This window comes from Cyprinodon tularosa, unplaced genomic scaffold, assembly GCF_016077235.1.
Source record: "Cyprinodon tularosa strain WSP-4 unplaced genomic scaffold, ASM1607723v1 ctg79, whole genome shotgun sequence".
NCBI classification, from domain to species: domain Eukaryota; kingdom Metazoa; phylum Chordata; class Actinopteri; order Cyprinodontiformes; family Cyprinodontidae; genus Cyprinodon; species Cyprinodon tularosa.
In genome coordinates, this window is record NW_024039551.1 from 2,261,331 (window position 1) to 2,395,032 (window position 133,702).

The 133,702-nt window shown below is 41.7% G+C and overlaps 6 protein-coding genes across 7 annotated transcripts in view; 4 read left to right on the forward strand and 2 right to left on the reverse strand.

Annotated features, from left to right (window-relative positions):
* Positions 1–36,024: 36,024 nt before the first annotated feature.
* On the reverse strand, positions 36,025–46,033 carry znf330 (zinc finger protein 330). The gene is made up of 10 exons (XM_038271131.1): positions 45,898–46,033; positions 45,473–45,615; positions 45,376–45,395; positions 45,216–45,286; positions 43,087–43,163; positions 41,654–41,780; positions 41,468–41,572; positions 41,329–41,375; positions 40,095–40,212; positions 36,025–36,814 (listed from the first exon to the last, which is right to left on the reverse strand). Exons 2-10 carry the CDS (start codon positions 45,590–45,592, stop codon positions 36,552–36,554), a joined length of 948 nt encoding a protein of 315 aa, XP_038127059.1. The 5' UTR covers positions 45,593–45,615; positions 45,898–46,033; the 3' UTR covers positions 36,025–36,551.
* Positions 46,034–49,991: 3,958 nt separating this feature from the next.
* On the forward strand, positions 49,992–61,501 carry rnf150a (ring finger protein 150a). The gene is made up of 7 exons (XM_038271136.1): positions 49,992–50,634; positions 52,922–53,172; positions 56,451–56,522; positions 56,764–56,846; positions 56,938–57,034; positions 57,115–57,316; positions 59,640–61,501. Exons 1-7 carry the CDS (start codon positions 50,196–50,198, stop codon positions 59,723–59,725), a joined length of 1,230 nt encoding a protein of 409 aa, XP_038127064.1. The 5' UTR covers positions 49,992–50,195; the 3' UTR covers positions 59,726–61,501.
* An 8,824-nt stretch (positions 61,502–70,325) lies between these two features.
* On the forward strand, positions 70,326–89,157 carry tbc1d9 (TBC1 domain family, member 9 (with GRAM domain)). 2 transcript variants are annotated; one of them, XM_038271076.1, is made up of 21 exons: positions 70,326–70,903; positions 73,560–73,670; positions 75,967–76,085; positions 77,585–77,813; positions 78,330–78,591; positions 78,953–79,160; positions 79,282–79,476; positions 80,010–80,174; positions 80,249–80,399; positions 81,073–81,287; positions 81,369–81,486; positions 81,565–81,850; positions 83,227–83,356; positions 83,525–83,623; positions 83,725–83,793; positions 84,469–84,709; positions 84,791–84,856; positions 84,982–85,068; positions 86,025–86,093; positions 87,243–87,346; positions 87,424–89,157. In XM_038271076.1, exons 1-21 carry the CDS (start codon positions 70,762–70,764, stop codon positions 88,180–88,182), a joined length of 3,825 nt encoding a protein of 1,274 aa, XP_038127004.1. In that variant the 5' UTR covers positions 70,326–70,761; the 3' UTR covers positions 88,183–89,157. The 2 variants fall into 2 exon arrangements, with proteins under 2 accessions (XP_038127004.1, XP_038127005.1); XM_038271077.1 differs by lacking the exon at positions 70,326–70,903 and adding an exon at positions 71,568–71,887.
* An 11,279-nt stretch (positions 89,158–100,436) lies between these two features.
* On the forward strand, positions 100,437–105,766 carry ucp1 (uncoupling protein 1). Its single transcript, XM_038271047.1, has 7 exons — positions 100,437–100,598; positions 100,671–100,807; positions 100,934–101,132; positions 101,425–101,622; positions 101,706–101,807; positions 104,231–104,411; positions 105,444–105,766. The coding sequence occupies exons 2-7, from the start codon at positions 100,682–100,684 to the stop codon at positions 105,553–105,555; spliced, it is 918 nt and encodes a 305-aa protein (XP_038126975.1). The 5' UTR covers positions 100,437–100,598; positions 100,671–100,681; the 3' UTR covers positions 105,556–105,766.
* A 3,085-nt stretch (positions 105,767–108,851) lies between these two features.
* On the reverse strand, positions 108,852–120,017 carry elmod2 (ELMO/CED-12 domain containing 2). The gene is made up of 9 exons (XM_038271133.1): positions 119,784–120,017; positions 117,493–117,642; positions 117,363–117,391; positions 116,589–116,686; positions 116,381–116,510; positions 116,086–116,219; positions 113,492–113,560; positions 113,281–113,414; positions 108,852–109,531 (listed from the first exon to the last, which is right to left on the reverse strand). Exons 2-9 carry the CDS (start codon positions 117,635–117,637, stop codon positions 109,383–109,385), a joined length of 888 nt encoding a protein of 295 aa, XP_038127061.1. The 5' UTR covers positions 117,638–117,642; positions 119,784–120,017; the 3' UTR covers positions 108,852–109,382.
* An 8,234-nt stretch (positions 120,018–128,251) lies between these two features.
* Positions 128,252–133,702, forward strand: part of gprin3 (GPRIN family member 3) — a 13,397-nt gene continuing 7,946 nt past the window's right edge. The window contains exon 1 of the mRNA XM_038271134.1: positions 128,252–128,637. The gene's annotated coding sequence lies outside the window, so the exon portion shown is untranslated. The remainder of the gene's footprint in view (positions 128,638–133,702) is intronic.

Below are 133,702 nucleotides of genomic sequence, written 5' to 3' on the forward strand. Positions count from 1 at the left end.
TCTTCTTCTCATGAGTCTTAAAAAAACGTTCTTCAATCAATCAAAAGTCTGGACTTCATCATGACCGTAAACAGGCTCATTGTTATGTTTTAAAACCATCCAATGTTGTTGGATAAACAGGTTTGAAGACTGGTACCGTATTTTCACGACTATAAGGCGCACTTAAACGTCTTTTTTTCCCCTCAAAATGTGCAGTGCGCCCTATGGTGCGGTGCGCCCTATGTGTGTTGTAACTGCGACTTTTGAGACCACCTCATTGAGGAGATGATAAAAGAGTGGCTGAATGTAAGGAGACCAGGTGTTTTTTTTCCACTCATCACCATCGCTGTTAATATGTAACTCCATGCGTGCCCATCTCACAGCTGATGTGAAAAACATGGGGAAACAAATTAACCCTGTGCTCGCTGTTCAACCGCTCGACATCGGTGTGAACCGGACCCAGCAGGTGCAGCAGAAGCAGCGAGTTTACATGCAAAGTCAATGGTTGACGCGCGTATAGGTGCAGCAAAAGGTCCTGCAGCGCGTTTTGAGCAGCAGGAGCGTTTAAGCATCTGCCAACGCGCTGCTGCTGCTCGAGATGGAAAAATTGAAGTTTTGCTGCTGGACGCGCCGCATCAACCAATCAGAGAAGCTGATCTGGGAGCTGACAGCGAGACAGACACAGCACTCTGATGACATATGATATTAACGCAAATGGAAAAGGGCTGGATGGATGAGGAGATGATGAAAGCGTGGCTGAGGGAGGTGTAGCCTATGTGAGGAGACCAGGTGGTTTTTTCCACGCATCACCATCGCTGCGTGCCCGTCTCACAGCCGATGTGAAAAAAAAGGTGAATCAAATGGATACTGTGCTCGCCGTTATCCCGGGGGTCTGACAAAGGAGCTTCAACCGCTTGACATCGGTGTGAACCGACCGTTCAAAGTAAGGCTGCGAGATGGACTAACGTGTCTGCTGGCTCTGATGTACAAGCTTTTGCAAAAGCAGGCATTATTTCTGAGGAGCCGCCCGGCACGGAAAGTGACTCTGACAGCGCAGAAGGGGAAACTGGCATGTCTGATTTAGTGCAGCTGTTTAATTCAGAAACAGAGGATGATGACTTTGATGGGTTTGATTAATACTTTGTAATAAATACATGAATAAAGCACAATCATACTCAGTTTTGCTCCCGCTCTATTTTTCTACCTGAAAACTTAATTCAACAGCAGCCTCTGGGCGGGTCTCAGTGGGAATTAAGTAGTTTTATTATGTTTTTAAGTGAGAAAGTCCACCTGAAAACTTAATAATTGCAGTCAGTTCATCCAGATTATCTATGTCTGTCGGAGGCGCTCAGACCCCCACATACCAGCGGTGCGCCGACAGGAGAAATCCTTTCATCAGCAGCCTCTAGGCTGGGCAGCCTCCGGGTTCACGCGGTGGCTGGCAGGTGTTTTTCATCTAAATAATTTAAACTGCAGGCACCCATAAAAGCGAACATATTCCGTCGGCAGGTTTCAGGATTTTAAGTTAATTTAGGAGTGACCACAGCGCTGTGTCATCTGCGATGTGTCTGTCTCAGGGCCAGCTGCCAGGTTTGATTAATACTTTTTAATAAATACATGAATAAAGCACAGTCATACTCAGTTTTGCCCCCGCTGTATTTTTAAATACGCAGTAGAGGTATTTAAAGGTAGTAGAGGACATGTACCTGTATATAAAAAACGCGCCCTATAGTCCGGTGCGCCTTATGTGTGTGTTAAATACAGAAATGGGACACATAACTGAGACTGCGCCTTTTAGTACGGTGCGCCTTATGGTCGTGAAAATACGGTACAACATGTCTTCATGATAATGTAAAAACTCAGACATACAATTGACAAAAAAAGGAAATACTCTATGTAGAATCCCTTAGAAATATAAACAAGGCTTGGCAAAAGTTTAACTAATTTTAAATTTTAATTTGATTGCTGTCAAAATCAAAAGATCTAAAGCAGTATGTTAACTGGCAAAAACTAGTGTGAGAAATTTACTCTCAACCACTGTCCACAAAGCTTTCCCAGAAGTGATCCTCATGGTGGAGTTTCAGGCAAAAACACACCCATTTAACATAGAGACAATATCCAGCATCTCAACTGTGAACAACTCACAGGAACTGGACTGAAGAAAAACTGCTTTGTTCACAGTGTTGGGACTAACGCGTTACAAAGAGTGAGGGAGACAGGAAGGAAACATGCTGAGGGCGTGTTTGTGTTTACCAACACTAGTCATCATGGCGGCTGCTGCAGAGCCCAAGTCGAGTTTCTTCACTTGGAGATATTCTCATTATTTTACAATTTGTGCCTTTGATCAAAGATTCTATCTACAGCCCAGAACAGCAACTGTAATCTGTTGAAACACCTACAAAAGCAACATGCTGCGACGAAGCTAGAAGATACCGGTGTCGTGCCAAGGTAGTTATCCCTGGGAAAATTTGTATCCCCTCGTCAGGAGCGCGCACAGAGTAGGACGAACAACCCGAGTTAACTCCGCCTCAATTCCAACGTGCAGAACTTGAAATTTGAAAGGTTTTACGTGTATGAAAGTTGAGCTTTACTGTTTTATTCTTTACTTTACATGTTATAGCAGAATATCGGCAGTGATATTGATCTAAAACTAATAATAAAACACAAACGTTTGCTTGAAAGCTAGTCGCTGACAGCAGTGTCTACTCCTCCCTCTGAAAGCAAACAGATCCTTGTTCTTTTCCACACGTTCATTAAAAAAATCTCTCAGTGTCCAAATGTTCTCATCCCATTGAAAACTGTTGTAAACCGTATACTTGTAATAAAAATGAAATAGAAAATGGAGTGCACGTGTAATCATTAAAGACTATATGCAGAAGGAGATAATCTTTTCCTGGTTGAAATTTAGTACTTAAATCTATATTTGTGTTTATAGTAACATACAATTTATCACTGTTGTACTATCCTTAATAAACAGTTTGTGTTCTAACATCAGCCGTTTTATTTCATCCCATATTGCCAATTGGCAATATGGGATGAAATAAAACGGCTGATGAAATAAAACCTGCTGTAATCTGTTCCCCTTGTCTAAATCAGACAAAAAAGGTCCCAGCTTTTTCATTTTTGGCTTATAAGCATCTTTTATGATGACAATTCATTCCTGAAACTTTGGAGTTGATTGACCTTTGTTTCTTAAAGTTACAAGGGGGGAACAAATTATAGCAGGCCACCTGCTGTAAAGGGCAATTTTGCAGGCAACTACCTACTATGTAGCATTGTCAGTTTGTTCTGCCCTGAAATAAATTGGCACTTTGAGACATATCTTTGTTGCTTGTATATAAAATTGCTTAGCAGAGTTTCATGATGCAAATGCATGTCAAGTTCTTCAACAGATGGTATTATTCTCCAGTGCAATAACATTTCTCAAATGAAGGCTATAAGGGCATAATGTGAACCTTTAAAGAAAAAAAAGTAACTAAATAGTTACTTTTCACAGTAACGCATTACCTTATGATGTAAGTAACGTTTGAAATGAAGTAACTAGTAACAGAAACTAGTTACTGCTTTTCAGTAACTAGCACAACACTGTTTGTTCAACATACAATTAGTGTCTGCAGGAATCAATTGAAATTGGTAGAAGTTTCTTTCAGGTTCAAGCAATAGAAAGGAAGATTGGATGAAACATGAGTAGAAGATTTTGTGATTAGCCCTCCCAGATGTTTGATAACAGCTTCACAGAAAGTTCCTGCAAAACCTCTGAAGGTCTAACTATGAATTTAATGCTTTGAAAGATGCAAAAACTGGGAGGATCACATTTGTTTGTTCTGCATTTGGTGTTAAAAACAGAACATGATGCAACTCAGCACCAAGTTTAAGTGAAAATAAGTAATTTACAACAAATAATTTTTTTTGATCTGCTGCTAAAATGAGGCTGGAGCTGCTTCAAAATTCAAAAGCTTATTAGGAACATTTTATGCAGTTGTTTGCAATACACTCCACGTATATGCACTGACTGCCTGCTTATTTTAAAGTGCAGTTTATTTATAAGGCCGTAAATAATCTTGCTCTGTTATTTAACTCCTGCTCAGTCACTTAGGTCTGCTGACCACCAGCTCCTGGTTATTCCCAGTTATAAGCAGAAGCTCAAAGGGGGTACCCACGTTAAGCTTTATTTCTGCACATTTGTCCATTTCAAAAACGTGTTTTTACTCATTGGCCATCAGCCCAAATTAGTTTTACTGTTTGGTTTGATTTTGTTTAGCATTGAGTATTTATTTTATTTACATTGTTTGTGTGTTTAGCTTTTTATTTGATCTTTCTCTTATTTCACATGTTCTGAATTTTGCTTCTGCTGTGGATCCTGTTAAAGTGCCTTGTAAATAAAGCTGAAAAAAATCATGTGTGGACAAATTAAGAGTTGGAAGATGATCATAAAAAAATATGAAAGTATCTGGTACCTTCTCTCACCTTAATGGCATTTCTCGTATCGTTCACACAGTCCTGCAGGTCTCCTATGTTTGACATAGGATTTGCCCTAATGCACACAGTCAAAAGGCTGTAAGACAAAGGAGACAGAATTACACTGCAGGTATGTCCAACAATTATTAAGTATTCTTACAAGATAATTGTAAAGAGGATAATGGCTCATCTTAATATAAAGATGTCAAAGGAATGAAAATCTGCATTTAATTTTTTTAAGCTAACGGAGCCATACGTGTCCATTACTGAGACAAAGGGCCGGATCTATCAAAGGTTTGCGTGTATAAAAACGTGAGCTATTTCACTGCGCACGCTAAAAAATGTACAAACTGATCTATCAACAGCGTGCTAAAAGGATTTGGTCTTTTAAACGTGCTAAATAGCGCCTCTTATCCATTTAGTACTTTTTCTGCAATGAATATGCAATATGGGGCGTTTACACGCAAAAGTGCGTCTTGTGGGAGGAGAACATGTAAATATATTAATTTAGCACTCGCAAAGTGATTTATCAAACCTGAAAGCAATTTTGCTAACGGTATCTGACTCTATATTTAACACGTTTCAAAAGAAGGTGCAAATGGTCTGTATGCGTAATTGCGCACACATGGCAGCGGTTATTGTCGCAAGAAGGAGACATCAAAATGAAGCAAGGAGACGCAGAGAACGCATTTTTTCACTCCGTGTGAATATTTTTGGAATGAACGAGGAAACGATCATCAAAACATGTCGTTTATCCAGCATTGCCATTTTGGAGCTGTTGGGGGAACTCCGAATGGATTTGGAGCCAGCCACAAGGAGGACCCACGCAATACCTGATATCACAAAACTCCTTGCAACATTGCACTTTTTTGCATCTGGGTCATTCCAGTGTACGGTTGCAGCGAGGGCTGGGATCTCCCAATCTCGTTTTTCAGAAGTGCTGTCCGACCGGGTCGGGGATCTCCCCCTGCGCCTGTGGAGCAACGTGCCAATGCTGCGGGGATGCGTAATCTCATCCACAGTCACTTCTTGTGAGCCATTTGGTATGTGCATTTTTCTACAGGCCAATACAAAACACCTGTTTTTTTTTTTGTTTTTGTTTTTTTTTACTGCAGTGGAGTAGAAATTCAGCCACATACCACCTTAGGGAATAAAGGTTGCCAAAGGTTGCCAACACTGTAAGATTTAAATTTCTTAATGCACTAGTTTGTACAAACTACAAACTACTTTGCCGCAAACCACAAAACGCGCAAAACCATCATTTAAATAGGGCGTCTCCAACAGTTTTGCACCTGCCACCAGTTACGCAATCGCTCTTGTTAAATCAACCGCAAACCATGGTTCAGCCCCTCGCGCAAAATTCCAGTTTGCGAGCGCAAATTACTGCACGCAAAATTGGATCTTGATAAATCCGGCCCAAAGCTGCTTGCAGAACTTGATAAATAATATTATGAAGTACTTTTTATTAACTACAACCTATTGAGTTCTTTGTTTATATTATATCGGATTCCAGATTAACTTTAAGTCGTGGCCAGATGTCTACATGTTGCTTTCAAGGTGCAAGGATTGGTGGGAGTGTTGGCCTAGTGGTTAGAGCTCTGAGAAGGTTACCCGATTCAATCCCCACAGCCTGCACTCGGGGTCCCTGAGCAAGACCCTTAACCCAACACTGATTCCCAGGCGCCGCACAATGGCAGCCCACTGCTCCCCAAGGGGATAGGTTAAGTTCCAAAAGTGAATTTCTCCAATGTGAGATTAAAAACTGAGACAGAATGAATTATATCTGAACTTCATTACTTTTAATATGACATTTATGTTAAGCATTAAAACTGAAAAGATCTGTTCGATCCATCAGCATGTTGGATAAGTTTGTGTTGGGAGCTGGAGAAAATCCCATCTTTCTCCAGCAGAGTCCGCCGTGGATCCTCTGAGGGAGCCTCCTGCACAGCTGCAGCTCATCAAGATCATCAGAGGATCCACTACATAAGCTGTCTTCAGACCTTGCCTCAACGCCGCAGTGTTGTTCCAGTTGGTCAGCGCTAAAGCCTAGATCCTCAGTGTATCTCCATGACTTTTGAATCCAGGTTGGATTCTAACTTCTGTCTCTGTTTTCCAGGAAACCCTTGCCATCTCTGTGAAAGCTCAGGAAGAGCTAACCTGCCGAGCCGACCCTCAGAGCCAAAACCCTGAAGATTCACAGAGAACCTCCAAGCAGCTCTGGACTAGAGCTGGGAAACCTAAGCCAAGGTCTGTTCAAGCTAAGACGTGAGACGCTGAAGCAGCAAACGGACTCTGCTGATAAACTCTTCTCCAGAACCAACAGTGACTCTCCCAAGGTTAACCTCAAGAACCCTCAAGGTACAATCAGTGCACCTTTGGAAATCAAACCCTGTCAACAGTCAATAACTGTGCTGTCTCTCACGCAGACTCCGGTGAAACCAGAATCCAGGCCCGAACCAGAATCAGTACATTCTGTGTGTGTGTGCTTAATAAACTGTTAAACTTTCCATCCCTGTGTCCGTCAGTGGTGTTCTGCATAACTGGGTCTCCATTTGTGAACCCGTCATGACAGAACACTGCGGCCAAACTCCAGGCCCAGCGGAACATCTCCGTCAGCTATTGGAGGAGCGGGATGCCCAAATCCACAGACAAGTTCAAACTCTGAGTGAGTTAAATTCACGCATTGATTTCCAGGATCAAGTAGTCCGTAATTTCACCAGTCGCTTGAACAATGCTAACGCTACCCCTTTACCACAACCATTTCCGGGTCCAGTTCCTCCTCCGAGGTCACCAGCAGTGACGTCATCAGAGTTCCGCCCTAGTCTACCAGAAAGATTTTCTGGAAACATGAAAGATTGCAAAGGATTTTTATTTCAGTGTCGTTTGATTTTCATGAACTCCCCTGGTAGCTTTCCCACGGACCACAAGAAGATAACTTTTATTCTCTCTCAGCTAACAGGAAGAGCCTTGGAATGGGCTCAGGCCAGATTTGCCTCCGACGATAGCTTAAACTGCTATTTCTCTGATTTTATCTCAGAATTTAACCAGGTATTCAACCAAGAAACTGACCAAACCATTGATTCCAGAGCTCTTTTTTATCTCAAACAGGGAAATTCTTCGGTGGCTGAATTTTCAATTAACTTCCGGGTTAAAGCGGCAGCTTCCGGATGGAACCAAAGCGCCCTGAAAGGAGCCTTTTTCATGGCATTAAACGAGCAGATAAAAGATGAACTCGCAACCCTCGACGAACCAGCTACCCTCGAAGATTTAATTCGCCTCTCCATCAGATTAGACAATAGAATTCGAGCCAGAAACAGTTCTAAGAAACAGAGTACATTTTCTTCTGCCTCACATAACGTGACTGTGTGTTCTCCCTCTACAGAGCAGTTGCCCACTCAGAGGTCTAAGCCCCAGTCTCTACCATTGCCTGTTCAGGCCTCACATTCGGGCGAAAGGGATGTCGAACCCATGCGAGTGGGACACACCAGGCTCACTCCTGAGGAGAGACAGAGGCGTTTTCTAAGTAAACTATGTATCTATTGTGGTGAGAGTGGACACTTCATCGCCTCCTGCCCGGCTAAGTCAAAAGCCGGGGCCCGCCAGAGGATCTGAGGAGTCTGGCGGGCCAAATAAACACAATAAAATCTCCTCGATTGTTACTGCCTGCCACGCTTTTCTGTGATAACCAAAGCCTCTCTTTCTCCGCTTTCATCGACTCAGGTTGTGGTGAACGTAACCTAATCGACTCTAACCTTGTCCAGCAACTCCAGATTAAAACCGTTCCTCTCTCTCAGCCTCTCAGCGTGTCCGCTATAGACGGAAAAAGACTCCATCGAGTTACCCACCAAACCCAGCCTCTCGAGCTACTTCTGTCAGGTAACCACCGAGAGACAATAACATTCTTTGTTTTTCCCTCTGCATGTTCCCCGCTGGTTCTTGGGTTCGAGTGGTTGGAGAAGCATAACCCTCACATTAACTGGACTAAACGTCACCTGGAATCATGGTCTACTTCGTGCCACGAAACATGCCTTCGTTCTGCTGCCCCTATGGTGGGGTCTCCTAGAGGTGGGGGGGAGATGGACTCTCCTGACCTTTCTTCAGTTCCCTCTGAGTACCATGACTTAGCCCCTGTCTTCAGTAAGGTCAGTGCGACGTCCCTACCTCCACACAGACCATACGATTGCGCCATTGAACTTTTAGCTGGTGCTCCTCTTCCTAGCAGCAGATTATATAACATTTCCAAGCCCGAAAGAGAAACTATGGAAAAATACATCAACGAATCATTAGCTGCTGGAATAATTCGTCCTTCATCCTCTCCATTGGGCGCCGGTTTCTTCTTCGTGGGCAAGAAGGATGGTTCCCTGAGACCTTGTATTGATTATCGAGGTTTGAACCAGATCACAATTAAAAATAAATACCCACTGCCTCTTCTCGCCTCTGCTTTTGAACCAGTACAGGGTGCAACAGTGTTTTCCAAGCTGGATTTAAGAAACGCCTATCATCTCCTTAGGATACGAGAGGGCGATGAATGGAAGACTGCCTTTAAAACACCCTTGGGCCAATTCGAATACCTAGTAATGCCCTTTGGTCTAACTAACGCTCCAGCCTGCTTCCAGGCCCTAGTAAATGATGTTCTCAGAGATTTCCTCAACGTCTTTGTTTTTGTGTACATTGATGACATACTCATTTATTCCAAGGACCTCCATGAACACAAGAAACATGTTCGTCTTGTCTTACAGAGACTACTGGAGAATAAGCTGTTCGTGAAAGCCGAGAAGTGCGAATTTCATCAACCTTCAGTCACTTTTTTGGGGTTTGTGCTCGAGGGCGGCCAGGTAAAACCTTCAGAGGACAAAATCAAAGCAGTCTTAGACTGGCCAGTTCCAGAGAACCGAAAACAACAGCAGAGGTTTTTAGGGTTCGCTAACTTCTATCGTCGATTCATAAGAAACTACAGTCAAACCGCCCTTCCATTAACCTCCCTGACTTCTGTAAAACGAACTTTTCAGTGGACTCCCGAGGCTCAAGCAGCATTCGAAAGGTTAAAATCCTTGTTTTCCAGAGCTCCTGTCCTTATTCAACCAGATCCCGCAAAGCAGTTTATCCTAGAGGTGGATGCTTCAGATTCCGGTGTTGGAGCCGTTCACCCATGTGCTTTCTTCTCCCGTAGGCTTTCATCCGCTGAACAGAATTATGATGTGGGTGATCGAGAGCTCCTGGCTATCAAGCTGGCGTTGGAAGAATGGAGGCATTGGCTGGAGGGAGCTGAGCATCCGGTTCTTGTGTGGACAGACCACAAAAACCTGGCTTACATCCAGTCGACTAAACAGGCTAATCCTCGCCAATCCAGGTGGTCTATCTTCTTCTCCCGCTTCAACCTAATCATTTCCTACAGACCCGGATCCAAGAACGTGAAGCCCGATTCTCTCTCACGTCTCTACTCCGTCGATCATCCTGAGACACCTGAACCAATCCTCCCGGCTTCATGTACAGTAGGAGTGGTCAACTGGGAGATAACCGACCTCATCAACTCAGCCCTGGCCACTGAACCCGATCCAGGTAACGGTCCATCTAACCGTACATATGTCCCATCTTCTGTCAGGTCCCGTCTTATCCAGTGGATGCATGCCGCCAAATTCTCCGCTCATCCAGGAGTGAGTAGAACAGTTTCTCTCATCTCCAGACGTTTCTGGTGGCCCACTCTCCACAAGGACGTTAAGGAGTATGTGTTGGCTTGCCTTACATGTGCCCGTAACAAAGCCTCACACCAGCCTCCTTCTGGCCTGCTTCAACCACTTCCTGTTCCCTCGCGTCCATGGTCCCATATCGCCATTGATTTCGTCACCGGTCTCCCTGTCTCTCGAGGTATGTCCACTATACTAACCATTGTTGACCGTTTCTCGAAATCCTGCCATCTAGTTCCCCTCAGAAAACTTCCCACGGCCTTCCAGACAGCTCAGCTTCTTATTAAACATGTTTTCCGGCTTCATGGCATCCCCCAAGAAATCCTCTCGGACAGAGGTCCCCAATTCATCAGGTATGGAAGGCTTTCTGTTCTGCTCTCGGCTGCAAACCCTCTCTCACCTCAGGTTACCACCCCCAATCGAATGGTCAGACTGAACGCATGAACCAACAGCTGGAATCCACCCTCCGCTGCCTCACGTCAAATAACCCCTTGGATTGGAGTCAATTCCTCCCATGGATTGAATATGCCCACAACTCTCTCCGTTCTGCATCCACTGGACAATCCCCATTCCAGGTCAGTCTCGGATATCAACCACCTCTTTTCCCCGCAGATGAGAGAGAGATATCGGTGCTGTCCGTCAATCAACACATCCGTCGCTGTCAAAGGATTTGGAGGGAGACCATCGCCACACTCAACCAGTCATCTGCATCCGTTAAACGTTTCGCCGACGCCAAGAGACGTCCCGCCCCCGAGTACTCTGAGGGCCAGGAGGTGTGGCTCTCCACTCGAGACATCCCCCTCAAGGGGATGTCTCGAAAACTCTCCCCGAGGTTCATTGGTCCTTTCAGAATCTCTCGAGTCATCAACCCCTCTGCTGTTTGTCTCCAACTACCTCAGTCCCTCCGAATCCACCCTACATTCCACGTCTCCCAGATCAAGCCTGTTTCTTCGAGCCCTCTGTGTTCTGCATAACTGGGTCTCCATTTGTGAACCCGTCATGACAGTTTGGACATCTTTTATTTATTTTATTGAAGCCCCTTTTGATTTAGCTTCAGCATGTTGCCTTATTCAGGGGTTGACGTTAAGGATTTTTACCACTTGCTCTAAGGGCAAGTGACTTTCGCATTTCATTTGCCCAGAAACAATTTTTAATTGCCCAGTATAATGTTTGATAAATATAGTTCCTAATATTCATTTATATATATATATATATCAATGAAACATGTTTGTTGTTTAAAGGTTTTTTGTAATTCAGTATTTTTTAAGTTTCCAGGTTCCTGGTGTGTTTATGCATGCGTCAGATAATGAACTCAAGCCTACATTACCGTGTTAACATGCTTTTCAATCCTTCCTGCACATTCTTTTCAAACTAAACTTTGTTTTAAACGTTTGTGTGCTTGGAAAAATATAAATTGTAATGTTAAAAATCAAAAAAAAAACTTGACAGGTTAAAAACTTAAGATAAATCACAAGACAGAAGTCAATGTCACAAATGAATAACTTTTAGAGTCACGGTATGTTTATACAAGATAATACTATTAATATAATGTGACTTTTCTAGAGAATCATTATACATAGTTATTTTATACAGGGTTTCCACAGTCTGACATCATTTCAGAATTCCCTGACTTTTAACTGACTCAGGATTAGTTTTCCCTGACAAAATAAATGCAGCAACAAGACAATAACAATAACATAACAGGTCACCAATTTAACATGTTTAGCTCCATAACATTTAAATGCAACTCTCCAATGTCTGAGAGAAAAAGAATTTATAAAAATTTTTTAATGTATGACCTGCATCACTGTACAGAAGACTGCTATATGATAGCGCTTTCTAGCTTGTTTGTCGTTTTGGTAACTACATCAAAATTACTGCTAGGTGGACAAAAATCACACCATCTGGCGGAAAATCACCCGGCTTTTTCAAATCACGCGCCTTTTTCAAATCACGCGAGATGTACAAAACAACAAAAATGGGCCCAGCGGGCAAATGCAATGAAATGTGTGCTCTCCCGACAATAAAAACTACTTGCCCCGGGAGATCGGGCAATGGTTAACATCGAGCCCTGTTATTTACCAGCAATCTCTTGGTAATATATGTCCACCCTGACTTGTAGCAGCTCTCTCAGTCAACCTCTAAGGACTTTTCCTATCCACAAAATACTTTATATTGAATGATATTTGCAAATGAAAATGCAGCTCGTGATGCAACCAGTTCTGGTGAACTGGTTTCCTCTGGTGGGGAAAGGTTATTTTTCATCTAAAACTCACTTTTTTGAAATTTGGTCCAATTTAACTTTAGTTTCATCATCACTTCTGTTCATCCCTAAATAAACTTTAGCTTTAGCTAGAGGATGTTAATGAGTCAATGCCAGAAGAATCCTACCCGGACAGTTCAATGTATGTAAGGTTCATCTGATGACCTAAAATTGATTTTAAGTCTTTACTGAGAAAAACTCAATGTTAAGATTTGATCAAAATATGAAGAAAACAACATCCCCCTCCTTGGGAACCCTCCCACCTTAACATGGTGGAGGGTTTGTCAGTGCTCTGATGATTCCGGAGACTATGTTGTCTGGAGCTTACATGCCCCTGCAAGGGTCTCCAAAGTCTCTGTGATTACTCAGACTGGGCTGTTCATAATGCACTTATGATAACTAAAGAAATCAAGACAATCGACTTCGCCCAGTACAGCAGAGCCAGGACCTGTCCATGGAGCCTGGAATGGACCCAGCGGGACGTAAGTGCAAGAATGTTGTATTTGTAGTATGAGTGCAGATGAAGAAAACAAACTAACTTTCAGATTTCTGTTTATTTTCAAGAGGAAATGTATCTCTAGGATGGTGCAAAAGGTTCTGTATGGATTTATCAAGCACTTTTTTTTTACATCACAAAATACTCTCATTTCAATATGTGTAAGCAGACTTTTGAGACCTACTGTATAATTAGAATATATACTAAGTGAAACATCCTTTTTTCCTGTATTACTATGAATGTTTTTTGTTACTTTCCTAAACAGGATTTTTTTTTCTTTCTCTTAATTAGTTCAGTAGTATATTTGACTGTAGTATGCTTATTGTATTAGCCATAAAGTCACAGACTGTATGCCTACCTCAGAGTAATGAAACAAAGCCACACCTGAGTATTGTGGCGGTCTCTGCAGCAAAGCTTCCACGTCAACTGGAACTGATCACTTTTCTAAAAGGCAAAAGAAAAAGATTTAAATGTATTTGGATGCTCAAAACTTTGGAAAGCATTTTGTAGACATGGGCTTCAACTTGTCAGTCATCTGAGGTGAGCTCTCTTTTTTTTCAATAGTATTAACAATATATAAATTCCTTCACCAACAAACTATCAATTATGCATTATTTTCTTGTTGTATATGTAGGGTTGGCAAACAATGCCTTTTATTGCAAAATGAGCCAGTCTCCCTCTGTGTTCTGGTTCAGCTGTCAGACTAAAAGTCCTTGAGTTCCTGGTAAAGACAAGGAATCATTCACCCTCTAAATTAAATCCTCCATAAGAAACCAAAAATATGACTGCTCAGCTAAGGGTCAGAGCTAGCAGCCACTGCAGGCTTAGTTATCTCTGGTGTTTAAGGGGAACGACAAGAGGCAGCACTCTGGGTCACAGAAGAAAATTTAGAGAAGAGCAGCAGAGAGGGAGCATCGATATGCAGGAGGGGATAAGTATATTCCATTTTCCATCATGCTTATCCCTGCTGGGGTCACGAGGGGATAAATATTGACTTAAAATATGATTTCATATCTCCAATTAATTCAGTTCAATGCAGTTTATTTTCTGTGTAGAAAAGCCACAGCCAGGCAGAAGAGCTCTAAAACCAGTTCCCATGTAGGAGGAGGGAAGAGAGCACATACAGTTAGTCACAGTAAGAGTGAAAGGGCTACACTAAAAAATAGGCCAAGCTCCAAAATCTATGAACAAATATGTTGATGGCAGCAGCATCTCTGGGATGGAGAAACAGCCAAACAGGACTAGACCAGATGAAGTTACTTTGATTAGCTAAAGCAGCAAGACCAGAAAGTTAAAGGTTGACCTAACAATTAGAGCAGAAATGGAGAACAGAGGGGCTGCTCAGTGGCACAGTGAGTAGCACTGCTGCCTTGCAGCAAGAAGGTTCTGGGGTCTTTCTGCATGGAGTTTGCATGTTCTCCCTGAGCATGTGTGGGTTCTCTCCGGGTACTCCAGCTTCCTCCCACAGTCCAAAAAACATGACTGTTAGGTTAATTGGCTTCTCTAAATTCTCCTTAGGTGTGATTGTGTGTGTGAATGGTTGTATGTCCTGTTTGTCTCGGTGTTGCCCTGCAATTGACTGGCGACCTGTCCAGGGTGTACCCCACCTCTTGCCCATTGGAGATAGGCACCAGCACCCCTCGCGACCCCAATTGGGACAAGCGTGTCAGATAATGGATGGATGGAGAATAGAGATAGAATGAAGCAAAATGTGGAAAAATGGTCTCTATGTCCTCCAGCAGTCTAATCCTATAGCAGCATAATTATAGTTAGCTGAATGGATAATCTGAACCCCTCTAACCGTAAGCTTTATCAAAGAAGAAAGAAACCTGGCCTTGAGAGTAGCCAGTGTGTCTACATCCCTGACTAAAACTGGTAGTTGGTTCCACAGGAGAGGAGCCTGATAACTAAAAGATCTACTATCATTCTACTTTTACAATGTTTAGGAACCACAGGTAAACCTGTTGTTTGAACTTTAAATGTGAGAAGGAGGATTTTTAGTTCTATTCTGAATTTAACAGGAAGCCAATGAAGGAGAGCTAAGATAGGAGAAATATTATCTCTTTTTAAAATTTTTATCAGAACTCTGGCTGCAGCATTTTGGATCAGCTGAAGGCTTTTAACTAGTTTCTGGACTCCCTGATAGTAAAGAATTACAATAGTTCAGCCTTGAAGTAACAAATGCATTGACTAGTTTCTCAGCATCAACCCTGCCCAGGAATTTTTTTGCAATATTCCACAGATGAAAGAAGGAAATTCTAGAAACCTCTTTTAAATTAGGATTTATGTGACAGGTCTTGATCAAAAATAACACCAAGGTTTTCTAATTTACTATATGGGGTCAATATAACCCATCCAAATTAAGTGACTGACTAATCAGCTTCCTTTTCATGGACTTTGGTCCAAAGACTATAACTTCTGTTTTGTCTGCATTCAAGAGCAGAAAGTTAAGAGTCGTCCAGGTTTTTATGTCGTCAAACATGTCTATAGTCTTTGTCATGGGTTAGTTTCATCGGGATTGAGATTGAGTATCATCAGCATAGTTGAAATTAATCCCATGATGTCTGATAATTCTACTAATTGGGAGCATACATACAGTAAAGAGAATAAGTCCTAGCACTGATCCCTGTGCTACTCCACAGGCAACCCTGGAGCAGGAGGTAGATTTATCGTTAACGTAAAATAACTTATATCTATCAGATAAATACGATTTAAACCAGCCTAGTGTAGTTCCTTTAATTCCCACAAACAGTTCAAGCCTTTTTAAGAGGATATTATAACTGACTGTAAAATCTAACAGGGGCAAGCATAGATACAACGCTATTAAATGAGGCCATGAAAATATCATCAGTGACTTTCACCACAGCTGTTCCAGTGCTATGATGAGCTCTAAAACCTGACTAAAACTCTTCAAAAAGTTCATTATGGTGTAAATGGTCACCCACATTTTTGGCAGGAAGATTAAATATAGGTTTATAATTCACCAAGGTATCTGGGTCAAGAGATGGTTTCTTAATGCTTTAGTTAGAGTTACCTTAAAAGCCTGAGGTACATATCCCTGTAAGAGGGATAGAGCAATCATGCCTAAAATGGAGGTGGAAATCAGAGAGAATGCTTCCTTAAAAAACTTATTTGAAACTGCATCTAACATACAAGCTAAGAGCTTAGATGAAGAAAGTAGTTTCATTTCAAAACGGTCTAAACCTAGTTCAGATTCTATAGTTACCTCAGATTCAGACTCACCTTCTGGAGATAAACCAATCATATTTAGAGGGTTGCCAATTATCTTATTTTAATAGGATCAATCTTATCTATAAAGAATCCCATAAGGTCATTACTGCTAAGAGCAGGGGGGTGGATGGTTCAACAGAGCTATGGCTTGGTGAGTTTGGCAAATGTATTAAGAAGAAATCTATGATTACTCTTATTCTTCTCTAATAATCAAGAGAAATATGCTGCTCTTGTTGTACAAAGCGTCATCATTTACAGCAGTAAACAGCTTTTCCATGCATAGCAAAAGGCAACAACAGTCGAGGCGAACAAGTGTCAGCTATTTGATTTGCATTTGACTCTACGACTAGACTCCTGAATAGGTCTTGAAAAGTCATTTAAAAAACTGAGCAGAAGTCTGGTCTTCCAATTTAAGCCTGTTTTTGGTTGCAATGATCTGGATGACTTTACACATTTCTTTTTGATTTTACAGAGGCACAATCTGCTAAAGTGAAACCTTCTCTTGGGGGAGAACTCTGTCAAAGTAATTTTGAAGGTTGCTAAAAAGAGGCCAACATTGTGAGGAAGTACTGTTATTTTCTTACATTCCATGCCATATGTCAGCACAGGGTCCAAAGTATGAAGACGAGAATGTGTAGGACTATGCACATTTTGGACATAGCCAATCGAGTCTAAGATAGCATTAGAGCCTGAAATTAAGCTATCACCTTCAATGTTGTCATGAATGTTAAAATTCCCAACTGTAACGACAGACAGGAACTCTGAAAACTGATCTAAAATTTCAGAGTAAGGACCTGGTGGATGATTAAGTTAATACTGGGGCTGCCTTAATTTAAACAGTATTGCCCATGGTAATGCTGGCAGAACTGCAGGGATCCAGAGGTTGTTTTTGTGCAAGGAGATCAGAGGGAATGCAGGACCTCCACTGCAAGGAAAACTGACAATTTGAACTTGTTCTGCACGAGAGTCTAACGTCAACAGTAAAGTAAAATCAGCTATTTTTGTATCTGGATTAAAACAAACTTTTCGTTCCGTTTGACGTACTGCGAACTGGTGCTGAGTACAATCAGCTTAATCCTTGCCATGTTGCCATGAACTGGATGATTGAGAATTTACACAGGCAAGCTCAATTTATTTTTTAACACGTTAAAAGAAGCATATCAAAATATCAAACTAGAATGCCATTGTCATAGCAACACATGGCATTGAGCTATTTGGAGCACAGGAAGGGGATCATAAATTATAGCTCAGCTTTTAATGATCCCGTTTTCCACACACCCTCGCCTCTAACATGCTTAAACTGAGCCTCCCTTTGCTTAGTGGTTGTAGAACTCTCAAACTGACCCATCCCAGATCATAGGGCCTGGACCTCACCCTCCTGCACTTGACTCAACACTGGAGTACCAAAGCTCTTTGCTCTCCTTTCCGTCCTCTACTCCCTGTTCATACAACTGAATGGCAGCCAACTCAGACAAAAAATGCAACTTTGAATGCCTTAAAATCTTGTTTAAAGACTTGTCTTTTAAACTTGGCTCTTAGCTCCATTTAAACCGAAATATCAGGCTGAGTTTAAATAATTTTTTACTTTCTAATCTATTCATTGTTTGCTGTTTTTCCATAGAACTGCTCCACTACTAGGTCCCTTTAGCGATCTAAAAAGCGCTACAAATAAAGATTGATTGATGGACTATTCATCGCTGGAATTTAGGCCAAAATCTCTCAATGATCTCTCAATGATCTTAACCCGAACATTCAATGCCCTCATAAAACAACAGGTGGTCTCTGGAAGTCAGAAACAAGGGATTACCTTGGCCTTTTGCTTAGTACACCATACTTCTTTTGACAGTCTCGCTTATTCTAAGATGCTATCATGAGTTAAACAGCTGCATAGATTTAGTTTTACTTTTAGGAACATCTTGGACCCCTTTCACCCTCAGAACTGCCTTCAGTTGTCATGGCAAAGATTCAGTACGATTCCTGGAACATTGCTCTGGCATGTTGGTCCATGTTTACCGATAGCATCACAGAGTCGCTGAAAGTTTACCAGCTCCTCTTCCACTTCCTCCTGATATATTGTGTTGAACTTAGAATTGGTATATAACATCAGACTTTGCTGCTGGAAGCAGATACCAGTCCTGTGTTCACAAAGGAATGGACTTGGTCAACAGCAGCAATGCTGATTTGGGCTGGTTGCCAAGAATACTCCCACCATCATTATGTAGCAGCCCACAGACTGAAATGATGGTCTGTGAAAGGATGGACTGTTTAGACCAATATTTAGAAACAACCATAAAAATGCAGCAGCTGCAAAAGATAGCAGCTAAAATTGATTCTTCACACCAGATTGGTATTGTTCATGTCTGGCAGCAGGGGTGGAGCTAGATGGGGGGACAGGGATGGCCATGCCCACCCTTAGCCAATCATTGGCCACCCCTGTGGCTACCCCTACCATTTTTCCCTCTAATATAGATGGTAGCAGCAGTAATACTCTCAAGTGGAATATTCATTTACTTACTATTTTTCTATGTATTCATAATTTCTTGACAACAAAAACATAGGTAAATTATACCCATCAATATACTAACAATAAATATAATAAGTACAGAATTCATGCTCTTTTCAGAACTAGATATTGTGTTTCATGGGGTAAAGAGAAAATTATGTGTCTCTGCAAGTCATCTAGGAGTCTTCAGTGAAATCATAGATAAATAACAATTTTAATAAAATCGTATTAAATAATCAATTTATATCGATATTAGTACTTGTAAATATCAATTTTTATGCAGAATGATTACTGATAAAAGTAGGTAAGAAATGACAATGGAAAAGATGTTCGCCCCAGAATCTGAAAGTGTTTTATCCACTTTACCTTTTATCCAGAAATTCAGATGTTTAAATATATGCGTCTATTTGTTAGTAAAGGCTGTAGGAAAGTATAGTTAGTCTTATTTTTGGCTTGACCTTGAGGTTCTGGCCCCTATCCGCTTTTGGCCCCCCCTCAGTGTACATTGGTTATTGCCTGGCCACCCTTATAAAAACTTTCTGTCTACGCCTCTGTCTGGCAAGAAGCTGGTTAATCCTATCATCATTATCATCACTGCCATCTCCCTGGATTTATTTTAACTTTGACTAATTTTAAAACATGCTGGAGGATCTGACACATTTAACTGTGACAAAAAGGAGAAGAAAATGGGCTGCTTTAAGCCTCATAGTTCCTAATGAAGTGGCCATGCACTAACCTCCACCAACCAGTAGGGGGAGAATCAAAGCCTGCAAAATGAAAGTGAAAGTAAGGCTGAGAAAGTCGCTTTTTAACTTTTCTAACCAAATAATGGTGTTGACGGAGGTGATTGAAGTTGCTGAAAGGCAGACGCACGCGCAGCGCGACACGCCCCCCGCCGCCCCACACGCATGGTATAGTAATAATAAAAAGAATAATAATCGGAGTTATTAGCAGAAATAATGGTGTTTATATAAGCCGTGCTGTGGCCCTGCTGGGGGCCCAGACTGGGCTGGTAAACAGCTCACCGCTCGGTGGTCCCGGGAGGATGTGACTTGGTGCAGGATGGTCCGGAGCGCCCTCATGAATTCCCCTTTGATCAGCGCAGCGGCTCCTGAACCTGAACCCAGCACAGCGACTCCACAACTTTCTCACATGATGGCATCGGAACCGCAGCAGCAGCTCCAGTTGGTCTCATTGGTCCAGATCCAATGTTGGTGACTGAGGAGCCCCGGTCCACCAAGTCACTCACTCCTCCCTCTCTCTCTCTCTCTCTCTCTCTCTGAAACGTCACATTGGGCACGCGCTCGTGGAGCGCAGTCATGGTTTAATGCACATATAGGAGCGGCTCCTGCTGTTGTTGTGATCTACTATTGGTTTATTTGGTCCCATAAAAGGTTTCCTTATCAGGAAATGTTTCTGTAGCTTAGGCCCATGAAGGGATCAGGAAGATTACACAGAGGCGTAGCCAGAACATTTTTATAATGGTGGCCAGTAGGGCTGGGTAAAAAAAATCGATCTAATCGATTTTGAATCGATTCCTTTACATTTTGGGAAAATCGATGTCTAGGAAATGAGATCGATTCGTTTTATAGTGACGCGTGTGATGTTCTCTTTCAGATTAGCAGGAAAGATGCTCTCAAGATGACTTCTAGCCAGACAGCTGCAAACATAGCTAATAGGTTGACTGAAGACATTAACAAATGGGGGCTGACCAGCATTGTCTGTAACAACCAGTGGTTGGGGGGGGGGGTTGCGAAAGCGGAACCTCAGGGTCAATCTACATTGTTCCAACAGGAAAATTAACAAGCAAAACATCCATATTTTCTAAATAAAGACTAACAATAGTTTCCTACAGCCTTTGCTAACAAATAGACGCATATATTTAAACATCCGTTTGAATCCATTCTGGGGCGTAAATCAATCATCGTCATTACTTACCTACTTGTATCAATAAACATTCTGCATAAAATGGATATTTACAAGCACTAATATCTACATAAATTGGTTATTTGATAATTTTTTATTAAAATGTTTAATTTATCTTTGATTTCAGTGAAGACTCCTAGACGACTTGCAGAGACAATTTTTTTTTCTCTTTGCCCCATATAACACAAGAATTAGCTCTGAAAAGAGCATGAATTCTGTACTCATCATCTTTGATGTTAGTAATATTGATGTGTATAATTAACCACAAAAACATTTTGTTTTGAATATTCCACTTGAGAGTATTACTGTTTCCACCACCTGTATTAGAGGGAAACAAAATGAATCCCCCAGGCTGCATCTCTCCATCATCCTGATCTGATCGTCACCTTTTATTCACCCTTGTTTAAACACATAACCGGTTTGTTTCACCTCAAGGGTGAATAATGGGTAAGGAAATGATGAATCACTAATTACTCCAATTAAACTGAAAATAAAAGCAGCATAACTTTAAATGTTCACTCTGACTTAAGTGTTTTTATTGGAGTTGAATAACTACATATTTTCTTCTTTCTATATAATTAGTTTTCCTTAGATTATTTACCATCTAGCTCCGCCCCTGCTGCCATTTGCAGTTGTTAGAAGTGCATACTGATGTGGGTCAAACAGCTGACCACATTTCCTCTTTACTGGACATCCAGACATGTGGGTCCGATTGCAAACACACCCAGTTTCAGTTCTGTTAACACGTTTCCCAGCAGGGAGATCAGGGCTGTTTCCACGGCAGCAAGTATCCAGAAAAAAAAAAGAGTCGGCATCAGAAGGGCAGTAAGGTTGCGCTTTATGTTGCAAGATAAAGGAACTTCATTAGGAGAACCAGGAAGAACAAGGGCAATTAATCCATTTTCTTTAGAAAGATCATTAAAGTTCCTCTCTGCCTCTAGTCGTTCCCCCGGCAACAAACCAAAACAAGTTTTCCAAAAGTTAGAAACACTACTGCCTCTTCAACTCCAGAGCACTTTTAAATCAAGGTCCCAACAGGCTCATGCTGCTAAACGGCCAAGTGGCAAAGGAAGCGGTTCTTGTTTGTTCTTGGCTGCAGAAACCAACTGCAAGAGAAAAGAAAAAAAAAAGCTCAGGGAGGAGCTTACAGTGACTCACATTAAAGTTTTATGATGAGTTATGAAATGAGATTGCAGCTTTCAATTAGTTACATAATTTATTTATCAGAACAACATTCAACTTTATTGGAAAGGTCTGTATGCACAGAGCACTTGATTGTGGTGTTCCATCACTTCATAGTGGAAAAACTCGAATGAAAATAAACAGGATGAGAACAGAAAACAGGAATAATCTAATGAAGGTGAGAAGTAATAGTGCTGATGGCAGCTGCTGATTCAGCAGGACATGTTTGATGAGCTTCACAGAAGAACGCATCCCAGTCCTCCCACTTCCACCCTTATGTCCTTCCATTATGTCCTTCCAATGGCATCCAGAGCATAATGTGTTTCAATTCCCCAGAGTGGGAATTGCCCCTCCCTTACTTAGCTAAGAACCAAGAAATATGTATAAACAGATCTCTAAAAATTTGGTTTACCCATAATTGTTTACATGAGAATTTGCAACAAAAAGCCAAACTTCAATTAAGATTTCTACAGTCTTTGAAAGCTTTAGCAGATGTTGATTTTTGTTTTTAGATGTCGATTTTCAGAAAATTCAACCTACATAAAGAAACATAACCTTAAATGTACTGAATCACAATATAATAAAATATGGCAAATCATACCTCCCTTTTAATTTACTTAATCAAGAAATTATTATATATTATTATGTATATTTATTATATTTAAATTCATAACATTTTCCAATCCTGAATAGAAATAATTAGAATATATATACAAATACATACACACATACGTAAATATATATATATACATACAGTCATATGAAAAAGTTTGGGCACCCCTATTAATCTTAATTATTTTTATTTCTAAATATTTGGGTGTTAGCAATTGCTATTTTAGTTTGATATATCTAATACTGTATATAACTGTAATATGACACAGTAATATTTCAGTATTGCAATATGTGTTAAAACAAAACTTGAAAGGTGCAAAGTTTTGGATACCCTAATAATTTTATTGATTTAAATACCCTTAACTACTTTTCACTGACTAACTGAAACACAAAATTGGTTTTGTTACTTCATTTAGATTTGAACTTCATAGCCAGGTGTTTCCAATCATGACAAACTGTATTTAAGGTGGCCAGTAGCAAGTTGTTCTCATGTTTGAATCTCCTCTGAAGATTCATCATGGGCACCTCAAAACAACCCTGAGAGGATCTGAAAACAAAGATTGTTCAGGGGAAGGATACAAAAAGTTGTCTCAAGGATTTAAACGGTTGGGGCTTGCAGGTAGCACTGTGGTTAGCACGCACAATCCATGTACGGAGTCCTTAGTCCTCAATGCGGCCGACCCGGGTTTAAATCCGACTTGTGGTCCTTTGCTGGATGTCTCTCCCGCTCTCTCATACCACCTTTCCTGTCAGCCAATAGTGCTGCAAAAACTCAAAAAAAACAAAAGAGATTTAAACTGTCATTTTCCACTGTGAGGAACATACCGTAGTAAGGAAATGGAAGATCACAGGGACAGTTCATGTTAAGCCCAGAAGCGGCAGGCAAAGAAAAATATCAGAGAGGCAGAGAAGAAGGAGGGTGAGAATGGTCAAGAATAACCCACAGACCACCTCCAAAGACCTGCAGCATCATCTTGCTGCAGATGGTGTCTCTGTGCGTCGTTCAACAATTCAGTGCACTTTGCACCAGTAGAAGGTGTATGGAAGAGTGATGCGACAGAAGCCTTTTCTGCAAGCACGGCACAAACAGAACCACGTGAGGTATGCAAAAGCATAACAAGCCAGCTTCATTTTGGAATAAGGTCCTGTGGACTAATGAAATAAAGATTTAGTTGTTTGGACATAAAAAAGGCCTTATGCATGGCGGCAAAAAAAACACAACGTTGCTACCCACTGTAACATTTGGTGGAGGTTCCATTGTGCTTTGGGGCTGCGTTGGCAATGCTGTCACTGGGAATCTTGTTAAAGTTTAGGGTTTCATGGATTCTTCTCAATATCAGCAGAGTCTTGACAATAATGTTAAAGAATCAGTTACTAAGATAAAATTACCCAGGGGATGGATATTTCAGCAAGAAAATGATCCATATCCCCGCTCCAAATCTAGGCATTCGTGCGGAGGAAAAATTGCAATGAGCTGAATATTATTGAACATCTGTGAGATAATTTGAAGCAGACTGTCCATGCTCGGCCGACCATCAAACTCAATTGAACTGGAATTGTTTTGCAAAGAAGAATGGTAAAAAAAAAAATCCCTTCATCCAGGATCCAGGAACTCATTAAAAGCTAAAGGAAGCGACTAGAGGCTGTTGTTTTTGCAAAATGAGGATCGACTAAATATTAATGTCTCTTTTACTGAGGTGCCCATATTTTTGCACCTGGCAAATTTTGTTTTAATGCGTACTGCATATTTTCTAATTAAATTACAGTGTCCATATAATCTGTAATGGTCCCTGCTTGAATTACAATAAAGCTATTTATATGCTAAATCAAGAGGAACACTATGGCGGTAGCCGTACTGCTCTACTTGTGAAAGCAAAATCTGTTGCTGCCCTTTCTGGCATCAAGACCACTATTCTTATTGCCACATCACCAGGCAGGACTCTGTTAAAAAAAAAAAGAAGAGAGACCTCGATGACGGTTCATAGTGTCAATAAAAGCAGTGAGGAGCTCATCTGTATTTAATTTTCACCACAAAGGAGTCAAGCCCAAAGCACCGGCTTTTCTGGAATAGAGTGAAAAATTTCCCCGTGAGCGCGGTATTGCTGGGTCGGGTCCTCGTTTCTTGCCCTATTTGCGACGTGCTTAAACGTTTATTGTTCCAGATACGCTTGAATCCAGAATGCTTCTGTTTTATTTATCAGCACCATCAAGAGTTATGACAGCGCAGCAGGGATGATTGTAGCAAACAAAGTGAGATCCGTTAATTAATATAGAAAAAACGAATGAATACTGAAACAAAATAAGATGAAGCGTGGTGAAATGAAGCGGTCATAAAAATTACGGCAGCCCCACCCTTTCTCTTCTCATCAGTGAGACAGGTGAGTGAGCACCTATACACACATACTTCCTTGGTGCATACCCACCTCCCTTTGAGTCTCCACCTCCGAGACACGGCATACACCACATAACCAACACCCGGGATAGCAGGTCCCTCCGAAGTGGTAACTGCCACAGCGGGCAGCACAGGAGTTGAAAAGTTTCTGCTTGCTAGTACTTTCCCAGACACAGAGGTGCTATAAGGATCATGGATAGCTGCTCCTCCCTCACCCTGGTTAGAGCTGGGAATACAATGTGCAATTTTTTGCCCTTTTCGGGGCGACTTTCGAATCGTGCAAGAACTTTCTCATCGGCCCGACTTTCAGTCTGATCATGCGTTGTGCGTCGTGTAGTGTACAGGGGCTAACGAAGGGCGATCAGCCTCTCATGACTACCTCCCGATCAGGAATCGTGAGTTTGGGAGAAAATCAAACATGTGATCTCAGATGAAAACACGGAAGCATGGCGGTGAAATTGAGTTCTTTTTGTAAAATCGACAGACCGTAGTAGCCATGTTTGCTCAGCCACGTCTTTGTCCAAATACATCACCGGCGTTTCTTCTTAGTGCTTACAGCACACAAAATAACACAAATTGCCAAGGCAGTGCATTTCTCTCTGGTGAGCTTCATATTCCTCTTTTACTGGTTTCGCTTCTGGGTAGCACCCTCTCACTGCGGAGCTGAGTCCGACGTGGTTTTTAGATGTACAGTGTTAGCAGGTAAATCACGTCAGAGCTTTGTGCTGAACAGTGTGAGAACATACATCGTGAGTATTGAACTCACAGTGTAGCTGCGTGCAACGATTGAAAAAAATCGAACAGTGTATGCCTGGCATTAGGTGGGATGGATTAGAGCAACAGAGGGGAATTCATAAAGGAGAGACCCAGGCCACTTATGTGTAAGGGCATCTGCACCCAGAGGAGCTTCCTTGTCCTGCAGGGAGAAGTCAGTAAGGCCCTGAGTATTCTCTTTCGATGCAAACACGTCCAGCCTAACTAAACCTACCACCTCTGAGTGAAGCTTCCAATCTGCATAAAGGGGTTTTCCCCTGGATAAAAGATCTGCCCCAAAGATCTGGAAAGGTGAGACAGCATTCTGGACCTCAGGCAGGTGCAGCAGGGAAATAAGAACCAGGTGATGTGGTGGGCTGTGCCCCCCTCTGGAGCTAAGGAACTACAGTGGGAGAGCAGAGAACCCTGCTGGGTAAACTGTGCTGGAGCAGAGAGATGCTGAGGCTGGCGAGGGCTGGCCTCTAGAAAAGATAACTTTGGAGGACCAAAGGACAGCACCAAAATGTAGAAACCCACTGGACATAGCGCACCAAATCTGTGCTTGAGGTTAGGGAGGGGGACAAATTTATATCAAATTTATCTCCTTCAGGAGCTAAATTAAAACTTTTTTTTAAGTCCTGTTTCTCTGAATTTGATTAATTGTATGTGCCCTCTTTCATCCTCTGACATGGGAGCTGGCTTGGAGTTCGACTGCCTGGCTGTGGGTTTCCTGGATGTTGCCAAATGGTGAGCTGGTTGACCGCTGCCTTTTGTATCTCTGCTTCTTTTTCTAGGTCTGCTTCTGTCTCCTTGACCCCTAGTCGGCCTCAGCAGATGGCCGCTCACACTTTTCTAATATTTTCTTAAATTCTGCATTCAAATCTCTTGGTCCAGAGGTATGAAATAGGCACTTCCTGTTGCCTGTTGTCATGGTGACTTGACTAGGGGCACCACTGATGGAGGCTGTTTGTATGGTGAGGTTCAATTCAGCAGCTGTATTCTCTGAAGGCCAAATTTGTCCGGTGATTACATTATATCGCCTGCACTGTTGTCTGTTCGGATCGGTGGACTCCTCATTACGCCGCCGACAAAGAGTCTTCTTTTTGAAGGACAGGTCCGGTGTACAGTATCCTACGTAGCCTTGGGTATCCCGTGATTCCCTCTGAGTCCAAGCTAGCTCTCTGCTCCTTGCTCAGAGGAAAAAGGGAAATGGCGCTTAACAGTGGTGAATATTATTAGTGCAGTTTAATATAATACTAGTATATGAAAATAGTTGCTTTAAATGGTTATTGAGTCCGATATACGGTGGGTAATATTTGCTTTATTACAATGTTTTATCTATCACTCTTCAAAAGGGTTAGGCTAACATTTAACAAAAGATTCCAATATCTGTAAAGTGTGGGGACTAAAAATCGTTCGTTATCCATTATTTTCCATTATTTTCCTTCTTTGTTTTCAAGCATCCCGGTTGCTAGGTGACAGAGTGTACGCTGAGTGAGGGAGAGAGTGAGTGGAGAAAGCCAGAGAAGGCTGGTCTTGTTTGAATCTATAGACAAATTTCTTATTTTAAAAGACCTCTAAAGACACAGTAGCGGTATACCAGGTCCTTCAATTTCAGCGGCTCGAACATACTATGGAGTTGTTACACTCAACTGAGTTAACCAACTCAGAGTTGATTAAACTAATGCACAGCAGCTGTTGGTAAACTGAAAACTCATTTCCTAACCTCAGGCTAGATCAATTTAGAGTTGAGGATTTGAGTCTTGTGTTTGTTAAACCTGCTTTCTGACTGCACAGGTGCACAGACTAGAATAGGATTGTTGAAATATTCATACAAGTAGCTACAGTTATTTTCATCACAGAACTAAATGATCATAAACATAATCTATATTAGTCTAGTTGGAAAAAGCAGGCAAGTGATTATAATGAATTGACATTAACATTGTGAAACCAAAAAATAAATTCTGAATTAGGTCTAAATTCTTCTGGATGATGCAATGGTCACATCAAAAGGGAAAGAGCTAAAGGGTCGAGATGTGAACAAACTTGTTTGAATGTTGTAATCCGTTTAAATCACTACAGACAATTGATTTGTCAATATTTGAAAAACCAGAAAAGTTTCCACTGTGTTGGTCTTCTTTAGAGAAAATGCCCTCCTAGGCACAGATGAAGCAGCGGGAGCCAGGGAAGACAGAAACTGCCAAACTTATGATTTTACTGGAAGAAATGTTCAACCTTGGAACATCAAAGAACTGTGTTAACTGACATTTTTTGGGCAGAAAAAAACATGGTGACCCCAATACGGCGTTTAAAAAAAGCTCCACTTCAAATGTCTTAGCTGTAAAATGTGGCGATATTAAGAAATGGGTCAGTATTTAGACAAAAACAGCTACACTCTTACTTTGCAAAGTTTTGCTAAATTTACTTTTAAAGCTACAGTGTGTAATAATTACAGGGATATACAGTCAGAAATGTAATATATTATACATAACTATGTTATTTACCATCATCTACGAGCTCAGCCTCTTAACCTTAATATCTGCGTTGTCTTAGAATTCGTTATTTATAATTACATAGGAGCGGGTCTCGCAGCCATGGAGGCAGACATCTTTGCGCTACGGCAGCGCAGAGCCAACAAACTAGCGATTGCGAGATCGCCAAAACGTCACAACGATGTAGAAAAAATAACGGGTATATTTATTATCTTAAGTCTACATGAAATCTATACCCTACACAGACTAATGAAATACTATCTGTAAAATTATCTATGTAAACAAACCTCATCACTTGAGAAGGTAGGTGATGTGGACGTCAGGGAAGACATTTTGTCCCGTAACGCTCGCCGTACTGTTGGGGGGGGAGAAGCGGTGGGGGGGAGATGTTCATATTGCTGCGGTCTGACCGCTAGATGTCGCTAAAAGTTACACACTGTAGCTTTAAAGATATAGTGGAGTTTTTTTTTTTTTTTTAAAGACCTGCTATCTACACTTAAAATGTAGAGGGCGGATCTTAAATTACACGAAAAAATGTACATATACAACCCTGTACCCGCTCCCAAAAGGGAACACCTCTTAAACACATATGAGAGCGTGCACGAGCCCATTTTTCCTCGTGCACGCTCTCATATGTGTTTAAGAGGTGTTCCCTTTTGGGAGCGGGTACAGGTACTTGTTTCTCTGTTTAAAAGTATTGACAATAAGGAGGACCACTTATTTAGATGATCCACCCGGAAAAAGAACATCCTCCACTATACCTTTAATAATGTTGATACAAATGTTTAAGTCTGATGTCACATCTGCAGTGATATATTTTAATTTGTGCAGTAAATGATTTATTGTGTATATTAAGATTATCAAGTAATAATAATCCTATTAGTTAATATGATAAAATATAACTATATCAAGTTCTTTTAAAAAGATCAACTTAAAAATCACTAAGCCAGTCTGTACCTTGAATGTTTAAACATAAATATGGCAGAGAGACAAACGTCCTGTGAAGAGAAGCAGATCCAGCAGAACTCTCCACATCATGCCAGTTTGATTAGCTGTGCCGATTCCTCCAGGCGGCTGCAGAGATTAGGTCTTCATTATTTGGGAAAAGTCAAGGCAGACTGCCATAGCTTGCTCTTAGCAAAAGGTCTAGCCGACATGCCAGCCATTAGTCCCAGTAGTGAGCCAACCCGGTCCACTTCCAGGGTGGCTGTCGTGGGAAAAAAGTATTCAACTATTCATCCTAGTTAAATAAACGGAGATCGATGGATTTCACTCAGTTGGCACATTTATTCAGATCTTTGCAAAGAGAGAACAGTCATCATGGAACAGCATTCTGCTCTGTTCTGATCTGGGCAGGGTTCGTTCCCCCCTTGTTACAACAATGGAAAGCAGTCAGAGTCATAACAAATTACACACAGTTTGCTTAACAGTAACATGTTATGAATAAACCTTGAGAAAGAATCTGGATTGTTATGGGAAGAAGCTATGTCTGGTCTACAAACAGCATTCTGCAGGGAATGGTGTGGCCTTGAGAGAGAAACAGACTGAGTGAAAACTTTTATAGTGAGTAAATATGAATATTAATATATAATGAGAGAAAGATATACATTTTCCCACAACAGTCCACCCTTTCGATTATAAAAGGATATTATCCTTGTGTAATCGATATCATAAAAAAAAGGAAAATTTATGAATATAAAAAACTAAGAAACTAAAATTGTGAGTATATGTAAAGAAAGCTAAAACTAAGAAACTAAAATAAAAAAAATTAAGAAAAATAATAATTAAAAAAATAATAAATCAAAAATCCACAACTCCATTAAGTCGGTGGACAATGTTAAATGATTATAATAGATGGAAAAATTATGGAAAGGATTATGATAGCTAAAATATGTTGCCAATAAATAGAGCCCTGGAATCACACCTTAGTTGGCAAAAATATTTACTGTTTTTTCCCATTATGATACTTTTATGGTAAAATATCTATTTGCTGAAAATTTAAAATTTAGTTCTTATCATTATCAGTTACCCTTTTTCTTTCCCTGGAAAGAGAAAAGTTCAAATCAATCCAAAACAATAGACCCCTTCATGTCTACAAACTGTAAGTCAAATTATCAATCTGAGCTTCATTAAAAGTAAAAGAAGATCAATCTCTTTGCAAAATGTTAAAATCATAACACAAAGTTGTTTCACGCAGATGACGAGTTCAGCTCTTCAGAATCAGGGTCAGTCAAAGCACACATTGAAAAGTTGGAGGATTTAATCTCAGCGCTCCTCTTTCCCAATGGTAGCTGAGATGACCAGATCATCAGAGTTCATTCTCTAATCCAGAAATCTCTGCCAATACTGACCATCAGCCATCAGGTGGTCATCTAACACTTGGACTTTCTTTTTATTATCAAGAAAAGTAAAATCAAACACTTAGATACTAAAAATGTTAATCTTTGATTAAAATACAACACATCACAACACATTTCCCTTCTCATTCATGTTGTATGATTTAAAAATCAAAAAGCCAAAACTGATGTCAGACATCTTCAGGTGGGCGTCTTCATCTTTCTGTTGATGTTGGTCCCTTATACAGGCGACATTTTGAACGTTGTTCAATGGTTGGTCTGCAGAGCAGCTGGTCCTCAACACATCAGGTGGACTACTGATGTGTTAATGAACCAATCAGAGGGGATTATTCTGCCCCTTTATTCTGATTTGTTTTGTTGAAGCTTTTCCTGGTTCCTTCCTGATGAGCTCAGATGAGCTCTGATCACTTTCTTTTGATGGCTTTGAGCCACACCTCCTCCTGCTGAAGGATGGAAGGATGGCTGAAATGGTTCCCCATCAGGGTCTCCAGGCACCTTGGTCCCTCTGTAAAGCCTTCTCTGACTAAGGGGAAAAAAGGTCTTGTAGGTCATTTTAATGTGTCACCTGTCAGTCCCAGTCTGGCCAGAGGTCAGTGGTCTGGTCCGTTCTGTGGTCCAGGAACGGGTCGACCTGTCATGAGCTCATGGGGAGGAAAACTGGGAGTCAAAGTTACCAACATGCTGAATTAAAGGAGCTGAGGGAAAGACAGATCAGATGTTATCTTACCCTTTCACAAACAATAGTAGATCAAAATAAGTTCATGTAGCTTAAAGAACTTTAGATTAAAATTTGAACTTTAAACTTTGTCACAAATCATTGAATTATTCCATAATTTCAAACTTACCCAGTAAATGTACTTCCTTAGTGTTCGGTACCCTTATCACTTCTGCACCTGCAGAAATCCAAACAAACTTCTCCTCAGCAGAGGGCAGTGTGTGTCAGTGGGCTGCAGCAATGTAAACAAGGGGAGACTCTGCAGCACAGCCTTCTCTGTTGCTTCCATTTGAGAAAAATGGGCTTTCCATCCGATTTCAAGAACGATGTTTCCAAGGCGAAGCAAAATCAAAGAACCAGAAACAAGAGTTTCATGAGGTGAAGAAACACCAAACCAGGGGTGCAAGAAGCCGAACCATCAACAAACATCAACAAAGCTGGTTTTCCCAAACGCTCATCAGACAGTCAGGCTGAGGTGTTCAAACTTCATCCAGAAGTCTAGCAGTCGTTTCTGTCCTCTGCTGCTAAGAATTACCTTAATAGATCATTTTCCTTTATAAGGCCATTTTATTCCCTTATTTATTTACTTTACTGGTTTAGTCATAATTTAGTATTTTATTTAGCTTGTTTATTTATTCTGCTTTCAATTATCAACCCAAATTCCACATGGACTGTTCCAGATGGAAAAATAAACAGCATCTATATGGATCCTTATTAGTTTAGGTTTGCTGTTTTTCTCTTGTTTTATCTTCTTTCCACCCTTTTCTTCATCAGAACAAATAAAATATGTTCTGTTGAAGAAAACCCATAACGTTTAAGTCAACTACACTTCCAGATATATCTGAGCTATGGATTCATTGAGGATAGATCATTTTAAAGCCTCCACCATTCATCTTAATGTAGGAATTAAATCCTGTTATTTATATCCTCTATCATTGTAATCATTATTATTAATGTTATCATTATTATTATTACTGCAGGAGATTGTCTTGACCATGTCTACATGCCTAAATGCACTGAGTTGCCGCCATGTAATTGGCTGCTTAGAAATTAAGTGTTAATGAGCAGTTGGACAGGTGTACCTAATAAAGTGACCGGTGAGTGTATAAGTACATGCCATTTAAAGCTGGAGCTTGGACCAACAAATCTTCATTGGTAGGCTGTAGGTAATCCTTGGGTTGAAGTGGTTAATAATTTTTATTATAAACTATTTTACCACTAAAAACAATCCTGATAAGATTAAAAAATTTATTAGAGTAAATAATTAACATGCCTCCAGTCCTTTTCTCCATCTTTGCTGATATTGTGCTTCTCTGCGGCACCAGCTGATTTTACATCACAGAACCTTCGATAAACTGTAGATCATCAGTTTAGTTTGTTTTCTCTGTTAACACCTTATTGGCTAAATGATGCCGTCCTCCCATCTGCAGCTATCCAGAGATTCCAGCTGTTCTGGCTGTCTGCTCTGCCAACATCAGAGAAGGTCCAGAAAGAAGAACTTTAGCTTCTGGAGAACAGAATCCTGGGCCAGAGTAACTGCTGTCCTTCTTGGTCGTTTAACACTAGATGTCCCGGAGAATTTCAGGCCCCGTCCACACGAAGTGAAAACGAACATGAAACGCTAATATTTTCCAAAACGTTTGCCGTAAAGACGGAGACGTAAAATAAATGTGATCGTCCACACGAATGCATGAAAACGCTGCAAAATGTATGCCAGGCCTGTAAGTGGCGCTGTGGTGCCAAAGCAAAAATAAGCGACGAAATGTTGGGCATGTGCACTAATATTTATACATGTTTGCCCTGCGGGTCCATTTTCGTGGTTAAGTCAAATTCAGGTGCTGAACTATGTCGTCTATATTGCTCTGTTCTTCCTGGAGATATTCCAGAAGAAGAAGATTCTGTTGTAAGCCCGACAGCAGGGTGAGTAGCATTAGCAGCAACCATTCAACACAGTACGGCGCCATTGTTGTTGTGATACTGTGTCGCGCATGCGTGTTTAGAGGCGACGCTATGACGCATGCGTGTAAAAAAAAATATGCGGTTAGAGCGTAAAGTTGGAAACGCGAAAACGGCGTTTCGAAATCTTCCCACTCTGAAGGCTTAATAAAAAAAAGATCGTTTACAGACCCCCGAAATGCCGGCTTCGTGTGGATGAGAGGCTGGTTTGGTGAAAAATTTGTGCGTTTAGGCCAGGGTTTGGCTTCGTGTGGACGGGGCCTCAGTTTTCCTGAACAACAACAGTATGATTTCAGTACTGGAGCAACATTAATTTCACACAAGGAAAAGCACTACATATGAAGCTACAATTGTTCCATTTAGCAGTTTTTACAAACCCTAGGTGAGTCTTTCCTGCATTTGCGACAGGTATACATTGTGCAGTGCACACAACGCTCAGTGCTGTGGTTCCTTTTGCAGAGATTGCACACCTGGCCTTCTTGTAATAACAACGAAAAAAATCTTTAAAAAAAATAGAGTTTAGCACATATTCCCAAAGTAAGAGTTGTAGTATGAACTAGATGAGGTTATCTGTGTTGCTACAGGTATGGTGGCACTACAATGATCTATAGTGTAATTATTGACTATTATATGCTTATAATAACAATGAATAAATCACCAAAAATACAGTTTGGTCTATCTTCCCAAAGTAAGAAAAAAAAAAAAAGAACTGTAAAAGTTTATATAAGTATTTTTTTTAATGTATTCATTATAGTGTTGCGCCGATGCCATTTTTTGGCCCCGATACCGATACCTGGCTGTGCAGTATCGGCCAATATAATTATGTAAAATAATTGCCATCATGGCTTTGTCAAGCTGCTGCCTACCTTTGTGAAGCAGGAAAAAATCTAATACAAAGTGAATCCTTTTTAATAAAAAGTTCTACTGGATAATAAAAATAAAGTTTTTATTGCCTACCAGGAATGGGTGACAATAGTTGACTAAACTTATGGTTCTGTGCCCTATTTGTTGGTACTCGCCGATACCATTTTAGGGCAGTATCGGGGCCCCGCCCGATACTGGTATCGGTAGAACACTAATTCATTACCGTTTTCAAAGCTACACTTTAAAATGTGAAATTGTCTAGAGCTGTTCTAAACGAAATTTCTTTTTGTTTACACTTGTGTATAAAAAAATGACAAAATAAATCTAAGTCATAAGTAATTATTTGCTTTTATATGCTTATAATAACAATGAAAAATCTAAAAAAAATTGAGTTTAGCACATTTTCCCAAAGTAAGAGTTGTAGTTTGATCCTGTTGGATTAGTTTCATACTTTTGTTTATGTTGAACATGCTCAATCCATGTAAAAAAAAAAAAAAAAATCACAAGTGTGAATTTATTGTATGCCTTGTATGTTTATATTTACATTCATAAATAAAAAAAAATAAAAAAAAGAGTTTTAGTTTGATCCAGATGAGGTTATCTATGTTTGGAGGCACTACAATGATCTATTGTGCAAATCAGGGGTCACCAACATGGTGACAGCGGGCACCAAGGGGCCCTCAAGGACCACATGGGGTGCCCTTAAAGTCTTCTGAAAATAGAACTCAACAGTGAGCTACGTTTGAAATTTCACTGTATTCTGTTGCTCTTCATTTAATTGGGTTATAGAACATTTCATCATTTAATCACATATAGCATTTAAGCATTTATAGAGATTTTAAAATGAAAATGTCTAAAAGAAAATTATGAATTTAAAGAAACAACAAAGATATGTTTAGGATGTATGAAGTTTAGGTGAACGTTGACCCTTGCAATTCATAGGTCAGTATTGGTAGCCCTTCCTGTGACTCAGTACCCCTGAATTAGCCCTCAACTGTAAAAAGGTTGGTGACCACTGGTGTAAATATTGGCTGTTATATGCTTATAATAAAAAAAAAAAAGACAAAATCTCCAAAAATAAAGTTTGGCCTATCTTCCCAAAGTAAGAGTTGTAGTCTGATCCAGATGAGGTTATCTGTTTATCCTACAAGTTTGGAGGCACTACAGTGATCTATAGAGTAGTCAATGCTCATTTTATTCTTATTCTAATAAATAAATAGGTGCCATTTGTCATTTAGGCTTTGGAAATTCCTCAGAAAAGTATTATTTTCGAATCCAATACATGTCATAATAATCCACCTCTCCTTGGTGACGCTTTCAAATATTTCTCTCTGATTATTTTGCAACTTGCAGAGCTCGCTCCTCCTGCACATTTTTGGAGCAGCGAGCTCCCCATAGAGTCCAATGTAATTCTCCCAATGCGATAGACTAGTTTTGAGGAAACTGTGGTTGTAGCTCACTGTCTGCCTCGCTCTGGTGTCTGTTTTGTAGAATAAATCATCCACAGACTAGTTATTAATCCAGAAAAGCCGAATCTGTGAATATATTGCCAACTTACTGCAGTTTCATGATGCTGTCTCGGCTGCAGCGGAGGAGAGAGAGAGGAAAGATCGCTTGAGTTATATTTCCCCTCAAATTATGGTCATTATTGTATAAATGTTGTTGCTTTCTACAGCGTTCCAGGTCATGCAGCTATTTTCATTGTACAGATCAGTTATCATTGATCGCTGAGCTGTTGGCGACACTGATAATGTAGACCTAGTTATATTTAATTACAAATATGATTTTTTTCCCCTCCTGCTCTCAGGTAAAACAGTCTCAAAGAGAGAGACTTTAGCTGAAAACGAAACTGAAGGGGTGGAATGTTTCTCCAGCCACAGCGCTAATGGGGCATTTACATCTGAAAAGGGATTCATAAAGGGACAAGTACTGTGGGGGGATTGCAGGCTGGCGAAAATTCTCGTATCTGTGGGATTTCTAGTGTTAAAAAGCTGCACCGAGACTGAAGGAGAACCACTCATCCCAGCATGTGGTTCCATTACTGGGAGCTAATGAAGCAACAGGATGATTATGGAGCCGCTCCAACACTAAACCTACGAAACAGTTAAAAACATTTCGGGAAACAACTGGAAAAAAAGAAAGGTTTGGGTAAAAACTTGGATCAGATTCAAACTGAACTTTATTCGTCAGGAGGTTAGAAACGACACATCCAACCAGAGCCAGGAGTCATTTACATCCTAACAGCCAGATGATTTGGATCTGCACCCCCCCTCCAAAAAAAAATATCTTAACATTAAAAACATTTTCAATGGGAGAAAATAAGCGGCAACAGAACCATGGAGTTCTGCTCAGAAGTCCTCACCCAGATGTTTTGATCAGATCTACGTTGATTCTGACTTTCAGGATCAGGGATCCCATCACAGAAACAATGGATGAAGCAACCGTTTCATTGGACAAGCTGATGTACTGCGGTTCCGTTCTTTTCTGGAACCGGTAACTGGATCAACTTTGTTTTAAAAGGGAAAACAAATTCAGAGGAGAGAATAAAACCTGGAGAGATTCTGAAAATCTGCTGATCCGGATCCCAGCGGCAGGTCAGCAGGGCGTTCGCTCCTTCGGACTCAAACAGCCACATTAGCCCCGCCCACCTGCAGCCCTGATCCAGTCCTCCATCCACTCAGTCCGAGTTCAGGCTGCGGCTTCATCTAACGTCAGCTCAGCCACAGACTTAACAGCTTCCTCATCATCATCATCATAATCCTCTTCATCTTCATCCTCCTCTTCCTCTTCATACCCATCATCCTCCTCGTCCTCGTCGTCGTCATCTCCGTAGCTGTCCTGTGGGCCTCCTCCAGCTGCCAGGTTCTTCCAGTAGGAGTCGTATCCTGATGCTCCGTCATAGTCATCATCGTCGCCGCCGCCGGCCTGCCGACCAAACTTCAGGGTTCGAGCTAAAGAGAAAACAGGAAGTGACATCAGACTTCATCAGCTTCCACAGAAGACAGGTTTTCATTTTAGGATGAAACATCTGTGGCTTCAAACCAAAAGGCAACAAAGAGAGTAAAGCCCAATTTATACTTCTGACGCATAGCCTCCGCAACCGTCAAATCTGCCCCCGCGCAGAAGCTCTGCAACAGTCTTTGTGCACCTAAAAAAAAATCCTGATTACACGTTGGACGGCCGCAAACCCATGCAAACCTCAAGCGGAAGTTCGCAGACAAAAAGCAGCTGTGATTGGTCCTTGGTATGCCTTTCTGGCTGTCTGGGTGTTCGTCCTTCTCGATTCGGTCCCGGGGCACGCCATTTGTAAAAACTGAGGAGTAATGACAACAATGGATAACCAAGACGAGGAGCTTCGTAAATACAACCACTTGTACGATTCCTCAGACTTGTTTTGGAAAATAAACACTCCCGCCGGCGCCGCTGCCGAAGTTCTTGTGAGTTCTCGAATAGGCTCCCCTTTCTCTTTGGCGGGAAACTGCTGTGCGTCCCTAGAAATTCCAGACGTACGCTGCAGAAGCATACCAGCAAAACTGGTTTGCGTCCAGACGCAAGCGACATTTGATGTGTGCGCATGCAGAATAATATAGAAGTATAATCCACCCTTAGGAGGAGGAAGAGGATTTTCTGGACCAGATTCATTAACCTGGTCCAGATTCATGCTGAGGACGAAAGTCCTGAAGGGGATGAGGAAGAGTCCTGATGAAATCTTCTCTGATGACATCTTTCTCACCGACATCAGCTTCAATTAATCAGATTCTTTGGCTGTATTTTTATTTAGATCACTTAGAAGCAGATATGGGTCCATTAAGCTCTTTCCGACTTGAAAGGTTTAGGAACCGGGTCTTCGCCAGATCCGGATTCTACAGAGGAACCGACCGATCGCTGACACTACAGACTAAGAAGAACCCAGTGCATTCTGTGGTTCTGTCTGCAGATATGGGACAGAAGGTCTGTTAACCATAGAGCCGTGCCGATTTATAAGGCCTATTTTAGCGTCTGGCTTATTAATCGGCATTGGCCGAAATGTGAACGACATAAAAATTCGACTTTTGCTGTAAACAGCGGAAAGCAACTTCTGCAGGGTGCCGATTGTGCTCCTCTGCCCCTCCCTTCCTGAGCAGGGAGGGGCAGACCTGCTCCATCCTGCCCCTCCCCTCAGTGAGCAACTTCAATCTACTTCAGTCCTTTGTTTTCAGTGGAATAGGGAACTTATCAGCTGCATGTAAATATGACAAATTTATATTTGTACAATCGGGTGTGGAGCTACTTCATGAAGGATGTAACAGCAGTTGGATGCAGCGTCAGCAGTTAGTCAGGGTCTCAGCCCCAGCAAGGCAAAATAACACCACAAATTTGAGGCAATTTCTAAATCAGGACCACAAACTTTTATTGTATTTATGTATTAGTATTATGTAGTCTTAAGCTGAAATTACAGTTGCTTCTTTTAATTCTATAGTTCTGTTCCATTTCTTCGCCTTGCATCACATCACAATTTTTGGTACGGTAATATTCTGGCCGATATTTATTTGCACTAAATAGTGATGCTGTTTGTCCCCTGCTAACAACTAATTAATAAAGCATATTAAAATCTAGTTTGATGAGTGGACATTGGGTTTTTGAGTCATCTTTTATAACGAGTTCTTTAATGGTGTATAGAAGTGTGGGTGAAGGTATTATTAGGATTCCTTTAGCCAAGATTTAATAAAACAACATCCTTGTAACTTTTCAGTTGCTGAATAATTTATTGACCAACTTCCAAGTTCAGGAAGAATACAGCTAGTAGGTCAACGTATTCCGTTCACCCTGCCAGGTGGATTTCACAGGCTCCCTATCTGAAATAATACCCAATAGGTTCAGAGATCCCAGGTTGGTAAGCTGTGCCATGGTTCCATAGAAGTGAGAGGAGGGAGGAGCTGAGCATAGGCAGGGCTTAATGTTAACCATCGCCCGATCTCCCGGGGCAAGTAGTTTTTATTGTCGGGAGAGTCCAAATTCCATTGCATTTGCCTGGCGGGCAAGTGCAATGATCGCAAAAAAAATTATCACTCAAAATGACTTTAAAATCACCCGACATTCGATTAAAACGACCCACAAGCGTTGCCGGCGCCATTTTTGTTGTTTTGTACACATTCTCGCGTGATTTGAAAAAGCCGGGTGATGTGATTTTTGTCCACCTAGCGGTAATTTTGATGTAGTTACCAAAACGACAAACAAGCTAGAAAGCGCTATCATATGTTAGTCTTCTGTACAGTGATGCAGGTCATACATTAAAAAATGTTCATTAAATGTTTTTCTCTTAGACATTGGAGAGGTGCATTTAAATGTTATAGAGCTAAACATGTTAAATTGGTGACCTGTTATGTTATTATTAATGTCTTGTTGCTGCATTTATTTTGTCAGGGAAAACTAATCCTGAGTCAGTTAAAAGTCAGGGAATTCTGAAATGATGTCAGACTGTGGAAACCCTGGATAAAATAACTGTACAATGATTCTCTAGAAAAGTCACATTATATTAATAGTATTATCTTGTATAAACATACCGTGACTCTAAAACAAAAGTTATTCATTTGTGACATTGACTTCTGTCTTGTGATTTATCTTAAGTTTTTTTCCTGTCAAGTTATTTTTTAGATTTTTAACATTACAATTTATATTTTTCCAAGCACACAACAGTTTAAAGCAAAGTTTAGTTTGAAATAAATGTGCAGGAAGGATTGAAAAGCATGTTAACACGGTAATGTAGGCTTGAGTTCATTATCTGACGCATGCAGATACACACCAGGAACCTGGAAACTTAAAAAATACTGAATTACAAAAAACATTTAACAAACAAACATGTTTCATTGATTTATATACAAAAATGAATATTAGGAACTATATTTATCAAACATTATACTGGGCAAGTTAAAATAGTTTCTGGGCAAATGAAATTTGAAAGCCACTTGCCCAAAGGGATAGGTGTGACAAAACACGGCCAATATAGCAGATATTGCTATTTTAAAGCCCCTAATATCGATATGGGTCTTCAAAATCCCATATTGGTCTAGTTAACATTACTGGAGCTGAACTGATGGACCAGTTCAGCTCTTTGGGTTTAGACTGCAGGACTATTTCCTAGCAACTTGGTCCAAATGCCCAGATCTGTGCAGACCTTTATGAGAAAGAACCATCCCAACAGAATATTTGTTTCATTTTCCCAGTTTGCTGCAGGAACAGGAAGCAACTCACTGGACATGCTGAGGTCTTTGGTCTCCTGGGTCTCATGGCCGCACTTGGGACACGGCAGAGCTTTGCCCTTCTCCTGCTTGAAGACCTTGCTCTTTGCGTGGTCGTCACAGTAACAGGCCTGCAGACACAAAGGAAACAGCTCCGTCAGACGGTTTCGGTCCAAACTACTCTACTGGTCTTCAACCGGCAGAAGCCAGAGAGATGTTCAAGTCAGTTGGTTTCGTTTTCCCAGCCTGGCTAAAGAGACGAGAAGGAATGCAGATAGAACAGGTTTACTGCGGTTCTATTTTTAGATTTAGACTTTAGATTCAGAGATCAATCAGAAGAACATCAACTGTTTCATAAACATCAGAAAAGTTTTCAGCCCCAACGGATAAGATCAGCTTCCTCTAATCCGCTCCACTTCCTGTGAACACTTATAGTGGCGCCTCACTCACTCCAGGACGCTGCAACCGTTACCATGCAACCAGCGACCAGGACCAGATAAGCCCTTCACTGCCATAATGACCATAAGCCCTGTGTAGTCCTGGGGTTCAGGCCTGCCTGATCTGCCTGTCTTCACTCTCAGAAGCTTCCACACCTTTAATCCTCTCCAACATGGTGAAGAGGCTTCAGAGGGACTCTGCTTCTGAGTTCTCTTCCTGTCACTTATGTGAACCTGACACCTAGAGCAGCTGGATCATAAGGGCTGAAGGCTTCAGCTGCACGACCTTTGGATCTGATGTCTTCCTGCTCTGGGTGTTGTTGATCAAAGAGGCCCCAGCAGCAGCTCTTATGTAAACCATAAACAGCCAGTCTGAGATTCCTTGAAGTGATACGGTTCCCATGCAGCTGTTACTGTAATGTCAGCTGTTCCTCATTTGGTCACTCTAGAAACTGGAAGTAGAACGTATTCCAGGGACAGCAGCAGGTAGAAGAAAACCGCTGTAACAGCTGCAGCTCTGAGGATCTTGGTTTTAAGTCACAGGACGACCAGACCCTGGTTAGGTCTGACCCAACAACAACAAAGGCTTATTTTTAGCAGGTCAGGCAGGTTTCCTGGTAGTAGCACGTCTAGTTTGATCTGATCTTCCCTTGCAGCTTCTTAAAGATTCAGTTTCATTCGTCTGCACTTCCTAAAATGGAACAAACTAAAACAAAAAGGAAAAAAAGTGTCCATTACAGCAGCTGCAGCAGTGGGGCTGGTCTCTGTGTGATGCTAGCCAATGGGATCAGAGAGTTTGATGTTTCTCACCTTACAGCGCAGACATGAGTGCTGTCCCAGCCTGTTACAGGAAACACCTAGAACCAAACAGAGATGCATCAGTTCCCACTCCTCAGATTAAACCAGATACAGTCTCCTTTCCTTCAACGCTTCAGTCCACATGACTCACATTTAAAGGTTTCTGCCTGCAGGACCTGACAGCTGGCCTGGTGCTCAAACTGATCGTCTTCACACAAGAAATTCTGACAGAAGGAGCAGCGGAAAATGCGACCTCCTGCGAAGGAAGCAGAGGGTTTATGTGATTTAAACTCAGCAGGAAAAGGAGGGGAGGGGGATGGTGGAGTGGACGTCTCACCGTGGTCCCAGACGCCACGCTCGCACTCGATGCAGTCGGCGTCGGCCAGAGGACAGGAGCAGGCGTGGGTGCTCAGACATTTTCTACCGTGGCAGACCCAGGCTTCACAGAAGTCACACACTGCCCCCTGGTGGACAGACAAGAAAAATGAGCTTTGCCAGCTTTAAGATGCTTTCCACCTAACCTCTGGTGGACCTCATCTACTTCCATACTTAAATGTCAGACACAATATTTCCACAGATACATTGAGAACATTTTCATTTAGTGTCAGTCTATAGACTAATGATCAAACCGTAGTCCCATGAACTGATTTTAGATTAAGTCAGATTTTAGTCAGCATAAATCCTGCTTGACTGAACAAACAAAAACAAAAAAAGAATTATTACAATCCAAAACCTGAACATTTCTTCTCTACATTTAACCCTTTCAGTACCAGAAGCAGTAAAAGTTTATTCAAAATGGCCGCTCTGATTGATCGGCTGTCTTTATTTCAGCAAAGTAACTAGAATCAGACATGCAGACCTCTGCAAACAGTGTGTGGGAACAGTTAGAGTCAGATTAGCTTGGTTTTGTGGGGCTTATATTTTTGAAACTTAGCACAGAAAAAGAACGGGATTATAGTTGTCAAGCTGGGCGTACACTGTGCGATTTTCCAGTCGTGCGAGAATCTTTCGATTGGCCGACTTTCAGCCTGATCGTGAGTCGTGTAGTGTTCAGGGGTCACGAAAGGTGATCAGCCCCTCACGACCAACTCCCGACCAGAAATCGTTAGGTCAGTAGAAAATCAAACAACCGGGCGCATGTGCAAACAAGGATTCTTCTTTTTATCCTTCTCAGATGTAAACACAGCAGCGTGGCAGGGATGCAATGAGCGAAATGCAGTTCTTTCTGTAAAATTGACAGACCGTAGCAGCCACGTTTGCTCAGCCATGTCTTTGTCTAAATACGTCGTCACCTTTTCTTTTTAGGGCTTTCAGCACAAAAATGCACAAATTGCCAAGGCAGCACATTTCTCTATAGTAAGCTTTATATTCCTCTTCTACTCATTTGGCTTCTGGAAAGACGAGTCAGAGCAGCTCCATCTTACTGCCGAGCTGAGTGGGACATGGCTTTTAGTTGTGCAGTGTGAGGAGGTAGATCGCATCAGAGCGTCGGGCTGAAAATAAATCGTGAGCTGTGAACTCACACTGTACGACGAAACCCTGCGGTTAGTCGTACAGTGTGAGCAGCAGCTGCGTGCAACGACTGAAAAAATAAAAAAATAAAATCGCTCAGTGTACGCCCGTCTTAAGGAAAGATTTTTAACAAAATTTAATCATCACCACTTTGATGGTTGATATTAGACTGCCGCCCTGTGTTTAGAATAAACTAGTAGAACAACGTAGAGAAAAAGTGGACACCTAGGCAACCATGTTGTTGCGATCCCTACTCACCACCATGGCCATCCCTGTGCTGTGGATCCCTGGATGCTTGATGACACAATCTGAAGCCTTCATGCATTTGGTTTTACCTAGAGACAAAAAAAAAAAAAACTATGACCAGGATCTTATATCTCAATCTGCAGGTTTACTAGTGGTTCTTATAGCTTCTAAAATAGAAAGAGAGGTAGATCTTTCAATTTGTCAGGCTCCTCTGTGGAGCCGACTATCAGTTTTTGACGTTTAAGCAAGATTGCAATATCAGTGAAGTGGGGGGACTATCTGATAGTAAAATGTAATTAGCACGCAGAACAACGGTGAGAAGTTTGGCATCATTGCGAGACCAAGCAAACCTGCTGCTCCGTGATCAGAGGAAAAAGGTAAACAGCTCCAAACAGTGGTGAATATTGTAAGTGCAGTTTAATATAATCCAAGTATGTGAATAGCTCCATCGAAATTAATGAAAAGTGTGGCTTTGTTATCCAGTCAGATACGTGGCAGATAATGTTTGGTTTATTAATAGTTTTTATCCGTCCCTGTACAAATGGGTCAGACTGACATATAAGCTCAGGTTCTAATATCTCTGCAGTGTGGGGAATACAAATCTGATGTTCTAGGGGGCAGTACTGCTGCTCCTTGTAAATTTAATTAGCACACATAACAGTAGTGAGAAGTTTGGCATCCATTCTTTGCCTGCTTTGTGTTTCAACAATCACTGTTGCCAGGCGCCAGAGCGTAAGCTGAGTAAAGGCTGATTTATACTCAGAAAAAAGGTCGTCTGTGTGTGTCGCAGTGAAAGCAGACACTCGGGTGCACCTCTCCAAAATTGTAGGTGACCGCAGACATCCGCTCTACACTATGCATATTTCCTGTTTGGTTCCTTCCCGGCTTGTTTTGTTTGTATGACCGCCATTGTGGAAAAAAACTTGTGAAGATGAACCAGGTAGAAGAGCGAGGTGCTGAGAATGCTGGGACCCTTTTTCCACCTGGATCCCCGCTCTTTTTCGACCTCATGTTCCTCCATTGTCACACAAACTTGCCCCCACTTCCTCACCGCCTCGGCCATATCTAGACCCACAGCTAGTTCCTGATTGTCCCTCTTGTGTTTTAGCGTGGAATAAAATAAAATAGACCATGTTTTAATATTAGGGATCAAACAAAAATATCTGCAACAAGCTCACTGCGACACACTGCTGTGGGAGAATAACCAGCCCTTAACGGGTGTTGAAGGCTGGACCTGTTTTAATCCATATTTTCCCGGCCCTCAAAGGATCCAGTATAGGTAGACCGGGTCCTTGGAGGATGGAGCCTCTGAAATCGAACTCATCCCATCTCAGCCCTCCTGCTGGGATCTAGAGGCCTACTGGTGTGCAGTGGTGTCAAAAGTACACACATTTGTTACTCAAGTAGAAATATAGACACTGCAGTTTAAAAACACTCTGGTAAAAGTTGAAGTATCAACTTGACCTCTTTATTCAAGTAAAAGTGAAAAAGTATGTGCTCCAAAAACTGCTTAAAGTATAAAGTAACCTTTAAAATAAAAACAGCCAGATGCCACTATATGAACTGAAAGCTCAATTTTTCGACTATTTCGAAAACATTCTTTGAGATAGGGCCGAGGATGAGGGAGGTCTTGTTGATCTCATCTCCCGATATGCTCTCGCCTGTGTCCGACCTTTCAGACATTTCAGCATCTTTTTCTGAATCCAACATTGTAGCATGAAATAGACAATTCATGTTTACAGTTTGAAGAACACCTGCTTGCTTCTGATGATTTCCTTTAGCTAACCAATGAGTGTTTGCGTTATATGACTCATCTAATTACACTAGTTTTCACTAGATGTGGATGGAGCCAATGATCTGCATTAGATGGGCACATGACGAGAAATAAATATTTATAAACATTAAACCAAAGCCAAGAGTAACGAGTAACGTTTGTTTTAAAAATGTAAGGAATAGAAAGGACAGATACTTGTGTGAAAATGTGATGAGTAGAAGTCAGAAGTAGGAAGAAAAATAAGAAAAGGAGTAAAGCATAGATACCTAAAAAGTGTACTTAAGTGTACTTGACACCTCTAATGCTGTGTGAGTATGAAATGCTTCCTTAATTGGGGGGTTTCTGTAGGAAGCTTCAGGATACTCACCACACTGGGCGCAGACAGGCAGCTTCTGTACAGAGTTACAGAAATAGCAGAATGCTCTGTTCTTCTGCTTTCTATCAGAAAATCAACAGAAACAATTTAATTTCTACACATCACCTCAGTGTGTATGAGGAGAGTCTACTTCAAGAACACATTTGCTTACCTCTGACATTTGTCACAATCCTGCAGAAGCACAACAGAGGATTATTATGTCGCACTGACAGTGTTGGTGCTGAATCCAGCAGCTAAATGTTACTGACCATGTTGACGTTGCAGGGGTGTTTGGCCACATCCACGTGCTCCCTGTTGGCCCGGTTCTGTTTCTCTCGCTCTTTTCGGTTCTCCGCCTTTTTTCTGGCTCCGGTTTTCTTTTTGGGCATCTTTCTTTTTTATCTTTCGCCTCCTGGGAAACAAACCGGTTAAAAACAGTTTCGGTCACGATTTTCATATTACAGAACAGTCGGCATCGTGACGTTTTCTACCCTTTATGAGGATAAACCGTTTGGTCATGGATAACTTTGACAGGAGCTGGAAAGTTTATAGAGATATTCGCTTAAAAATAGAAAGGAATGAGCCCACATTAGACTATGATCCGTTTGCTTTAATATTTACGCTCATAGAACCCGAACCAGGCAGATTAAGTCAAAGTTTTATTTCAAATGTCAAATATCAAAATGTTTCTTACCTTTCCCTGCGAATAAAACGGTCCTTGTCCGTCCCTAAATGGTGTCCGTGGAAAAGCAATACTAAAATTGGGTTCCGGAAGTGGGAAGTTGTTCCTGGTTTCATTAGCGCCACCAGCTGGTATGGAGTGTAGATGGAAATGAGAACAACACACACGCCAGCTTTGTATTTGTGATTTATGGGGAGAATTATTTGACTTCCATTCATTTCCATTCATTTTCCTACTCGAAATTAATGTAAAATTTACTCTATAGCCAGTGCCAAATTCTTTGTTAATTTAACAAATTTTGGTTTATAAAAAGACCTCTCACAGACACTTTGGTAATCAACACCATATAGTGTTAAAGTTCCACTGCATGGCTATCACATTTTTCACTGACTATTACAATTTTTCTCAATTGTTTAGACACAAACTCTAGTACTTGAGAGACAATGACTACAACAAGTAACTCATTCACCAAACCCCTAAATAAAAAAAACAAAAAAACAACAACAATCCACTGGACGTTGTTTCCAAGACGTTTCGCTTCCCATCCAGGAAGCTTTTTTAATTCAGAAAGTCAGAAATAGCGTTGACTTTTACGCTTTATAGAGTGGACAAAAAAACAAAGCCTTGTTTTGGCTTAAAAAAACATGCAAATTGAAGCGGACGAACAGGTCGTTCCCTTTGGAATGGGCAGTCGTTTCGATTAGAAAATCTGGTCCTGATGGCTCCCAGGCTCCACGTTGGTTGCATGGTAATAGTTATTCCAAAAAATGTAAAACAATCCACTGGACTTGGTTTCCGAGTTTGAAGACGTTTCTCTTCCCATCCAGGAAGCTTTTTCAACTCCAAATGTCAGCAACAGCGGTGGCCCCCCACTCGCCAGTGTGAATTGTAGTAGCATAATTTTATCATTTCATCCCATTATACACAGCCAGCGACATAACATTAAAAAACACACAATAAACCAAGATATGAGTAGGTCTTTACTTAAGTCTGTATGATTTCTACAGGCAGGTTAACCACAAAACCAGATTCAACCCTGAAATTCTGGCTTTTAGTTTCAGTGTACCGCCCCCAAGATTTTTAGTGGTCCCATCTGGCCGCCCCTATGAAACATTTCTGGAGGCGCCACTGTCCACATCACATGCAATGTCCTCTTGTCCAAGGCACCGGGGAAAATATCTCCTGCACAATAACCCCACATGCCGCCTCCATTGCCTGTAATAGGGCTATGCATTGAAGGTGTTTACGGTCATAGACCTTCCAGCGCCAGAGAAGAACACCCCAGTCAGATTAAAGAATGGAGAGGAAGGTTGAGTGCAGCGAAGAGCGGGGGATCTGTGAACCAGTTGCAGACCAAAGCGGTCCTGTGGCTTATTTATAGTGCTTGGGCTGATTGCAAACTGAACTAATTATCTAAAACAGTTTTCACATGTGACAGTGTGCCAGACAGTTGGCAACATGTAAATAATATCCATATATGTGTACAGTGTTGTTAGGGGTGAGCTGATTATTTGGAAATTGGGTGTAAAGCGGCAAGTTGTTTTTACAGTTCCGCAAAAAGAATGGTTTGTAACGACAGTTTTGCAAAGTGTGCGTTACAAAATTGCAAACCGAGTGCAAAGCAGTGTTTGTGTTATTGGTTTTGCAAATTTGAGGAGTGGTTTTGCTATAAGTATTAATTGTTTTAGAATTGGTGAGGTATTCTTTCAGAACATGTCATACAATCAAGAAAAACATTAATTCAACTTAACAGTTGAACAAATTTGCACTTAGTATGGTTGTAAATACTCTATCTAGAGTACAATAGGTTGACTCTGAAATTTTAACATATCACGTATCAGTGACTGAGGATTGGTTTGAGGTTTTGCAGATTGTATGTTGCTGAAAAGTGTTTGTTTGGCCAAAAGGCTGTGATTTCCGACTGTGTGGTTAAAGGAAAAAAAAAAAGTGGTTGCAAGAATGGAGTTTGGTGTTCTAGTGATTGTGAAAAACCATAGTAACAACTAGAAATAAACAACATTTTTTCATTTTGCTTCATATCTTCACACAGCATCTGGCCAGTTTTCTGGCTGGCTCTGCTTTACCATGAGCACAGTGTGTGAGAAACTGTCCTATTTTTTATTTTTTTAAGTAAACCAGGGCAGATCTGGGTGTGATGCAGGAGCAGCCTTGCGTCTTTGGTGTGTTAAAACAGACTGAGGTTCGGAGCAAGAAATTAACCGGAGGGTTAACCAAAGTCCAGATTCACTCTGATTTGATTAGATTGTTGTTGTTTTTCATGGGGGTTAAACTGGGTATTGATCAAATAAATGTTAAATGTCCTTTTCTTTACATCATCCTTATTCTGGTTTTTGCTCTTGTGCCATCATTTCTACAGTTTGATTATCAGCGGCTTTGAAGACAACACTGCGAAATACAAAAAAAAAAGATGCAGATTCCCCCCCCTCTGTGGATCAAACAGTTTAGCCCCTTTTCTGCTTATTTGTAAAAACAATAGGAAAATATTTCTTCTTCTTCTACTACTTGTTCTGAAACCTGAGTCGTTCAGAGTCAACATAATCAATACCAAACTAAAAAGTGAAATAAAAAAAATCTCAAAATCTCCCAAAATTCTATTTCAGCTTTTTTTTTTTTTTTGCAGATCTCTGGTATTCTTATTGCTAATTTATTTTAAACTTTTCTGCCCAGAATCAACACACAAATAGGCCGCAGTTATTTGTTGTATTTTATGAAAATTGCCTTAAATCACTTTTATTCAAAAAATTTAGTTATAAAAACAAAAAAGGAGAAATGCAACAAGAAAAAGCTATTTTTTTATATATATATATATATATATATATATATATATATATATATATATATATATATATATATATATATATATATATATATATATATATATATATATATATATATATATAAAATAATAATAACAAAAGCAAATTCAAATGCATCTGAAAGCAGCATTTCTTTAATGGCCCACAGCTCCAGAACAGCTGAATTTTCCTCCTCATAAACGGAACCACAGCAAATTAATGCTGGTTAATCATAAAAGGGTCTGGTTTTCCTTTGATCTTTTGCACATAAACACGAGGCGCCGGCGGCACCTTGGCCCAGGTCACGTGTTAAGGATCAGCCAGCCGTTCGGTGGGAATTCTGCTTCTGATTCAAGAGCCGGATCGTTTGGTTCAACTGAACTGAATCAGTTCTTTTTCAGCTCTAAGAAAACTTTTCACTGAGGCAGTCTCCATGATGTCAGGGCAGGTTCTAACATAAATAATGGTAACAGGAAAACTTCTTCCCTTCCCATTGTAGTAACACAGTAACAGAAAACTTCAGGTGGATCCTTTTAAATTCAATCATTTTACAAATTAGGCTGAATTAAACTTAAATCCAAGACTTAAAAGCTGATTATCTCAACATACTGGAGTATTTTATTAAAACTAATCCATCCAGATCAAGTCGCCCTAGATAGTTTTGGTCCTTTGGGACAGATGTACAGGGGCGGAGCTAGATGGGGGGCCAGAGGTGGCCATGGCCACCCTTAGCCAATCATTGGTCATCCCTACCATGTTTCCCCCTCTAATACAGACGGTGGCAGCAGTAATACTCTCAAGTGGAGTAATCACAACACTTTAAATTTTTCATATATTAACATTTAGCCTACATGAAAACAAAAACACTGTGGTTAATTATGCACATCCACTATATAGCCTACTATCATTAAAGACAATAAGTACAGAATTCATGCTCTTTTCAGAACTACTTTTTGTGTTATATGGGGTAGAGAGAAAATTATTTCTCTCTGCAAGACATATGGGAGTATTCAGTGAAATAATAGATAACTATTTTAATATCGCCCCAGAACTCAAACTTGAAATATACTATATATATTATCTAGGAAGATGTTTAGATGTATGCATCTAAAATATAGGATGTTTTGTCTTTATTTGGAAAATATGAACGTGGTTTTGCTCTTTAATTTTCATGTTGCAATAGTGTAGATTAACCCTGAGGTTCTGGTGCCTATCCACCAGAACAGAAATGTCTGGCTACGCCTCTGGGAAATGTTTTCTATCTTTGTTCAGATGTTCAGAAGTACCCCCAGGGTGATGGTTTGACTGGATGGAGAGTGAAGGACCCCATGATGGTCCACAGAGCTGCTAATTATGTGATGGAAAGGAGCAGTCCGGTTCCGGTTCTTGTCAGTGATCCAGCTCGTAGAGCCGGCTCGGTCAGCAGAGTCCCTCGGTCCACCTGATGATCCCCCTTCAGCTCAGCTCTCCGTCCATCTGTCCACCAGCCGAACCATGGCTCCGTCCCTCCTCCGGACCTGCTGCGGGTTGATTCCGGTGACCGGGCTGCTGTCCTTCTGGTGCGTCCAGCTGCTCCACCTGGAGCCCGCGGTGGGAGAGAAGGAGGACTGGTTCCCCGCCGCGGTCAACATCACCTACCTGGACCCGGTAAGGCTGCAGGTGCGGGCGGAGAGCTGCGCGTGCGGTCGGTATGGGGAGAACTCGCCCAAGAGAGAAGTCAGAGGTCGGGTTGTGGTCCCCGCCCCCCCGCAGGACAGACAGGGGTGCGACCCGAATGTCCGGTTCCCCCCGGTGCCGAACCCCACCTGGGTGGCTCTGCTGGCTGCAGGGAACTGCTCCTTCAGGGAGAAGATCCGCAACGCAGCCAGGAATAACGCCTCTGGGGTGGTGATCTACAACAGAACCAACCACACCTTCAGCATGAAGCACTCAGGTCAGAGGAACTGGTCTGGGTGGACCAGATCTACTCCATGACAGCAGTGATCCTGCAGGAGGTGATCCAGACCTGGAGGCTGGATCTGAGCAGGGGCGGAGCTAGATGGGGGGCCAGAGGTGGCCATGGCCACCTTTAGCCACTCATTGACCACTCCTACCATTTTCCCCTCTAATACAGATGTTGGCAGCAGTAATACTCTCAAGTGGAATATTCAAAACATTTACATTTTTTCATATATTAACATTTACTTGACAACAAAAACACTGGTTAATTATGCACATCTACTACTATCATTAAAGATGATAAGAACAGAATTCATATTGTTATTTTATATGAGATAAAGAGAAAATGATTTATCTCTGCAAGTCATCTAGGAGTCTTCAGTGAAATCAACTATTTTAATATCGCCCCAGAACTCAAACCTGAAAGAATTGTATTCACTATACATTTTATATAGGAAGATGTTTAAATATATGCATCTAATTTTTAGCAAAAGCTGTAGGAAAGGATATTTTGTTTTTATTTGGAAAATATTGACGTGGTTGTGCTCATTAATTTTCCTGTTGGAACAGTGTAGATTGACCCTGAGGTTCTGGTGCCTACCCCCCCTCAGTGTACATTGGTTATTGCCTGGCCACCCTTATAAAGAATTTCTGGCTACGCCTCTGGATCTGAGGTCTCAGAGTCCTGATTGATTCTGGATGAAGAACATCTCAAGGGCGGTTCTACAAATTGTTCGGGGGGCTGAAACCAGTTCAGGCTCAGTCTCTACTTGTCCCAATGAACAGAGGCGTAGCTAGAAAATCTTTATTAGGGTGGCCAGGTAATAACCATCGTACACTGAGGGGTGGCACCAGGACCTCACGGTCAATTTACACTGTTCCAACAGAAAAATTAATTTTCAAAACATCCATATTTAAACTATACTCTCCTACAGCCTTTGCTAACAAACAGATGCATATATTTAAACATCCGTAATTTCTAAATAAAAGGTATAGTGGATCAAATTCATTCAGTTTTGAGTTTTGGGGTGAAAAATCTTTTCCTATTGTCATTACTTACCTACTATCAGTAAATATTCTGCATAAAATTGCTATTTACAAGCACTAATGTCTACATAAATTGATTATTTGATAAGCTTTTATTAAAATAGACTCCTAGATGACTTGCAGAAACACATTATTTTATCTTTACCACATATAAAACAAAATCTACTTCTGAAAATAGCATGCATTCTGTACTTATCTTTGATGTTAGTATATTGATGTGTATAATTAACTACAAAAAATTTTAATGTTTTGAATATTCCACTTGAGTGTATTACAGCTGCCACCACCTGTATTAGAGGGGAAAATGCTAGGGGTGGCCATGGCCACCCCTAGCCCCCCATAAAGCTCCACCCCTCTCAGTGAACCAGCAACAAAACAACACAATGATCCAAATTAATCGATGAAGAGGAGCAGATTTTCCAATTTAAAAATCAGAGCTGTTTAAACAGTCTATGGTTCAACATGATATATGAAACATGATCTTAAATTATTGCTGGATGTCTGAGAGAAAAACTTTAACCCAGAAAACATAAGAACTATTTAATTCCAGTATATGACTGTGACTATTCTGCTGTGTATTTTCTTCTGTTTTTGAATAAAATACCAACTTTGAAATGTGAGCAGGATATTCTATATGACACACTCTGGTTTATATTCAAACTCTGAAGCCGTAGAGCAGCCAGAAAACATCATACCTCCACCACCGTGCTCAGATATAGGTGGGATATTCTTTGCCCTGCAGGGTTTACAGTAAACACTTCACAAAGAATTTTTCTTTTCTGCTTCAGCTGTTTTTATAATTTCTTAAAAGGTTAAGAGATGTCCACTCAGTCCCACTGCTCAGAGAGAGGGAGAGAAACAAAACAATAACATTTGGAGGTTTTTTTATTCCGATTGTAGACAGAATTTACAAATAAACAACATATAATGTGACCCATATGGACCCATCAGGGCTACGTCTGACTCAAATATGGTTTCCACTCTTGGTCTCTGAGCAAGACCCTTAACCCCACACTGCTAAGGGGGAGGGGTTAAATGCAAAATTTCTCCAATGTGAGATCAATAAAGTTCCATTATAATTAGTATTATTTGGAAAATCTGATGCAAAGATGGATAGAGTTGAGAGTGTGATCTATGGAGTCAGAAAGGGGTCAAAATGATTGTAGATTTGAATGTGATGCCTGGAGTTTCCCTGCTGTGCTCCATGACCCTGTTCTGTCTGCTGTGTGGATCAGGTACAGGTGACATCGTGGCCATCATGATCCCCGCACCTAAAGGTCAGGAACTCCTGACTTTGCTGGAGCGGCGCTTTGTAGTGATGATGCACATCAGTGTGGGAACCCACAACCTGCAGAAACATGTGAGCGCAACCTCTGTGGTTTTCGTCTCCATCTCCTTCATCATCCTCATGATCATCTCACTGGCCTGGCTGCTGTTCTACTACATCCAGAGGTTCCGCTACGCTAACTCAGCAGAACGCAACCAGGTAACGCCAGAAGCTCTGAGCTGCATTCTGTCACTGCTGTTGTCTGATTGGTCCTAGCAATGCTGACCTGAAAGGCTATCAGGAACAATTGGGTTCCTTCATCAAAACGGAAATGCAAACTCGTTACCGTTTTTCGCCGGCCCACTTATGGACCCCCCAGATAAAAATAATAGAAGCACAGTGAAACACGTGCGTGTCAAATGTGAAAGACGAATACACAATCTATTTTCAAGCATCACACGTTCTATTTTAAAACATCCAGACCCGTGAGTGTGTAGAGCTTTCTGCTTTTTATCCCAAATCTTCTCCGCTCCCCCTTTCTTCTTTTTGCTGACTCTTTCCATGATTTTTAGTCCATCCACTGAATTAAAATACAACCGAAGTAACATCCGCAGCATCCGTATTCCCGTTGATCAGCGCCGCTCACCACATCAGCAAGGTTGCCGGAAGTCACTGACTCACGTTTTCCAGCCCAAAAGATGTTTATAACTCGCCTGGATATACAAAATCTCACCCAATTTGAACAAAATTTGATCTCTTAGGCCATAAATCTAAAGAAAAAAAAATGTTTTACCCATAGATGACCATCCTAAACTGTCAGATTGGCAAACATCCCAACCTGGCAACAATGGAGGTAAGGCGGGAAAACGTTAGCCTTTAGATGCAACACCCAATCATGCACCGCAACATATTTTACCAAAATACTCTAACATAAATTCGCCAAATATAAGAGGAACATTGTAGTTTGGTTTAAAGAAAGAATTTTAGTTTTATTATAATTAATTTATTGCAAGGATTTTACAGTTCGAAGAAATAGAAAATTATACCACAAGGATTTGCATGACAAGGAAGGGCTATGTATACTGCATGCATCATTTAGCTCAGGCATCACCAAAGTCGGTCCTCGAGGGCGGCTGTCCTGCAGGTTTTAGAGGTTTCCCTGCTCCACCACAGCTGATTTACATTGATAGTTGATAAACAGGCTTTTGCTGAACTGCAATTATCAGAATCAGCTGTGCTGAAGCAGAGAAACCTCTAAAACCTACAGGACAGCGGCCCTCAAGGACCGACTTTGGGGATGCCTGATTTAGGTAGTTAGAATTTTGAGCTCCTTCAGGTGTTAACTGTCACAGGTAGGTGCTTCGGGCCGGTACGATTTAAGGAGGGCCGACACTCGCAAGCTGAAATTAGGACCAGAATTAGAATCAGAATCAGAATTCTTTATTGTCATTGCTCCACAGGGGTGCAACGAAATTACTTGAAAAAGAAAAAAACACAGTACAAGCAATCAGTGCAAATTTAAAAATATAAAATAAAAAAATAAAATTAAATAAATAAATACGAAAAAAGTTTAAAAAGGGATACTGCGGGCTCTCCTGAGGTAGCGGGTACAGGTTATTGCACGTGAGGTAGCATTATTGATAGTTACCGTTGTTAAATTGTACGTGAGGCGTTCAGGGCAACAACAGCTCTACGAAAGAAGCTGTTTCTCAGTCTGGTTGTTTTAGTTCTTATTGCCCTGAAACGTCTCCCAGATGGGAGCAGTTCAAAGAGATGGTGACCGGGGTGTGAGGGGTCCCTGATGATGCTGCGGGCTCTCCTGAGGCAGCGGGTGGAGTAAATCTCCTCCAAGGAGGGGAGAGGGCAGCCAGTCAGTCTTTGGGCGGTGTTGATGACCCGTTGGAGCAGCTTCTTCTCTGCTGCAGTGCAGCTGGAGAACCACAGCGAGATGCCGCAGCTCAGCACCGACTCCACCGTGCAGCGATAGAAGGTCCGCAGCAGCTCTGGTCGTAGTTTGTTCTTCCTGAGAGATCCTGAGAGAGTTCTTCCGGCCCACAGATTACCAGTCCAAGCCTGCCTCCACATGACAGAAACATCTGCTGTACACCTGTGCTGTTAATACATGCAGATAATGAAGCTCTAAATCTTTATGTAGCGTTTCTGCTGAGGGGGGAAAAAAAACTTTGGTCGGTCTCTCAGCTCCTCCTAAACTGTCAGGTTTGGTGATCAGATTCATTTTCCTGTCATGACTGATCAGAAAACAATCAAAGAGCGGATCATCTCCAATATTTGGGGTCTTCCTCTGGATCTTCACTCCTTTCTTATGAGGTCATGTTTGTCTGTATTTGCTGCTGGGTGATGTCTGGGGCCAAGCTGAGGATGCGCATGAGTAACACTGCAAAAAATCTAAATCTAAGTCATTTTTCTTAAAATAAGTGCATTTGTTCTTGAATTGAGGAGACAAAAGAGACATTTTGCCAATGGAACAAGACAATTTACACTTAAAATAAGAAAACACAATTGGGTTGTCTTATTTCAAGTGCATATTATCTAAGTATCTTATTTTAAGACTACAATTACTCATTCCATTGGCAAACTATCTCATTTACCTGCTCAAATTAAGGGTGAATACACTTAATTTAAGAAATTTTTACTTATTTCTAGATCGTTTTTGCAGTGTAAAATAGATTTGACAGTCATCTGCATAGAAGAGCAGTAAAATCCTGCGGCATCGTAAATTTAAATGCCTCCACAGAAGTCCTCCCCTTTGTGCTCACAGCCTCGAGCACATTAGCAGAGAAACCTGTTCCATCCTCCTTCGTTATGTCGTCTCCTGACTTTAGTTCAAAGCCTCAAAGAGGCTCAAAATGGTGACCTCTGAGTCTCAGTCGAACTTCCAAACTAAAGAGTGCCTATGCTCATTCAAGCTGCATTCAGATACTTTTCTGTTTTCTGTTTCTAAAAATAAAAGCAGCTGACTAAAAGTCATTTTGTCTCGTTTTGCCATGCACTGCAAAAACGATCTAGAAATAAGTAAAACATTTCTTAAATTGAGTGTATTCACCCTTAATTTGAGCAGGTAAATGAGAAAGTTTGCCAATGGAATGAGTAATTTTACTCTTAAAATAAGATAATTAGATAATATGCACTTGAAATAAGACAACCCAATTGTGTTTTCTTATTTTAAGTGTAAATTGTCTTGTTCCATTGGCAAAATGTCTCTTTTGTCTCCTCAATTCAAGAACAAATGCACTTATTTTAAGAAAAAATGACTTATCTAGATTCAGATTTTTTGCAGTGCAGAAGTGTGCCGTTAAAGTCCTGGTTTGTTTTTCTAGTTTATACTTTCAGCACAAATGCAGCTATTTTTCAAGGCAACAAACATAACGAGCAGAGAAGAAGCAGCTCTCTGTGAAAATGTGTTCTGTTCAGTCTTTAAAGCAGACGCCTCAGGATGTCTCAATACTCACTTTGTGTGTTTGTTTTTCTGCATGCAGAGGCACAAGGGAGATGCTGCTGAAAAGGCCCTCAGCAAGCTTCAAGTGTGCACTTTAAGGAAAGGAGACAAGGTAAACAAGACTCTTCACACTTTTAGGTTCTGTGCTGAATTAAGTTTAATGTGTTAGAATCCTGTGGATCTGTTCCTCTGCTGCCTTTCTTAGGAAACATCAAACATCAGTAAACCGAATCAATGTTCTGCTCTGGTCCTACAGAGTAGAGGAGAGCCTGTTTTCCTCTTTAGATGAACCAGAACCGGTCCTTTAGACAGGGTGGCAGAGTGTCCTCATTCTGCTGTCCTCTCTGTTTAAGGAAACGGAAGCGGACTTTGACAGCTGTGCAGTTTGCATTGAATGTTACAAAGCTAATGACGTGGTGAGGATCTTACCCTGCAGGTGAGGCTGCCGTGCTCCTGAACCTCAGCTCCATCCGACCTATATTCAGACGTCCAGTTTATGGTCTGTGTGTTTCATCTTGACTGGTCAGACATGTCTTCCACAAACACTGCGTGGATCCGTGGCTCCAGGAACACAGGACGTGTCCGATGTGCAAAATAAACATCTTTAAAGCCCTGGGAATCCAAGTAAGCTTCTCTCTGGCTTAATCTATGCTGTTTGCTTGTCAAGGCCGAAAAAAGAGCTAAAGATGTGTTGGTGTTTCCAGTTCAGTGCTGACTGCACAGATGAGACCCCCCCAGACAATGAGGCCAGTGTCGGGGGTCCCCTGACCTACCCCATCAGTGCTGCTAGTGAAATCACAGTGAACGAGAGCTCAGTGGATCCTGCAGAGCGGGGGATCGCCCTGCATCAGCTCCACCATCAGCCGGAAGTGGCGCCGACGCAACAGATCCACACCGCTGTCAGCTGTACGTACGATGGCCTCACTCAGGGTTCCAGCCAAATTGGTCTTTGATGGTTGAACCCAGTTTGACTCAGAGGTGGGGGAGGTTCTACCATTAGTTTGCACTGTCACCAAGTGGCCACAGAGGTCAATGGCAGGCTGTGATGGAGAGAGATGTCCAGTCAGAAGTTTAACTCCCTTATCACTGATCTGGATTTCTCTTTATATATGTTTTTGTTCCAATATGCAAAGAACATAAAACTACTTTATTGAAGTTGGTTTCATCCTTCGTGTCTACGTCAATTTTAAATTCATTTATCTATTTAGCAGCAATTCACAACATGTCATCTTAAGGCACTTTACAGAGACAAAACAGTCAAATTGGTTAAAAGTTACTGTCTAAGAAAATCAGCTGACTGCATCCAGTCATTGATTTGCAACACATGCTCCTCCTGGATGAGCTGGAGTTGACAATTTTCAAAGGCATTTAAAGGAATATTACACCCAAAACATGATTAGCCTTCATTTTCTACTCACCCCCACGCTGAACAACACTCTGGAGTACTTTTTTGATATCTCAAATGCATCTGGAGATCTGGGAGGCTTCTTGCTGTCTGCTGACATTCAAATAATGGAGGTCTATGGTGACCGAGGCAGAAAGGTCCATAAAAGTCCACAAAAAACCTGTCAAACCAGATGAAAGTGCGCATTCAGCTCAGCAAAGAACTCATGCTCTTCCTCAACACTGAAGTCCTCAGACATTTTTCTTTCGTTGTTTCTTTCTTTGCACAGGTAAACAGCACATTTCTTCTTCTACGCTTGCATTATTGGCAGAGCAGACGCTGAATGCGCACTTTCATCTGGCTTGGTCTGCCGCGGTTTCCGTAGCGCCGTGAACGCGCTTTTAGGAAATCCTATACACTACTGTTTATGCTCTAAAAACATTCTAAATGACTTCGTTTCGAGTAAATTCTGGATGCTACCCACTCAGGACACTTGGAATACATTGGACGAGCAGTATGGAGGAATATTGACACGTTTTTTGTGGACTTTTATGGACCTTTCTGTCTCGGGCACCATAGACCTCCATTATTTGAATGTCAGCAGACAGCAAGAAGCCTCCCAGACCTCCAGATGCATTTGAGATATCAAAAAAGTACTCCAGAGTGTTGTTCAGCATGGGGGTGAGTAGAAAATGAAGGCTAATCATGTTTTGGGTGTACTATTCCTTTAAGAAGTTGACTCTTCAGCAATCCCTCACACTAAGCATTCAAGTAGTGCAGTGGAGAGGAAAACTCAATTTGAACAGGAAGAAACATCCAGTAGAACCAGCAGCAGACATAGAAAAAGAAACAGATACAAAAGGTATGTAAGTGTCACCCAGTTACACAGGCGGCCCGTCCAGGAAAGACACAGCCCTGCAGATGAGCTGAGAGGCTGCTCCCATGTCAGAGTGTGAAAGAGAGCACACACAGTAAGTCACAGTTGGAGAAATAGGACTACACCTGAAGACCATTTAGACATGGCTCTAAAACTGTTAATGAGTGTGTTCCAGTCGGACGGAGGCGGCCATTAAAGCCGGGCATACACTGTGTGATTTTTTTGCCCTTTCCGGGGCAACTTTTCAGTCGTGTGAGAATTTTCGATCGGGCCGACTTTCTGCTTGATTGTGCGTCATGTACTGTACAGGGGGTAAAGAGGGGCGATCGGCCTCTCACGACCACCTCCTGATCAGGAATCGTGAGGACCGTCATGGGCAAATCGTTCAGTGAGCATCGCAAACAAGGATTCTTCTTCTCAGATGATAACACAGAAGCAGGATGCGAGTTCTTTCTGTAAAATTGACAGACCGTAGCAGCCACGTTTGCTCAGCCATGTCTTTGTCCAAATACGTCGTTGCCTTTTCTTTTTAGGGCTTTTAGCACAAAATTGCACAAATTGCAAGGCAGCACTTCATTCAGCACTTCGCTCAGCGCTGTGAACGAAAGCCTGCGGTTTCAGTGTGAGCTGTAGCTGTGTGCAAAAATTTTTAAAAAATTCGCTCAGTGTAAGCCCAGCTTAAAGTTGGTTTAGAATGTCTTAGTTTGATGACGCCGGTCAGCACTGGGTTATCAGAGCATGAGTCCAGTGCCAGGAACTCAGTTCAGATCCTAGGAGACGTTCCCCACCAGCTAGAGAAGTCTTTTGGAGACACATTCAACTATCAGATTCCACCTTTAGACGAGGTCATGTTTGTATGATCAAAAAACAATCTAAATTCTGCACACGTGTCCATGATGAGCGGATGTGATGGTCTGGATGGACCCAGTGTTGAAACAGGTCTCACTGAGTTCTGTTTTGCTCTGCAGGTCAGAACTGGCCTCCAATTTCCATGACGGATGTGGACTGTCCTCTGGAGCACGATGACACCAGGTCCAGAGACGGCCCCTGCTGAGGAGACACTCTTCAGAGATGATGTCATACAGGAGGAATAACGGACAGAACAGGAAAAAAACCACAAACCCTCGGTTCTGTTTCACTGACTGTAAATTGGCCTTCAGAGAGGAGGGCTCGTTGTCTCCATGGAGACGATGAGGAGCAGCTCTCACATTAGAGCCTCACTGAGTAGAAGAGGAGAAAAGATGATGAGAAGGGATGAGGATGATGGTAATAATGATGATGATGATGATGATGATGATGATGATGGCCCTCCTCCTGCTGTTCCTCCTCAAGGTTTGCAGCTTTAACCAGCATGATGCTGTTACAAAGAATCAAAGACTTTTTCAGAGGCTGAAAACTTTAAAAAAAAGCAGATTAGTCTTTAAAATCCCGTTATCTGAGAGCAAGTCCTTTGGCTCTGCTGCAGACGTGGAGCCAAAGGCCAAAGTCCTGAGGTCCGTCTAAAGGAAAACTGATCGTTTCCAGACTGAACTCTGGATGACAGAACACAGCATCTGCTATCCAAACCCAAACTGGCTGATCTGTTATTTCATGATGTTTATGGAATTTAGTGAGGAGTTTAGAGGAGAAAATATGCGATTCCTTCTAATGAGGTTTTATTAGTGTCCGAACCAAACCTGTAGGTTTCATCCAGCAGAAAAAAATCTCCACAGAACATAGAACAGCCAGGTTAGGATTGGTTTCCACAGCAGACCCCAGTTCATTTTATTTCTTGAAGGAATTTTGGTTCCTTCTTCCAGTCATCTTCATGAAGGTCCACCCGAAGCTCCTGTTTCTACAGACAGAAGAGCACAGTAATAGTTGAAGAAGCAGACAGTGCTTCCTAGAATTTCTAAAAGTAGAATGGGAAGCAGATATTTTAGTTATCAGGCCCCCCTCCTGTGTAACAAACTGCCAGTTTTATTCCTATTTTAAACCCTGTCTACTTTTAAGGCTGTTCTTAAAACGTTCCTTTTTGATAAAGCTTATAGTTAGAGTGGCTCAGGTTATCCTGAGCTATCTCTATAGTTATGCTGCTATAGGCTTAGACTGCTGGAGGACATAAGGACCAATTTTCATCATTCTGCTTTATTCTGTCTCTGACCAGCTGGTTGTTCTCTCTTTCATCCTTTGACATGAAAACTGGCTCAGAGCTCATCTAATTAACTGTTTCTTTCCCAGATAGTGCCAGCTATGGAGCTAGTTTACCGATAGCTTTTCTAACATAGAAAGTACTCATAGATTAGTACTTTTTATGCTCCTTTTCTATATCTGCTTCTGTCTCCTTGAACCCCAGTCGGCCTCAGCAGATGGCCGCTCACACTGAGCCTGGTTCTGCTGGAGGTTTCTTCCTGTAAAAGGGAGCTTTTCTTCTCCATTGTTGCTGCATGCATGCTTGGTGTGATTGCTGAAGAGTCAATATCTACATTCTCTAAAAGCTAATCCTGTGAAGTGTGTGACTGATTGCAATCAGCTGGTTTTCCTTGGACAGAAACTTTGAACATTTGATCTGACTGGATGATCTGATTGATCTGGATCTATAAAGAGACCCAAGATGAATTGAAGCTATATAAATAAACTGAGATGGATTGAAAAAATAAATATAGAAGCACAGGCTTAGCTTTGGGAGGAGTTCTCTGATACTGCACAGGGTCAGTCATCTGATGTAGCAGTAAAGGGATTGCGTGTTGGACTAAAGCTCTGAGGAGATTCTCTCTGTTTTCTTTGAGCTATAGTCAGTCCGTTTGACAGTGTAACCATGGTGATGCTTCTGAAATAAATCCTATCTGTTCATTTCCTCTGGTTTCATTCAGCATTAAGTGTTTAAAATAAAGCAGTCTGTCTGTCAGAACCAGATCAATCACTATATGGATATAAATTATCCTTCTACTCGACTAAGAAGAAAACAGAGAGCCAGAGTGGTTCCACACAGACATGGTTCTAACATTAGTTAGTTGGTAAGAAGGAACCAAAGTAGGAGCCTGAAAGAGATGATGTAGTTGAAACATCAAACTCAATGATATTAAACTGCCAATTATCCCAGTAATTTACCAGCTGTAAATGTAAATCTGGCCTGAAGAGGGCGCTAACGAGCACATGAAATTCATGGGGGTGGTGAGTCATCTCTGTCTACAGGGTGAAAACAAAAGCAACCGCCTTCCAGGACTAATCAGTCGGGGGTTGATGGTTTCTCTGATGCAGCTTTCAGTATCGGTTCCACTGATTTTTACAGTAATACATTAAATGTAAGGAAGCATGGAGGAGTAGTGTCATGGTTTGGGAAACTTACTGCAGCAGGACATTCCAAAGACCGTCAACCAAGACTCCAACATGTCCCTGTTTTCTACCACAGAATATTGATAGAAAATCATTGAAAACAAAATGGACGCCGGCAGAAGAAGAGGCGGATCCAGAGACAGAACAGTGACCCAAAGCCTACCACTGAGGAACAGCCAACTATTAAAAAGTGGTCAGAGTCCATGGTCCAGTTAAAGTCCACGGTTCAGTCAAAGCCCGCCTATAGTCCTCTTAGGCAACGTTTACACTGCAGGCCTTGATGCTCGATTCTGATGTTTTTGTGAAATCCGATTTTCTTTATGTTCACATTGCCGTAAACCGCATTCTTACAGCGGAAGTTCCCACATGCGCAGTAGAGGACGCAATGGCGTCACAAGCCAGCGTGCTTCGTGTTTACGGAAGTAAACATGGATGTAGTGCTGGAGAGCATCTTTCCAAACCTTAAAACCTTAATCTTTCCAAGATTGTTAAAAAAAAAAATACTGCTCTCCACATCATCGTCCGCCATGGTGTTTGTTTTTCTTGCTGCTTCTGTGTAGCAAGAAGCAGGATAGTGACCTTTGTTGGGTATTAATGGCGTTCAGGTGGGATGAATGTAAAATGGCTGTTCAGACACAGGTCGCATTTGAAAAGATCAGATTCATATCGGATTCAGGACCACATACCCATGTGTCCTGGGTTGGATTTGAAAAAATCTGATCTGTGCTGTTCAGACTGCAATTAAAAGATCAGATCCAGGTTGCGTGTGGGCAAAAAAATTGGATTTGGGTCACTTCAGGCTGCGGTGTGAATGTAGCCTTAGATTCTGTGAGCTGAATGTTGTTTTAAATGCAACAAACATTAAAGAACTGAAATGAAGCGGAGTGCTCTCCCAGACCTGGACTTAGACCTGGTCCAGACCCGGATCGGACCTAGACTAGACTAGACTTGGACCAGACCTGGACCTGTCAATATGTCAGCTAAAGATGAAAGGTCACATGGAAGGTGTCTTAACTTCTGCTCAGCTAGAAAACCCATTTCTGTTGTTTGTAAAACCAGTTTTTGGTTCCTAACAGATCTTCTCTGCTCCACCTAAAACCTCTGAGTTGGACCTTAAGCTGTTCTAGATCAGAGGTTCTCCATGCTACCTCAAGTACCAACCTCTGTTAAGCACTTCCTGTCTACTAAGTCTATTTTTCCTGCCTATGAAATTTGATGCTGGCCTTCCAAATCCTCTGGTCCATTTGGACCTTTAGTCAGTATCTTTGGGGCAGCTGTTGTTTTCCATACATCCCATAAAACAGATCAAAAGTTTCATTTGAATGACTGTGATTCTAAATGAGTGTAATCAGCCAAAGGAAGACGAGTCCTTTGGATAGAACTGATTAAAATATTTTTAAAGCATGAGAGTAAACTGGCTGATTGGAAGCTGAACCCGACAATGGTTTCAGAGTTTCAATCAAACATTCTTGATGACGAAGAACAGAGAACAGAGAGTGTGTCGTGCTGTTTGGGTTTGTCTGTCAGGGAACAGTAGTTTCTGTCCGAGACACTTTCACACCGAGCTGTTGCCATCACATATCTGCTGTCAGAGCAGAAACCGGTTATCATGGGAACACACATGCTGGAAGGATCAGTGAGCCCACCATAGGTACGCTATCTAAGGTCCTATCATCCCTGCTGGGAACTTAACCAGAACCGGATCTACAACTGGATCAGAGCATCCAGGCCCAAAGAATGCAGATACAGAATAAATGTTCTGATCATCACAGTCCTCATTTTCCCAAACAAACCCTGCAGAGATTCCTGTATGGGGAGCAGCAGAGGACCAGGGAGAACCCCAACAGCTCCTCAAACTGTTAGTCTGATATGAGACAGAAGTCAGGGCTAAACAATCCGATCTTGTTTTCCTTTCCTTCCCCTAAAAGCAGAAGTGATCCAGAGTTTGGAAAGAACCAGGAGTGGATTTAGGAACCAAGAAGTGGAACCAACACTCCGAGATGTTTTGTTTTTGTTGAGCTGATGCTCATCACAATTATTCTCATCTTCATGAGTAATAAGGATTTTTTTTTTGACACCCCCTTACCTAAGGTGTATTTCCCTTTTTGAACAAACTGAGTCAGACTCTGATTTCAGTGATCTAAATACAATGGTGTTGTTGTTGACATTAAAAGTCAGAAGCTGAAGGTATAGTCATCTAGTCATCTCTGTGGGGTGGGGGGGGGACCAATCATTTCTGTCTCTGCAGCAGCAGCAGCTGTAACCCGTGAGAGTCTGCGGCGAGGCGCCTCGCTGCGGTTCACTGAAGGGGAAAGTTTCAAACAACCACCTGAAGCCGAGCTTAGTCAACCCCCGCCCCCGAAGAAAACATACACTACCGTCTCTCCATATCCTGTTTTTGAGGCCACAGAAAACTGAAAGCAAAGCAAGCTGCTCTCAGGATATGTGAAGCTGTTCAGGTCCCCTTTGCTCCTCATCTCTGACCTTCAGGTCCGGATGAAGCTCATGGACCTGATGCTGCCATATTGGTTGGTGGTTAGCAGGATCACAGCATGGTGTCTAGTTCACATCTCTGCTGAGTCTTTTCTTCACACTTAAACTCTCACCTCCAAGTTATCTAAACACATTTTAAAGCTTTGAAATATTTTCACACCTTAAGTGAAAAAGACACCTGAGTGGTTTTCCTTTACAGGCTTCAGAGTAAATGGGGCTGATGGAAGCTTTTGAGGGGACAAATGTGTTGAAATCAATCCTGCCTCAGCAGTGGAAGATTCGGTGAGGCTTCTCACATATTTTCAGGTTGCAATAAAAATGTTTTTTTCAACTCAATAAATTGTAATCTAATCAAACCCTTGGAGAAAATCTGACCATAACTTTTTTCCAATCTATACAAAGACTGAAAGGCATTATGGGAAATGAACTTTCAACCTTCAGATCACTCAGAAACTCTCACATCACAGACATCTAAAACCCTCTACCATGTTTGATGATAAAATAGAAAAAAAAGCAGAATAACAGCAAACAAAAATAAACAAAATATGTTATAAAAATAAAGCAATTGGACCACAACCTTAAACAAATAACGTCTACAGTCAAAGGCAGCTCTAAACAAATGGGTTTTTAACTTTGACTTGAAAGAATAAAGGCTTTAAGTGGAGCATAGGAACTAAATGCTGCTTCTCCACATTCGGTTCTGGTTCTGGGTGTAGAGAGTAGGCTTAAAGTAGAAGTCCTGAGTGGTCTGTGAGGTTGAGACACTGACAACAAATCTGTTATTTATTGAGATGCTGATCTATTCAGTGATTCAGACTAACAGAAGGATTTAAAAGTCTATTCTCTGAGCCAGAAAGAGCAAGTGTAAGGACTTCCGGACCGGGTTGATGTGTTCTACTTTCTTAGTTCTAGTGTAGTTAGATTAGTTTCAAACTCCCCCCACAAAAAGATTTACAAAGTTTTCAAACTGTCCTGAGGGTGACATATAAGCAGATATGATCATTAATTCTAGTGCTGGACCGATACCAGTATCGGGCAGGGTCCCGATCCAGCACTAAAATGGTGGTATCGGTATCTGCGAGTACCAACAAATAGGGCACCGATATCATTTTGAGAGCCAAAAGTTTATTCAACTATTGTCACCCATTCCAGGTAGACAATAAAAAGTTCTACTGGATTCTAGCCTGATAAACCAGACTAAACGTGAGATTAAATGTGTAATTTAGTCTGGCCCCAATGAATGTGACATTGGAAGATTGCTGATGAAAACAACCCGTTGTCTTTCAAACCATGTCTGTGCCTGTTGGCCAACGCTCTGACCAATAAGCACAACTGACTGTGACGTAGTAAGCGCGACAGAAAGCTGGGGGATTGTACGAATACGTGTACAAATACATCCTTCTTAAAAATGAATGAGCGTAGAGCCTCTGCTCACGTTTCAATGAAAACCCCAAGACTATTCCTTCCAAAACTGATTCCAAAGCTGAGTCAAACAAGAACTGTTCAATAGTTGTTGCTATCTTCCTTGTTGTGCTTTCTCCAGCGTTGCCCAGCTTTGTTGTCATGCCCTTTGCATCCAAAAATTCAAAACACATCTCTGTTGGGATTGGCCCGCCAGTTCTAGGGCCTGGGGCATTGATCGAGGCTGGACCAAACTCGCAGGAAAAATGATTTTGGACGGGTGGGGCTAGTATACTAGGCTAACTGGATTCCCTTTGTATTAGTCTTTTTCCTGCTTCTCAAAGGTAGGCAGCAGCTAGAGCAAGCCATGATGGCAATTATTTTACATCCAAGTAGTATTTAGTTCTTCATATATACACACACACATCAATTTTAAACAGATGGTATCGGTATCAGCCAATACTGCACAGCCAGGTATCGGGGCCAAAAAATGGCATCGGCTCAACACTAATTAATTCCTCTATAGTCTGTTTCTTTGCTGGATGAATGGTTTTCTATCATGTGGTTCCCACTGTGCTCCTGTTTCACAACATAAGGTTTATTTTTCTCACTTTGTTTTTGTGTTTGAATATTTACCAGCATACAGAGGGAAAGAAAAAGAGGACAAGAATAAAGCAAGATGGAAAAAATTATTTTTAAAATCTGACACACTTTCACACCGAACTGTTGCCATTTAATTAGACCACTAACTAATGTGTTACAGGTTATTCATTTCCTTAGAAAATGACCTACATATCTGAAATATTATATTACACATTACATAAGCGACAAAAATTACCTAATCAGAAATAATGTTTAGTTATTTCTTCTGCAGATGAAAAACTAAAATCTGGTGGAGTGCATCTTTACTCTGACAGACTGGAGTTCATTTCTCTAAAGTTTTTGTAACCTCGCCATATCCAACAATTATCAATACAATGACGCAGATTTGACACAAAAGGTTTGTTGCACAACATCAATCTGCACATATGGCCTTTAGTTAACAGGAGGTTCGCTTGTGGGGTGTGGTTCCGGGGAATGCATTAGTTTATGGATATTAACGCGGTTCCAGAGCTAATCCCTGTGTTTGGCCTACAGGCTGAAGGTGGTTGCAGCACTGAAGCGCGCATTGACGTTCAGAACCATCATGAGGGTCTGTTATCAGTCTGACCCTCGGATCGTTTTCATCAATAGATAAAAACTGGGAGACATTTTGTTCCCTCCAACATACACATTAAAAAACACCTCAAATCCTGGCTCAAGTTTTAAGGAGACGCAACGGTTTGGCCCACACTCCTCTGCCTCCTGCGCGCTGACGACACGCGAGCCTTCTCTATGGAAAGACAATTTACGATTTATTCTAGTTAAAGAAAGTGGGGATTTACCTCTGCATAATAGGTTCTGCAAGACAAGAAACATGACATCAACATAAAAAGATGGTTATGCAACAGCAATCAATACTGTGTTCCAGATCCTCTATCAGCTGCTCAACAGTGTTTACATATTCAAATATTTTTAACAGCACTACTAGAGCTAAAGTGGGCAGAAGAACGACTTTCTTGTTTAACCCTCTAAGTCAAAGATGATTCAAAGTAAATTAAATTGTAGCTCTTGTTCCTACCCTATTATACTGGGAACATGAATTAGGAATAGGAAGTATAGGAACAGGGACTCTAGGAAATGAGCTATAGTAACAGGAGCTATAGGAACTATGGGAACAGGAACTATAGGAACATGAGCTACAACAACTATAGGAACAGGTACTGCAAGAACAGGCACCATTGCAACAGGAGCTACAGGAACATAAGCTATAGGAACAGGGGCTAAAGGAACTATATTATCAGGCACTAGAGGAACAGGAGCTGGAGGAACACAATCTATAGGAACATGAATTACAGGAACTATAGAAAGAGGAACTACGGGAACATGAAATATGAGATCAAGAGCTAGGGGAAAAGGGACTTAATGAACATGAACTATAGGAACATGAGCTACAACAACTATAGGGAGAAGTACTGCAAGAACAGGCACCATTGGAACATGACCTACAGGAACCAGAGCTATAGTAACAGGAGCTATGGAACTATATTATCAGGAACTATAGGAACAGGATCTATAGGAACAGGAGTTACAGAAACTGTAGGAATAGGAACTATGGGAACATGAACTATAAGATCAAGAGCTAGGGGAACAGGAACCATATGAACATGAACAATAGGAACAGGAACTGTAAGAACAGAGGCTGTAGGAGCATGAACTAAAAGAACAGGAACTATACGAACATGAACTATAGGAACAGGAGCTATAGGAACAGCAGCTATAGGAACAGGGGCTAAAGGAACTATATTATCAGGCACTAGAGGAACATGAGCTGGAGGAACACAATCTATAGGAACATGAATTACAGGAACTATAGAAAGAGGAACTACGGGAACATGAACTATGAGATATAGAGCTAGGGGAAAAGGGACTTAATGAACATGAACTATAGGAACATGAGCTACAACCACTATAGGGAGAAGTACTGCAAGAACAGGCACCATAGGAACATGAACTACAGGAACCAGAGCTATAGTAACAGGAGCTATGGAACTATATTATCAGGAACTATAGGAACAGGATCTATAGGAACAGGAGTTACAGAAACTGTAGAAAGAGGAACTACGGGAACATGAACTATAAGATCAAGAGCTAGGGGAACAGGAACCATACGAACATGAACAATAAGAACAGGAACTGTAAGAACAGAGGCTGTAGGAGCATGAACTAAAAGAACAGGAACTATACGAACATGAACTATAGGAACAGGAACTGTAAGAACAGAGGCTGTAGGAGCATGAACTAAAAGAACAGGAACCATACGAACATGAACTATAGGAACAGGAACTGTAAGAACAGAGGCTGTAGGAGCATGAACTAAAAGAACAGGAACCATACGAACATGAACTATAGGAACAGGAACTGTAAGAACAGAGGCTGTAGGAGCATGAACTAAAAGAACAGGAACCATACGAACATGAACTATAGGAACAGGAACTGTTAGAACAGAGGCTGTAGGAGCATGAACTAAAAGAACAGGAACCATACGAACATGAACTATAGGAACAGGAACTGTTAGAACAGAGGCTGTAGGAGCATGAACTAAAAGAACAGGAACCATACGAACATGAACTATAGGAACAGGAACTGTTAGAACAGAGGCTGTAGGAGCATGAACTAAAAGAACAGGAACCATACGAACATGAACTATAGGAACAGGAACTGTTAGAACAGAGGCTGTAGGAGCATGAACTAAAAGAACAGGAACCATACGAACATGAACTATAGGAACAGGAACTGTAAGAACAGAGGCTGTAGGAGCATGAACTAAAAGAACAGGAACTATACGAACATGAACTATAGGAACAGGAACTGTTAGAACAGAGGCTGTAGGAGCATGAACTAAAAGAACAGGAACTATATAAACATGAACTATAGGAACAGAAGCTATAGAAAAAATAGCAATGGGAGCAGGAACTACAGGAATGGGGGCTATAGAAATAGGAACTATAGGAACAGAAGCTTAAGCAACTATAGAAGTAGCTGGGAGTTACTATGTGAGGTACTCTGATGGAGCCAGGTTCCAGGATGAGTTTATTTTTTTTATTATTATTTGTTTTATATCCAGAACCTCCACCTCTGTTGTTACTATCTCATATGTTTATCCATATCAAATCTGTATAAGTCTCATACAAAAAATAATCCTCCAGTTTCTTAACCTGCCAGGTTTGTGCTTCGGTTTGAAACCAGATCATCAAGGAAAGAGATTTACGCACTAACTTTATCAAAAAGGGTTCTTTTCCTAACCTGAAGGTTTTTAGTATCCCAGCTTTGTCCTCAATAACTTTGATGAGCAAAACAATGAATGTGCTGTTATTCCTCAGTTTACGAACACAGAGTAGGTAAAGTGATGCTGGTCTTAAACAAGCATGCGCCAAATGTTCTGAGTTAATATGATTTGTAGGGCCCACCAGCCTTATCGGGCCTGGGTTCATCTAGGTTTGTTAATCCTTAGATAATATGTGATTTGACATTAAATTAAAAGTTACGCTGTAGAAAATAGGACAGAATAGAAAGAAAATAATGACACATAAATGCATGAAGAACGATTTTCTCCAGAGGTGGGGGGCCACCCTCCACCTCAGGCTAGATTATCACGTCTGGTTTGTGATTTGCGTAAAACTGAGTGAAAGAGATGTTTGGTTTTTCAAATGATGCTCCAGTTCTGCTCCTATTTGTCTCGGTGGTTTGGGTTTGCCTCCCCCTGATTATCAGTGGCTTCCATCTGAACAATGCCTGGAGCTCTCTGGGGGAGGTTCTCCAACACTAGTGGCAGGATCTCTATTTAAAGCAGAGGTAGCCAATAAATGCTCATACGTCTTTCCATACTGAGGCGCTTCAGCTGAGGAAGAGGAGGAGGAGGAGCAGAGCACCGCGGTGTCAGTGTCGGGTTCTGGCTGTCAGGTTCTGGCTTATTCCTTGGCGCACGGACGGGTATCGCTGTTTGGACACATTTCGGTCCGGTTCCGTGGATTCTTCGCCTGCCGGTTCCGCAGCTGCTGCTGATCCAGGCTGGCCGCTTAAAGACGCACTGATTCCTTTCAGACTGCCAGCTACCAGCTGTTATTTACAGGCTGAACCGAACCCAGGTTTTTGCACGAGCGGCTGTGAGCGCCTTTGTTCTGGGAATATCTCTGGATCCCGCGTCCTGCTGATGAAGGTGGAGGATCCAGGTGAACCGGGCCTGTTCTGAACCACACATTAGAACTTCAATGGTTCTGTAAGGGGAGCGGAACCAGGAACATGTGGGTCATTCCTGAAGATGTGCTGCTGGCCGGAGCGCTGTGGGTCACCGAGAGGGCGAACCCGTTCTTCATCCTGCAGAGACGGAAGGGCCACGGAGGAGGAGGAGGTGGAGGAGGAGGAGGAGGGGGAGGGCTGGCCGGTGAGTCTCTGCACAAAAACAACAACAACAGCAGCCACGTGAGCAATCAGCTGCGAGCTGACCTTTCACCTCCGATAGCTGATTGATCATGTTGGTGATTGATGTACCAACTTTGATCCTGGAAATACTCCCACGGGACCCTGTGACGTCACCCTGTGTCTGCTGCAGCTCAGACAATCATGTCCTCTGCTGCTTGGAGGCTGGAGAACAGGAAGCTGTTTCTGCTGCTTCATGCTGAATCATCCCTCCTCCTCTTCCTCATCTTCCTCTTTAGAAAACTCCATCCAAGAGGAGGAGCAGGAGGAGGACCTGACAGCCTAAGGATGAGGTGTGAAATGCAGGAGCAGCTGATGGTTGAGATCTAGATGCTCTGAGGTGTGACAGCAGGTGGGGGGCACCAGCTGAACATCCAGGATGCTCCATGGTCTGAGAAGAAAGTCACATGATGTCTCAGCAGAACCACTTTCTGATTGGATCTGTGGCTCCCTGAGGTGCTAACAGGAAGCAGCAGCTATCAGAACCAAATGGTTTGGACCCGAGAAGCTAGGCGGGGTTAGGATGCAACCGATGGATTCGTTAACCAATGATCAGACAGATGGTGAAGGTATCTGGGGGCTTCATGACCCCATGACACTTCTGGCTCCTGAGGGCCAGAGAAGTGGCTCTGACGGGCCGGATTGGGCCTCATGTTTCAGGCGGTTAATGATTTGATGTTTGCTAACAGACATCTATAGCTGCAGCGACCCTGATGACTGCTGGGGGTGCCAGCAAAGCAGTAGAAGCCCCCCCAGACCTCAGAGGGGCAACGCTGCCACCTGATGCTCTGACACCTTCTCCATGTGAAAGGGTTATCTCTTCGCTGACGGTTTCCTCCAAATGTTTAAAGAGCTTCTTTCTGATTGGTCGGCTGTTAGGGTGCATGGCAATGAAGATGAGGAGGAAGAAGCAGGAGCTTCTGTTTTCAGCTGCATCAGTTTTGGTCCGGTGGGTGGTGTGGGTTGTTGATGCTGTGGTTCCCCACCACAGATTCTGGTGTTGAAGTTGTGGGCTGGGTGTGGGTGGGGGGAAGGTCTGGTACGTGGTGACGTGACGGCAGGAACATCTGATTGTCTCAGTTTTCTACAAAAACACACGGAATCCCCTGATCTCCAGGCTCGGTTCTGGTCAGCTGCCTGTTTTCCAGTCAGGATCCAGACACATCTGGGTTGAGCTGGGCAGAATCAGCCAGGTTCCTCCTCCAGCTGATCCTTAGCTAATAGTTTCCAGCACAATTACCCAGAGATTCGGTTCTGGGTTTTTCTCTTTGTAGGCTGACATGCAGGAAACCTCAGCTCACATGAGGACCTACCCAGTGGTTCCATGTACTGACCCAGTGGACCCAGTGGTTCCATGTACTGACCCAATGGACCCAGTGGTTCCATGTAATGACCCAATGGACCCAGTGGTTCCATGTACTGACCTAATGCACCCAGTTTAGGGAAGCTAGAATCGAAACCTGATGGTTTTGCTTCACAGAGCAAAAGTCTTGGTTCTGGTTCTCAGGCAGCCTCCAGGCGTTGGGCGTGACTCTGCACTAACAGCATGAGGAAGCTGGTTCTGACCCGTTTATCAGAACGATGTCAGCATCTTTCACAGAAACCGCTGCTAAACATCAAATGAACATAAAAACAGGAAACAGATCCACATGGGTGAGCCTGGCTGTTCACCACAGAAGCAGAACTTTAGAGCAGAAAGAAGCAGTTTTCTAACCTTAGAACGTAGAATTTCGTGGATCCAAGAACATCTCCAAATGTAGAACATATCTGATCAAAGACGGTATGTGATCGTAGAGCATCTTTGATCGTAGAACATCTTTAAACGTAGAACCTCTGATCCTTGAGCGTCTTTGACTGTAGACCATCTCAAAACATGGCAATTATCGTAAAACATCTCTAAACCTAGAAACTCTCTTAAGGTAGAACATAGAATGTCTTTGATGCAGAACACCTTTAAAAATAGAACGCTTTTGATCATAGAACATCTCTAAATGTAGAACATCTCTAATAGTACAACACCTCTGAACATAGATATCTCTAAACGTAGAAGGTCTCTGATCGTAGAGCATCTTTGACTGTAGACCATCTCGAAACATGGAACATCTCTTAATGTAAAACAACTCTTAACGTAGAACAGCTCTAAGCCTAGAAGGCCTCTGATCGTAGAACATCTCTTAACTTAGACCGTCTCTGACCATAGAGCTTCTTTGGTCGTAGAACATCTTTGAACACAGAGCTTCTTTAAAGTAGAACATCTCTGAATGTAGAACATCTCTGAACGTAGATTGTCTCTGACCCTAGAGCCTCTCTGTTGTATGACCGTTTTGGTCAGTTCCTCCCATCTGACTGAAATAAACAGATTAACCAATCCATTAATTATTAATTATCAATGAGGCCATTAGTCAAAAGGAGGTAAGAACTGTGCTCTGTCCTTGAAGGAGAAGACGTTTCAGGTCAGATAAGGCATAACCCCAGGTCCACTGTGTGAACTTTAAGCTGCAGGGGTTCTAGTCCTTCTGGAAGTCCTTCTGTTTCCAGTTCATCCATGGTTTCATAAATCTGAGTCATTTATCCCCCTCAGTCTGTTCAGCTGTTTGATCTTTTATTTTCTGTCCTTCCAGGTTTGCTGGTGGGAACTTTGGATGTGGTTCTGGACTCCAGTGCTCGTATGGCCCCATTCCGGATCCTCTACCAGACTCCTGATTCTTTGGTGTACTGGATCATCGCTCATGGTAGGAAAACCCAAACATGAGGTCATTAGTGATGCCAAATATAGCAGCAAATAACCAGAATATATTGGAATAAGCCTGGAATTTTTAACCCGAGTGCAGCTGGAACCTCTATGTCCGAATTAAAACAGCAACGTGAGGGAATAGATTAGAGGTGGACTGAAATGTGTTTTTTAAGGCCGATATATAAGGCAGCACTGAGGGATGCAGGCAGGGACTGTAGAACCATGGCTGTTTTCACGTGAAGTTGCTAAACTCTCCAGAGCGAAATCTCTAGGTTAGGCTTCTTTCTAAGTTTCTGAAAAGTCTCCAAATATAAAGTTGCTAAGTTAGCAGAGCAGCAACCTGTAGCCAGCAGCTAAAGTGGAAAAAATAAAAATCTAAATAATTTTTTCTTCAAATAATTGCATTTGTTTATAATTGAGGAGCTAATTGGACTAGTTTGCCAATGGAACAAGACAATATGCATTGAAAATAATAAAAGAAAAACAATTGCATTGTCTTATTTCAAGTGTATATTATCTAATAATTTTATTTTAAGGGTAAAAATACAAATTTCCTTTGCAAATCTTATTTACCTACTCAAATTAAGGGTAAATGCACTTAACTGAAGACATTCTTACTTATTTCTACATCGTTTTTGCAGTGCTGCAGCGTCATATGCAGTTGTATATCAAGACAGAACAAGCAATGTTTGCTTTTCAAAATAAATCTTCATGATATTTGAATTCATTTGAAACTAGAATAAGTGTGCAGTTAAACAGGATGCTCTATCAAGTCTTTTAACATATTTATTATTCATTCTGAATGTGTGGAGTCTTTTAATTTGCTGCAGCTGAATGCGAACATCGGTCAAAGGAGGGAGAAACCCTTCATCTCTTCTTCTTCCTCAATTTTCATGATAAAATAAACTCTTTCTACTTTAACATTTTCACAAAATGTGACCTTTTTTTGGCAGTTTGGAAAAATTTTCCTGAAGGTTTGAGTTGATTTTGTTTAATAAAAAAAAAAACACATTTATTTTTAATATTTTGTGAGCATGGAAATGACACCCTGTGATGGACTGGCGACCTGTCCAGGGTGTACCCTGCCTCTCGCCTGTAGACAGCTGGAGATAGGCACCAGCACCCCTCGCTACCCCACTTGGAATAATCATGATAGAAAATGGATGGACAGATGGAAATTATACCCCTGGTGGTGATGCCTCCGTCTATGCCTACTAAGGCTTAAAGCAGCATGACACATTTAACAGGGCGGTGAGATGTTTGGAGGAAGTAACCAACAGGAGAACCCCTGTTGGCTGAAATATCAGCTATTTCCCTGATATCTGGACGCTCTGGTTGCAGAAACTCATTATTTGCATCTCAGAAAGGTTAACTTATCAAAGAGTGAATTACTGGAGAATGGAGATGTTCTCAGGGACATCTAATGTTTTGAGGTTACAGGATGTTCCATGCAGGAACAGCAGCTGTTCTTCAGAGAGGTTTGATCTGCTCCACTCTGCTGCTCCTCGTCCCTCTTCCCACTGATCTGCTGGGTCTGACGTGGTTATACACCATCAACTGCTGGTGCTACTGGATTGATCCTCAGCGGCTGCCAGCATTGCTCTGGGATCAGTATCTACCCATGGATCAGTTTTAATTTTGTATCTGAGCATCGATTGGATCTATTTCTGACCAATGAAGGAAGTTGAACATGTTTGTTGCTGACGTACGGCGCTGTTTACCCTCTGGTCTGTTACACAAGCTCTCAGCTGTATGTTTGGATCTTCTGTTTTGCTAAAACTGCTCCTCAGAGCCTAAGGGGTTTTGTTTGATGGCCAGAACCGTTTAAAAAGTATTAGGTTAACCGTGAAAGACTAAAAACATGACAACAGAACTGCTGATTAAACGGGTTTGGGCCTCCTCTGTTTGGAGGTTTATGTCAGAGCTGAGCTCCTGCAGATGCATCCGCTCCTTTTAAGGGGGTTAGACCTGTTTTTTGATGATGCTGTTATGGGTTATTATCTGCAATGATTCTCATGATTAGATATCTTCTAACTCTGGCTTCAAATGTCAGCAATGTCCTGAAGGAACAGCTGAACTTTATTCTGTTTAACAGGGATTCAGTGAGAGAAAAGCCCTCAGGTTATTGCAGCTTTTTAAAGATTTTCACTTTCACTTTATAAGTATAGAACATTTTGCATGATGGTTTTTTTTTATCATAGACTTCTTTCAGCTCTCCTGTCTGTGCATCATGTAAGTACTGCTGCAGCTACCCTCATTATCTGCTTCTCACTCATCCTTGTCTTCTTTTGCAGGAACCTCTCGTAAAGAGATCACGGAGCACTGGGAGTGGCTAGAACACAACCTGCTGCAGACACTGTCTATATTCGAGAACGAGAACGACATCACCACCTTTGTCAAGGGGAAGGTGCAGGTAGGTCACCTGCCTCGAGCTGAAGGCGTCTTTGTGTGAAACCACTGGAAATGTGGATCTTTAAATGTGGTGCGTTTGTTTACTGGGCATAAAGTTCAGACTGAGGACAACTCCCAGGGATTGTTGCCTTAGTGGGTCTGAACATACTCTGGGTGTCAGGGTATTTCCTGTACTCGTCTTTTCCCGCTTCATCTGGGACCAGGCTGCAGGGGTAGCAGTCTCAATAGAAACTCCCAGACTTCCTTCTCCGCAGACACCTCCTCCAGCCTTAGGTGCTTCCAGGCCAGCCAAGAGATATAGTTCCTAAAGGCCTCATAATGATGGGACGTGCCTTGAACACCTCCCGAGAGAGGCGTCCAGGGGCATCTGAGGACGATGTCCGAGAGACCCCAGCTGACTCCTTTTGATGTGGAGGAGAAGCTGCTCTACTCCGAACCCTTCCTGAATGACCAAGCTCCTCACCCTATCTCTAAGGGAGAGCACAGCCACTCTGTGGAGAAATCAAATTTTGGCCACTTGTATCCAGGATCTCATGCTTTCAGTCATGATCCAGATTTGATGACCATAGGTGAGGGGAGGAATGTAGCCTGACCAGTAAATCGAGAGCTTTGCCTTTTTGCTGAGCTCTATCTTCCCCACAACAGACTGGTGCAGCATCCGCAATATAGCAGCAGTTGACCAATCCGTCTATGGATCTCCCGCTCTATTTCCCCTCACTCGTGAGCAGGACCCCAAGATACTTAAACTTTTACACTTGAGGCAGGGACTCTCTTCTAACCTCCTCCACCTTTCCGGTCGAGAACCATGGTCTCGGACTTGAAGGAGCTGATTCTCATCCTGGCCGCTTCACACTCAGCTGCGAACTGCTGCAGTTCATCCTGTAGGTCTTGCCAGGAGCGAGCCAGCAGAACCAGGTCATCCGCTAAAAGCAGGGACAAGTTCCGGTCCCCAAACCAGACCCCTCCAGTCATTGGCAACGCCTAGAAATCCTGTCCAAAAGGTTATAAACAGGGCCGCAGACAGAGGGAAGCCCTGGCGAAGTCCAACATGCACCAGGAAGAAGTCCAACTTAAGGCTGGCAATGTGGACCAGGCTCCTGCTCCGCTTGTACAGATCAGATGGCCCCTAGTTAAGACCCCCCCCGAAGGTCACAAGATACGACTACAAAGTGGATCATCGACCTGTTAGTGCCAGTTGCACCGTAGGACATCCTTTTGCCTGAACATGGTGTTCATTATGGACAATCTGCACAGAAGTCAATAAAACAGCAGGTTCAGAGCTTTGGGTCAGTTCCTCCCGATTGCGCCACGCCAGGTGTCATTGTCGTGTCCCACACAAGCATTTAAATCCCCCAGCAGAATGGAATCAAAATCAAAAATAATTTTTCCTCTAGAAAAAAAAGTTTCATCTAAAAACAAAAGTTAATGTCAGTCACTTTGTGTTCCTGGGTTTGTAACTGAGCAGCTCCTCACCTCACAGTTTGTTGTTGTCTGTTCCAGGGTATCATCGCCGAGTACAACAAGAACCATGACGTCAAGGAGGACGACGACACTGACAAGTTTAAGGAGGCGAGCTCCAAGTTTCGGAAACTGTTTGTGATGCCAGAGGAGGAGAAGCTGGTCAATTATTACTCCTGCAGCTACTGGAAGGGGAAGGTTCCTCGGCAGGGATGGCTCTACCTTAGCATCAACCACCTCTGCTTCTACTCATACTTACTGGGAAAAGAAGGTGCCTGACCCCTCCTCCTTCCTGCACACACAACACGTCTCCAGTGCTGGGAACATTTTAAGCTTATTGATGAGTCAGTCAATGTCAATAACAGCAGATGTGATTTCACTGAACGAACAGATCTGGTTTATTTATAGAACTTAAAATCCAGTTAAATGGTCAGATTCCAGTTCTGTCCCAGTCATCCCAGTTCATTTACGGTCAGATTCAGTTTATAACAATATATATAAAAGTTAAATATTACCAAAGGAAACCCGACCCCTCACTCTGAGCACCTGTATCGGAACCAGAACAAGGCTCAGCATGAGCGACCATGACTCAGGGGTACTTTCTATGCTTAATCACTAATAAAGCACTGCTAGCTAAAAACATACAGCTGGTGTCAACTGGCAGTCTAACCCACTAAGATTTGGCGAGGGGGTGGGGGGTTTCGAAAGGTTTAATCAAAGTGACCCTTCGTTTTTTTACGATTGTTAATAAAACTGAAACCTGTCAATTTCTGTCTGTCACTCTCAGCCAAGCTAGTGGTTCGCTGGGCTGACATCACGCAGCTGGAGAAGAGTGCCACCCTCCTCCTCCCTGATGTCATCAAGGTGAGCACGCGCACCAATGAGCACGTGTTCTCCGTCTTCCTAAACATCAATGAGACCTTCAAGCTGGCAGAGCAACTGGCCAACATTGCCATGCGGCGGCTGCTGGACAACAAAGGCTTCGAGCTGGACCGATCTCTGCCCAAGCTAAAGAAGAAGTCACCCAAGAAGGTTTCAGCTCTGAAGAGGTAAGAAACATCCAGCTGAATGGCATTAGCATCTGATGATGAGCTGAAACCATTCACAGGAATGCAGCTATTTGTTCATTTAGTCCTGAAGGAAAGTAATTCTGAGTAGAAGTAATGAGCCCAAGTAAGGGTAATACTTCCAATTAGAGGTACTAACCATTATTAGTAGTAAGTGAGGGTAGTAGTGGAGGTTTTCATGTTAGCATTTCTTCGCATGTTGTTCTGGTCCGTTGATGTTCTGACCTGGTTCTGCAGTGTTTATCTTCATCCTTTCTGTCCTTGAAACAGAACAGAAGGTTTTATTTTCTTGCAGAATTTCGCATTTAAATGTGGTAGAAGATGAGATTGTTGCATCTTTCAGGGATCTGGATGCAAGAGCAAAGAGCGAGCGCTACCGGGCTCTCTTTCGTCTGCCCAAAGATGAAAAGTTGGATGGACACACAGACTGCACGCTGTGGACTCCCTTCAACAAGATGCACATCCTGGGCCAGATGTTTGTGTCCACCAACTACATCTGCTTCACTAGCAAGGAGGAGACACTATGCAGCCTCATTATCCCGCTGCGGGAGGTGAGCTGCTTCTGATCACTAAGATAGTTTGCATGGTTTAGTTTAGTTGAAGACTTTGCTACGACAGAAATGAAATATGTTTAGTTTTCATACATTGCTTTGATTCACCTGATGTGTCCAGGTGACCATTGTGGAGAAGGCAGACAGCTCAAACGTGCTGCCCAGTCCGCTCTCCATCAGCACCAAGAATCGCATGACTTTCCTGTTTGCCAACCTGAAGGACAGAGACTTCCTGGTGCAGAGGATCTCCGACTTCCTGCAGCAAACCACCTCCAAGATTTACCTGGAGAGGGAGCTGAACAGCTCGGATGACGAGGTGAGAGCAGCTCCTTCCTTCTATGCTCAGACAACCTCTGATGCGGAGCAAGAGATGTTTTAGGATGATGTTTGCTTTTTCGGTCTGAAGGATATTGGTATAGAGGAGGATGTAACATCATTTATCTTTTCCTCAGGTTAAGTGACCCAGAAAGTTGTGTCAATGACCATTTCTAGAGCAAACAGCTTAACGAGCCTCTCTTAGCTAACATCATTAGCCTGGCGTAGATATAATGATGTTAGCCAATGTTTCTGTTTTCCTTTTACCCTCTTTTTAAAGTATAGAGAGAGTGATATACATGTGAGCCGATAGTTTGGTTTCATATTAGGGTTTGTTTCATTGGTATCGGTCGGTACCCACCTGTATTCACTGATTCTTTAGCAGCCATGCCTGGATGTCAGCTGAAGCTCCTGCTTTGCTGCTCCTCCATCCGCTAACATTGTTAATGTTTATTTTGTTAGTAAAGTTTTCTTTTTGGATAATAGAGTCTGGTGTAACACTGTCATATTTGAAATGCAATTGTTTCTCCATAGGTTTCCTCCCATCACGGCTCCCTGCTCTCCTGCAGCCCTCAGCAGAGTCTGGCTTCAGAGGTGGAGCGCACCTTCAACCTGAACCACAGCAGCGTTCCCACGGCCTCAGAAGCCCTGATGACCATGTACCGCCGCCGCTCCCCAGAGGAGTTTAATCCCAAACTAGTGAGTGGCTTTGCTGGAAGACCAGGGATCTCCTCTGTTCTGCTCTGACTCCTACTGCTTCCATGTCCTCCCAGGCGAAGGAGTTCTTGAAGGAGCAGGCGTGGAAGAACCACTTCACGGAGTACGGAGAGGGGGTGTGCATGTACCGCACGGAGAAGACAAAGGAGCTGGTCCTCAAAGGCATCCCAGAGAGCATGAGAGGAGAGCTGTGGCTGCTTTTTTCAGGTGAGCAAACGTCTCACCTTCATTCATTTTTAAGACTCAATGAAAAAAAAACACCTTATAAATATATAAATGTCATATTTACAAGCCACTGAAAAGTTCCCTCCTCAACTAAACAAAAGGGAATAAACTAGATTTAAGTAGTGATGCTGCAGCTTTTAAGACATCTAAACTGGATTACAAATAAATACAGAATTTGGAACCTTTTAAAATGAGTGTTCTGAAAAATTTTTAGCTTCTGAATTTATGAGCCTCAGTGAAGCTTACATGTCATGCATGAGGCTGGGCTAAAATGGCCTAAAACAAAAAATGGGTCTGAATCAGCCTAAAGACAACCAGAAGTGGACCAGTACTCTCCCAGTATGATTCCCAATATGGACACTAGTTTCCACTGAGAGGATGAACTCTGTCACATTATGTGTTTTGATATTACTATTTGTTTTACTTAAGATTAATGTGAAATATTTAAATCTTAGAACAAGAAAGAAGCTACTTCTTTTTCTTCTTCTTTGTCTCTGTATTCTTCTTGTCTGAACGTGGCTTGTTTTTTGGCCAGATTTGGTCCACTAACATGGAGATCTGACTTCGTCAGATCAGCGATAGCTCGTCATGCAAGGCTCAAGAGAAATGAGGGGAAGCTGCAGCTTCTTTCAGCTCCTGTTTGTTTTATTGACAGGAGCCATCAACGAGATGGCAACCCACCCTGGATACTACGAAGACCTGGTGGAGAAGTCCATGGGGAAGTACAACCTGGCCACAGAGGAGATTGAGCGGGATCTGCACCGTTCGCTGCCGGAGCATCCGGCCTTCCAGAACGAGATGGGCATTGCCGCGCTGCGAAGGGTCCTAACAGCCTACGCCTTCAGGAATCCCAACATTGGATACTGTCAGGTGAGACACTCCTCCACATTCGGCAGCAGCTCATCTTCCATCCTGCTAATGAACGCCTATGTTTTCCCGCCCCAACATCAGGCCATGAACATCGTGACGTCAGTGCTGCTGCTTTATGCTAAAGAAGAAGAAGCTTTCTGGCTCCTGGTTGCTCTCTGTGAGCGGATGCTGCCTGACTACTACAACACCAGGGTCGTAGGTCAGTCTGAGCAGGTGCTCTCAGAGGTTAGCATCTTCTGTTTGTGCAGAGTTGATTATGATCTTCCTCCACCTTCAGGGGCCCTTGTTGATCAGGGGGTGTTCGAGGAGCTCGCCCGCGAGTACGTCCCCCAGCTTTACGACTGCATGCAGGACCTGGGGGTTATATCCACAATCTCGCTCTCCTGGTTCCTCACCCTCTTCCTCTCCGTCATGCCGTTTGAGAGTGCCGTGGTGGTGGTGGACTGCTTCTTCTATGACGGCATCAAGGTCATCTTTCAACTGGCGTTGTCTGTGCTGCACGCTAACATCCATCAGCTGCTGGGCTGCAAGGATGACGGAGAAGCCATGACTGTTCTGGGCAGGTGAGGAAGAGGAGGACTAGAAGGAATTAGAGATCTGTTTGTTAAGTTAAACTGGTCTGTTTTTTCCTGGGGAAAGTAGGGGTCTTTGAGAAAAGCTGTTGGGTTCAGAAAACTGGTTCCAGATACAGTGAGAAGTCAAAGGAGATTTTGATTGTAGGAAATTAGCTCTTTCAACTATTCACCCTTCAGAAAACAAATGAACCAAAGCTGGCAGTTGTTTACTGACTTTCTCTGGTAGAACTGACCTAGTAAAACTGTCTTTCTTTTGTAGAACTGATATTCTCCTGTGGAACTATCGTTCTTTTGTAGAACTAATGTTCTTTGGTAGAACTGATGTTCTTCGGTAGATAAAACAAAACAAAAATTGAACTTTATTGACCTCTGCATTTAATCTATCCCCCTTGCGGAGCAGTGGGCTACCATCTTGGGGCACCTGGACTGCAATCAGGGGTTAAGGGTCTTGCTCAGAGACGAAGAGTGGCAGACTCGAACTCAGAACCTCGGGATCCCAAGCTCTATGCCCTAACCACTACAAGTTCTTCTACCAATTAACTTATTTTCTTTGGTAGAACTGACATTCTATGGTAAAACTGACATTGGAGAGGTTGCGGCCTAGAGGTTAGGCCATAGAGCTTGGAATCCTGAGTTTGAGCCCAACTCCCACAGACTGCCACTCTGGTTCTCTGAGTAAAAAGACCCTTAAACCCACACTGCTCCCTGGGTGCTGCACAATGACAGCCCACTGCCTAAGGGGATGGGTTAAATGCAGATCGAGTTCATTTCACTGCTCTGTACTTGTGACAGTGTAATGACAATAAAACCAATGTTCTTTGGTAGAACTGATATTTTTGGTAGAACTGATGTTTCTTGACTCAGACTTCAGCACTAAAAAGCAACAACTTCAGTAGAACGTTTAGTTGGATTTATTTCTCCAGCACTGACCTGGTCCTTGAGAGCCACTGTCCTGCTGGTTTTAATGGTTTCCTGCTCCAGCACAGCTGATTTTCTTTGATAGCTTATCATAAGGCCTTTGCTGAACTGCAACCCTAGAACCACCTCTAAACAATGCAGGACAGAGGACCTCAAGGACCAACATTTGGCATCCCTGAGCTCAGCAGATTAAAGGAAAACCAAGTGATTGCTTCCATTCATTGACTCTGTAGCAATCCCTCACACTGAGCACACATGGACATTGGTTCTGTGCTGTTCTGCAGAAACTTCTGCTGCACCACCTGATGCACAGGAACTAGGTTCTGAAGTGGTTCTGTGTTTCTAGATGTTGGACTCCGTTGATATATGGTCCATTCTTGGTAGATTATTCCTTCATCAGTGAGCAGTTGAACAGCTGTTTGATCATAGCTTTGGTCTGCCTGCAGGTACCTGGACAGTGTGACTAATAAGGACAGCACCCTGCCTCCCATTCCCCACCTCCACTCTCTGCTCACCGATAACGGAGAACCACACCCCGAGGTGGACATTTTCAGGCTGGTCCGCAGCTCCTACGAGGTACTTGATTCAACTGACCAACCTCCATGTCATCCAGTGTTGCTCTCCTCTAGTTAGACACTTCTGTTGATGGAACAACGTCCAACATTCATCTAGATGTTCTGACGTAATTTTATTAATGACACACTGTTCTAAACCTTCATGTCTGTTTCTCTTCAATGTTTGCAGAAGTTTGGGTTCATCCGGGCCGACGTGATCGAACAGATGCGTTTCAAGCAGAGGCTGAGGGTCATTCAGACCATTGAAGACACCACCAAACGTAACGTGGTAAGGAGGTCCTCAGATGTTACCACACAGCTCCCTACATACTGCTTGTGAGGAACCAAACCATTTCTTGGTTCTTAAGGGCAGAAACTGTTTTCTTCCAGGTTCGGACCATAGTAACAGAGACGGCTTTTAGCATCGACGAGCTGGAGGAGCTTTATGTGCTTTTCAAGGTCAGTCTTACCTTCTCCTGTGGACAGTAAACATGATATCAAAGGTTGATGATGAGGGAAATCCCCTATCTGCTCATTGCAAACTATAGTTATGAATTAAAAACTCATGGTGATATAGACATTCATATTCTTCGAATAATAACACAGTGCACAGAATGTAGTAATGCTTCAGATACTGAACATTAAACAAAGAATGTTCTCACCGATTTCTTAGTCTAAATTTGTACAGATGTCAATGAACACCTCAGCACTGTGGTTGGCATGGGAACCTGATTGTAAGACATCAAAGCACTTACTGTTAAGTAGGCATTTAACTGTTGAAACACAACTTTTTTCAATGATCTTACTGATGAATGGGAGGTTTGAGAGGTTCTGCAGGTTTAAAATAATCATAGAGAACGAGAGGCTTTCAGGAGATACCAGGAAAGCGAAATGTTTAGTTCCTTTTTGGTCCCAAACCAGGTGGTTCTTACCCCTAGATTTCAATGGAACAGCTACCAGAACCTGCTGCTGGTCCAGTAGCTGAACCTGGGTCAATTTTTGTATCTGCAAATTTTTTCAAGGTCTTTGGACCTGCTAACCTGTAGCCATAGTTGCTGTAGTAAACCCTCATAGGAACCTCCCACCCAGAACCGAGCCGGACCCACTGCCTCATCTGCTACCTTTCTCTTTCAGGCAGAGCACCTGACCAGCTACTATTGGGGTAGCAGCAATAACCCCACTGAGCGCCACGACCCGAGCCTACCGTACCTGGAGCAGTACCGGATCAACGTGGAACAGTTTAAAGGCCTGTTCAGCCTGCTGTTCCCCTGGTCCAACGGAAACCACTCCGACCCGCTTGCCGCTCGTTTCTTTCGCCTCCTTGACCAGAACGGAGATGCTCTCATCAACTTCCGGGACTTCATCAATGGCCTGGGTAAGCGGGTGGGAGTTGTGGAGGTATTGCTTCCAAGGGTGGACGGTCTGGTTGGCTGCTAACTCTCTGCTGTGTCTGTAGGTGTTCTATGTCATGGGGATCTGACGGAGAAGCTGAAGCTCCTCTACAAGATGCACGTGTTACCTGGTGAGTCCATCAGAGACCAAAAATTGGAACCAGAGAGAGACTGTTCCATTTGGAGAAGTTGTTTATGAGTCTCGGAAATGCAGCAGAACGTCCCTCTTTATTAGGTTTTGCCTTTTTTCTCACAGAAATCCTCCATGAGCAGGAAGAGCCAGACTCGGCCTTTGAAGCCACACAGTACTTCTTTGAAGACATCACCCCAGAAACATCCATCAGTAAGTCCCCCCCCCACCTTGTCCTGCAGGGTTAGAGTTTTATGGTGCTGCTGGTGAATAGAACTGGACTCAGTACTTGTAAACCATTTAGCCACTGACTGAGAAGAACCACAAGGGTTTATTTGTGCAGGCCTGATAGCAACATGGTCTGCAGTGATTCTGCTTAAACCAACCCTGTCGTTTCTCTCCAAAAAAGATATGTGCAGCTGAGCTTTTTATGGGTTGATTCTCGGAGCTGATATTGTTTTGTCTTCTTCCACTTACATGATAAAATGACAGAATGAGAACCAATGTTTGACCAGTCTCAATTTAAACAAAGGCAAACCTTTATTAGGGCTGCAATGCGTGTCATGGTGGTGACCCTTTGCTATTATTAAGTCTGACTTGTTCCCAGTGCATGTTAGACTCTGACTGGACTTCCCTTTGTCCCAAAATCTCAGCTGACCGATGCATTGTCTACCTCTACTTTACGCCCAATGAACCTTTTCCATTTCTATGGTTTATGTCATAAACAAAGAGTGATTTCTTCAACATCTCTGCAAAAATCTGACTGCAGCCACAGCTTTGAACATTTTAGCTAAACAAATCCATCATAGTTTGAACTATAACTTTGGATCTCAGCTGAATTTAGTTCTACTAGTTTTACTAGACTTTTACTACGTAGGCTACTTTCACATAAAATGATTTTGCTGTGGTCTGAATGAATGTTAGAGGTTGTTGTCCCGCTGTTCGAGTTGTTTTTGATTCTTGACACAACCATTTTCAATCACAATTTCAACGCACAAAATCCAGAAACCTTTTTTTATATTTTCCATTTTCGTCAATGCAGGAAATTATGATTTTTTTTGTCCAGCAGACTTACAACCTTGCACAAACGGTTCATACAGATATCAGAGCTGAAGGAGCTTCTTTATATTCATATTTACATTTCTTCATTAATTTTTTTATTCTCTTAGGTCGACATTCAAAGGGCAGAGGCGAAAAGGATGATGGCTTTGTCAGAGTTACATTCAAGACTGAAAAAGGTGAGGATGCTTTCTAAACACTTAAGAGACAAATAAGACTAATTGTGTGTATGATCCTGTGCTAGCTGTTCTTCATGGTTGCTGGGACATTGAGAACATCTCCAGAGCTCCCTTGTGCCTGGAGATGAAAGAGGGAAATGGGCACAGTGGTGGACCATGAGTCAGAAACATCCCTGGGTTACAGGATCCGATGTTTGAGTAAACACAGCAGGGAGGAACCTTAATGGTTCTATGTCAAAAGATGAATGTGTTTTCATGTAAAATGTGCGAACTAAAGGCACGACCTCGTCACGATAATGACTGAGCTGAGCTGGTGTTGTTATCCAATCTGAAATGCCACTGGGAGAAGAAGAATCCCCCAGGAAGCCTGATCTATTTGTAACCACCAGATCTTTCAATCCATATTAGTTATGTTCACAGGAAATGTATTCAGTCTAAAAAAAAAAAGAAAAGAAAACTAAAATAATTGGATTGTACCATTTTCATTGACACGATGATAGGAATGGTTGATGAGAGCATAAATATGTCATGGAAACATGCTGATGAGAGTATTCTGACAGGATCAAACCTCTCAACTAGAAATCCGTCACCTTGACAAAGCATGGAAATGGTCAGCATGGTCAGTCTGCTCTGAATAACCTGACACTAACAAGCATTTACATGCTTCCCTCGGTGGGATTTTCAGTTGGTATAAACCAGTCCTCAGTCGGTTGTAATATCATTACCATCCTGCAGGACTCTGACTAGAATATTCTGACCAGTATGTTTATCCACTTTTTCAATCTGATTGGCTGCTCTTTTCGATTACTGTCTCCATGGAAACATAGCTGCTGGCCTTAGTTTAGCAGAAACGTTTTGGGTGGAGCTAAAGAAGTTAGTTTGAGCAAGACTGTCTACAAACCCATCCCAGTTAAAGAGGTTCTGACAGGAGCAATGGGCCAAGATACCAACAAACTATGGAAGGACACACAAAGTATCTCATTTGGTTTAAAAATCTTTTTTTTTTTTTTAGGAAAGTGTTGATAATCTCTAGAAGGCATCCTTGTATCTAGGTTTTAAGTCGTGCTTTTATTGTGAAAAACCCAAACCTTTAATTTCATTTATGAACAATGGATTAATTTCAGTACATTCTTCTCGATGTTTTCACAGTGAAGAAACTGAGTACTCCTGATTACCGTCACTACCTGAAGCTGTGGAACGAGGAGACCAAACCTAAACAAGAAAGTACGAAGGACCTCCCAAAGCTGAACCAGGTAAGACTGGTAGGGAGTCATGGCTTTATGTGAGGAGCGGATCAGTAAGTAACTATCTTTATGTCTCCACCTGTCAGAGTCAGTTCATTGAGCTCTGTAAGACCCTCTACAGCATGTTTAGCGAGGACATTGCTGAGCAGGAGCTCTACCACGCCACTGCCACCGTCACCAGTCTGTTGCTGGAAATGGGAGAAGTGGGGAAGCTCCTTTCCTCATGCAGCAAGAAGGATGCCATGCAGGAGGGAAAGTCCCACTCCAGCTCCAGAGACTTACTGGATCTTAAAACCACCGAGGATGCTTTGGATTTGGGAGACATTTTTATCCCAGCAGGTCTGGAGGACAAATCCAGCTCCCGTGAAGAGGACAAAGTGCATGATGCTAGTGAGGACCTTCCACCAATGCAGGACATCAAGCTAGAAGACTCGTCCCTTAAGGAGGCGGGAACATCATCGGCCATGCTCATCTCTGACGATGACACCAAGGACGACACGTCGATGTCCTCATACTCTGTTCTGAGCGCCGGCTCCCACGAGCTGGACGAGAAGCTGCAGTGCGAGGACATCGCTGAAGACACGGTTCTGGTGCGCAGCGACAACCGGCCTGAACGGAGCAGCCATCTTGGCGACCGGAGGCTGCACCACAGCACCAGCATCGACAAAGACTGGGCCATCACCTTTGAGCAGTTTCTGGCCTCCGTCCTCACTGAGCAGGCTCTGGTGCAGTACTTTGAGCAGCCAGTGGACGTGGCGTCTCGAATCACAAATGCCAAGAATGTGCAGAAGGTGGGGCGCCCCCGGCTGTCCACCAGTGACTATGAGATCTCTCTGTCCGGCTGAAGTGGTTCTGAAGGGATTCAGTCAACCTCTATAGGCTTGTGGAGGAAATTGTACACGTGTTTATTTTAAAGAATGTGATCTAAACTGCTTCTAATAATGTATTTTACCAGAACCTGAAAGCCTGTTATATAAATCACTAGATTTTGTCCGTAAAGAGAAAACTGGACCCCCCCTTTGTGGTTTACTGGGATGAAACCAGTGTGTAAAGTAGTTACAGTCCCTTTATACTAATCCAATACCTGTGTACTACTGGGCTGTGTAGATGTGAATGTCCACACATATAGTGTCATTTCTAAAAAGTCTGACACCACCTCTGCTTTGCTTCCAAGCAGCTAGATCTTCTGTCACTGATTTTCCAGAAAGTTCTGCTCCTTGGAATCTAAAGAAATGAGGAATGGCTCCAAACTTTTGCACAGTTCTCCACATTAGGGTTTAAAATTAAATTTGTATGATGGTCACATCTGGTCAAACTGTTGCTTTCTTTAGTAGCAGTTCTGATTGCTGCTATTGCTTTACAAAGCTTAAGTCTGATGGTTTTTATTCCTGTCTGGCTGTGTGAACATACTGTAATGCATTCCGTCACTTTAGTAGATGATTTATTTACTTGAGTTCATGTTGACAGAAAACCAAACTGCACAACTACAAGAACAATATTATGTTCAACTGCTGAAAGGTTTTAGTTAATCAGAGCGAAGAATTTCTGTCAGTATTATTACACTAAAATATGCTGAAGTGCCGAACCTCCCTGATTCACTGGATGCGGCGACCCACCTCTGTTTGCCCTTTTTATTTATGCTTTTTTTTTTCTGTTTATCCATGATGTTTTTTTTATTTTTACTCTTGAGTTTTTTTACATGAGTTTTTAAGTTTTTTTTTACTGTTGATATGTTGTGTTTATTTAACCAGATGCTTCTGCTCTGGATTATGGTGCCTGTGTATCACTCATCTAATTAAAATCTGTGTCATTGATCCACAGTGCTGCCTCCTGCTTTTTACTCAGACCTCACAGTCTGCATAGTGTGGTATTACTGCCATCTGGTGGCAGAACTTTTTGTTTAAGCAGAAAATCTGCTGGGTCGTCTGTTTTCTTCCAGTTACTGTATAACGAAATTGGTTCAATCGTTGATTCAGGAATAAAAAGAAAATTTAGAAAATAGAATAAAAAAAAATGCAATTCAGCTATGAAACCATCTTAGACCTTCTCACTGACCTTAATCAAAATGGGGTTTAATGGTAACCTTACTGTATTCTCAGATTTAATATTTTCAAAAAATTTTTTTTTTTTTTTTTTTTTTTGCTGGAGAAGATTTTCAGTTATCCAGTAAAAAGTAGTAAAGTAAAAAAAAAACAAAAAAAAAAAAACAACTGGACTGTGTTTTCCAAGTTTGAAGACATTTCACTTCCCATCCAGAAAGCTTTCTCAATTCAAAATGTCTGAAGTAGTGCTTGAGTTCTAGGCTTATAGAGTGGCCCAAACAAAAGCCTTTTTATGGCTTAGAGAACAAGCACATTTTTTTCAGTTCAGTTAAAAAAATTTTGCAAATTGCATTTTTTGTTAAAAACCAGGCTGCTTTCCTGTGATACCAAGTACCATTTTTATCTGTGAGGGACACACTCGGTCTACTTTTAAGATAAGACTTTTTGATCAAGTTTATAGTAAGAGTGGCTCGGGTTATCCTGAACTATCTCCATAGTTGCTGCAATAGGCTTAGACTGCTGGAGGAGATAGGGACCCCTTTTTCTTTATTCTGCTTCATTCTATCTCTATTCTCCAACCATAGAATTTTCTAGTACAATCTTTAACGTTATGGGCTCCCTGCTTTTTCTCATAATAGCCTCGCCTGTTCCTGTTTGGCTGTGACTCCATCCTGGAGGGAAATATCAGCTGTGCCGCTGCCAGAGATGGCAAAAGTACTCACTTTCCGTACTTGAGTAAAAGTACAGATACTTGTGTTAAAAAATACTCTGGTAAAAGTGGAAGTACTGATTAAACTTCTTTACTCAAGTAAAAGTGCTAGGAAACTGGAGAGAAAATATCGCTCCACAGGCCTGCGGGAGTCCTTCCTAGTCTGGAAAAATGGTTTACTGCTGTATAAGAGGACCCTTTGTAAAGCAAGAGCAGCATACTTCTCCTCATTAATAGAGGAGAATAAGAATACCGATAATCCTAGATTTCTTTTTAATACAGTTGCCAAACTCACCCAGAGCCATAGCTCTGTTGAACCGTCCATTCCACCTGCTCTTAGCAGCAATGATTTTATGGGATTCTTTATAAATAAGATTGATCTTATTAAAAATAAGATCATAAGCACTCCTCTATCCGCGATTGTACCTGAGGTAGTCATGGAATCTGAACCGGGTTTAGACTGCTTTGATCCAGTTTAACTTTCTGAATTAGCAAAATTATTGTCTTCATCTAAGCCTTCAACTTGTATGTTAGATCCAGTTCCAACCAGGTTATTTAAGGAGGTATTCCCTTTGATCTCCTCCTCCATTTTAGATGTGATTAATCTATCTCTGTTACAGGGATATGTACCTAAAGCTTTTAAGGTTGCTGTAATTAAACCTCTGCTTAAGAAACCGTCTCTTGACCCAGATGACTTGGTCAGTTATAGACCTATATCCAATCTTCCTTTCTTATCCAAAATTCTTGAGAAAGTAGTTGCCAAACAAGTGTGCGGTCACTTCCACCATAATGAACTTTTTGAAGAGTTTCAGTCTGGCTTTAGAGCTCATCATAGCACTGAAACAGCTCTGGTGAAAGTCACTAATGATATTCTCATGGCCTCAGATAATGGACTTGTATCTGTGCTCGTCCTGTTGGATCTTAGTGCTGCATTTGATACAGTTGACCATAATATTCTTTTAGAAAGACTTGAATATTTTGTTGGAATTAAAGGAACAGCACTAGACTGGTTTAAATCGTATCTATCTGATCGAATTCAGTTTGTTCATGTTAATGATAGATCTTCAACACGCTCAAAGGTTACCTGTGGAGTACCACAGGGATCAGTGCTAGGACCAATTCTCTTTACTTTATACATGCTCCCAATTGGTAGAATTATTAGACAGCATGGGATTAATTTCCACTGTTATGCTGATGATACCCAGCTATATCTGTCTATAAATCCAGATGAAGCTAACCCATTACATAGATTACAGGCATGTCTTGAAGACATAAAAACCTGGATGACTCTTAACTTTCTGCTTCTGAATGCAGACAAAACAGAAGTTATAGTCTTTGGACCAGAGTCTCTGAAAAAGAAACTGATTAGCCAGTCACTTCATTTGGATGGGATTAAACTGATTTCAGATAATAAAGTAAAAGATCTTGGTGTTATGTTTGATCAGGACCTGTCATTTAAATCCCATATCAAAGAGGTTTCTAGAATTTCCTTCTTTCATCTGAGGAACATTGCAAAAATTAGAAATCTCCTGTCCAGGGGTGATGCTGAGAAACTAGTCCATGCATTTGTTACTTCAAGGCTGGACTATTGTAATTCTTTACTATCAGGAAGTCCACAAACTGTAGTTAAAAGCCTTCAGCTGATCCAAAATGCTGCAGCCAGAGTTCTAATGAAAATTAAAAAGAGAGATCATATCTCGCCTATCCTGGCTTCTCTTCATTAGCTTCCTGTTAAATCCAGAATAGAATTTAAAATCCTCCTTCTCACATATAAAGCCTTAAATGGCCAAGCTCCATCTTATATCAGAGATCTGATTGTTCCTTATGTTCCTAACAGAGCACTTCGCTCTCAATCTGCAGGTTTACTAGTGGTTCCTAGAATTTCTAAAAGTAGAATGGGAGGCAGATCTTTTAGTTATCAGGCTCCTCTCCTGTGGAACCAACTACCAGTTTTAGTCCGTGAGGCAGACACCCTGTCTACTTTTAAGGCTAAGCTTAAACTTTCATTTTTGATAAAGCTTATAGTTAGAGTGGCTCAGGTTATCCTGAGCTATCTCTATAGTTATGCTGCTATAGGCTTAGACTGTTGGAGGACATAGGGACCCCCATTTCATCATTCTGCTTCATTCTCTCTCTGTTCTCCTATTCTGCAGAATCTATTAGTTCAATCTCTAACCTTCAGCTCTCTCTGCTTTTCCTCAGAGTAGCTTTGCCTCGTCTGTTCCTGTTTGGCTGTGACGTCATCCTGGAAAGAAACATCAGCTGTGCTGCTTCCATCAACACCCTTGTTTATAGATGTTGGAGATCGGCCTGTTTTCCAGTGTGGTCCTGTGACTGGCTTGATGTGCTCTCTTCATCCTCTGGCATGGGAGCTGGCTCGGAGCTCCTCTGCCCGGCTGTGTGTTTCCTGGACGGGGCCGCCTTTTACAGCTGCTTGTTATGTCTTTGCTTCCGTCTCCTTGAACCCCAGTCGGCCTCAGCAGATGGCCGCTCACACTGAGCCTGGTTCTGCTGGAGGTTTCTTCCTGTTAAAAGGGAGTTTTTCCTCTCCACTGTCGCTACAAGCATGCTTAGTGTGAGGGATTGTATTTGAGTCAATGAGTCGATGCAATCAACTCGTTTTCCTTAGATAGAAAACTTTGTATCGATTTGACTGTATGATCTGGTTGAACTGTAAAGTGCCTTGAGATGACATGTGTTGTGAATTTGGCGCTATATAAATAAACTGAATTGAATTGAATTAAAAGTAACAAAGTACAGGCTTGTAAATTTACTTAATGTATAAAAGTAAAAGTAGAAACCACTTTTTTCATGCCGTTGCCTACATTTTAAATGGATGTCTGCCAATAGGACTAGATCTCCGTTGTGTTCATTTTCAATCATCTCGTCGTCCATACTACTATGCTAACGCCACCGCCACCAAGCTGCAATGATTTGCCGCGAATGAATACCGCCGAATCTGTCGATTCATCTTGTAGTGGTGCGTCAAATGCAACGTAGATTCCCATCCAATTAGATGGAATTTGGTATTGATGACGTGAAAAATAATAACGGTAACTCCATTGAAATGATTCAAAACTAAAATAACGAGCCAATTTTTTTTAAATGTAAGGAGTAGAAAGTACAGATATTTGTGTAAAAATGTAAGGAGTAGAAGTAAAAAGTCGCCATAAAAATAAGTAGTAAAGTAAAAATATCAGGAAAATCTACTTGAGTACAGTAACGAAGTATTTGTACTTCGTTACTTCCCATCTCTGGCTGCTGCCATCAACACCTTTGTTCATAGATGTTGGAGATTGGCCTGTTTTTTTGTGTAGTCCTGTTTCTCTGACTGTGACTAGCTGTGTGCTGATTATTTATCATTTGACATGGGAGCTGGCTTGGAGCTTGTCTGCCTGGCTGTGGGATTCCTGGATGGGGTCGCCTTTTACAGTTGCTTTTTGTATCTCTTCTTCTTTCTGTATCTCTGCTTCTGTCTCCTTGAACCCCAGTCGGCCTCTGCAAATGGCTGCTCACACTGAGCCTGGTTCTGCTGGAGGTTTCTTCCTGTTAAAAGGAAGTTTTTCCTCTCCACTGTCACTACAAGCATACTTTGTGTGTGGGATTGCACTTTTATTGATGGCTTTGAACCAGTGGAAAGACACTGAAAGTTTTTTTTTTTTTTATGCTGTATACAATTCTTGTACTCTTACTTCATTGTGTTTGTTGTTGTCCTGAGAAAAAAGCAAAATGTGCCAACAAGTCTAGATTGTTGAGAACAAATAATTTTGGAACCATTTGCCAAGAGTTAATAGTCTCTGTTAAAGCTTGGACAAGTGTTACCCCACCTCTCGCCCAATGACTGCAGAAGACAGACCTCAGACACCCTCAGCAATGTCCTGCTGTGTCCTTTCAGGGAGTCACTCAGCCAGCTTTACTGCTGGTTGCTTCACTGCAAACAGACCTGATTTGTATGCGAGTCGTTTTGATGCCACATGTAGTTTAATCTGGGACAGACTGGGACCTGAGTTAACACCTCAAAGTCCACCAAACTAAAATCAATAATTAAAAACAAGAATATTTCTTAGAACATAATTCCCTGTACTGATTAATTTCACAGATACTAAAAACACTCAATTTACTACCATTAAAAACTGTCTATAAATTAAGCCACAATTAGTGAAAGAAGTTTAGGGCTTGAGGGAAAATCTATTCTGGCTAAAGAATCATCACAGAGAACATTTTTAAATGTCACAGTAAACTATAGAAAGAGGACATAAATATAGATAATATAGATTTATAAATATGAATTATCTAAAAAAAAAAAAAACTCTTAATAGAGTTTAATAGAGAAGAGACAAGGAAAAACAAACTGGGTTATTGCCAACACATATCTCTGATGTTCCAGCCTATGGGGGATGTGGTGATGATCATCCAATCACAGCTCAAGAAGACACCAAACCAAAGGGTGATTGGCTGGTTGAAACAAGCCTTTTTTAGAGTTCTGCCAGAGCTATAAAATACTAATCTATACGACATCATGTTTGTTCGAACGGAACAGTTAAAGGAGTTCAAGTGGATAAAAGATCTCATATGATAACATTTATTACATGACATTAATGAGCTGTCAGCTCTAAGTAAGTTTTATTGTTGTACAGCACTTTTCCCAGACAGGGGTCACAAAGTGTTTTACACAATAACACATAACAATAACAATTAAAAACAGCAAGTAAAAACAAAATAAATCAATGAGAAAGATTATTAGCTGTTTTTGAAAGGTTGTTTAAATGGTGGAGTTTTTTTCCACGCACTCCAAGGAGTGCAAAGACAAAGGGAGTTTGTTCCAGAGATAGGTTTCCGTCACTTTAAAAGATATTTACCTGAAGACCCCTGTCCATGCAGGGCCCTGAAAGTAAGAACTAGGATTTTAAATGTTATCTTGGAAGCGACAGGAGGCCATTGAAGGGACTTAAGTAGAGGAGTGATGTGGGCTGTCTTGCTTGTGTGGGTTGGAAGCCTTGCAGCAGAGTCCTGGACAAGTTGTAGTCGACCCAGCTTCGTTTTTTTTAAATATGTAGTGGAGAATTTTTGAGAATTTTTGATAAGACCCGCTCTCCCCACTTTAAAAAAATAAATGCACATGCACAACTCTGTACCCACTTCAAGAGGGAATGCCTATTAAACGTGTGCGGGAGCGTGCATGAATCCATTTCTCCTCATGCACATTTTTTTGCACAAAATTTGCTGTTTGCATCGCACATACAAGCTTACTTTAAAAGATTTTCAATTTCTCCACTATGTCAGACTCATCACCAGTAAGTGAAAATGGGGACTGTAAGTGCTTTTGAATTCTTGATAAAATTAGTCATTCATAATTTATGTTGTTGTTTAGGTAAAAACTTTAAATGAGTAAATTCATGGCATGTTATAAGATAAAATACGGGTTAATTTTATAATTTATTTCATAAGTTTGCTCTTTTCTGCACTGTTATGTTTAGCCAGGAAGCAATGTTCATACTTGTGTACTACTATATTGAAATTAATAGATGCTACACTATGAAGCTAGATTAAGAAGCCTGATTCAAGCGTGTAAAGAACCTCTCCTTATGACTAATGAGGTATTATTATTTGTTTTATTGATAAATCTGTTTATACTTATGCAGCGCAGCATCCTGCTCTTATTTGTACTTGTACACTCGGTTTGAGCTGATATCTGTCTATTTGTGTCTATACAGTTCTCACGGCATAAAAGTATGAACGCCATAAAGAATCTAAATGGAGTTTCATGTTGAACGACATGAGAGAAAAGATTAAATAAATGCCAGTTAAAGAGAAACCGATCCGTGTCTGTCGTGACGAGAGTGACAGGGACAGTACGTTGCATGACCTTACATAAACATATCACCAGAATGATTGACAATTAAGAGGACCACTTATTTTGACGATTCACCTGGAAAAAGAACATCCTGCGTTATACCTTTAATCTCAAGTGCCTTTGTTGTTCAGCAGGAAAATAATGAAAGATCTCAGAAAATACACCTCTGAATAACTGGAAAGAAAAAAAAAAGGTTTTACAGTGACCTAGTCACAGTCTGATTTTAAGCATGACGTAAAAAATTCCACCTAGACTTAAAAACCTTTCAATGTGGCTAAATTGAAATATACATAGAATAGTGGATCTCATATTTTCTACATTTTTTGGAATTTAACAGTTATTGCGAATACTTGATGGTTTTTTCCCACCAATAATAGCTCAGCGGGTTTTTGATCCTGGGAGTAAAACTTTATTTTTGCTTTTTTTTAAAGGCAGGTAAACAGACTGTTAGAGTACCGTAATCTACTCTTGAGGAATTAAAAGCATGGATAATTTTCTCCAGCTCTGGTCTAGAAACTCCTCGAGAACCTCTGGAGTTTATTTCACAAGGAGGGCTTACTTTAAAATGAAGAATATTATAGAAAACAGTGAACATCCCCTTCATCTGTTAGTTAAAAACCAACAGAGCGTGTTCAGTAAGAGGCATCTCCAGCTCTACTGTCAGACAGACCTCTACAGAAGATCCTTCCAGCCTACAGCATCAACATTTGCAACAGGTGGATGAAGAAAATCTGATGAGTTATAGGACATTTAATCTCCTTTTTGGATCAATAAACAATTTTTCTTAATTGGCTTGAATTCTTGCTCAGATATATGCATTATTCTACTTCTATTTCTAAAAAAGTGTGTTTAATTTTATTTGCACATTATAGTTGAGTGGACACACAGAACAATCCTGTTCATGAAATATTTTCAAGCTATGCTGCATGATTTGTTCTTTTGAAGCCGCTTTCGAATAATGTCCTTTCAAATTTTATGAGATAATTCTAGCAATAAAACATGTCAGCCAAATTTTGGAGACATAAACAGTGTGATAAAAAAAAGATCAGATCCATAAATTATTAAATACAGAATGAAAGACAAAAATTAATTAAGGGTACCATGAAAACATACAAGGAAACCTTGTTAATGAAGGCTAGAGCTTAAATGCACTATTTATTGCTGAATCAATGCTTTTTTATTGCATTTACATCAGTGATGACTGAAAAAATTGAGGACTGGCTTGAGTAGTCTGGAGGCAGTGCAGGATGAGGCCAGAGACAGAGGCCAATGAGAAGGGCAGGGCAAGCACAGGAAAGCAGATGGTACACAAAAGCAATGAAGCTAACCTCAATAGGGCATGGATAAGAAAATCTGGCAAAGAGTGATAAAAAGAGGCAGGTATTAACAGAAATAATCAAGGCTCGAAGCAATGAGGTGATAAGGAGAGACGCAGGTGCATCTAATCACTGTATGAAACAGAGAGAAGCAGAACAAGGAAGCCAGACCAAAACAACAATGCATGCAGAGTTCATGATACTCATGGAGTTAAAAAACAATCCATTATGTCCTTCCTGTTCTCTGTGTGACACGTGCTAATGTTCACACCTTCAGATGTTTGGGGTTGTCCATAGCGTTCCTTGACATTGACATTGCTAAGGCACCAATTTAGTGCTACTTGGTCCTAATGTAATTTCCCATTGGGAACCTACTAGCACTAAATTGCTAACTGGTTAGCAAGATGCTTCCGACAAACTGGCCACAACCAAACTTACTTGCAAACCTTTCGCCACAATAATCGAGCAATCTTATTCACTTTATTCACTCGAGTAAAGTCGGGCACCACTCAGGAGAATTCGTAAATGCAACGGTTGGAACAGCCACTTCCCTACTAATTCAAGTGTTCCTCATGGGTACTTTCTGGGTGTTTCCAGTGGCATTGGATGTTGGAGTTTCCAAAAAAATCGAAGGGTTGGTGGTTCAGGCTTCGGATTGCAGTGTTGTTTTGTCCTTTGGCAAAATACCTCACCTGCATTGCCTACTGCTGGTGGTCAGAGGACCCGGTGGCGCCAGTGTACTGCAGCCTCACTCTATCAGTGAGCCTCAGGGCAGCTGTGGCAACAATGTAATTTGCCACCCTCCTTGTGTGGGTGAATGACTGAACGTAGTGTAAAGCGCTTTGGTCATGTCTCCTGACGCTATATAAGTACAGACCATTTACACTCACCGGCCAATTTATTAGGTACCCCATGCTAGTAACGGGTTGGACCCCCTTTTGCCTTCAGAACTGCCTCAATTCTTCGTGGCATAGATTCAACAAGGTGCTGGAAGCATTCCTCAGGGAGTTTGGTCCATATTGACATGATGGCATCACACAGTTGCCACAGATTTGTCGGCTGCACATCCATGATGCGAATCTCCCGTTCCACCACATCCCAAAGATGCTTTATTGGATTGAGATCTGGTGACTGTGGAGGCCATTTGAGTACAGCGAACTCATTGTCATGTTCAAGAAACCAGTCTGAGATGATTCCAGCTTTATGACATGGCGCATTATCCTGCTGAGAGTAGCCATCAGAAGTTGGGTACATTGTGGTCATAAAGACCATGATTGACATGGTCAGCAACAATACTCAGGTAGGCTGTGGCATTGCAATGATGCTCAATTGGTACCAAGGGGCCCAAAGAGTGCCAAGAAAATATTCCCCACACCATGACACCACCACCAGCCTGAACCGTTGATACAAGGCAGGATGGATCCATGCTTTCATGTTTTAGGCGCCAAATTGTGACCCTACCATCCGAATGTCGCAGCAGAAATCGAGACTCATCAGACCAGGCAATGTTTTTCCAATCTTCTATTGTCCAATTTCGATGAGCTTGTGCAAATTGTAGCCTCAGTTTCCTGTTCTAGCTGAAAGGAGTGGCACCCGGTGTGGTCTTCTGCTGCTGTAGCCCATCTGCCTCAGAGTTCGACGTACTGTGCGTTCAGAGATGCTCTTCTGCCCACCTTGGTTGTAACGGGTGGTTATTTGAGTCACTGTTGCCCTTCTATAAGCTTGAACCAGTCTGGCCATTCTACTCTGACCTCTGGTATCAACAAGGCATTTCCGCCCACAGAACTGCCGCTCACTGGATGTTTTTTCTTTTTCGGACCATTCTCTGTAAACCCTAGAGATGGTTGTGCGTGAAAATCCCAGTAGATCAGCAGTTTCTGAAATACTCAGACCAGCCCTTCTGGCACCAACAATCATGCTACGTTCAAAGTCACTCAAATCACCTTTCTTCCCCATACTGATGCTCGGTTTGAACTGCAGGAGATTGTCTTGACCATGTCTACATGCCTAAATGCACTGAGTTGCCGCCATGTGATTGGCTGCTTAGAAATTAAGTGTTAACGAGCAGTTGGACAGGTGTATCTAATAAAGTGGCCAGTGAGTGTACATCCACAGTCTAAAACCTTGGGTTAATTGTTGTCTCCAAATCCTCATTAGATATTAGTATGCTCTGGTGGTTGGTCTCTTAGTTAACCTGTTATGGACTCCTGACCTGTCCAGGGTCTACCCTGCCTCTGACGCCAGCAAAAACTGCCCCCATCTGGCCCCCATCCCCTGCCAGGTTAGGCTAGTTTGGACGGGCAGAACTGGCGATTGATTATTTCAAAAGGTGTCAAACTAAAGAGGCTCAGCACATACACACATTTTTATTTGTTTAAAACCAGAAACTCAAGTACCTTTTTTCTTCCACTTTGTAATTAAAATCTCTAGAAACAAGGTTGAAACAGAAAATCTAAAGACGGTTTTCAACGTTATGCATAACTCTGCAAAGCACCGCCTATGGCATACATTCACTATTGTTTGAACAGACTCCGCTGCTGCCAAAAACGATGTGATTTTGAAGCTCTTATCTTCTCTAGAGTGAACTTCAGTCAATGATGCACGTCAGCACTCACTTCAACCATTTCTTACATTTGATTTGACGAAAAAGAACAGAACAAAGACGAGACGTGTATGAATTAACAGATATATTTACAGTAACACAGCTGACAAATCCCAACGTGACCTCATGCTGTAGATACTGTAAAGTCTGGAGAGCAAATTGGGGATCTTGTTTGTTACACTGCTGGTCGTATGTTTGTGCTGCCATTGGCCGAGAGCCCAGACAAGCCTCCAGAAAACCAACAGATAGCACACAGATATATCAGCAATGTTCCAGCAGTGTAAATTATTACCTATAACTGTACAATTATGACAGATGGAGGAAATCTGCTGACACAAACTTGTTCTCACCGGATTCAAGCGGGCAAATGATGGCAATCACATTTAACGACAATATAAAAGATTTTAAGATAAGTTAAGAAAATGTATGGTTTTTTTTCTCTGAGCAGTTGTTACTTTGTTTTCTTGTAAGGCGTCAGCCCAGGGAGGTGAAGTGAACACTGATTACCTCACAGTGAGTGGACTTTGATTGAACTGGGCATACAGAGGCACACAGTGACGCATCTCTGTAGAAGCCATAAAAACAAGCCAGTCCGAAAATACATAAATGCAGAGGGAGAAATGCGTCTTCCCTTTCTGTGCGAGAGGGGCACTTCAAGGATTACCATCTGGTCCTTCAAACCCTGCCTGGTAACATCTTAGGACCAAAAAAAGACCCTCTAACTATTACCTACACAAAGTAAGTGTGTTTCATAACTCTGACTTTATGTGAAATCCGATCATGTCTGCATCCATGTGCATCTGTCTGCAGAGGCAGGAAACATGGTGGGATTCAAACCCTCAGATGTGCCTCCTCCCCTCGGGGTGAAGATGGCGAGTGCCGGAGCAGCGGCCTGCATAGCTGACATGGTCACCTTTCCTCTGGACACGGCCAAAGTCAGACTACAGGTACCTGCTCATCAGTGTGCAAACTAGCAGCTCTGACCATCAGCTTGACACATATATTGATGTCTGAGCAGATTTACCTCCTGATTTTTTCCCCAACCTCTAAGTGGCTCATCTTTAACTCTTCAGATTCAAGGGGAGAAACAGGCGGTGGGAGGCATCCGCTACAGAGGGGTGTTTGGGACTATCAGCACCATGGTCCGAACAGAGGGGCCCAGGTCCTTGTATAACGGGCTGGTGGCCGGGCTGCAGAGGCAGCTCTGCTTCGCCTCCATCAGAATCGGCCTCTATGACAACGTGAAAAACTTCTACACTGGTGGCAAAGACAGTAAGTTCCCATCTACAGTGAAGGCCAAGAAAGGCTGTTTTAGGGGTTGGATAACAAAAGTTCAAAGGGAAAAATCTATCTTTAAGGACAATTAGGATGTTTAAAGGATTCTTCATTCTTGGTGTATGAGAGAAATCAAACTCACTTCATGTTAACCATGATTTAGAAACAGTTATTCATTGCAGAGCTGTGTTAGGTGTAATTTATCCTAAATATTGTTTCTAAAGGACTTTCACATGTAACAGAATCAAGCTGAGCTCCCCCCAAAGCCCTTCTCTGCCTCTCCCTACAGATCCAGGTGTGTTAATACGGATCCTGGCCGGCTGCACAACGGGAGCCATGGCTGTGTCGTTTGCACAACCCACTGATGTGGTCAAGGTTCGCTTCCAGGCTCAGGTGAACCTAAACGGTGTAGCTCGGCGCTACAATGGCACTATGCAAGCCTACAGACAGATCTTCCTCAACGAAGGCTTACGAGGCCTGTGGAAAGGTCAGATGATGCTCCCCACATCATGAAGGGACAAGATCCACAGGAAAAAAATAACTCTTCGAATGCATGTGTATGCTTTCCAGGAACTTTACCCAACATCACTAGAAATGCATTGGTTAACTGCACAGAACTGGTGACATACGACCTGATCAAAGAGGCCATCCTCAAACACCAGCTGCTGTCAGGTAGGAATCCCCAAGGCTGCAGAATCTATGGCAACACACTATGTAATATAAACATAGGGGAGGCCCTTAAGAGTTGATACTCCTGTTTTTTTTCTCTGGGTGACAAAGAGCTTCTAGTGATACAGTGTGTCCTTCATCCTCTCAATGATAGATGAATCATAATCTTCCAGGATCAAATTCTTTCCTTTTTAGACTCATTTTATTTCCAGGTGTTCATAGCCCAACACTGGGACAAAAAAAGGCTTACTTCAAGGTCCCAGATGTTTTTCTGTGGTTCTACCCAAAATTTATAAGCTGGTAGCATCGTAGCCGCAGGGGTTAACCGTCTAAGCTTCTCACTTTAGTATGAAGCTGGGATGAGAATCATACATCTTAAATCAACCTTTTCAGAAACTTTGGTTTCTATGGAAATGATATTTTATAAATGTTTCATCTGTGCTTTGGGTGGAAATTTCAAAGTTGATAATTTTTACATGAACATAAGAGGTGGTGCACCTCTGTGGAACAGGTACTAAGAATGGAAACGCAACTTTGAGCGAAAAAACAATATTTTCCTAAAATACCCTTTTTTTCTTTTAAAACCAAAAAGAAAAATCTGAAACAAGGATGCTATAAATATAAAACAGGCTGTTATAAGCATGCCCAGCTGGAATAATAACACAGTGGTAGAACCAGATGATCTAAGGGAGCAGGGGACTATTGGTAAACAACCATCTAATTAGTGTTTTGTATTTTTTAAAGTTCCTTCAGATGTGTTGTTAATTGGAGCGATTCAATAAACTGAATTAATACAAGATGAAGGTGGAGGTATTTAGCTAGGGGATTTTTAGTAATCACTGGCCCATCATCCAAAGCCCATTTGATGCCCACATGGGGGAACCTCCACACATGTAAAAGATGCGAGATAGATACCGGTGACGTCCTCTTTGGCTTTCCTTTATGATTTTGTTTAATCCGTAACCTAAATGTCTAAATAATGAGAAAACCAGTTTAAAAGGATATCTCTTTGTGGGACCTTGTGGTCTGGGTCCTTACCCAGAGCTGTTCTGTATCGACCCAACCCAATGGATTAATCAGTGGACAACACCAAGCCAGGCCCAATTCTAACCATCTGCTAGTCCTGCAGCAGGTAGGATACTGACAGATGCGACCTGCATAACAAAACCCCTTTATACTTTTCCTTTGATAACGTGAGTTATTCTGTTAAAGAGATCTGTGGAATGCTGCCTGTTAGGTGAAACAGTAGCGCTCACAAAGATAACTTTCTGAAAATAAAATACATCTATATGCGGTCTGAGAACCCTCTCCCTAATATTTGATTCTCTGTGAATTAATGCCCCCCATTCTTTAATTGGATCCTCCTCAAAAAGACGTGCTAAGCTTGTGTTTTTAACACTGAATGTATCTAACAGAGCTACTGACTGATTTTATTTTCATTGTTGCACAAAACTACGACAGGACTCTGCTGATTAAATCAGGAAATAAAACGTGATTGGCTTTAAGGAGGCAGAGGACACCTGCTGCTGACAAGTTTAGCTCTAGGGAGGATGTTACTATGGTAACAGAGACAGAGGTTGAGAAAACCTGAAACCCGATTTCAGGTTTAGAAAAGATTTTTCATTAAACCTGCTTTGTAAAACAGATGTCTGGACGGCACTGACTGGTTACTTATCCAAACATTGAACCACAGCAGGTTCCTCTGATCTAGATTTATAACATAAATGAGCTATTTCAGAGTTTGATGAAAAGGACCTGCAGAAAGTTCATTTCATGTCTGATAATTAAAATGTTGATTTTTAAAAATCGTTTTAAATGGACGTCTAATATGGGTTGCTCTGATGATAAAGTCTATTTAAAATCCAGAAAGGGACTAGCAATGGTAGATGAAAGGTTGCAGCTTGTTTGGTTTCTGAGACAATCGAACCAGAAAAGGCAATAATCTGATGGTTTCATAGAAAAGGGACATTTATTTCAGAACTGATGAGGATCATAGATTAATTTTCCACAAAACTCAAACTAATTTGTTTCCTACATTAAAATATCTGTATGTGATTTTTTAAAATAGAAAAAAATTCCATTTCAAAATCCTGTTCTGTTACAACTGTTGAAAATGTATCCGCAGCTGGATTAAATTTGCCAACTACCTGCCATATAGATGAGTTGTAACATGAACTTCCAGCTATATTTGCCTTACCTGCAGTCTTTTCATCAGACTTGTGTGTCAGAGAGGGGGAATAGCGATTGGCCCAAACTGCCATGCCCCCTCCAGCTGATAAGTGTCCCTGGGCAGAGCTGTAAATGCTCTAGTTAATGTGAGATTTATCAGAACCGTCCTCATTGCTCCACTCAGAAGATAAACTAACTGCTGACAGGCCAGAACAAACAGCTCAGTGTTGAGCGGATCCTCTTTTATCTCTCCACAGATAACCTGCCTTGCCACTTTGTGTCTGCTTTCGGAGCGGGCTTCGTCACCACAGTGATCGCCTCCCCAGTAGATGTGGTGAAAACACGATACATGAACTCTCCTCCAGGCCAGTACCGGAGTGCCATCAACTGCGCCTGGACCATGATGACTAAAGAGGGACCAACAGCGTTTTACAAAGGGTGAGCCGGTCCCAGACACACTAAACCAGACGTTCTGTTCACCTGCTCGTAATTGGATCATCTCAACACCCAAGGAAAGTCTGACATGTTTTTTTACCCCCATTTACTCTGAAGCTGTCAGATAAACCAGATACTCAGCAGCAGACCTTGCCTGGACATGCAGCCAGAGCTACAAGCATTGTTCAGGATGGAAGGTTGGAGTGGTCTAGTCAAAGTCCAGGCCTCACAGACTCCTTCCATCCCCTTTGTTCTTAACTATCCAAATTAGGAATTCTAGTGCATGGATTAATTTCCCTAGCCTGACGTAGTCCGACTCAATTCTAGTCAGATTATGAGTCTGATACTGCTCCATAGAGCTGTGATTATGGGGCGTGTTTCGAACGAACCAGGAAAAAAAATGCCTCTGCACTCAATTGGATAGACCTACAACCAATAAGAGCAACGGAGTGCGTGACGTATGTTGAGCGAGGCATAGTTGTTGTCCGCAAAAATCAAAGCGTGCAGTTTCACGCCTATAATAAGAAGATGAGACTTGATCGTGTTTCTCTGTTCCTCTTTTAAAATTAATTTGCTGTTGATATCTTCTAGAACAGACCTAATAGCAGAATCTACTCACCTAAACTCTCCAGCGGCAGCCATTATTGTTGTCACCCAAGCACGCATTGGTCACGTGGTTGATTACGTTACTGTTTGTCATCTGTCCATCATCGTATAAAGCCCGCCCTGACAATTTGATTGGATCACCTGACAGTGGGCGATAATACTCGCGCTACTATGGAGCAGAGCCAGACCGAACTTCCCGACCTCAAACTTTGTGGGCGGGACTAAGTTCGGAATGGCACCCAGGCTATAATTTCCCAGCCCATCATTTGTAATTGATTGAAAACCTTTTCTCAGCAGTGTTACATAAATTCAGTAAATAATCGTTTCTGGTTGTAACACACGTGGATCCATCCAGGAGGATGGGACAGACTCACAGTGGAAGTGAAGCAGCATACATATCCCTAAGTTGGTTTGTTTCCTCTTCTCCAGGTTTGTACCCTCGTTTCTGAGACTGGGATCCTGGAACGTCGTCATGTTCGTCTCATTCGAGCAGATCAAGAGGGCCATGATGATGTCCAGAAGGATCGAAGCACCAAACTGAGCTCAGGATGGCAGTCTGAATGCTGTGTGTCTAAGGGGGAGGAAATATCCCTTCCTGTTGAACTTTATTTATACTTCATCACCCTGGGAGCAGAGTGGTCCCTGTGGGACTCAAAGCCAGAGAAACAAGTTTGCACTTTAAGTAATGTTTGTAGAAATCTGCTAAGGAGGCAAACCAGCCTCCCAATAAACTAAAACTGGTGTTTCTGTTCCTCCCTGGTATATTCTTAGTTTTAAAATGAGTGGAGTTGTTCAGAACAAGGTTTGAATTGTTAACTGACAATTTAGGAGTCAGAGCTGCAGCGACAGACGGATAGTATAACGGCTGCCCATAGAGCCCAGCTGGAGTCCAGGGAGGTTAGTCTCCACCACTGATGCTCCGTTTCCCATAAAGCTTAAAAATGGCTGCCATGTTTTAGAGAAGCTCTCCCTTCTGTTCTGCATGGAGCCGGTTATTTTTTAGTTGATAGATATTGCAGGTCCTTCTCAAACTTTTAATTCTCAAACTATTCAACGGCTATTATTAGTCAACATGAGGGCTGAACACACCTAGTAAATAATGGCTGGCCTTCATGACACACATACTCGACCAGAGACATGGGAGCTGACCTCCAACATCCTCTTTGATTGGTCTGCCTTCATTTTCCAGTGATAGATTGTCTTCAGTTTGTCCCATCATGCGAAATAAACTTCCTGATTGTTTTCTAAAGCCCCTGTCACACCTTCACGATTTAGAACGGTGTATGCCTGACGTATGAAAAATCTGGTAAAAACGCTGGCAAACGTCGGTTAAAGGGGAACGCCATTTTTTTTACATTAGGCCCTTGATTTTACGTTATTACATCATGTTCTACTCACCCATATGAGTTTTGTGTCATTTGGAGCTGTTCTGAAGATATTCCGTTCCGTAACGTCTTCCTATGGGCAACGAGTTGAAAGCACAAACTAAACTGTTCATAATTTATTCTTTATGGTACGCCAGCATTCATAACATGTAGGCGAATCACTGTCCCCCAGACATCCGTGGTTATATTTTTTTATATTTATATATTTTTTAAACAAAGCGGAGTGTGTATGACATCATTCGCGTGCGCCGGCTACCATTCATTCTTCCTGTCTGCTGAACTGCTGCTAGTTTTCCTCACATGTCTGGAAGATGTCTAGTGCTGCTACCACAGATGATCTCGCTCTCCAAACGGAATTGAACGATTCAGATTAGCTAGCCGAATGAATATAAGGGGTAGAGCGTAGCCGCCTGTGGCCCGGGCTGCCTGTCACAACCCCAGTCCGGCGCGCAGATGACGTCATACACACTCCGCTTGGATAACCTAACCAATTATATTCAGAACAGCTCCAAATGAGACAAAACTATTATGGGTGAGTAGAACATGATGTAATAACGTAAAATCAAGGGCCCAATGTAAAAAAAAAGAACAGCTTTTAAGTTATGGGTACGTTTTCTACAAGTTATGAGCACGCTGAACATGACATACAGCAAGTAGGTCGTGTTTCCGGACGTGTGCCAAAGTATGGCAGTATGTGGAGCATAAGTTAAAGGTAAGTTATCTGATCGTTGCCATTGGGACTTACGCACAAGTAATGGTGTCTAGCTTATCGAAAACTTCGGATTAACTTATTCATAAATTATGCGTAACTTTTTAAGAACTTATCTCCAACGCTTATGAACTTTGGAGGTAACACTTCCTTGTGCATAATTTCATGGGCATTACGCTGCCGTGCGTTATGCATAAGTTAAGCTACGGTCACGCCTTGAGGCACAATTCCGATATTTTTGTGAAATCAGATTTTTTTGCGTTGCTTTCACATTTCCAAACATATGCGAGTTGTCAGTGATCTCCTGTGTAAACTGCATTCATACAGCTTAAGTGTCCCGCATGGGCATTAGAGGACGCAATGACGTCGCAAGCCAGCGTGCTTCGTGTTTACGGAAGTAAACATGGATGTAGTGCTGGAGCGCATCCAGCGATCTTTCCACACCTAAAAACCTCAATCTTTTCAAGATGTTTAAACATAAATACTGCTCTCTGCATCATTATCTGCCAAGGTTGTTGTTTTTCTTGTCGCTTCTGTGTAGCAAGAAGCAGAATAGTGACCTATGTCGGGTATTAATGGCGTTCAGATTGGATGAATGTGACCTCGCCGTTAAGACATGGGTCGCATTTGAAAAGATCAGATTCGTATCGGATTCAGGACCACATAGCCAAGTGGCTTGGGTCGGACTAGAAAAAATCGGATCTGTGTTGTTCAGACTGCCATGAAAACATCAGATCCAGGTCGCATATGGGCCAAAAAAAATCGGATTTGGGTCACTTCAAGCGGCAGTGGGAACGTAGCCTTAGGCTGTTGTTGGACATAAGTTCTGGACTCATTATGTATATGCCCAAAATTGGGAAAAAAAAAAAACAAAACAGAAAGTTCAGCGTGTGGCAGCGTTTTAGGAGATTCTGGGACATCGGGCATAAACTGGCTAAATCGGCAAGGTGTGACAGGGCCCTAAGAGAGGAAAAAAGGAAATTCCACATATATAACACTTATTCTACCAAATACTTTTTTAGGTAAAGGTTAAAATGTTACAAAATTGAAACCATTTCAAAGTGTACATCCTTTTAATAGTAACAGCATCAAAACTTCGCTTTCTTCCAGGTTAATCTTGTATCCAGGTGAATTGGACCGGATTGGTAAAAAATAAAATGCTGTCATCAACGAAAAAAGATAACCCTGTGCATATGAGCGACAATCTCAAAGCCACAAATATTAGGGTTTATTCTAATACAGGGTTTAATGTAAAAATTAATTACTTAATGACTTTTAATGATTTTTAATGACATGCGGAAACCCTGTAATAGGCAGGCAGAGCAAATGGGATCTCCTCGTTCCCCTGAAAAGCAGAAACCAACCAGATGTCACCCCATCGTTATTAACTGTAGAGATGTAAACTATATCGTATCCATTAACCAAAACCTCATTTCTGAAGGACTATGTACAAATATTTCCATTCATATCGATGCCTTGTCAGAATTCAGTGATGCTGCTACACTTATGGAATGTTTTTATTTAACAAAATGCGTGATATTAAACAAACGTTTCAAACTATAATGATAAACCCTGTTTGATCCAGGTTATTAGTAGAGATGTTTTCAATCTCATAACTGTTTACAAATGGAAGAGGTGTCAGATTTGTCAATAGGAGGAACATTTGTCATTGTTTGTAGAGGAATGTGGAGAGATAGAAAAACAGCCACCCCTCCTGTTTTCCCTTTGAACCACACAGACAGCTTTCGTTTCAGGTTCCAGATTTATTTCGTTAGTCATGGCCAATCCTCAACGAATACAAACTAGAGCATAAAATAAATAACAATAAAAAATTCAGTCTTTGGAAATAAAACTACATGAAAACGGGTCATGAAGCATCACTCCTACACAACATCAATAAGGAGAGATAATGAACCACCATTGAGTTTTCTGAACAACCTGAGGATAAAAGGAGCCAAGGGGTGGAGTTTAAACACAAGATCAAAGGTTTTTACATTTGAAGTGTGAAAATCTGATCAGTAAAGGTGGCTAAAGCCTCACGGATCATCATCTCTACCTGAGTCTTCAGCAGCTCTCATCTGTCGGCAGTCGCTGGAATGGTCCATCTCTGGAGGTTTGGGACTGACAATTGTGCTGGACTGAGATAAAACAGGCTGAGAACCACTAAGGAAAGTGACCCTGACTTCTTCCCCAGCAGGGACAGGCACCTGCTGTCTCTCTGCTTCACCCAGATGGAACCGGGACGTACGCGGGCGCAGAAAGTGTTGGATCCTGTTAATGAGGAGCTAGTGTCAGAGACACGGCGGGGTCTTGCAGCCGGGTCTTCACTATGCTGTGGAACCTCTCTCTGTACTGGTTGAAGAGCATGATGCTCTCCGGCTCTTCAGCAACCCAGAACCTATCAAACTCGTACGCCAGGTAACCTGCGGAAACAAGCACAGGAGCGTTGAGGAAATGACAGAACGGCTAGCTGAAGTGTTCATGACATCCAAAGTTCTCCAATTGAAAGCAGAAATAGGAATCGATTCAGAGTCTTAAAATACTGCAGCCCATGACATGGAGGTTGCACAGTTACCAAATGCACTCACCGGCCACTTTATTAGGTACCCCATGCTAGTAACGGGTTGGACCCCCTTTTGCCTTCAGAACTGCCTGAATTCTTCGTGGCATAGATTCAACAAGGTGCTGGAAGCATTCCTCAGGGAGTTTGGTCCATATTGACATGATGGCATCACACAGTTGCCGCAGATTTGTCGGCTGCACATCCATGATGCAAATCTCCCGTTCCACCACATCCCAAAGATGCTCTATTGGATTGCGATCTGGTGACTGTGGAGGCCATTTGAGTACAGTGAACTCATTGTCATGTTCAAGAAACCAGTCTGAGATGATTCCAGCTTTATGACATGGCGCATTATCCTGCTGAAAGTAGCCATCAGAAGTTGGGTACATTGTGGTCATAAAGGGATGGAGATGGTCAGCAACAATACTCAGGTAGGCTGTGGCGTTGCAACGATGCTCAATTGGTACCAAGGGGCCCAAAGAGTGCCAAGAAAATATTCCCCACACCATGACACCACCACCACCAGCCTGAACCGTTGATACAAGGCAGGATGGATCCATGCTTTCATGTTGTAGACGCCAAATTGTGACCCTACCATCCGAATGTCGCAGCAGAAATCGAGACTCATCAGACCAGGCAACGTTTTTCCAATCTTCTATTGTCCAATTTCGATGAGCTTGTGCAAATTGTAGCCTCAGTTTCCTGTTCTTAGCTGAAAGGAGTGGCACCCGGTGTGGTCTTCTGCTGCTGTAGCCCATCTGCCTCAAAGTTCGACGTACTGTGCGTTCAGAGATGCTCTTCTGCCCACCTTGGTTGTAACGGGTGGTTATTTGAGTCACTGTTGCCCTTCTATAAGCTTGAACCAGTCTGGCCATTCTCCTCTGACCTCTGGCATCAACAAGGCATTTCCGCCCACAGAACTGCCGCTCACTGGATGTTTTTTCTTTTTCGGACCATTCTCTGTAAACCCTAGAGATGGTTGTGCGTGAAAATCCCAGTAGATCAGCAGTTTCTGAAATACTCAGACCAGCCCTTCTGGCACCAACAATCATGCTACGTTCAAAGTCACTCAAATCACCTTTCTTCCCCATACTGATGCTCGGTTTGAACTGCAGGAGATTGTCTTGACCATGTCTACATGCCTAAATGCACTGAGTTGCCGCCATGTGATTGGCTGCTTAGAAATTAAGTGTTAACGGGCAGTTGGACAGGTGTACCTAATAAAGTGGCCGGTGAGTGTATATCATCTGTTCTGCCCTTTTACTAAAATACTCCTTATGGCGTCTAGGGTTGGAGTTGATAGGATTTTCATGATTCCGACTCCCTTATCAATTCTGCAAAATGATTCCATTCCTTATCGATTCAGTTTAATGAAAAAGCATTACAGTACAATTTAAATAAACAAGTGTCACCTTTCTCTCGCTTCCTGAATGCGGGGCAACAAGCATGTTTTGTTACATCCATAGCAATAGCTAGAATCATGTAAGAATTCCAGCTACCAGTAGTTCTAATTAAACATGCTAGCAATGAAGGGCTGGATTAAAAAGAAAGACACGCTCCCTTAATAACCCCAAAGAGAGGTAGGAAATTGGTTTATGCCAGAAATGGCATATAATTTACTAGGAACCAGATTAAGGACAGCCACACGGCATTTGTTAAAATGTATGCCATGTTGTGTGCGCAGGTGTTTCTGCATGTTGGATGGATTTCCTCCCGTGGATGTAATTGCTACTTTGATATCAAAGCGTCTTGTTGCCATCTATCTCTTCCTTAAAATGAAGCCAAACTTTAGATCGCTTTACCCAATGGGGCGCCATTTTTTTTTTTTTGCTTTTCTAGACCTATGCCTGCTCACATCGTACTTACTTACTAAATGCCGTGTGCGTAACTTGCGTAAAAAACGTGACGTAAGTCGTGCTGCCCAGAGCCCTAGTATCTGGTGCTGCCTGGAATTAAGAGGATCGTTCAGCGAGCTGCCAAATGGTGCCATGGAATTGAAACACACGAAAGCGGTTCTGAACAGGAACCGGTTTCCGATTCCTATCCCTAATGGCGTCCCATTTATTTCAAAATGCCGCAAGCAAAATAAACATACTCGGATGTGTGATAAACTACTTCAGCGCAAGGTTTATCTACCACCGCACAACAAAATCATACACGGGTGAGAAACTGACGCTTCGAGGGAGAAAAATCGCTCTCTGCACGCATTAGCTCCTCCCACACTTGCTCGAGATCGTGCTCGGGAACTCATAGCGAACACGATTTTCTTTCTAGCGGCCACGCTCGAGGACGACTGTAGACACGATCACACAGGAAGTAACATCAGGAGGCCTTTGAATGACAGCTCGTCATCCATAAGTGAAGACAACGGCTGGAGGCGACACAGTCGCTGAAGCTTCTCCAGCGTTTGCGGTACATGGGGTAAGTGGTCGCAGTCAAAGGCTTCCCAACACTGCTTCCCATCTGCAAGGCCCAATCAGGGGAAGGCTTACAGAAGAGGTTTGTCTCTGCACAACCTGTCAAAACACATTTTCCTTTGTGCAAAGAGAAAATCAGTACCAGGGCAGAGATGCTTTTGAGAGCGCAGCCGTCCTCGAGTGTGCCCGCTGGATAGAGAATCGTGCGCACGGCCAGATTCCAGGCGTGCGTCAGAAGCAGAAGTTTCTCACGCATGTGTGATTTTGTTGTGCGGTGGTAGATAAACCATAAGCAGAAGTAGTGTAACATACATGCGAGTATGTTTATTTTGCTCCTGGGCATTTTTAAATAAATGTGACGCCATACTTCCTGAATAAATCAAGTATTTGCCTTCACAAAGCAGCTTATCAGAGGTGAACTGGGTCTCAGGTTAACGTCTCTGTCCTTAGGGGTCAGTCCTGAGACCCTGGATGGGGGTCAAGACCCCACTTGGGATCCTTGATCAACCTTGATTGCCTTTTAAGGATCCAACACAGAAATTATACTGAACAATTAACATTTATGTTAGTTATAAAAATTAAGCAGACCAATGTTTGGTTGTTGTTTTTCTCCACCGTTGTTGGTTGAATATGGAGAGGCGTTTGTTTTCTAAACCATCTGCCCGGGTCATAAGACCAGCCACAGATCTGAAGGACCGATGGCGCTCAGCAGCATCAAACAATTTTACAAGGTGAAAAGATGGATCTTCCTGTATTTCATGAGTGGTTAGAGACTGTCTGACCTTTACTGACCACAAACATCTCATCTCGCCGCTATCACAGGTTTTAACCGGATCCCTTGAAGCAATAAATTATTTCTGATAAATCAAACCCATCTAATTCTTACAGCTTCTAACAGCTGCGTCTGTTGATGTGTTGAATATGAAGAAGGAAAACCATCAGGCTCCAGAACCAGAAGCTGTTGGAATCCCACCTAGAACCGGGTTCCACACAAGAAGTGGGCAATCATCTGAGTAACAATATCCATCCTTACACTGCTGCAACAGATAGCCACCCTGAGGGCAACATTGGGGACAAAGTGTAAAACTAGTAGGGCCTTTCCTTCCAGTTATCATCAAACCCGCAAAACAGACGGCTGTGGCTGCATTGGGCCCAGATGGGTTCAGTTTAAAGTGGAGAACTTAGAACTCACAGTATAACAGGTGGAAGTCTCTGAGCTCAGGGGCGCTTTGGACCGAGTTATAGAAATGTGGTTTCAGAGCTCCGCTCCGTAGCAGACTAAAGGCCATCTCAGTCAGGTTGATCCCCACTATAGCGTAGGAATACCTGAAACACATCACACATGGTCAGAGGTCTCCCCTGGTGGAGCTTTAGAGAGAAGCTGAGCTGGGAGGACGCCTCACCCCAGTTTAGGATGGTTAGCATGGGACAGCACCTGGCGAGCTTCTTCTGGGTAGGTCTCACTGAAGAAACTGCAAAAAGGATGAGAGAAACAGGGTCTGGGGTTAAACCCACCTCTCAGAGGTCAGGCCTAAACAGAAGTCTCCAAACAAGCGTGGGTTAGCAGTTAGACTGATGTCAGAATAATAGTTATAATTTCTAAAGCCCTGATTTGATGTTCTAAAACAGGCTGAGCAGAACAGCTGAAGGTTTGTGAAATTAATCTTCAGTGGTTATGTTTGGATCACATCGTTCAAACACAGCTGATAAATTCACAAATGTATTAATATACAGGTTGATGCCTTCATAAAGAGTTATAATCAGATCCAGCAGTCTTTACTCAATTATTTTCCAAATTCAGATACTGTGATCGCTCAGCTTCCTGTTGGCTGATGTTCTGCTGGACTGTCTTATAAAAACAGAATCAAATCTAATTCTGCAGACACACTGCAAATGCTCTGACTGGTCCTAGAAGTGTTGGATTTGATGGGCTGGTTCAGATCTGGAGCTTTAGATGGGGTTCAGGAGTTTTAGATCTGGATTAGGAGTTTTAGATCAGGTTCAGGAGTTTTAGATCTGGATTAGGAGTTTTAGATCAGGTTCAGGAGTTTTAGATCTGGATTAGGAGTTTTAGATCAGGTTCAGGAGTTTTAGATCAGGTTCTGGAGCTTTAGATCAGGTTCTGGGGTTTTAGATCTGGTTCGGGAGTTTTAGATCAGGTTCGGGAGTTTTAGATCAGGTTCAGGAGTTTTAGATCAGGTTCAGGAGTTTTAGATCTGGATTAGGAGTTTTAGATCAGGTTCAGGAGTTTTAGATCTGGATTAGGAGTTTTAGATCAGGTTCAGGAGTTTTAGATCAGGTTCTGGGGTTTTAGATCTGGTTAGGGAGTTTTAGATCAGGTTCGGGAGTTTTAGATCAGGTTCTGGAGTTTTAGATCAGGTTCGGGAGTTTTAGATCAGGTTCGGGAGTTTTAGATCAGGTTCGGGAGTTTTAGATCAGGTTCGGGAGTTTTAGATCTGGTTCTGGGGTTTTAGATCAGGTTCTGGGGTTTTAGATCTGGTTCAGGAGTTTTAGATCAGGTTCTGGAGTTTTAGACCTGGTTCAGGAGTTTTAGATCAGGTTCTGGGGTTTTAGATCTGGTTCGGGAGTTTTAGATCAGGTTCTGGGGTTTTAGATCTGGTTCAGGAGTTTTAGATCAGGTTCTGGAGTTTTAGACCTGGTTCAGGAGTTTTAGATCAGGTTCTGGGGTTTTAGATCTGGTTCGGGAGTTTTAGATCAGGTTCTGGAGTTTAAGTTCAGGTTCTGGAGTTTTAGATCTGGTTCTGGAGTTTTAGATCAGGTTCTTGAGTTTTAGATCTGGTTCGGGAGTTTAAGATCAGGTTCTGGGGTTTTAGATCTGGTTCAGGGGTTTTAGATCAGGTTCTGGAGTTTTAGATCAGGTTCTGGGGTTTTAGATCAGGTTCTGGAGTTTTAGATCAGGTTCTGGAGCTTTAGATCAGGTTCGGGAGTTTTAGATCAGGTTCGGGAGTTTTAGATCAGGTTCTGGGGTTTTAGATCAGGTTCTGGAGTTTTAGATCAGGTTCTGGAGTTTTAGATCAGGTTAAGGAGTTTTAGATCAGGTTCTGGAGTTTTAGATCAAGGAAGGGAGTTTTAGATCAGGTTGTGAATATAAGATCAGGTTCTTGGGTTTTTAGATCAGGTTCTGGAGTTTTTAGATCAGGTTCTGGAGTTTTAGATCAAGGAAGGGAGTTTTAGATCAGTTTCTTGAGTTTTAGATCAGGTTGTGAATATAAGATCAGGTTCTGGGGTTTTTAGATCAGGTTCTGGAGTTTTTAGATCAGGTTCTGGAGCTTTAGATCAGGTTCGGGAGTTTTAGATCAGGTTCGGGAGTTTTAGATCAGGTTCTGGGGTTTAAGATCAGGTTCTGGAGTTTTAGATCAGGTTAAGGAGTTTTAGATCAGGTTCTGGAGTTTTAGATCAGGTTAAGGAGTTTTAGATCAGGTTCTGGAGTTTTAGATCAGGTTGTGAATATAAGATCAGGTTCTGGGGTTTTTAGATCAGGTTCTGGAGTTTTTAGATCAGGTTCTGGAGTTTTTAGATCAGGTTCTGGAGTTTTAGATCAAGTAAGGGAGTTTTAGATCAGTTTCTTGAGTTTTAGATCAGGTTGTGAATATAAGATCAGGTTCTGGGGTTTTTAGATCAGGTTCTGGGGTTTTTAGATCAGGTTCTGGAGTTTTTAGATCAGGTTCTGGAGTTTTTAGATCAGGTTCTGGAGTTTTTAGATCAGGTTTTAAGTTTTTAGATCAGGTTCTGGAGTTTTTAGATCAGATTCTGGAGTTTTTAGATCAGATTCTGGAGTTTTTAGATCAGGTTCTGGAGTTTTTAGATCAGGTTCTGGAGTTTTTAGATCAGGTTCTGGGGTTTTAGATCAAGTTCTAGGGTTTTAGATCATGTTCTCATGTTTTAGATCAGGTTCTCATGTTTTAGATAAGGTTCTTATGTTTTACATCAGGTTCTTGAGTTTTAGATCAACATCTAGAAGTTGTGAAGGACTCACAGCAGGTTGGTGAGGCCCAGCAGGCCCATGCCTCTGAAGTCCGTCTTAGGATCATCTCCTTGGAATCCGATGTCTCCCCACTGCTTCGTTATCCTGGACTCCAGCTCCACTGATGGCATCAACAAGCCCCAGAGCTGCATTTAAACACAGAGATGATGATGATGATCATCATCATCATCATCACACAGCCGTTATCTGATTAAAACAGGAGCACTGCTAACATGCTGTTTGGATACACGTAGCGGAGATAAAGCCTGCTAGCAGACCACCTGAGTCCACTACCAGGAAGTCCAACCTTCAGCAGCATGGCCTCGTGTTGTGGGCACTCAGAGCTGAAAACTTCCTTTCTCAGGTCTTCTACCGATGAAAACAAGCTGCTGTAGCCAGTTATCTGCAGCAGGCAGATGTGCAGCCTCCCCCTGAACCTGAAAAAGGAAGCAGAGCAGCAACCCATCAGAGCTCCAATGATCATGTTCATGGGGGAAATTTAAACACAAACTTACTGGGGGTCTTTTTCAGGTTTGATATTCTTCTCTTTCATAATCTGATCCACACATTTCTCTAAATCATCCTTGCTAGCTCCCAAAGCTCCTCTCAAAACCTGCAAAAGGAGACCAAACACAATAAAAACAGACACCAGCATCAACGCCTGATGAAGCACTGATTATCAGAAAGCTGCTCAGCTAGCAGTAATCACAATCTATCTATGCCAGGCAAGATAAAAACGATTAGGATCAGAAGATCTGCTGATCTGAAGGTTCACAGATCAACGGGTCAGACATGCTGCTGTTCGGCAGATGCAGCCAACACAGTTTACTGACAGATGCATCAAAGTAAACAATCGTTTATTCCTCCAATGATTGAGACCCTTCTATCATTTCATTTCTGCCTCACAGTCAGGCTCTACTTTGCTTGTAGCTTATAAGCTGCAAAAAATATCAAAAATCCTTTTTTCTAATACAAAAATATGATAAAAATTTCACAACAATACCTTTAGTTCAAGTTTAAGCAAAATAAAAGGTTCTCCACTAGTTTGGTAAAAGCATGTCTAATCTTAGCCAATAAAGAAACTCCAGAAATCTCAGGAGTAATATCATAGAACCAGCTTGTATCCTGATTTACTTTTCTGAATAATTTAAATAATAATTAAAAACTGAAGGAGATCCACAGTTTGCTCCTAACTGAAACTCAGGAGATGCAGATGAACTTAAAACTGACGACATGCTAGCTGCATCTGAAGTTAGCTGAGGTTCCTGATTTCAAATCAGTTGTCTTACTTTGTTTTTGGAGGACTGGAGAGAATATTCTGGAAGATAAAGAAACCAGAAGTGGATTAGTGAAGTACTGAAGGGAAAGTAATTAATGAAATCAGCCAACAGCAGGAGCGGAGCTGGATGAGTATTTCACCTGCTTTGGACGTCCTTGTTGCTCCCGGATTGTATCCAGAGCAGATCCTCTGCAGCTCACACGTCCCAGTAGCCTGCCTGATGAGCCACTTCAACCAGTATCTCAGGAAGGATGTGTAGACATACTGCCAGATACAACCCAACATCTCCACTGGAAGCACAGAGAAACAGATTGCTCACTTTAACATCGTCTCATATCATTGTCTAATCCTCTTCAGAAGCTCTTTAGTTTTTGGTCATGGATTTACAGAAAACATTTTCACTATTTGTGTTGTGATTTCTTTGATAACATCAAATGAGAGTTTACTAAAATCTACGTAATATTAGGTTTAAATTAGGTTTAAATCAAAAACAGTCCAAAACAGAGCCAATCAATGCATAAGGGGTGTAAAAAGGAAAATAGTTCAGTACTGAAACTAATCAGGCTCAGATTTAAACCTTTTGATTGTTTCTCCATAACTTGTAATTAATCTAAATCCCTTTATTGTCCCAAAATGGGGAAATCCACCCTTTAAATTTAACCCATCCCTTCGGGGAGCAGCGGGCTGCTTTTGTGTGGCTCCCAGGAAGCAGTGCAGGGTTTAGGGTCTTGCTCAGCAATCCAGAGTTGAGGTTGTGAGGATCAAACCGAGTACTTGAAACCTTCTCAGAGCATAAGTGCACCGCTCTAACCACTAGGCCAAAACTCCCCAATTTGATTAGATAACTAAGACAAAAAATAAACAGATGTGCAAAAGGTACACAATGTCACTGCGAAGGAAAACCTGGATTAATAGCACAATCTCTCTGTATGATAACCATTAATAACAATATTACTGATTAAAATAAAATAATCAATTGAAAAACGAAAAACAAAACAGAAGACCTACAATTAGTTCTTCGGTTCAACAGAAACCCCAAGAAGACAAAAAAATTCTTCTGGTTTCTCAAACTGGAACTTTTTAAAACTTCAGTAACTTCAGTTTAGTTGGATACCTTCTTTTTTCTCAAACATATTATATTGAATCGTCTCTTTTTTGATACAACAAAACGTACAGACAACAAACTTAAGCTTGTAAGATGTACTTATACTGTACACACTTACATTCACCCCTGCATTCACCATTTAAACCTGCATAAGTCTAGTTCCAAAAATATACAAAGCCATTTAGATTAAGGCAGAGACTTAAAAAAGAATTAAAAAATGGTCAATATAAGAATAAAAACTGTAGTCAAGACATCCATTCAAAACTCCAAACAATAAGCTCCTCATTCAGTCCCATGATCCTCATATATGGCTCCTATAGATTCTCAAAGTCCCATTGTTTGCCCTTTGCAATGTGAGCTTGCAACTTCTTGCTTCCATGTTCCTCCAGCATAGTGCAATAGATCATCTGGTTTAAAGAAGTCCATAATCTATCAATGTAGTTGTCTTTTGTGTTTGCTTAAATTCTATTGGATATATTTTCCTAGAACACAAATTTGAACCTCTAATGGGACTTTTAACTTAAGCAATTCAGATAGACACCTAATAACATCCTTCCAAAACTTCTGGACTTTAGGACATTCACACAAACAATGGAGAAGAGTTCCTTTTTCAGATAAACATTCAGTAAAAATAACTGGAATTCTTGTATACCTTCTAATTATCTAAATTATTCTATTATGTTTCAGGGGTAAAATGAAATAACTACACCTGCAACTTTTCCTTTTGTTTTATATCAGCAAATAATATTAGAATAATAAAATAAAAGGATCAGTTTATGATCTACTAATCCCAGAACTGATAAGAGGATGAACTCCTACCACCTACCATAATAAAGTTCGTTTGTAGTTTAGAACCTGTCTCCATTCTACACTCACACTGACAATGATCGCTGCTGAGACAAACATGTCAATAAATCTGTCCAGAATTTCCCTTAATCACCCTAAAGGAAGGACTAGGAGATAAAAAAAAACAACAACAACATGAGCAGCCTAAAAATCACACTGACGTCATCGATAAGTGAATAGTAGCATCGAGTTAGCAGCGATGCTAACTTGAAATTACCATAACCTTTTCTTTAAATTACAAATCCTAACCGTGTCTAGACAGACATCGGAAGATTTTGATATCAGCCAGGTTTTATCTGTTGTTCCGTTTTATTGTTTTAAAACAAGCCTAGCTAGCTAGCTTCCATTAACAGGTGTTAGCTGAGACAACAGGTTTTCATTGATTTGGATGTTAGCTCGATTCATTAGCAGGTGTTAGAAACGTCTCTAGCAAACTGTGTGGCTTTTCTGATATTTAGAAATAAGCTATGATACCGTTACCTTATTGGTGATAGAAAAAGAGTAACGGAGCAAAGTATTTCCTTCTTAGCTGCAGGACAGTTTGTTTGGGGTATAACGTTAGCTCTGGTGATGCGTTTAGGTGCAGCTCAGATACCCGGCCACGCAAAAGCACACGCGAACAAAACAAAACGTACATCGATATTAAAAGAGCGACGTTACAGACGTGTCACCATGAATATCCTTCATAATATTATGAAACTATATGATCAGAAACCGGTTATTTTTATTTAAAAACAGACAATTAAAAGGAAATAATCAGGCATAAACAAATGTCTTTGAAGTTATCATTTTAGATCTCGCACCGCCGCTGTGAGCGCGCCATCTGGAGGACATCTGTGCACATGACAGGTGCCTCTGGGCTTTGAGAGCCGCTGGATCCGATCTACCTTGATAAAAAAAATAAAAACACAGTTAAAGATACAATACCTTTAACAATTAGCTCATATAAATACAATGATATCAAACTTATATATATAGATAAATATAATTTTTTCCTCACTATGCCAAAAAGTCATCCACCAGTACTCAGTTTCAGGTCCATCTCTGCTAAATAGATGTCTTATAAAACAATAGTAGAACTGCATAAATGTACAAAATTAGGTCTTCAGTCTAAAAGTAAAGCATACTGAACAAACATTTAATAAAAACATAACTCCGAAGATGTAAATTGCAGCTGTGTATGGCGATTTTCAAGTTAACCTAATGGACATATATTCTGTAGATCTGCATAAAAAGCAGCAAAATACCATTTGAAAAGAATGGAAAGAATGTGCAATTAAAAGCAGGGATATAACTTATTGAATTATCTGAATACTGTGATTATAATCTCTAGCAACTGAGAGGAAGGATCTGCAGTGATGCTCCTTTAGCACACCTATGAAGTAGGTTTCAGGGGTTCTGCAGCTCTGCAATAGCTAAATGAGCCTGGAGACACTGTCTGACAGTGATGTTATTTCTGGAAGAGCACTTCTGTCTCCCGCCAGCTGCACTGGGTTATTTATGGGCCAATGGCATGACAGCAAATGTTGGAAAAAAGACAACAACAAAAGTTTTATGTAAAATTAGGTACTAAAAGCCAAAACCTTACTAGACTAGAATTATAAAACAATCCTACGTATACGAACAGAATGACTAAATGTAACCTGGTTGTATTTCTCTTTTGTTATAATTACACAAAATGTTTTTATTTGTTTATTTGTATTGTTACTTACCTGACTGAAAAAAAAAGAAAATGCCATTGTTTTAACTGTGCTGCTACTGTAAGAGTGCAAGCCCCTCCTTTTGACTTCTTCTGTGGTATTGTCTTTAAATTGTCTGCACCCCTTAGACCCCCCCCCCCCCCCTTTTGTCATGTTGTCCTGCAGGAGAGGTGTGTGCCATTTATTTTTCATCTGAATATATCCAGTTTATTTATAGATCTATTAAGTTAATTTTTGTTAAGTACTTCTGTTTTGTGTAGGACTTGGAGTGGGCAGCCAATAACACAGTTGTTTTGTATGTTGTTTTCCAGGCACATAAATCGGGAAACTGTCCTGTTATAGACAAACTGTGTCATGGCCTGATCACTTAACCTCTTACACCCTAAGGGGGTATAAATAAATTTCTGCCTGACAAAAACACACAAAAGTAAATCACTTATAGCCTCCCAGCTATTAGATTTAAGAAGAAACTTTTGGTACCTCTGTAAAGGTAAGATGTCATAGAATGGTTTTCTGGTGTCAGCACCATTGTAGCTTTGACCCTGCCTGAAATATTAGGGACAAAATACAAAATATTTTGCATTTTTTGAACCTCGCCAAAATTTTCTTTGAAATAAACATTGCAAAACACCACCAATATATTATTTATAGCACAAAAAAGTAGTACAGACTTTTAAATCTAAATGTTGTGTAAAAATATACCAAATTTGGACTCAATCAGATGAATCATATTTATTTTAGAATGGTATTAGTGAGAAATTTCTTAGGCGGAGGGGCCATTTTGGCACATTTATCAAAAAATGTCACCAAACTGTGCCAAATGTGTTTTTTACATCAATACTGGGAGTTTGTTAGAATTACGAGGTCACGTAGCAGCTGGACCCGCCGGTGGGTCCGTAGGGTTCTAGGGGTTAATAAACCAGCACAATGCAGAAAGGATCCGGTTACATAAGCATACCTTCAAACATCAAGCAAAGCACAGGAAAACATTTAAAGTATTTAAATCAATCATAAATAAACAAAATAAAGAAAAAGAAAAGTTAGTAATGAGAATAATATAAACACAGCCTTTGATCTCTGTGTGTAACTATCTGTTTGCTTTTATGTTTTCATTCAACAAGCATTAAACAGGTAAATATCATTTATTAAGCTATTGTTGGATGTCAGTATCTGAAAAACAACTAATTGCTTCAAATGATTATCTAACCAAATAAAAAAGATAATATAAAATTAACAGACGTGTTTGCCGTTGTCTTCACCTTTATTTCTACAGGTCAATCTCAGTGAGATTCAAGCTCATAGTTTGAAGTGTACGGTTTTAAACAAACATATAAAATAACTTGCAAAATTCAATTCAAAACATTTTGTGATCCCAAATTTCAGTGTTAAGGTTTCGATATATGTGAACACTTATTTGAACTGTTTGATGATCTGATACTGTCAGATCAACAAACGTCTTGTTATGAAGAATAATGTTGGAAATTTGCCCTTTTCAAATAAATCTGTATTGTGAAGCAACCCTAACCTATGTTAGGTGATGTAGTAGACTTAACCTGTAAGTTTACAATTTCACTTTAATAATAATAATTCATTATCTTAATAATAATTCATTATCTTTTCTGAGGTGTGAAACTCTAGGGCTTAAAGTTAGTTCCACTCTAACCCTAAGAATAACTCTTTGTCTAAAATCTCCACAAAAGTATATTTTTTTAAATGTTCGATCATTCCTCTCCTGCCCTCAAATCTTAATTAAAATAAAAAAATAAATAAAAAAAGGAGAACTGAGACTTTTTAAATAGCAGAGCTCAGTCTGTCTTAGAAATCAGTACTGGATTCAAGATGGAAAAGGGCTGTTTTCTACTTTAGGTCACCGAAAGAAACATAAGATGATCGCAAACATAGGTAAGGATAAGTTGAGACTCCTTTATTGATTAGATTATTATAATAGTGGTGCAGTCAATTTGTGTGAGTGGGGTTGCCGTATCATGATGTCATCAGTAAGGGCAGGGCTCCGAGCAGATCTGGTACCTACACCGGCGGTTACAGGTTAAATTCTGGGCCTGGTCATTTTGCTGCATGTCCTTCCTCTCTCTACAGTCCCACATCTTGTGTCAGGCTCAGAACAATAGGACCCAGTATTAAGACAGAACTGCATTGAAACAGCGTCGGCATCTAAGGCAGGAACGGGATGAGGTTGGTTCCAGCCTGTTGACTGCCGACGACCTAGAGAGACCCAGGTGCTCGTGTCTTGAAGGTCGGAGGACAGGCAGGAGATCAGAGCTGAGCAGACGAAGGAAGACAGGATAATCCAGAAGGCGAAGCAAAACCCAGTGTCGAGGACGTGCTCAGGTGTAAGGGCCATGAGATCAGAGATCCATAGACGTATGTGTCAGGAATCAGTTCCAGTTTCGGTACACAGGCAGAATTCAGCAGGAGTCAGAGGAAAGGTCAGGCAAACAGATCAGAATGTGGACAGACAGGCTGAAGAAAGGGTCAGGATCAGGCAATCAGAACACGCAAGAACGCTAGAGAACTCTCACCACAGGCTCGAGAATAATCTGGCACTGATGGCTTGTCGGAAGGCTGGTTAAATAGAAGCTGAAGCAGGCGGATGAGCAGTAATGAGAACTGGATGAAGTTGGGCAGGTGAATAAAATGAGTAATCAGACCAGATATCCACACCAAGATCATGACATCTTGTCTGCCTTTCTTTGAGATATACAAAATTGAATGCAACTAGAGCCTACCTAACGGTGTCGTTGAATAAAATGCAAGTTGTGGACTGATGTATATAAACTGTTTCTTATTTCTGTTGCAGTGTCGTTGTACTGTATGCATGCTTGTTATTGATTTTATGAAAAATATTTTACTATGTTTTTTTAATAAGGACCCCGACAGCTTTCAAAATGGGCTAATGGGGATCTACACAATAAACTAAATATGAAGCACCAGCTGCTGATGACCGCTCCAGGATGGAGTCACGTCTCGACAGAAATCAGGCCAGATGGAGCCACTATGGAGAGAGAAGACAGAGAGAGAGCAATGCTAAAAAGTGAAGCAGGGAATAAAGCCGGTCTGGAGAGCGGTAAGAGAAGGGAGTAGAGCAGGGAAAACTGATTTAGAGGGTAGAAATAAATACCTTAACAGGAAAAGCCACCCAATGATGTGCTCCACACTGTCCCTTTAAAACCCTTCATTTCAATAAGTTGCACATTTTACAGGCTGTTTAGCCTTTTAAGCCTTTAACCAAAATTAAAGACACTCCCAGGAAACGCCACAGTTTAAAACAACAGAAAACCACCAACAGATTTCACCTCATGCTTGATGAACGATGCAGCTGATCCTCAGATTGTCACCAGTGGTGCACTTGACTTTAATTAAGTCACAGTCTCTACCCTAATCAGTCTCTCTGGACTTTCAGGGGCTGGAGTTCTATCTGTACAATTACTGCATTAGAAACGGAGCTCCTGTCTGAGAAAGCTCCATCCCCAAAGTGAGCGCTCAGTTTCTATCCTCTGATTGATATGATGTCCAGACAACAATGCGGGGTCCTAAGCCCCAGTCTTTAACAGGAATTTTTAAAGCATCATGAATGTAAAAGAAAACACATACATGTAATCTTTTATTGAATAAATGGCCCTCATCAGCATCAATGTACCTCCAATAACTCACATTTTTCTGTCTTTCTTCAAAGTAGTTAGAATTAGTGGTCATGTTTTCAACTCAACTCAAGTCCACTTTATTTATAAAGCCCTTTAAAACTGCCCATGGATGCCACAAAATGCTATTAAAAGCCAAAGACTAATTATAGATTTAAAAGCAGACTGAAACACCTCCAGGACACCATGTCCATCTAATAACGAGTTGAGTTGACAGTAAACATTTTTTTCTAAGAGTTTACAAATAAAAAGCAGCTTTGTTCTGAAGTTGAGCACACCGCCATAAAGACCGGATGTTTTAAATAGGGCCCGGACCAAAGCATGTTTAAAAGTCAATGGCACAACTCCAGAGGGAAGACTACTGTTTATAATGTCAAGGAATATAAGTAAATGGGTCTGTCATTATCCTGGCACAGGAGGCTGGCTTATTCCATTCACCTGTTTAACTCTGCCCAGTTTCTCATTACCACTTATCTTATCCACCTGTTTCCAGCTCCTATATATACTGTTTGTTTTCAACCACCTGTGCCAGATTATTCGAGCTGCTGTTAGAGTAACTCTAGCCTTCAAGTTGGTCTGTCTGTTATCCTTCTTCTGACCCATTTTGGAGTTTGTTTGTTTTTTTTGCCTTGCCCCGGTTATTCTGTTTGCTGTGGTTTTTTGCACTGTTTTCCTGGATCCTGCTGTTTACCGAACCTGGGCTGTTTCTCTGACCTCTGCTTGAATTCTCCTTAAGGACACTGTTGCTCCCTCGGCATTAGCTAACATCAGCTCATCATTCGGGGCGCTGGAAGTGGCTACAGCTGCTAACTATCTCCTTTTCATCTGTGATCGGACTGGACTTTAAACCAGGTCAGAGACTTTGCTCCTTGTCATTATAGCCCGATATCCCAGTCACTGACCTGTGTTTTCTACCTCTGCAGTTATCCAGCCCCCTGATGATCAGCTGCTCGCTGAGTTATTGGTTCTAAAATAAAGCTTGTTGTAAACCATCCTGAGCTGTCTGATCATTGGGTCCAAGTTTCTGAGGCTGATGCAGGGTCTGATGCAGGAGCAGAGCAACCGTATGATTAAAAAAGAGCAGGATCCTACTGCAAGTCTCAGAAGATGCCTCCAAGCTGAGGGACATTAAGAACAGCGTCAAGTTTTTTTTTTTTTTTACGAAACGCCTGGGTTATGACAATTTAATGAGATCAGCCAAGTATTTTATTTTTGCTTTAACTGTGCTTTTAAACGTATGCCAGCAGTCCTTAAGGATATGAAAGGAAATCTGCAACTTGTCCTTCTTCCACCTCTGCTTATCTGGGCAGCATTCCCACCTAACTGCATGAGTTTCCTCAGTAAACCATGGCTCAGTTTTAACCTTGGGATTCAAAGTTTTCACTGGAGCAACAAAGTCCAAAACGATCTTACAGAGAGAGTTAAACCAGGTGCCCTGATCAATACTAGACAAATAGATTCATCATCTAAAAAAATCTACATTAAATTACTGTCAAGTTGCAATAGCAATCAGTTTATATAGCACCAAGTTAACAAACTCAGAATGTCTGTCCTAATCACTATATAGGGCACTATATAGTGTTTACGTCATTTTAGATGAATGTCCAAACTTATTGTGGAGGAAAAAGTAGTGATCATCTGTCTGAACCGCCAGTTAGAGTTCACTATAAAGTCCACTATATAGTCCCATCTCACGGTTTTCCATTTCACAAATAGTTTCCTCAACCTCTGCATCAGTTACCATGGTAATATTCTCCCCAGAGCTGACCTGGGGTCAGTTTCAAAGATCAGGTTTAACAAAGTAAGACTAAAACCCTCAACTCTGAATTGATGTAGCCTAAGGTTGGAAACTCACTACAGCTGCTGTGAATGTTTTTTTCCTAACTTCTGTAATAGTGCAACCATGTTATAGTATTTATAGATGTAATTTATTTTCCACTCCTTTGCTTTTAATTGTCGTTTAATTCTGCTGCTCAGTTAAGTCAGCAGAACCTCAATCTCCAAACCAGTAGTTTTTCATCTTCGTCTTCAATGTCATTTCTATGAATGAACACCTTCTGACCTTCTTGTACCTTATAAAGGCCGTGATTATAAATAATTACATCTATAAACAAACGGGTTGATGGCAGCAGCACAGCTGATTTTTCTCTCTAAGATGGAGTTGCAGCCGAACAGACCAGATGAAGCTGTTATAATGAGAGCATAATGTTAGAGATTGAACCAACACATTTTTTTTCAGTATTCCAGAGATGACAGGGTGGGATTTAAATAACACGACCTGATGAAAAAGGAAACCAAGGTTTTTACTTTGTTATCTGAGATCAATTTCATCTCATCCAAATTAATCTACAAACCGTTGAGCAACAAGACCAACAGCAACTTAGTATAAACAGACAAAAACTGTAAGGTATGACGGGGCTCTAAGTTTGAAATTCCCTGTAATTTAATTGGGCTTAGATGATTCACCTGGAGAGCCTCATCTCTCACCTCTAAGCAAAAGTTGTCATGAAAAAAAGCATTGCTAAAAGTAATTAATGAGTCCAATAAGAGTGAATAAAATGTAGCTATATAGTCAGAACACAAGAAAAAAGCTGCAGAAAGCACAAAGCTGGATAAATTATTAGAAATTAATTTATAAAAAATAATGAATAATTAGTTAATTAAATCAAATATGTAAAACAAAAAAGAACAAAAGATGTAGATACCTAAGAATTACTGCTCCTATTTTGAAACAATCTCAGTTGTTACTACCGCCATTCCTAATGTTTGTGCGACCTAAAAAAACGGCGTGAGGGTTGGCTTGACTGTCGATTCTGAAGTGCAGACTGGATTGATTTTGCTCAACCTTTTCCTTTCTGTAGAACATTTTTCTTCCACTTAACTTTCCTTTAATAAATCAGCATTTTCACATTACTTTCTCTCAGACACATGATATTTGTTTTTTAGGCTAAAAATGACAGGAAATCAGACTCTTCCTTTATGTGCAACAACTCTGGAGAACATCTGGATTTCTACCTGATATAAACGACAATCAATGGTGGACGTTTTCTTTATTATGAAATTTTGTAAAGAAATTGAAACATGACAAAATGATTTCATTTAAAGCATTTCTGAAAAATTCTCTAAAGCTCCCATATTTTTCCATTGTCCTGTTTCTCTGACTGTGACTGGCTGGATGTGCTCTCTTCATTTTCTGACATGGGAGCTGGCTCAGAGCTGGTCTTCCTGGTTGTGTGTTTCCTGGACTGGGTCGCCTTTTACAGCTGCTTTTTGTATCTCTGATTCTGTCTCCTTGAACCCCGGTCAGCCTCAGCAGATGGCCGCTCACACTGAGCCTGGTACTGCTGGAGGTTTCTTCCTGTTAAAATTGAGTTTTTCCTCTCCACTGTCGCTACATGCATGCTTAATGTGAGGGAATCAATAAGGCGATGCAATCAACTGGTTTTCCTTAGACAGAAAACTTTGAATGAATCTGACTGTATGATCTGGTGAACTGTAAAGTGCCTTGAGATGACATGTGTTTTGAATTGGCACTATTTAAATAAACTGAATTGAATTGAATATTCTTTTGATGTTTATTCACACATAGCCATCTGTCCAGGAGCTGAGCATCCATCCTCCTCTCTGGAGAAGCGTGGTCTTCCTCAGGAGGCGACATATAGTGACCCTCGTGTGATCGCCTGAGGCGCTCGCAGGCAGGATGCTGCCACCATCCTCATCCTCTGGTCGTGCAGCCTGGCCGGGATGCCGCAGAGCAGCTCCTCAGTCTGGAACAAAGAGCTGGAGGCAGCGGTGACTCATTGCGCACGGTCAGTTGCTCCAGGTTCGGGTTCGGTGCCGTTCGGCCGCGGACGATCGATACCCCTGAGCCTCATATTCTGCTGGAAGGCGTGGCTTGGTGTCACCGACACTAGGCTGAATTTTCCATATTCATCCTCCATCTCCTGAACAGCAGCGCGCAAACGGGACATCAAGGTAAATCGACCTGTTTTTCTTTCTGATCAAAGGGTCGCTTTTGGTTTGCAGACGTCTGCAAGGTCAGATCAGATGCATGGCACAGATCCGCTTGGCCTGGATAGGTCCAATATGTTCCTACATTGCAGACTCATTTGCATCAGTTCGTCACTCCGGTGTTGGTTTCGTGTCATTTTGCAAACTGCTGCATAGAGGGAGAAAGAAAAGAGACCTCCAATTAGAGCCAGGATACGGTCTCTACAAACATTTGCGCTTTGGGGACTGACAGACGGACGCGTTGTGGCAGAGCAAACACGCACAGATGGGCCGAACCTGTCCGTGACCCAAACCAGCACCAACCAACTGGTTTCTAACAGGTAGACAAAATGGGAAAGGAGGCAGGATATATGATCATGAGAAAAATTCGTATGAAGTGATGAGAGAGAAAATTAGCAGAAATCTTAGGACTCTGAATTTTATATGACTAATACACTTTATTCAACCCCCTTATCTTTATTCTGCATGAACAGAACATGCAGGTTTTGCTTTGGTTCCAGTGGGATTTTGTTTGCAGAGTGGAGCTCTTACATGCTAAGGATAACGATTAAAGTCTCTCATCACCACCAAGAAAAAAATGTGGCATCACAGGTCGAGGCTGTCAACTAACATTAATCCTTCAGAAACGGAAGGGGATGTAAACACAGGCTCTCCCTGCTTAACTGTTAAAGATATGAATTCCCATTGGAATCTGTTTGCTTCCATTTTATAATCTGATTAATAGTATCCAGCAGATTAATAGAGTTTATCTGAGATCGTCAACAAAGAGCAAAATAGATCCTAGATCCAAATGATCTTCTGCAGTTCCCCTCACTATCCTCTGCTGGTCACTCATTTCTAATGTTTTGTTCCTAAAGTAGTTAGAGAGATTGCTCAGGGATTTCCAAATTAGGATGAATGCATTACAATCCCACAACCGGAATCTTTCTAATCTCTGTTCAGAGTTCAGTTGATTTTCCTCACCTGTTTTCTGTTACTTTGTGTTTTATTTTAGTCTGTGCATCCTGTTTGCCCTTTGTCTGGTTCGTCCTCTCTCCGTCTCCCTGGTTTCTTCATGGTCCAACTTCCTCCTTTTCATTAAATATTCTTCTACCAACATCAACCCCCCAATGCATGGTTATTACTTCAACCCTTCACCTCCACAAACCAAGACAGTAGGACCTGTGGTCTCCAGGCTTCATATGAGCTCCTTTATGATCTTAAGGCTTCTTCCTTAGCTCGTGATGTGGTTCTCTGTTGGCTCCTGCATTGCCACCATTGACAGGCAGAACTCTGGTCCTCCTAAGGATTCCCTCCTACACTGCCTGCCTGAACTGTGGACGTCTTTTATTGGGTTTTATTTTGGAAGCATAGACTGAACTAATGAGTTAAAAATGTGCTAAGAAAATAGTCCCTATACCATCACACCACCACCACAACAGCGTCAGCTCTTTCTGAAGTGCTCAGATTAGCATGTCCATCACTATGAACCATGCTGCTTTCAAAGTCATCTCTTTCTGATTCTTACTTCCGTGGGGAATCTTGGCCGTGTTTATAGGGGCCTAAAGCATACTAATATTGATTGTCTTATAGATTGTATCTGTCAGTCAATGATGGAACATGTCTGCCTAATAAAGTGGCTGGTGAGTATGTTCCAACAGGGATTTCAGCATAATTGTGGCTCTCAAAGTGAGACTAAAGACAATCTGAGGATCGCAGCAACTCCACCTGAGTTATTCATTCAGCTTCCTCAGGGTTTACTTCACGACTGTATTTTCAGACAAGAAAAGCCCTGCCTCTAGATTTGCATTAGTTGGGTAACAGGAGGAATTCACCAGTGTGCTTTCCCAGTACTCTGAAAGCTCTAGCAGGTATAGCCTAATAGAAACTGCACTACACCTTCAGTCCAACAGGTGGCAGTAATAAGATCGCAGAGATGTTTTTTCAGTTTTCTTTTTCATTCAGATTTATTTTTTCTGTCAACAGGCAGCCTCACTTGTGTCAGTATTAAACATAAACTGACAAAACAGTTTATCAACTATTAACTTTTTCTTATATATAAAAACATCTTTGAAAGTAGGATCTAATCTTTGATTAACCTTTCTCTCTAAAACCTTTCAAATGACCTTTTTGTGATTAATGGCTAATGAGCGACTAATTAGTTGATACCATGAATGCCATTAAATTGGAGATCACACTCCACATGCCAGAGTTGTGTATTCACTCTATGTGATTCATTTTAATATGTATGTTAGTGAGAGGATTCACGATTCTCTCTTTTCAATAATGACATCCTAAGTTTTTTTAAATCTCCACCTGTTAAATAACTAATATCCATTTTCAGATCAGATTTTTAAAATGGTCAGGGCATGGTTGATGAGATTCAAATGATAATGTGGGAGAGAGTTGTTGAAGGAAGTTAAGATTTGAAGATAAGTGAACAGAATGGTTTCATGCTGAGAAGTCAAACTCTATTTATGATTTTTGCCTTGGAAGTGATGTCAGAAGGAGTTGTAGATGCAAAGGTTGGATAATATGCAGAGAAAGAAGTGAAGGTGACGCTTGACCTGTACAAGGACAATGAGACAGTTGTGAAGTGTGTGGTTAGAGTGAAGGAGGCTTTCGAAAAGGTCTACATAGATATTTTGTTTGCAGACGGCATTGTGATTTGCAGTATTACAGGAATCTGGTGGAAGAGTCTGGTGAGGTAAAGGTATGATCTTTAGAGTAGAGGAATGAAAGTCAGTATAGGTTAGACAGAAGACGTGTGAATGAGAAGCAGACAGATGAAAGTGTGTAGCTACAAGGAGAGTCACTTTAGATGGATGGGTTTAAGTGCATGAAGTCAATCAAGCAAAGCAACAGGCATTGCACAAGGGAGGTGAAGACGATAGTTCAGGGAGGATGAAGGAGGGGAGTGTCAGGAGTAATTTGAGACTGGAACGCTACAAGAGGGAACAGAAAGGTTTACAAGATGCTACTAAGACCTTACGTGATGTATGGTGTACAGACCGTGGCAATTACAAAAGGCCAAGCTGAAAGACAACTGAAGATGCTCTCGGCTAAATATAGAAAAACTGAATATTAACGAGAAAGCTCAGGGTGAGCAAACAGCAGACAAGGAAGCAGAACCAAGAGGGTTTGAAAATGTGACTAGATCTCTGTGGTACAACCAGGATGCTTATGAAGACCAATGCAAGACATATGCTGCTTTATCAGTTTATTTCTTTTTTGACTTACTTTTACAGTTTTGCTTTACATCGCGCTCCCCTCATGTCAGCCCAGCCATTCCGGCCAGATCATTATTCTTAGTTTTTTTGTGTTATGTTTTCATGTCAGTTGTTCATGTTTGTTTTTGAGTTTTAGTTAAGTCCCTGATTCATGTTTCCATCCCTGGAGGCCAGTGGATTGAGAGGATTTTCTGTTTGTCTCCTATCTTCTGATCCCTTCCCGCTCTTTTCCACTGAGCCCTTAGGGTTTTGGCTAGCGTGCGCGGGGACCTCAGGTTGTGGCCCTTCTCGATGGAGCCCTTACGGTTTTGGCTCAGGGGGAGGTCCATTATAATCCCCCTAATCCAGGCTCCGAGGTGGAGACCAGTTGAAAGTTCTGCAAATTTCCTGGTACCATGTCTTGTCTCTGTTCCTGAACCACTGAGCCTGTCTCCATCGGATCGTTTCTGCCTGAGCTTGCATTTGGACTGATGGAACTTTGAACCTGCCTGAATGTTCTGTGGATTCCTGGAACCATGAATCTGTCTGTTCCTGTTCGGATCAGAATCCCTGGTCGGGCTACGGAGTCCTGGATCCCAGAACTGTCCTGTCTGAACTGTTTTCGTGACCTAGATTGGGCCCCTGCCTGCTCACTGGGGTTGCTGCATCATGAACGCTCTGGGCAGGTCTGGTGACATGTCTCCTCCACTTTTTCAAAAGTCTGTTTTGGTCCCCTGCACTTTTTACTGTCCAAAAACAATTTTACGCTACGGTACACAGACCATCGTCAAGCACTAGGACAAAGTGGGAAACCGTAGCTCGAGCTGAAGCCCACTTCCCTGAGTTTAGACTAGGGCTGGGCGATATAGAAAAAAAGCTTATCGATCAAAAGAAATGCATATTGATCGATATCGATAATTATTGAAAAGATTTGAAACCATATTTTATGTGCAGCTCTGCCTGGACTTTTTATAATATTGCTAAATGAATTAATTTTAATAAAAAACACAAACACAGACTTCGAATTAAATCTTTATTTAACCAACTTTTTTAACCATAACAGAATGGTTTTAAAGAAAAATAACTTAAGAGACCTGAGTTATGTTATTAAATACTGACAAAGAATAAACTACAGTGATCAGAAAAGTGACCAAAATAAATATAACAAATAAATAAATGCCCCCCCACCGCCGCCGCCCCCGTTTCCTGCTTTAACCTGAGTTATTACTTTGAAGTTTCTGGCCCCTCAGCATTTTTATCTCAATTGTTAGAACTACGTGGGAAACTGCCCAGAACTGAAAATATATATATATTTTCCGAAGATTCCTCGGAGGAGAGCCGCGTCGGGGCCTACACAGCTCGTACTCCTGCGGCTGTGAGCGGCTGAGATGATAAAAAAAAAAAAAAAGGAAAGTTGGTTGTGTTTTCAGACTTCGTTTTCACTGGTTCCCGACACATTTTCCAGATGACTGTGGTTTGTTTTTGGTCCGACTTGCCATGACCGAAATACTGCCAGACTGCCGAACTACAAAAACCTTTCTTTGAAACAATTTCCTCCGCCTCTCCTTGCTGCATCTTCATGTGCTCTGTGTTGTGGTTTGAGAGGGCGGCGCTTGGTGACGGCATGCCTGGGTCCACGATTGTGATTGGTTGGGAGGAAGCAGTGACTAGCATAAACCTACATGCTAGGCTACAATGAGAAGGAAAGAAAACTGCGTTTATTTTTTATCGAACTTTTATCGACCCTCTTTTTTTCTATTGCGCCACACGTCTATCGATCGATATATATCGTTATTGAATTATCGCCCAGCCCTAGTTTAGACCACCCGCAAGCTCCTGGT

What these genes read in the sequence shown, in the direction of transcription:
- rnf150a (XM_038271136.1), top strand. Translation starts at nt 50,196, where the DNA reads ATGGCTCCGTCCCTCCTCCGGACCTGCTGCGGGTTGATTCCGGTGACC. An exon ending in CTTCAGCATGAAGCACTCAG is followed by an intron (nt 50,635 to 52,921) that starts GTCAGAGGAACT and finishes TGTGTGGATCAG; the next exon opens with GTACAGGTGACATCGTGGCC. An exon ending in CTTTAAGGAAAGGAGACAAG is followed by an intron (nt 56,523 to 56,763) that starts GTAAACAAGACT and finishes TCTCTGTTTAAG; the next exon opens with GAAACGGAAGCGGACTTTGA.
- znf330 (XM_038271131.1), bottom strand. Translation starts at nt 45,592, where the DNA reads ATGCCCAAAAAGAAAACCGGAGCCAGAAAAAAGGCGGAGAACCGAAAA. An exon ending in GATTGTGACAAATGTCAGAG is followed by an intron (nt 45,287 to 45,375) that starts GTAAGCAAATGT and finishes ATTTTCTGATAG; the next exon opens with AAAGCAGAAGAACAGAGCAT. An exon ending in ACTCATGTCTGCGCTGTAAG is followed by an intron (nt 40,213 to 41,328) that starts GTGAGAAACATC and finishes TTGTGTCTGCAG; the next exon opens with GCCTGTTACTGTGACGACCA.
- tbc1d9 (XM_038271076.1), top strand. Translation starts at nt 70,762, where the DNA reads ATGTGGGTCATTCCTGAAGATGTGCTGCTGGCCGGAGCGCTGTGGGTC. An exon ending in GTACTGGATCATCGCTCATG is followed by an intron (nt 73,671 to 75,966) that starts GTAGGAAAACCC and finishes CTTCTTTTGCAG; the next exon opens with GAACCTCTCGTAAAGAGATC. An exon ending in TGGTCCGCAGCTCCTACGAG is followed by an intron (nt 83,357 to 83,524) that starts GTACTTGATTCA and finishes CAATGTTTGCAG; the next exon opens with AAGTTTGGGTTCATCCGGGC.
- ucp1 (XM_038271047.1), top strand. Translation starts at nt 100,682, where the DNA reads ATGGTGGGATTCAAACCCTCAGATGTGCCTCCTCCCCTCGGGGTGAAG. An exon ending in CGGCCAAAGTCAGACTACAG is followed by an intron (nt 100,808 to 100,933) that starts GTACCTGCTCAT and finishes TTAACTCTTCAG; the next exon opens with ATTCAAGGGGAGAAACAGGC. An exon ending in CCAACAGCGTTTTACAAAGG is followed by an intron (nt 104,412 to 105,443) that starts GTGAGCCGGTCC and finishes CCTCTTCTCCAG; the next exon opens with GTTTGTACCCTCGTTTCTGA.
- elmod2 (XM_038271133.1), bottom strand. Translation starts at nt 117,637, where the DNA reads ATGTTGGGTTGTATCTGGCAGTATGTCTACACATCCTTCCTGAGATAC. An exon ending in AACAAGGACGTCCAAAGCAG is followed by an intron (nt 117,392 to 117,492) that starts GTGAAATACTCA and finishes TTTATCTTCCAG; the next exon opens with AATATTCTCTCCAGTCCTCC. An exon ending in ACGAGGCCATGCTGCTGAAG is followed by an intron (nt 116,220 to 116,380) that starts GTTGGACTTCCT and finishes GTTTAAATGCAG; the next exon opens with CTCTGGGGCTTGTTGATGCC.